This window comes from Patiria miniata, unplaced genomic scaffold (genome assembly GCF_015706575.1).
Source record: "Patiria miniata isolate m_02_andy unplaced genomic scaffold, ASM1570657v1 HiC_scaffold_12, whole genome shotgun sequence".
Classification (NCBI taxonomy): domain Eukaryota; kingdom Metazoa; phylum Echinodermata; class Asteroidea; order Valvatida; family Asterinidae; genus Patiria; species Patiria miniata.
The window spans coordinates 2,330,816-2,444,394 of record NW_024037050.1 but is presented as its reverse complement, the minus strand read 5'-3'; the positions used below and the strand labels follow the sequence as shown (position 1 = coordinate 2,444,394).

The following is a 113,579-nucleotide window of genomic DNA, read 5'->3' as shown; positions in this document are numbered from 1 at the left end:
TCAAGTTTATGTTTGCCCTTTTCTTTTCTTTTTATCAATATGGTGATTTTGGTAAGGCGGCAGAACGCTATGCCCCAATCTATAACAAATTAGCCCAAGTCGTCTACTGACACTCATTCAAATGGGCCATGTTTTGTCGACCGTAAACTGACTTGAAAAATTGACTGGCAATGGCAAACTCTTGATGGCGCACTGCATTGTAAAATCGCCCGAATTGACCGAACTTTGAAACTGAATGATAAATGACTAAATTTGAATAGAGAAGTTTTTTTTCAAGTAACCGGGAAGACCTATATACTGACACCCGAAACAAACTATTTATAGTGTTTACTTCCGCCATATCTAACGGAACCACTTATATGCCTGTCACTACGTCAAATTAACAACCTTCGTATTATTGAGGACAGACATTGCCTCCACTTTCAAGGAAATGTCCTCATTTTATGGAAAGTTTTACATTCAAAGGAATTTCTAAGGAAATGACAAAAGAAATATGGGAAATGTTGAGGAAATCCCCCAAATCTAAAGAAATTCTAAGGATATTATTTAACTCTGAGCAAATTCCACAATATTATTTGTTTTTATATTATTTGTTTTTATTGAAAATCACGTCAGATATAGGACGACTTCAAACAAGACCAGTAAAATAAATCTTGCTGCGCGTGCGCACAAATTGCTTTCTTCAAAAGGGACGGGATATTTTGAACATTGTACTGACCTCTGCTTACCCATAGCATTAAGGAACGTATAGTCTATATTTTTTCGGGGGTTTAAAAAACTAAGAAAATCGGGGGAAAAGTATAGGATATTTGGTTGTCAGGATCAGACAATTTTCATTTGTGGAAGCGCTGGGGGGGGGGGGGGGGGATGTAACGTTCAGTCTTCGCTTGTACCCCCGCCCTGCGCTGGGACACGCTGATGAGCTTCACATCATCTTGTGAAGTGGGGATGGCATTCTGGGTAATTTATCATGACCTATGTATAAAGCATCTGTCTGCAGATGTTTAAGACCGCAGTTAGCCAATGCGCGCAAATGCTATCCGAAAACTTTCTCATAGAAATGCACACATTCCACATCGGATGTGATTTGACCCTTCATGAATTCGAAACGGAGCCTGAGCAAGTGACGGGAATTGGAAATTGACAAAACAGACACGTTTTACAGATTTTCATACATAAATACGCTTTTCAAGGAGAAAAATAAACATTTATGATTGGGAATAAAAGAGTGATGACTCAATCTTAACGGGCGTTTCATAAACCTTGCAGGGTCGTGGCCGTGATGACTTGCAGGTCGTAATGTTACGCAAAATCTATCAATCAGAGCGTAAATTCATCAGCCTGTCCCAGCGTCCTGTTTGCAGGGCGGGGTGGGGGGGGGGGGGGGGGGGAGGGGTACGAGCGAACGTTCAGTCATGATCCCCGGCCATATGCGCATGCGTACTTGTAACAAGGCTTTGATAATCCCCGAGAATAACAATGTACAATGCATGTTCCTTACCAGTTTCCCCGTCACAAACTTTGGAATAATAAACAATAACTATATTACACTTGAAACCGAAAGCAAATTGTTTCTCCAACACCTCAATCAATCCTTTTATTTGTTTCGTGGGGCCAGTCGCAGCGTCATGCCGTTCTCGGGTAGGATAAGCCCGTGCTTGCCAACTTTCGGAGGAATCTAGGGGAGGGAAAAAAGAATACGAAATAAAAAATGCCGTAAATGCCAGCTCAAACTCATGAAATCTCACATAAAATATGGATATAGATTCCACACACTTGTTTTAAACGGAAGTTGCGTTGCATCCTGGGACAGTTTGCGCTGTACAGATTGGGATTTGTATGGCTATGTGAAAATCTGTCACTTTGGGGCAAGAAGTCAATTTTGAGTTATTGCAATATGAGTAAAATATACACCTTGCTTTTTACGTAAATTGGGTATTCCAAAGCGATGTTTTTCAATTTTGAAATCGGACTGTCCAAAAAGTCACGCAAATTTTGCGTTATCTCAGAACAAAATCTTGAACAAAGTGACATTTGAATGACATGCCTCTGGAGGCCTAAAGGTTTTTACAAAAATACTTTGTTGATGAAACTTCAGTTTGAAATTGGGACGCCGCGGCTCGGGCTCGTATGTACGCACAATCTCCGGTCAACGTTGAAGACTTTCATGCAAGACAGCCAGAGCTTATTGTGCAATCCCACTCGTTTAGCAAATACCGACAAAACTTTTATTTCGGGATTCTTACATCTGTCTCCTCACTCGTTTCGAAGCGATACTTCTGCAGCAGACGGACCATGACCAAGGCGATCTCGAGGTTAGCGAACCGGTAGCCGATACACTTACGGGGCCCGCCGCCGAAGGGTATCCACGCCAGAGGGTGGATCTTATCTCGATTCTCCGCTGACCACCTACATCAAATAAAACAAAAACATTGTATACTTTAACTTCATTTGTTTCTTATAGACTACGTATTTTAACAATGGACGACTAGGTATTGCATGTGAATACTAATATAAATTTGAATTTCTATTGGAAGGCTGCATAACGAACTATAATTACACGACCGGCAGACTTTATGACAATTAATGAGGTGCCAACCTTGGCGTCGCATAGAGGTCTAGGCAAAACCTCGATCGAGCAACATTTGCCGATAGACAAACTTTGGGTGCGTCCGAGTAGCACACCTGGATCGACTTGAGATTTCCGCTGTCCGGCCGCCATATTAATTTGTCCGTTTCTTGGAATGAACAACGCATGCGACAGTGTGACGTATTTCCACTCTGCTCCACGAGCAGGGTCTGTGGTGGCTGACCCGGGTGAGCCCCGAGAAGTGACGTCAGAGCTAATCCACGGCACACGGCGCTAACCCGAGTCGATCCGGGTTAGCTACTCGAACACATCCATTTAATTTCTTACCGTTGGGGATCAAACGTGTACGGATCTGGCCAGATTTCGGGATCATGATGAACAACCCAGACAGGAAATTCCATCATCGTTCCCTTCGGGATTTGGATGCCTTTGATAACGCAATCCTCCTGACAAATTCGGTCAAACCTGGATTAAAAAAAACAAAAACAAAAACCGGAGCTTGCCTCTTTCAAATAATTGAGAGTGGAGGTTAGGAACGGGGGAATCATGGGAAGGCTGGGCGAGGCCAACAAGGCCTATACATCCCGCACAACAGAGCCCAATGCAATAAGCATGACCAATTGATCAGAGGTTAGGGTAGCAATTGATTTCCAGTTATCTAATCTCGGAGACGTCTTCTTCTTCTTTTTGTTTAATCTGCTTCTTTATTCGTTTTACATGCTATTTTACAGGTTTATTATTACCTCTGTGAATTTATAACCGTCAAGAAAACGAAATGGTAATTTGGCTTGTTGTGATCTAATTTCCCTGCTATCCGGGCTCTTTAAATATTTTTTTTCTCCTGAAGAATTTTCGATTTGTATGTTTTATTTAAACAGTAAACAAGAATTTCTTATTTTTGGGACATTTTCAACCTCATTATTTTTCTGTAATTTCACTTCAATTTAAAATTCGAACCTTATAGGCCCCAAGTCCCTAACTATCATTCAGACAAACGCTGAGCTTTGCTGCTTCATGTTCTGTTTTTGAATTTGACGGTTACCTGACCTATAATCTATGAAATGTTAGAATCGTCTTGTCTAGGAACCAGACTATTTTTGTGCTTGTACGCCTGCATCACCAATAACCTCATTCCCACGGTGTCGAGCAGTAGGCTCCCACCACTACTTGCTTTTTCACCATGGTATAAGCCTTTTCGGAGTTCCAACTGCGTGCATTCGTAACCTGTGGCAATGCATATTGTTTGTCTCAAATGCCCTTTGACAGTACCCACAATGCACAAGCAGCCTTTTTGTAAAGTCAGTGGCGCGATGATGTCAAAGGCCATTTGAGACAAATAATGCGCGTTGCCACAGGTTATGAATGCGCAGTTGGAACTCCGAAAAGGCTTATTGGATCATTTTGCATGTTCAAAAATCTGGCACAAGTCGTATGCAAATTAGGAGTACATGTAGTCTCTGGCATGGCTGTGCTTTAACTCACGGTTAGTGTTTGTATGCGGTGTCTGGAGTAAAACCAAAATCATTTCCAAAACACTCGATTTTATTCAAAGTAAGAATGTAACAATCCTAACCAGTCGGGCATACAAATACGTACTCAATGGCTGGCGGGTATATCCTCATTGATTCGTGTAGGACCATGTCTAGGTATGGTAACTTAGACACGTCTCCATACGTGAGGGAAGTCCTCTCCCCGATGACGTTATCAATCTCATCGATCAGCCGTTCCTGGACCTCTGGGTTGGTCGCCAGAAGGTACGAAGTGAAGCACAAGGCGGTGGTGGTTGTCTCGTAGTTACCGAGAAAAAAAACAACGGCCTGTGTGCAAAACAATTTCGACTGTCACCTTTTTTTTATTCAAAAATATTGTAATAAGAATAATCAACAAAGAAATATGTGAGATATAAAAAGGATTTAATCCGATGCTGGCCATACGTGGTTGATTCACACTAACTGATGTGTTTCCGAGAACCTGCTCTTCACGAAATGTAAAGAACCAAAAATCCTGAAAAAAATTAAAATTGATCATTCATTGGGTTGTTTTACCATGGCAGTGACTTCATCCTCGGTGAGGGCGCGCTTGTAATCCACGTAGACCTTCTCATCCTCGGGCGTGTCCTCGTCCTGGTATTTGTGGGCGTTCATCAGAAGTTGCAAGAAGTCCACGTAGTCCTTGGATTTGTAAAAGGGTGTGGTTAATTTAAAAATAGATAAATGGGTTTAAACTTAATTCGAGTCAAGCAACTCATCAAGAAAGTCACTGTGAAGGATTAGTTTTGTTGTACAGAGGTTGGTAATGTTCGCAGAGTCAAAAGCATAAAACTGTGATTAGTAGTGGTGCCAATACATGGTTGATCTATTATATCTGGCTAACTCTAATGTCCAAGAATCTTGGGAGATTTCAGAAATGGCACGTGATAAAATCCTCACTTCTGTGCCGTAAAACGCGCCGCACTGACTTAGTTAATTGCCTGGCCAAAATGGTCGACTCACCTTTTGGTTAGGGTCCGCCCTGCGTTCGTGAATAATATCCACGACAATACTCTTGAAGAAATTTACGGATTTCATCGGATGTAAGGAGAATCCTAACCAACGAAGGACCGGCTCCATCCAGGGCATCATCACTGCAGGAAAATAAAAAAAAACCTCATAAAAACAAGATTGTCAACTACCAACCGGCTCTGTATGCATATAATATTTCTGAACTTGACATACAATTCGCGGCTGGCAGGTTACAAATTTAGATTATAAGATCAAGGAGTATACTAATCGAGATTTTAAAGAAACTAGATTTTCGACCCGAGCCCCGACAAACTATCTTCCCTGTGGCCGCCTAAACCAACAAGATGCCGTTCCAATCGTAGACAGAGTGAAGAAAGGAATTGGGGATCAATTTTTGACACTAAAACCTACGGGTGATCGCCCAGGTAGTCTGTTGCTCCTTGAATCCTTGAAAGAATAATTCGGCCATGTCAATGAAGGTGGTGTCGTCCAGATTCTGTGAGTCTATCTCTGTAGCGTATGCGCACAGGGCGCCAGACTCGATTGCAAAGCTGCCCAGCATTCTGTATTTAACACAACAAAATGATATCACAGTGTTTATCATACACATGAAACGCTCGGTGCAATTGGCCTGTATGCCTTGCTTTTCGATGCCTTGTTTTTTATGTATTCAAAAAGCTCCCGTCTGACTATTTTTGAAATAACAAGAAAACCATGAAGTAAATTTTGAAACTTTTTAATTGTGCAGATACTCCATATCCTTGGCCTAAACCCCTGTGAGTTTCATTTAATTTCCGTCACGCAATACTACTCAATTGCCAATTGATCACAGCAACATATTTTGGACACTGTTACCAAGTTCCTTGCCTTAATGAATTTCAGTGCTGTGTTATGTTAGCTGTGTAAAATCCTGCATTTTGTAAAAAAGACTGCGGTTGGGATTGGAATCATTGGCCTGGCTAACAGTCATCATGGGAAAGTTATTCCAATCCCAAATCACATCAGCCTTTTTTTCACAATATGCAGGATTTTAAACAGCTCACATAACACAACACTGAAATTGATTAAGGCAAGGAACTTGGTCACAGTGACCAAACATGATATCGAGATCAATACTTTGTGCAGTGAGGCATGAAGGAAATTAAATGAAACTAGGGGTTTAGGCCAAGGACATGTAGTATCTGCGCATTCAAACATTTTCAAAATTGACTTCATGGTTTTAAAGGCCTAGTAATTTCAAAAATAGTTTTCGGGACATACTGAAGTGTTAAAAACAGCTTCATAAACAGACCCGCACATGCATATTGGATATCACGGCAACAAAATACTCACTTGGAAATCTCGATACTCTTTCCTTCGCTACAAAGCTTGTTCACGTTCTTCATGAGCATCTCCGACCGGTTCACGATCAAACCCGCCATCTAAACGATGTAATCAAGTTAATGGTTAAAAAGATCATTCTGGTGTAAATTCTAGACTGCGATTTGGAGTATCTTCATACGCTACAGCCCATACCAAAGCCAGGCACATCCCGGCTAAAAAAAAGTTTATTCTTCACTATAATTACTGGTACGTAATAAAAGTTACAGCGTCAGTTTGGTTAAGAAATTGTATAATAAGGGAAACTGCAACAAACTCTGACATTTTGACACTGTGACTGAGTTCTTGAAATGTGTGGGCTTCAGTTGAATGCCATGTTTGTTTAATGATTTGTGGAACTGCCTGGTTTGGACCAACCTTTTGCATTTTGGTTTTACTGAAGGTCGATGCTACCATACTTCGCATAAGTTTCCAGCGCTCATTTTTTAAACTCAGAAGATCGTTTTTAAAGAGCTTCGGCCGGAGCGGATATTCCTGTCGGAAGAAAAAGATGAAAAATTGTAATATTTAGGTTTTTGAAATGTACAATGTCTATTAGTTTTCTGGCAAGCATGGGTTAAAGTGCCACCTCTACCACCACAAACTCGTCCAGTCAGCTCACCAGCTATGGTTAGTCAGCCGGTCAGACAGCCAGCCGGCGAGCCAGCCAGCCGCCTGCCAACCGGACAAAGTGCCAGCTTGCAAGCCAGCGTGCCAGCCAACCAACCAATTAGCCAGCCAGCGAGCCAATCAGCCAACTAATAAGCTAGCCAGCCGACCAGTCGACAAGATTGCAAGCCAATAATCAGCCAGCCAGCCAACCAGCCAACCAGCCAACCAACCAGCCAGCACGTCAATCAGCCAATTTAGCTAGCAAGACAGCCGGTCAACTGGCCATCAGCAAGCCAATCAGCCATGCTAATAGGGGAGCTACCCAGCCAGCAAACTAACCGACAGGCAAGTAATCCAGCCTACAGGCCAATAGCCAATAAGATAGCCAGCCAGATAAGTCATATACCGCCAAGTCGACGAGCTAGCCAGCCAACAAAATCATTATAGCTAGCTATCCAGCTAGCTCCCCCTAGACAGCCAGCCATCAGCCAGTCAGCCAACCAGACAACCAGCCAGTCAGCCAACCAGACAACCAACCAGTCAGCCAACCAACCAACCAACCCGGGGAGGCAGCCAGCCAGCCAGTCAGCCAACCAGGGGGAGCAAGCCAGATAGTCAACCGGCAAGCCGGCCAGCGAACATACAGGAAAGCTAGCTAACTAGCCAGCTTGTCAGTCAACCAGCTTCGCTTTGGTAACCAAGACACGTACACATTGGTTTTGGCTTATTTTTGTTGTTGAAAAGTGTAGGATGAACATTGTTGCCTTATATTACTAAAAAAGAAGAAGCTACAGGGTGAGTACAAAAAAGCGGAACCCAAACCCCCCAAAATATTTCATATTTAAAAAACGTATGTAGCAGTAAAGATAACAATGACTGGGAAGCCAATTTCATAAACTACTTTTAGATCAAAAAAATACTGAAATATTGCTCAATTAAATGCAATGACCCTAAAACCTGTTTCGTCCCCCCCCCAAAAGACTTTTTTGTGTATTCTGACTGTTTGGAACAACAAAGAAAATGGCACAGAATACTTGTTTCAACGACTGTAGTACACAATATCTTTATTAACAATCCTGGTTGGGCAAACAGTGTGTTTTATAAAATCCCTTTTTTTTTAAGACGGACCTTCAAAGGGACTTTGTTGAATATTTTTAACTTTTAAACTGAGATTTTATCGCTGGTGATGTTTGAAGACAATTGTGACGACGATTCTTGAAATAACATGTTTCGACGAAAGGGGTTTTAGGGTCATTGTGTTTCAATGGTTATATCCTTTGAACGGATTGAGTAATTTCAGTATTTTGTTCGTCTAAAAGTAGCTTATGAAATTGGCTTGCCAGACATTATTATTGTTGGTGCTACATATTTGTTTAAATTAATACGTTAAATTCATCAGAGCGTCACGGAGTTCCGGATGGGATTCAAGCACCGGAACGAAGTTTAATACTCTGGGCAGCGAGATGAAGGTCATTAGAAATCAAAGTGGATTCGGTCCAGATTTGTCATTTTTATAAGGGTATACCTGCAATTCCAAAACCTCGGGACAACTTTGTAGAATTGTTTTCATATGGACGCCCTTCGTTAAAAAAAAAAGATGTCGTTTTCAACTTGCACATTTTCAATGAGTGAACGTGGCCTACGTGTGCAGTTCTTTCAATATGTTGACAGAAGCCAGAGACATGATGACGTCACGCTTTATTTGTGTGCTTTCCTATGGGGGCCAGGTGGGGACGATCGTCGAAAGGTCCAATCTCCCGTACTCAAAAGCGTGCACGAATATAACTGGTTCCCGGTTCCCTCACTAGTCTTCAGGAGAATGAGCGGAAACCAGTCTAACAGTGAGATCTCTCACCTTCTCACTGGTTCCTCTACGCAATAATCACGCACTAGATCGATTGCATACCAGGCAGTGAAGTACCCGACATTGACAGAAAGTTTGCATTTTCTGTGTCCTAATGTACTTACTTGGCGATTGCAGAACTTGTTGTATTGCTTGATGAGTACCTCTTGCATGATATCCAGGTCGGATGTAATAATGGCCTTCCTAGCTCCCTCAAACACGCTGTTGAAAGGGAAAACAGAAATGAACGGTACAAATATGATCAGAGCACTGACTCTACTAATGCGCAGTTTGTGTGGTGATGATTTTCGATTTTCTCTGAATTCGAAAGTGTCCCTGGCAACTATCAATAAAGAGAGGCACTGATAAAAGTCAGTTATCCGATAGCCATGCTTTCAACTGTCATCCATGAGCGAAAATTAATGTAAACATCGTTTCAAATAAATATATATAGATATACTGCGCATGCGCAGAGGTGATCCCATCAACGGATTTACATGAAAACTAGCTACCGGTCTCCATATTATAGGAGCGGGAACCAGTCTATCCAGACCTTACGGTCGATAGAAAGGGTGGGAATGCCCCCACCTTAGTATGCCACTTGCACTGTTCTCTTGGCTCTTAAATTGTTGGTAATTGCACATGCGCCTTGGAGATACGCGTGCAGTGATCACTGTGGCAAACTTCCCACAATGCTTTCTGTTTCCTACCCATTTGTTTTGTCATGTGAAAGAGATCAGCGTAAACCGTGCGTGTAGCGCTTTTGGATACAGTGTCGGGACGAGCCATCCTCTGGTACGTTCCCATTGAAATACGTACGGCATCAGGTAGTTTGAGGGGAAAAAACGACACTAATGCCAAATATTTAGGCTACATGACGAAATATACGATATTTGGTTTCCAACAACAACAATTGTTTTCTGCATTGTTGTGCGTATTAGGCAAAAAAAAAATAGTCTGTCTCTGGTCAGACCAAAGTTCCGGAATTGATGCGGCAACGCGGTTTTTTTTTGGTCGGCTTTTTTTTTCAAGCTTGGATTGTAGGCTACAGACAAGGTGGGTACTATTTTGCTCTTGTTGTGTCCTCATATACATTGGTGTCCTCCATCATTTGCCTTGGTGCCCTACATCACTTGCCTCTGTGCAATTTCCCCATTCCTTGGTGCTTCTTGGTACAAACATTTGAGGTGGTGCGGCAATAGAGATCGCTGTTGTAGCTAAAGCGGAAAATTTAAAAAATAAATTGACGCGCATGATTAAAATCGACGCGGGCGCTGACCAGAGACCGACTATTTTTTTTTTTGGGGGGGCCTTAAGCTCTGTATTTTCATTCTATGCCATTCCATATCACGTTTAACCGCCAACACTACCGGAAATCGCAAGATGTATGCAAATACCTGGTTTGCCATAAAAAGGTGTACACTACACTAGAGTACTAAAGAATGCCGGTACATTGGTCTAGATACACAGCGTTTTGAAAGTAAGAGAGACAAATAAATCGATCATCACTGACAAGACGAATTGATATACTGTAACGTCGATAGAATCTAGGGTTCTCACACGCCAGACGAAGGAAACCACAGACACTATTCTTCAGGGTTTCGGGGCTCTCTGGCCATTTATTCTTGCCACTTTCTTTACACGAGGCTCTCTCCTTATACAACTCACAACAAAAAGAACGCTATACAAAAGTCACACTACTGAGTCGGCGCAGTCTGGCAACGGGTCTCCCTGGCCCAGCAGCAGGGGTCCCAACGCTACGGTTGCACCGTGGGTCCGTGCTGGCGCCCTCTGCCGGCAGCCCGGCACCGCCGTTACACAGCCCCCTCCGAGGACCCTTGTTCGTCCCCGAACAAGGCGGCGCCTCCGCTGGGGTATCTGCTTGGGTCTCCTGGTCTCCTCTGTGGTCTCCTCCGGGGTCACCTCTGGGGTCTCCTCTGGGTTTTCCTCTGGGTTCTCCGTTTGGATCACCTCTGGGATCACCTCTGGGTTCTCCTCTTGGCCCACCCCGGGTCTCCTCTCCATTGACCCCTGTGCAGAGAAACTCCATCGGCTCCGCTCCATTGAGTCCCGTGCAGAGCAACTGCGCCGGCTCCTCTCCATTGACTCCCGTGCGGAGCAACTCCACGGTTCCGCTCCATTAACTCCCGTGCGGAGCCACCCTGTCGGCTCAACTCCATTTACTCCCGTGCGGCGCAACTCCCTCGGCTCCGCTCCATTTACTCCCGTGCGGCGCAACTCCCTCGGCTCCGCTCCATAGACTCCCGTGCGGAGCAACCTCGCCGGCTCCGCTCCATTGAATCCCGTGCGGAGCAACTTCACCGGCTCCGCTCCATTGAATCCCGTGCGGAGCAACTTCACCGGCTCCGCTCCATTGATTCCCGTGCGGAGCAACTTCACCGGCTCCGCTCCATTGATTCCCGTGCGGAGCAACTTCGCCAGCTCCGCTCCATTGAATCCCGTGCGGAGCAACTTCGCCAGGGAACACGCATCCGGCGCTTGTACATGCGCGGAACGGGGCCGTTTCGGAGGGAAACCGTGCCCGGTGTATTGGTGTCCGTGGAACGGAGCCGTTCCGGATGAAACATATGCGTCCGTTGTATGAATGTGTGTGTTACGGGGCTGTTCCCATCGCGGGCCCTGGCACGTGTGTTGATGCGGGGCGTCTCCGGACGATCAAGCCCGGCCAGCCCCGCTTTATCAACAGGCGCAACTCGGCAGTGTTCCGAGTGGAACAGAGCGTCTGTTGCGCCGTGGTGCACAGTGCGGCGCGATTCCCCAAGGGATGCGTCCGTTGTATGAATGTGTGTGTTACGGGGCAGTTCTGGGGGGAACGTGCACCCGGTGAATTGGTGTTTGTAAAACGGAGCTGTTCCGGAGAAAAACATGCGTCCGTTGTATGGTGTGTGTGTTACGGGGCTGTTCCCATCGTGGGCCCTGGCACGTGTGTTGATGCGGGGTGTCTCCGGACGATCAAGCCCGGCCAGCCCCGCTTTATCAACAGGCACAACTCGGCAGCGTTCCGAGTGGAACGGAGCGTCTTTTGCGCCGTGGTGCACAGCGCGACGCGATTCCCCATGGGATGCATCCGTTGTATGAATGTGTGTGTTACGGGGCAGTTCCGGGGGGAACGTGCACCCGGTGAATTGGTGTTTGTGAAACGGAGCTGTTCCGGAGGAAAACATGCGTCCGTTGTATGGTGCGTGTGTTACGGGGCTGTTCCCATCGTGGGCCCTGGCACGTGTGTTGATGCGGGGTGTCTCCGGACGATCAAGCCCGGCCAGCCCCGCCTTATCAACAGGCGCAACTCGGCAGTGTTCCGAGTGGAACAGAGCGTCTGTTGCGCCGTGGTGCACAGTGCGGCGCGATTCTCCATGGGATGTAGCATGTGGGCCTAGCTGGCTCCCCGAAACACTGAAAAAGTCCAACTCCGAGTCATCTAACGTGACGAACGCTTTGCTGGCCATCTCACCAGGTTGGTTTACGCTCTGCGAGGCCCTGATCCAGCGTGCGTACCCGCCGAGTGGCGAGTCGGACGCCAGACTAACTCGACCCGGTGTATTCATGGCGAAAAACACTCCAAATTCTACCTGTTTTTCCTCCGTCAGACATGCCACCGCTGCCACCAATGTAACGTCGAACGAATCTAGGGTTCTCACACGCCAGACGAAGGAAACCACAGACACTATTCTTCAGGGTTTCGGGGCTCTCCGGCCATTTATTCTTGCCACTTTCTTTACACGAGGCTCTCTCCTTATACAACTCACAACAAAAAGAACGCTATACAAAAGTCACACTACTGAGTCGGCGCAGTCTGGCAACGGGTCTCCCTGGCCCAGCAGCAGGGGTCCCAACGCTACGGTTGCACCGTGGGTCCGTGCTGGCGCCCTCTGCCGGCGGCCCGGCACCGCCGTTACAATACGCTAGCTACAGGACACGGTGACAAAAACCTACCCGAATGTTTTCCCGTACTGCTTGGTCCATTCTTCATGTGCTACATGCATACCCTGCAGCAAAAAAAAAAAGATCATAAAGTCCAGAAATCGTTTTAGCCGCCTGGGCCTACAATGCAATGAAATTTAACGACTTGTGAACTGTTTTCAGGGCATGGATCAAATGATCAAAATGACATTTGAGGTGATGGTCAGACGAGGTTTTAAATGGGCTTTTCAGTTACGCCACTAACCCCATATGTCCCAACCCCTCCCATAAGAAACGCGCTTTGTGGGGGTGGTGGATGGTGGGGAAGGGTGGGGGAGGGTGTGGGATATCAATTGTTATATGTATTGGTATGTTATACTTTGCTTGGCACTGTGGATTTGTGGATTATATAGTTGATGTTATACAAATATTGAATGTTTGTGAGTGCAATGGTAAGAACAATTTCATGAGGTGACGAGGCGAAGCCGTGTGGAATGGAACATTCCATCTGTCACCGAATGAATTTATTTTTCCCTTGCACGAATGTGAAACGTTCATATTTTGTTCAACACAACACCTGAATATATTGTATAACATCGAATTGGCCTTATGCACGAGTTGGCCATTTTGGCGAGTTCCCTAAATGTATTTCATTCATTGTTAACTGTTGAATGGAATGGCGCCAGACTATTTATGCAGGCCTAAAATGCAGCCTTATTTTTCTGTCATTTTTTTTAATGTTTAATTACAAAGTTTTAACTATTCATTGAAGCAGACTGGGATGAATTAGTAATTAACTTCCTTTCATTTCTATTGGCAAGTTCCAAAAATTAAGAGTTTGCCTCACTTTCAATTCAATATGGCCGACTCGTGCAAAAGGCCGTTAACAGACACAGGATTGGTAAAAAAAAGCTGGTAGGTTGAAGTGTTTTGGCTGGTAGTGTTTTTTTTATGGACATTATGCGCGGCAGCCAATGTTACTGCGTGAGACAAAGTGAGACAATCGCAATACATAAGGTTGCGAGTGTAGGCCTATACAGTGATAGCTTGGATGTGTATTCAGGGTGAGACCAAAAGAAAGTTACAGAATTCGAATTTTTTTTAATATGTGGCTCGCTCCAGTTCACAACAATAAGATAGAGATAAAGTGTATGTTAGTGACTAGTAGGCTAACCTGTGAAAATTTCATGTACTTTGCATACTCTATTCCCAAGTTATATCTATTTTAATTAAAACAAAATCACAAAATTCAGCTGTCAACCATCACTGATCATTCTTTTATACCGTTCTACGAATTGATGAATGAATACCCATTAAATAGAGTGAAACATGGACGTTTTCCCACCTCTATGAATGAACGAAAACTTGCAGAGGAAAACAGACAAAAATCGCCACGAATATTTCGCAATATGTCTTAGTTTCTCATACTTGAAACACACTATTTGACAGTAAACACAATGATTCAGTCTTGACTCAAATGATTAAAAGTTAAGTTATTTGAACTTAACTTAACTCGAAAAAAATCTTTAAAAAAATTGCAAGAATAGTGTTATTCTGCCAATTGGAATACAAGTCACCAAAATCACTGTTGTCCACGTGCAAGTCTAGTGTGGTATTGTTTTTTCTTCAAATCAAGCTCCGGAGCTCAGTCAAGCGGATGGAAAAAAGCAGTTTGTGGACAAACAGGTTTGGCACATGAAATTTGTAAACTACCATATCACAGAGACAAAATATGAAATTGCAATCAGTTGTTTTCGTCACTTATGTTTAAAGATCAATGTTTTAATACCATTTAATTGAAGTTTTGAAATATGCTCGACAAGTAGGTGGAAATTGCTGTCAAAAGTGGGTTTCCTTCTTTCTGCATCACCCTGTAGATTTCTGAAAATGTTCACTGTAAAGTGATAACTTTGTTGGATGTCACCGTAATGTCTTTGCCGAGGTTTGCTTTTGTTCTGGTGATTGGAAGACAGAGATCAATTCAGCTTACCTTGCCGTACGAAAGCATATTGCCAACGATCGGTAGGGGAGGCGGGCCGGACAGCCCCAACGTCTTGAAATAGGTTCGTCTCTTGTACCAGCTCCTAAGAGAATATCATCGGAGGCAAAGAAAAAGAAATGTAGGGTTTCGTTTTCTCTTCTGCATCTTCAAGTCATGTTTAACATAAAGTGGTAGAATTTTAGTAGAACCAACCATTTAAACTACATTTTGACATCATCTCCTTGTGGACAAAATCAAACAAAAATCACCCAAGTGAAAGGTACGCAGCTCCTGTTCGGAGCATAAACGTGCACATTTTTTCTTTAAATTATACATGTATGTCCCTCAAAAAGTGTCATTTGACTATTTTTGAAATAGCTACAAAACCATGATGTCAATTTTGAAAATTTTTGATTGTGAAAAAACTGAGGTGGTTTGGGATTGGAATCATTTGCCCTTAAGCATTAAACTGATGCATTGCCATGATGACTGATAGCCAGGCAAACGATTCAAATCCCAACCGCAGCCCTTTTCACAGCATGCAGGATTTTACACAGCTTACATGACACTGCACCGAAAGTCATTAAGGCAAGGAACTTGTTGGTCACAGTGTCCAAAAATGTTGTTGTGATCAATTGACAATTGTGTAGTGATACGTGACTGAAATTAAATGAAACTCATAGGGGTTCAGGCCAAGGATAAGGAGAATCTGCACAATAAAAACATTTTGAAATTGACTTCACAGTTTTGTAGATATTTAAAAAAAAAAATAGTCAGACGGGCCCTTTTTTTGGGACACACTTTATAGATGTTGATAAAATTCCAAGCAACGTAGAACCCAAAATATTTCAAATTAAGCGAGAAAATGGTCTATGTTACTCACCATGCGAACAGCCCAACGATCAGCGCGATCAGAACAAGCGTGATGGACATGACGAGGTTTGAGCTCGTACACCTACCGGAGATACGAGCACGTTGGAGGCAGCGACTAAACTGAAGAGGTCCAGAAAAACGTGTGGTCCTTTAGTCACTGAAGCAGGCAATGAAGTTCGGTGGTTATTATTGATCTACTTTGTACCAGCATATCTTAAAGGCGGACGCGTGCAAAAAGCATACCCGCAAAAATAACCACGATGTTAGGCGAGTTGAAACCGCTCTCTGTTCTATTTTTAATGCAGGTAGGTACAGTTATAAACTTAAAGATTGAGAATTCCCAGTGTTGCGTTACGAAGGCTCCGGAAATATCAGAATCAATGAACGTTTCGGTGGCTGATTCGATTGCATGGAGTGAAGGGTCGGGAACTTACACGCAGAAATCTCTATGGAGCGCTTGAAAATGCACTTATGTTACAGTAATATGAGTTTGAGGATTCCAGTTTGAAGGTCGTATTGAAAAGAAAAACATCTCTATAATGAATATATATCCTATTTAATTCCAGAGAAAAAACCGATGAGAATCACAATTTTATCGACAAAAGGGCGCAGGTACCCCAAATCAAAGGGTGGTCGCTATCTGCTCCTTGCAGCAGGGCATCAACTTAATTATTGGAAAGAAACACACACAAAAAACGACTACAACACAACAGCAACAAAAATTGCTCAAAATCTTTAGGATGCCTACCAAACTTCAACAATCGGATAAAACAGAAAACACATTCACAATTTTGGGGTCTCGTAACTGGATTCCGCTTGCACACTTCTTAGAACCACCTTTGATTATTTTCTCTGGAGCGATACCAATTCAATTTTCGGGCAGAAATTCACTGGGTATATAGTAGTCATTTCCAGGTTCGGATTAAGTGTTTCGTATACCCTTTAGGCACCAGTGTTTCGTAGGCCCTACTCTGCCCTAAGCACCAGCACTAATTTCATGATGTACTAAACAAGACAGGCAAAACTGATAGCTCTAAAAGCACGTTGGCACACTGTGGTATTTTTCGTAGGCCCTCACATTTTTCGTAAAGGCCCCCAAATTTTTCGTAGGGCCTAGGCACAGTGCCTACTGTGCCTATTGGATGAACATGGCCTGGTCATTTCTTTACTTTTTTTCATGAACTCGGCAAAATGAATGTTCCTATGTGTTTCCCTCATGTTATTGTATATATATACTTATGGCAAAAAAACAACAACCGAAGTTGCTGGTACCATTCAATGCTCTAGAAAAAAAAACACAAGTAAAAGGTTGGCCACGACTCATTACAATCCTCTACCGGCAAGTAAACCTGTTGATCCCATCCAACACCATCTTCCGAGGGATAAAATCCATCCGCCAATGAACAGAGGAATTTCAAATTAGCATCGAATCGAGGCTCTCTGTGCTAAGCCATTGTATGAAGTGAGGACCTTTTGGGTTTTTAAAATCCTCTCAACAAAAGAGAGACCTCAGTTTCCTTACCAATTTGAGATTTGAGTACATTGTACTCGAGAATACAGCCATCATGTAGAATTTTTAGGCTCCGACAGGAGCTTCTATACATGTCACTTGGTGGTCGGTCGGTCGGTCTGTCTGACCAAAATTGACCGTCGGCGTCGCATTTTTCGGCGTCGCATTTTTAAGCTCCGGCAGGGATCATTTTGATCGATTTTATGCAAGACTTTCATGCAAGACTTCCTGTAACACGGTCAGAGCTTATTGTGCGTCACTCGCACTTGCGCTGTATAACATCTTCCTCGACCAAGATGGACGACATTTTGTGTAGTGGTTGGACGGTATCCAGAAGGAGGAAATGTTCCCCAAAGGTGGGCTTTGTTTATGCGATGTTTATGCTCTGGCCGGCAGGAGCTTCTACATGTCACTTGGTGGTCGATCGGTCGATCGGTCGGTCGGATGTTCTATCTGTCTGTCCCGAAAATTGACCATAAGTATGGTGCTCCCTATGTGCCATCGGCGTCGCATTTTTCGCCAGAGCTAATTGTGCACTCAGTCGCCCTTGTTCTTTATGGCAATTCAATAGAGCTCTTCAGCTCGCTTGCTAAAGTAAACCAACAATGATACTTTCAATTTGTATAGTACAACTCTTTTTTAAATATTTATTCACTTCAAAAGCAAATACTACCGCTAATCTTATTCATTTTGCAATCTGTCGGACTCTTAAATTTACATTGTACAAAAAACGTTTATCAATTAATGGTCTATCTGATTACAGAATACAAACATCATTGATTAGTTTGTTCAAGAGTTATAGATGAACGTAATTGGTCACTTTTTAGCTAAAATCGCTTGTAATTTGACACCCGATGACGTCACAATGACGTCAGAGTAATATGCACCACTAGGGATGAGGGTCGATATATAATGCAAGTTCATATCATAAACCGTTTAGGAGAAAACCCGCGGAAACGTGCTGTGCAGAAAAAAAAGAATGAAAGAAAGAAAGAAAGAAAGAAAGAAAGAAGAAAGAAAGAAAGAAAGAAAGAAGAAAGAAAGAAAGAAAGAAAGAAAGAAAGACAGACAGACAGACAGACAGACAGACAGACAGAAAGACTTTTTTTGACTTTTTCAAATGAAAACTTTATTTCAATTGAAAACATATCCAAAACAACTATATACAAAGCAACTAAAACAATTGCAAATAAAAGATTTGTATACTAAAGTAAATAATAAACAGTAACAAAATTATCCGAAACACAATTATTTTAAAGACGAACAATTATCTTTGTAAAGTAAACACGAAAAAGTAATTGAAAACTAAAAGAAATTATCATTATTATTATGAAGGGAACAGGCAAGAAAATCGGGAAAATCCAAGCAACCAGCGAGCAGAGCAAACAACAGGCCGAAACACAAGCCCAAGCGAAGCGCCGGCACCACGTGACGCCGCCGCGGCACACCTATTGGCTGTGTACTACTGCCAAACCGGCAAACCGCGGCGACGAAACACAAGCACCAGCACCCCGCCCGAGCCCGCACACCAACCCCGTCACTCCGCCCGCCGGCCACTCAATCTCTCCCGTCTTCTTGTAAACAAAAGCTATTAAAGACAACCAAAAAAAAAACAAAACAGAAAATTCTTTAGAAGTAATTTAGTTGGAAGATGGGATCAACAAAAACAAATTGTACAAAAAATATACGAACAATCAAAGACAGAAATTAACGCACAGAAAAAGATCATTATATCCAAAAGATCATTATATCAGATGCAAACAACAAAATGTAAACGAGAACAGAACAAGAAAATACATGATCAATAAACTGAAGTAATTTTCACCCAAAAGTAAATTATAAACGAACAAGTGCAAATAAGAATCTTGCAAAAATGACAGAACTATATAGAGGAATAAGACAATACCAATTATACAATAGAAAACAAATGAACAGAAAAAAAAGTACGCAACGAAATGCATAGAAGCATCTGTGAAACTTAAAACAGTATTCAAGGGGGAGGGTAAGGAGGGGGAGGGTAAGGAGAGGGAGAGGAAAAAGGAGTGGGGTCACCGGCATCTCTGGTGTGGGCATGTTACACGCCCACTACCGGTAAGCCCCGGGTGGGAAAAAAAGGGTCGTCGAGGTGGGCTGTGCAAAAAGCACAACGTCCCGCTTTTGGGTCGGCGGGACAACCCACGCAACGGCGATCCTGGGAAGGGGAGGGGATGAATTTACAAAGGAAGAGGAAGCAAAGAAAATAGTGATCAGATCAACCACGTTATCTTATTGTCGGCTACAGTAAAGAGAGAATCGTTAATGTACCATTTTTTGAGAAATAGATCAAGGGATGAGTTTAACCGGTGGTAGTGATATTCGATGAGGATTTTAGATTTTAGACGATGAGACCAGACGAGAAGAGGATCGGAAAAGGTAGTAGAGCGATAGGACCAGTAGATTACATTTTTTAGGCTGACGATGAGGAAATTAGCGAGTTTGACCGCGTCCCGGTCCCGACTCCTGGCGTTTGGGATCAGGATCCAGTAGAGGTCAATGTTGAGACGGAGATCCGGAAGAAGACGGGACAGCAATGCGTGTAGAAGGTTGAGGGCGGGTTGGATGGCAGAGCACAGGATGAAGAGGTGGATGACAGTTCCTTCCTCTCCACACCATCCGCAGGACGGGGAGATATCCGGGTTGAGGTGATGAAGAACAGGGAGAGAAGGCAGGAAGTTATGAAGAAGTCGAAACTGGACGTCGCCTTCTTTCTTGGAAGTGGGAAGCTTGTAGATTTGAGTCCAGGGGATGGAGAATTCAGAGTTATTGAAGAAACCGATGCGATGCCAGTGAGTGATTGTAGTGGGAGGGTGGCAGTTGACGGAAACGTTGAAGATATCGTAAAGGGTCTTGGAGGATAGCGAGAGCCCGTTAAGGTCGGGAGCGATGAAAAAGGGGATCGGATTATCCGGAAAGCAGGGGACGGTGCGGAGAGGAGTCGGAGGAGCTAGCAGACCACAGGAGCCGATGAGAGACGGAAAAGACGAGCGGAGGGCGAGACGCAGGCGGCGAAGCAATCTGTCAATGAGGCGGAGGGAGGGACGACGGAAACTGGACGGGGCGAAGGGTAGATCTTCGGCTTCCAGCCAGCGACCGGTGGAGGGATGAAGAAGATGACGGACGATCCTGATCCCGCACGAGAAGAGTCGAGAACAGGTGTTCCCATCGTCAGCCGCGTGTTCGAGGAGAGTGCTATTGATAGGGATGTTGATAACATGACTGATCTGATCCGATGGTATTTCGATTCGAGCTCCGGATGCCTTCCAAGCACGCAGAAGCTCGCCGTAGAGTGGAGGAATGCTTATATAGAATTTGGGATCGAGATCAAGTTGAAAGAGTTGGAAATCAAAGTCGAGTTTTTTGTAACGACGGAGAAAGTAGCTAACCATGGTGTAGGCAGGATGAGGACACAGACCGAGAAAGCGTTGGATAGTGGACATTCTGTAAGCGAGCGTGCGTGCTTGGAGGCATGCAAGACCGAGTCCGCCTCTGTCGGGTGTCTGATAGAGAATTTGTTTTTTGAGATAATGTCTCTTCCCGGACCAGACGAAGTCGACCAGCAGTTCCTGGAGTTCGCTCAGGACATTTTCGGGTGGGGAAAGAACGGCCAAAATATGAAAGAGTTTAGAAGCAGCGAGTTGATTGGCCACGAGAATTTTACCTTTAAAGGATAGGGTCGAAGAGAGACGTTTCCACTGAGACAGAGTTTTGTGAAGTTTTTCTTTGCAGATGGCCCAGTTTTGTTTAAGGAAATCGTGGGTGTTTCCCAAGCGAACTCCAAGAAAGGTAAGACCTTGACTGTTCCACTGAAAATTCAGGGGCCGGTCGACTCGTCCGGTCCACGAACCGACCCACAGCCCCTGGGATTTTTGAGTATTTAAACTTGCAGCAGAGGCTCTACTGAAAATAGCATAGGTTTGCTCAATTATTTTAAAACCGTTGTCGGAGGTGACAAAGAGAGATATATCATCGGCATACGCCGAGACCGAAACGTATTTATCGGTGCCGGGAAGAAGAAAACTATGTTGATTCAGATTATTACGGAGTTTGTTAAGAAAAGGCTCTATGGCAATGGAGTAGAGAAGGCCCGAGAGCGGGCACCCTTGACGGATGCCCTTGTCGAAGGTGAAGGGTGCAGTTAAAGAGCCGCACACCTTCACCAGGCTCTCGGCACCATTATACAAGAGATTAATATATGATATAAAAGCGTCTCCAAAACCCATGGCTCTCATAGTATTAAACAGATAACCGTGGTCAACGCTGTCAAAAGCTTTCTTTTGATCCAAGTTGACCACGGCCAAAGGAACATCATTGAAATTACAGAAATTTATGATATCTCTAATGAGAGAAATATTGTCATAAATTGTCCTACCAGGAGCGCAGTAACACTGGTCTTGGTGGACTACATTGCCAATAAATTGTTTTAAACGATTGGCAAGCAACTTGGCAAAGATTTTGTAGTCGGTGTTCAGGAGGGAAACCGGACGCCAATTGGCTATGTCGGAAAGATCTCCTTTTTTTGGAATGAGCGTGATGACAGCTCGACGGAAAGAATGCGGAAGAATTCCGGTGCTACAGGCGTGAGAAAAAACGGAGAATAAATCGTCTTTGAAGAGAGGCCAGAAGGCTTGAAAAAATTCAGAGGTGAGACCGTCTAGGCCGGGAGTTTTATTTTTGCCAAGTTGCTTAACCGCAGCATCGAGTTCTTCCAGACTGGGAGGAACATCAAGATCCTCCGAGTCGACTGAATCGAGTCTAGGCACATCATTTAAAATGTGCTCTAGGGCGCCCTCGTCAGTCTGAGGTCGGCTGTACAAGTTTTGATAAAAATCACGGACGTGTTTTTTAATCTGTGCAGGATCGTCCGTGAGATCGCCGGAAGCAAGGCGAATACTGGAAAAAGATTTAGACTGAGAACGAGACTTTTCAAGATTGAAGAAGTAGGACGAACATGTGTCGACCTCATTGACATGTTGAAAACGGGCCCTGACAAGGGCACCCCGAGCTTCATTGTTAAGAATTTTATTCAATTCATCTCTTTGTTCATCAAGAATGCGTTTAGTATCTTCGTTAAAGTCTGGCGCAGACAGAAGGTTTTCAATAGTTTTGTTAATCCTGAGCAGGGCGTCACGTTTTTCTTTGGCGATTTTCGACCCGTACATTTGGGTGAGGGTTTTTATTTGGATCTTGCCAAAATCCCACCACGCGCAAATGTCGGGGAATTCGTTTTGTCTCTCCCTCCAGCCAGTCCAGAAATCTGCAATCAGTTCTCTGTAGGCCTGATCGTCTAAGAGAGAGTTATTAAAATGCCAATAGGCGCTTCCTTTACAGTTAGAGGAGGGAAGCTTAATAGTGACGGTCACAGCCGAATGGTCAGACAAAGAACAGGGAAGAATTTTGCACAATGAGACGGAGGACAAAAGAGCAGTGGGGAGATAAAAGCGGTCCAGTCTGGCTTTTGAAACGCCATACTGGCTGGAGGGGTTAGCTCTGTACCAGGTGTACTTTTTTTCCTCGGGGTTCCGTCTGCGCCAGACGTCGTACAAAGAGAGTTTGTTCAGAATGTTTTTGAGAGCCACGGAAATTCTGGGACGACGCTCGGTCGGCATATTTAAACGATCCATCTCGGGATCAAAAGTACAATTAAAGTCACCTCCGACTATAATGACACCGTCACTGAGGGGGTCACTGTGCTTGTAAATGCAGTCGATGACTTTTAAGGCTTCACTATCAGATTGAGGGATAAGAATATTGTAGAGATAAAAAATGACGTCATTATGCAAGATTTTAGTATAAGTAGCATAACAATCGTAAATGGAGGAAGATTCAAGAATGGATATGTTATTTCTAACGAGGGTAGTGACCCCGGATCCGCGCGAGGGGCTGGGATTACAAAGCGGAGTATAACTAGGCCAGGAACTCCAGGAAGAAAAATGATCGTTTAAATTGCCAGTTTCCTGGAGAAAAATGATGTCCGGTTTATTACAAAGCGTATCAACATATGTGTGAAGAGAGGCGTGTTTGACCGAGGAGGAACAGCCCCTCGCGTTTAGAGTCATCAGTGACAGTGTCATTACAAAAATAAAATGAGTGAGTTGAGCAGAAACCATAGTGAAATAGAGGAAATAAATCAGACATCTAGATTTTTGATGAGTTTGTAGATCCTCTGTTGCAAGTTTCGTTTAAGCAGAGGGCTATTTTTCAGGGGTTTTAGTTGAGCAACAAGACCTGGGATGTTTGAGGTGAATTTCCGCGCGACAAGTTCAGGTTTTTTGCTGGATTTGACCGCTTTGAGAAAAGCCAGGAGTTCGTCAGGTTTGAGAGGTCCTTTGCAAGTGGGAAGACCCGCAGAGCCGAAGGGATCATCGTCGGCCTGCGAGTCCTCCCACAGCGTGGAGTCCGTGTCAGTGCCGTCAGCCGTGGAGGCGGGCGTGGAGGGGGCGGGCGTGGAGGGGGTGGGAGAAACGGCATCTAGGGCCTGGGATACAGTGGGAGACGAGACTTGCATCGGAGAGATGACTTTCCTGGCAATTTTGCGAACGGGAGAGGGGGATTTGAGGGGGACGAGGCGGGGGGTCTCGTCAACAGGATTGGAGGGGGGAGATTTTTTGCGTTTGGTTATTTCCGAGAAGAGGCGGGAAGGGGCCGGTGGTGTCCCCCAGATGTATACGGTTTTTTTCTTGGAGGCAGCTCCGGCTGAGGCACCCGACGACGACGCGCCCGAGGTCGCAGAGTCCGACCCGACGCCTCCAGCAGACGCCGGTGGCGACGGATCGGTCCCCGCAACAGACCCCGGGGCAGCCGTGCCGGACGCCCCCGCCGGAGGCCCCGCGGACGCCGCGTGCGGAGCCCCGCCGCCCGCCCCAATAGACGCCGGAGCAGAGGCAGGAGCCCCACCCGAGACACCCGCGGAGGCCACCGCCCCCGCAGACGGAGCACCAGGGCCGGCCGAGGCACTGAGGCCCGGCCGAACCGCGGAGCCCCGGTCCGCAGAAGTAGCGCCGCCCCCGACTGTTGTCAGAGAAGAGGATGTCTTGGATTTTTTGGGGGGATGTTTGGGATCTGATTTACCACGTACAAAAACTGGGGGTGGGTTGAGAGGGTTGTCCGGGTGGGTCTGAGGGTTGGAGGGTTGCTTTTTGCATGCCCGACTGATATGGCCGAACTCTCCACAGTTGAAGCACCGCACGGACTCAGTTGAAAGAAACACACGGTAATTTACTCCGTTGTGGGAGAAGTTGATGTGATCCGGGGGTGTAATATTGTCATTGATCAGAACCTGAACGTGTCGCCGGAAAGACATAATGTGACTGAGTTCTTTATTTTTGAAGCCCAGGGGAATGGGGCGGATCTGGGATACGACTTTACAGAATGACGAGAGATTATTAACCAGGATGGAATTAGGGATTTCAGGGTATACATTAGATAAAGTGATTCGGGTAGTAGGACGGATGAGGGGAGTCAGCTCAAGGAAAGAACCGTCATGGTCGAGACCACGTTGAACAGCGTCCACGACGGCCTCCCTCGAGCTGAGATAGATAGCAATACGACCATTTGAAATACGAGAAGCAGAGATGATATCTTTGGCAGGGTGGACATTAGTGAACGAATCGATGTAGGATTGTATGGATACAGTGTCTGTAGCACGGAAAGTAACACCATTGTTCCTGGTGACGTTCTTGAATGGCTCGTCACCAGGAACAATGGGCTTGCTAGGAGCGGACGCCCCTACGCTTGACTGCCCCTGAATAGCGGGCCCTGCCTGGCTAGCCATGGCGGCCAGTCAGACAGTGCATCAAGCTAAACAGGGACGAACGAAAAATGAATCTGAAAATATAATAAAATGAAGACACCCGAGAGGCTAGAAACGGTCTTGCAAGATGTATCGGCAATACAAAGCACAGTGGTAAAGAAATAATAATCAAACAAAGTCTAAAATACACAAAAACACCTACTTACTCCGGAGCTCGAACGTTGTACGTATGAAAGAAAGAAAGAAAGAAAGAAAGAAAGAAAGACAGAAAGAAAGACAGAAAGAAAGAAAGATTAATCGCAACAAATCCAAAGAGTGGTCGGGTTGTGCCCGACCACTCAATGACCAGGCCCAGTTTATCCAATAGGCACAGTTTGGGGGCCTACGAAAAATTTGAGAGCCTACGAAAACTACCACAGTGTGCCAACGTGCTTTTAGAGCTATCAGTTTTGCCTGTCTTGTTTAGTACATCATGAAATTAGTGCTGGTGCTTAGGGCAGAGTAGGGCCTACGAAACACTGGTGCCTAAAGGGTATACGAAACACTTAATCCGAACCTGGAAATGACTACTATATACCCAGTGAATTTCTGCCCGAAAATTGAATTGGTATCGCTCCAGAGAAAATAATCAAAGGTGGTTCTAAGAAGTGTGCAAGCGGAATCCAGTTACGAGACCCCAAAATTGTGAATGTGTTTTCTGTTTTATCCGATTGTTGAAGTTTGGTAGGCATCCTAAAGATTTTGAGCAATATTTGTTGCTTTTGTGTCGTAGTTGTTTTTTGTGTGTGTTTCTTTCCAATGATTAAGTCGATGCCCTGCTGCAAGGAGCAGATAGCGACCACCCTTTGATTTGGGGTACCTGCGCCCTTTTGTCGATAAAATTGTGATTCTCATCATTTTTTTTTTCTCTGGAATTTTATAGAATATTTATTCATCATAGAGGTGGTTTCCTTTCAATAGGACCTTCAAACTGGAATCCTCAAACTCATAAATTTTATCACTTTAACGTAGGTGCATTTTCAAGCGCTCCATAGAGATTTCTGCGTGTAAGTTCCTTACCCTTCACTCCATACAATCGAATCAGCCATCGAAACGTTCATTGATTCTGATATTTTCAGAGCTTTTGTAAGACAACATTGGAAATTCTCAAACTCTTTAAGTTCACAACCTGCATTATAAATAGAACAGAGAGCGGTTTCAACTCGCCTAATTATAACATCGTGGTTATTTTTGCGGGTATACTTTTTGCACACGTCCGCCTTAAAGATATGCTGGTACAATGTAGATCAATAATAACCACCGAACTTCATTGTCAGCAAGAGGCAGGGCGGTTTCGGGCCTGCTGCAGTGACTAAAGGACCACACGTTTTTCTGGACCTCTTCAGTTTAGTCGCTGCCTCCGGTCCAACGTGCTTGTATCTCCGGTAGGTGTACGAGCTCAAACCTCATCATGTCCATCACGCTTGTTCTGATCGTGCTGATCGTTGGGCTGTTCGCATGGTGAGTAACAGAGACCATTTTCTCGCTTAATTCTAAATATTTTGGGTTCTACGTTGCTTGGAATTATTCAACAACTATAAAGTATGTCCCCAAAAAAGTGCGTTATGTAAGCTGTGTAAAATCCTGCATGCTGTGAAAAGGGCGGCGGTTGAATCATTTACTTGGCTGTCAGACCTCAGTTTAATGCTCAAAGGGCAACTGATTCCAATTCCAAACCACCTCAGTTTTTTTCACAATCAAAAATTTTCAAATTTGACATCATGGTTTTGTAGCTTTTTCAAAAATAGTCAAATGACACTTTTTGAGGGACATACATGTATAATTTGAAGAAAAACTGTGCACGTTTATGCTCCGAACGGGCTTAGCTGCGTACCTTTCATCTGTGTGATTTTTGTTTGATTTTGTCCACAAGGAGATGATGTCAAAATGTAGTTTAAATGGTTGGTTCTACTAAAATAACACTACTCTTGCAATTTTTAAAAAGATTTTTTTCGAGTTAAGTTAAGTTCAAATAACTTAACTTTTAATCATTAGAGTCAAGACTGAAACATTATTTTTACTGTCAAATAGTGTGTTTTAAGTATGAAAAAGTAAGACATATTGCGAAATACTCGTAGCAATTTTTGTCTGTTTTCCTTTGCAAGTTTTCGTTCATTCATAGAGGTGGGAAAACGTCCATGTTTCACTCTATTTAATGGGTATTCATTCATCAATTCGTAGAACGGTATAAAAGAATGATCAGTGATGGTTGACAGCTGAATTTTGTGAATTTTTTTTAAAATTAAAATAGATATAACTTGGGAATAGCGTATGCAAAGTACGTGAAATTTTCACAGGTTAGCCTACTAGTCACTAACGTACACTTTATCTCTATCTTATTGTTGTGAAATGGAGCGAGCCACATATTAAAAAAAAAATCTGTAACTTTCTTTTGGTCTCACCCTGAATACACATCCAAGCTATCACTGTATTGGCCTACACTCGCAACCTTATATATTGCAATTGTCTCACATGGTATCCTTTAACAGTGAATGCAGTAACAACAATGGCTGCCGCGCATAATGTCCATAAAAAAACACTACCAGCCAAATCACTTCAACCTATCAGCTTTTTTTTTACCAATCCTGTGTCTGTTATGGGCCTTTTGCACGAGTCGGCCATATTGAATTGAAAGTGAGGCAAACTCTGAACTTTTGGAACTTGCCAGTAGAAATGAATTGAAGTTAATTACTAATTCGTCCCAGTCTGCTTCAATGAATAGTTAAAACTTTGTAATTAAACATTAAAAAAATGACAGAAAAATAAGGCTGCATTTTATGCCTGCATTAATAGTCTGGCGCCATCCCATTCAACAGTTAACAATGAATGAAATACATTTAGGGAACTCGCCAAAAATGGCCAACTCGTGCATAAGGCCAATTCGATGTTATACAATATATTCAGGTGTTGTGTTGAACAAAATATGAATGTTTCACATTCGTGCAAGGGAAAAATAAATTCATTCGGTGACAGATGGAATGTTCCATTCCACACGGCTTCGCCTCGTGCAATGGAACATTACATCTGTCACCTCATGAAATTATTCTTACCATTGCACTCACAAATATTCAATATTTGTATAACATCATCTCGCTGAAAGGAGCAAAGTCAACACACTTTATATAATCCACAGTGCCAGGCAAGGTATAACATAATACACGGAGCGGAGATGATATCCCACACCCTCCCCACCCTCCACCACCCCCCCACAAAGCGCGTTTCTTATGGGAGGGGTTGGGACATGGGGTTAGTGGCGTAACTGAAAAGCCCATCGAAAACCTCGTCTGACCATCACCTCAAAATATGATTTTTGATAATTATATCCATGCCCTGAAAACATCACGTTAAGTCGTTAAATCTCATAGCATGGTATAGGCGGCAAAAAAGATTTCCGGGCTTAACGATCTGTTTGTTTGCTGCAGGGTATGCATGTAGCACATGAAGAATGGACCAAGCAGTACGGGAAAACATTCGGGTAGGTTTTTGTCACCGTGTCCTGTAGCTAGCGTGTATCAATTCGTCTTGTCAGTGATGATCGATTTATTTGTCTCTCTTACTTTCAAAACGCTGTATATCTAGACCAATGTACCGGCATTTTTTAGTACTCTAGTGTACACCTTTTTATGGCAAACCAGGTATTTGCATGCATCTTGCGATTCCGGTAGTGTGGGCGGTTAAACGTGATATGGAATGGCATAGAGTGAAAATACAGAGCTTAAGGCCCCCCCCCCCAAAGTCGGTCTCTGGTCAGCGCGCTCGTCGATTTTAATCATGCGCGTCAATCTTTTTATTTTCTTCAAATTTTCCGCGTTAGCTACAACAGCGATCTCTATTATTGCCGCACCACCTCAAATGTTTGTACATAGGAGCACCAATGAATGGGGAAATTGCACAAATGCAAGTGATGGAGGGCACCAAGGCAAATGATGGAGGACACCAATGTATATGAGGACACAACAAAAGCAAAATAGTAGCCTACCTTGTCTGTACAATCCAAGCTTGAAAAAAAAAGACGACCAAAAAAAAAAAAACCCGCGTTGCCGCATCAATTCCGGAACTTTAGTCTGACCAGAGACCGACTATTTCTTTTGGGCCTTATACGCACAACAATGCAGAAAACAATTGTTGTTGTTGGAGACCAAATATCGTTTTTTTTCGTCATGTAGCCTAAATATTTGGCATTATTGTCGTTTTTTCCCCCTCAAACTACCTGATGCCGTACGTATTTCAATGGGAACGTACCAGAGGATGGCCCGTCCCGACGCTGTATCCAAAAGCGCTACATGCACGGTTTACGCTGATCTCTTTCACATGACAAAAAAAATGGGTAGAAAAAAGAAAGCATTGTGGGAAGTTTGTCACAGTGATCACTGCACGCGTATCTCCAAGGCGCATGTGCAATTACCAACATTTTAAGAACCCAGAGAAATTACCAGTGCACGTGGCATACTAAGGTGGGGGCATTCCCACCCCTCTCTATCCACCGTAAGGTCTGGATAGACTGGTTCCCGCTCCTATAATATGGAGACCGGTAGCTAGTTTTCATGTAAATCCGTTGATGGGATCACCTCTGCGCATGCGCAGTATATCTATATATATTTATTTGAAACGATGTTTACATTAATTTTCGCTCATGGATGACAGTTGAAAGCATGGCTATCGGATAACTGACTTTTATCAGTGCCTCTCTTTATTGATAGTTGCCAGGGACACCATCGAATTCAGAGAAAATCGAAAATCATCACCACACAAACTGCGCATTAGTAGAGTCAGTGCTCTGATCATATTTGTACCGTTCATTTCTGTTTCCCCTTCAACAGCGTTATTGAGGGAGCTAGGAAGGCCATTATTACATCCGACCTGGATATCATGCAAGAGGTACTCATCAAGCAATACAACAAGTTCTGCAATCGCCAAGTAAGTACATTAGGACACAGAAAATGCAAACTCTTGCGTAGAGGAACCAGTGAGAAGGTGAGAGATCTCACTGTTAGACTGGTTTCCGCTCATTCTCCTGAAGACTAGTGAGGGAACCGGGAACCAGTTATATTCGTGCACGCTTTTGAGTACGGGAGATTGGAACTTTCGACGATCGTCCCCACCTGGCCCCCATAGGAAAGCACACAAATAAAGCGTGACATCATCATGTCTCTGGCTTCTGTCAACATATTGAAAGAACTGCACACGTAGGCCACGTTCACTCATTGAAAATGTGCAGGTTGAAAACGACATCTTTTTTTTTTAACGAAGGGCGTCCATATGAAAACAATACTACAAAGTTGTCCCGAGGTTTTGGAATTGCAGGTATACCCTTATAAAAATGACAAATCTAGACCGAATCCACTTTGATTTCTAATGAGCTTCATCTCGCTGCCCAGAGTATTAAACTTCGTTCCGGTGCTTGAATCCCATCCGGAACTCCGTGACGCTCTGATGAATTTAACGTATTAATTTAAACAAATATGTAGCACCAACAATAATAATGTCTGGCAAGCCAATTCCATAAGCTACTTTTAGACGAACAAAATACTGAAATTGCTCTATCCTTTCAAAGGATATAACCATTGAAACACAATGACCCTAAAACCCTTTCGTCGAAACATGTTATTTCAAGAATCGTCGTCACAATTGTCTTCAAACATCACCAGCGATAAAACCTCAGTTTAAAAGTTAAAAATATTCAACAAAGTCCCTTTGAAGGTCCGTCTTAAAAAAAAGGGATTTTATAAAACACACTGTTTGCCCAACCAGGATTGTTAATAAAGATATTGTGTACTACAGTCGTTGAAACAAGTATTCTGTGCCATTTTCTTTGTTGTTCCAAACAGTCAGAATACACAAAAAAAGTCTTTTTTGGGGGGGGGGACGAAACAGGTTTTAGGGTCATTGCATTTAAATTGAGCAATATTTCAGCATTTTTTTGATCTAAAAGTAGTTTATGAAATTGGCTTCCCAGTCATTGTTATCTTTGCTGCTACATACGTTTTTTTAAATATGAATATTTTGGGGGTTTGGGTTCCGCTTTTTTTTTACTCACCCTGTAGCTTCTTCTTTTCTAGTAATATAGGGCAACAATGATCATCCTACACTTTTCAACAAAAAAATAAGCCGAAACCAATGTGTACGTGTCTTGGTTACTAAGGCGAAGCTGGTGTAAGCTGGCTAGTTAGCTAGCTAATTGGCTGGTTTTTCTGTATGTTCGCTGGCCGGCTTGCCGGTTGGCTATCTGGCTTGCTAGCTGGTTGGCTGACTGCATGCCTGGCTGGTTGTCAGATTGGCTAGCTGGCTGGCTGGATGGCTGGCTCGTCGGCTTGGCGGTATGACTTATCTGGCTGGCTATCTTATTAGCTTGCTGATTGGCCTGATGGCTAGCTTACTTGCTGGTCGGTTTGTTGACTGGCTGGCTGGCTCCCCCCCCTATTAGCTGGCTGTTTGGCTTGCTGGCTGGTTGATCGGCTGTCTGGCTAGCTAAATCGGTTGATTGGCGTGCTGGCTGGTTGGTTGGCTGGCAAGCTAGCTATCGGCCTGCAATATTCTCGGCTGGTCGGCCTGCTGGTTGGTTGGCTGGCTAGCTGGCTGATTGGCTCGCTGGCTGGCAAACTGGTTGGTTTTCTGGCTTGCTGGTTTAATGCTAGTTGGCCGTTTGTCCGGCTGGCAAGCTGGCTGACTGTCTCACTAGTTGGCTGGCTCTCTGACTCCCCCCCCCCGGCTGGCTATGGTTGGCTGACTGAGTGACCGACTGGCTTTCTTGCCGGCTGGTTTGTTAATATGATGTGAAGCTCATCAGCGTGTCCCAGCGCAGGGCGGGGGTACAAGCGAAGACTGAACGTTACACCCCCTCCCCCCCCCCCCCCCCCCCAGCGCTTCCACAAATGAAATTTTCTGATCCTGACAGCCAACTATCCTATACTTTTCCCCCGATTTTCTTAGTTTTTTAAACCGCCGAAAAAAATATAGACTATACGTTCCTTGATGCTATGGGTAAGCAGAGGTCAGTACAGTGTTAAAAAAATCCCGTCCCTATTGAAGAAAGCAATTTGTGCGCACGCGCAGCAAGATTTATTCTACTGGTGTTGTTTCCAGTCGTCCTAAATCTGACGTGATTTTCAATAAACACAAATAATATTTTAGAACATTGTAGAATCAAGCTACTTTTGGAGAATATTGTAGAATTTGCTCAGAATCAAATAATATCCTTAGAATTTCTTTAGATTTGGGTGATTTCCTCAACATTTCCCATATTTGTTTTTGTCATTTCCTTAGAAATTCCTTTGAATGTAAAACTTTCCATAAAATGAGGACATTTCCTTGAAAGTGGAGGCAATGTCTGTCCTCAATAATACGAAGGTTGTTAATTCGACGTAGTGACAGGCATATAAGTGGTTCCGTTTAGATATGGCGGAAGTAAACACTATAAATAGTTTGTTTCGGGTGTCAGTGTACAGGTCTTTCCGGTTACTTGAAAAACTTCTCTATTCAAATTTAGTCATTTATCATTCAGTTTCAAAGTTAGGTCCATTAAGCGCTTGGTCAAGAATTCGTCAACAAAGATTGTCTTCCTTGCAGCTTTCACCGAATTCCAGCATTCAGAGATCAAATGCGTCTCATATCAATCACTTAAACTAATGTCAAGTATATTAGTCTTGTAGTGCTTAAGCATTTCCCCTGTGTCCTCCAGCACAATCTTGCGCATTCGTTCGTTGGTGTTATCAAACACACTTGTATGGCAGAATATGAATTCTTAGCTCTGTCAACAGAGCTTTTATACAAGACACTTGGGTGTCTGTCGGTCGGTGTTCCCCTCCCCTCAATAAATTGACCCAAAACGAACCGAACCCCCTAACGTCAGGCAAGACTTTTCATGCAAGACTTCTTGCAAAATGGTCAGAGTATCAGAGCTTATTGTGCACTAGTCTAGCACCTGTGGTTTTTTAACTGAATTACACGGTTCGGCATATAGACGAGACGAAATCGACTACTCCTTGACGAATTATGTGCGTCAACTAAAATTGAAATTGTATGATGAAGGACGAAATTAAATATTGAAAGTGCACTAAATCGATTATGCCGGACGAATTCGAATACCAGATTCGGTGAAGTTGCATGAGAAACATTCATAAAATTACCATAGCCAGGAAAACATTACAATAAACATTGAAGTGGTAGAGCTGAGATTTTTTGAAATCGCTGTTGATAAAGAAGTAATCGTATAATGTGGTATTTGAAAATATTAACCTTGTTTCTCGTAGAATTATAGCAAGAGAAGTTATCAGAGCAGCAGAATTAAAAATAGCAGGTTGTAGCTTTTATTTGATAGTCATATGATCGCAAATGTATGATGAGTATACTCTCTAAATATATTCCAAAGAGTGAAATTAGGGACTGAACGTTTTAGAATGAAAATCACTCTCATTTTAGATTGAAAAAGTCTGAAAACAGAACCACTTCAGTCGAAGCTCGACTAAAACCAGCTCGATCGTTTCGATTGAAGGAATTTCACTCTTAAACGTCTAGTCCCTAGTTTCCGACTGTGGGAGTGAATTTTCACTCTTTGGAATTTAGAGAGTAATATACGAATGAAGTGATGGTTTTATGGACGACCCTCGTAGAAATAGTGTAGATATACACCTATTACTCTTAGTAGAATAACGTAATTTTCTTATATTTTCTAAATCAATGGATAGCTGTAGCCATGAATAAATGATGTATAATGTTAATACCAGATAAAAATAACATTAACGTTCATGGTGGGCACCAGTGTTGTAGTTGAGACCGGATAGTCCGAGACCAAGACCAAGACCGAGACCTGAAGCTGCGAGACCGAGACCGAGACCGAGACCAGCCCCTTCGAGGCGGACGGAGATCGAGACCGAAACGGTCCGAGACCGAGACCGAGACCGAGAACGCGGATAATAAATAATAATCTAAATAAACAACAAGACACTAATTACAGCTGAACAGTCTGTCCTTAATAGATGTTGATGTTCATGGGGATGTGAAGGAAGTGATTGAAAGTTAGGAATCACTTGTACCTGCTTAATTGTGTCATGCGAGTGCTCTTCGTGTTTGCTTCATGCCATAAATTACAACATGGCAACAGTATTTGTTATTGTCACAATCAATTAAAAAAATATTGTTTAACTACTATAAAGTGTAAATCTGATGAAGAGACTCTAACTGAGGAGTACGACAATTTGTACTAGTTTTTGCAAAATTTGAACATGTTGAAACTTGACAAAAGTAAAAAGTTAAAGGTGTATGTTTCATCTGTTATAGGAACTCGGACCCTAAACTCCAGAGCCAGCCCTTGGTTTCAGCAATGACCACTAACGGATATTTAAATGCAACTTTAATTTTACATTGGACCTCCTTGTAAACCTGATTCGAAAACAATTTGGAGCAAGAAAATATTGATTTATTTTTTAAAATTTCAGTCATGGAATATAGATTTGTACATGTAGACCAAAACATTGAGAGATGGTAGCCAGATATGGATAGGTCTGCCCCCCCCATCCCTCTTTGTGATTCTCCTTCCAACCCTACATGTTTGTTTCTTGTTCCTCTGTCATTTACCTCTGAAGAAGGCCTGGCTAAGGCTGAAATGTAATGCCACTTTATTTTTGTTTAATGTCAATAACGTTACATATACTATAGAAGATCGATGAACCATATTTGCCTGATCTATCTTCTGTTCATCTGCCCGCCGTCATCATCGTCATAAGCCTTTTAGAGAATATGGCCGACACAATAGAAGGGCGCTGTATAAACAAACTGAATATGGTGGGCGAGATGCACTTTTTAGGATGCATGGCTCAGTGCGCACGCCTCTGTACTTTGGCTACTTTTGCCGGGCAATTTACTTGAGTATTTTAGTGACAAGTACGACATTGCCAATATTCTAATCGCTTATTGTGATGGCCGTAAACAACATATAGCGATTAATGAAACAAAAGTCTTCTCGACTCATGCAAACGCAATTGACATTTAGGAAGGAGACGAGGCAGGCAATAAGACTCTATTTTTGTGTGACCATGGCAGTAGCTCAATTTGTGTTTATCACAGATGAAAAGATGAATACATGGCGAGTCAAAAAGAAAGTGACCGTATGATAAAAAAAAAATGGCACGCTCCATTTTGTAAAAAATATAATTGGGATAAAGAACATGTTATTGAGTAGTAACTGTGAACATTTCACGTAATTTGCCTACTATTCCCAAGTCGTGACTAGTTTAATAAAGATATCACAAAATTCAGCTGTCCACCACTAATACCAACTTAACGGTCTACGAATTGATGAATATCAATTAATAAATATAATTTAAAAAAAAACGTTTTCCCGCCTCCACGAATAAAGGAAAAATTGAAAAGGAAAATCTAAAAAATATTTCTAGGGAAAAAGAGTTGAATTGTTCCCCATATTCAAAATACAAAATCTGACGGTAAAAATAATGTTTCAGTCTTGATTCATAAGATTTAAATCTCAGTTGTATTTGGAATCAATGAGGATGGCTATAAAGTGCTTGTTTCAACATATCATCCCACAATAAAAACGAGAAATAAGAAGAGGAGCAATGGTTATTGGACTATGCCTCACTCACTAGAAAGTGAAGAGAGACATGTCCATTAGCATCTGTTATGATCCCCAAACCAAAGAGTAAACCCAACCCCGAAATGTACTCCCCAGAAACGGAACCAAAACAAAGTGGACATGAATAAAGCAAAGGCAAACCAGTTCACACCTTAATTAACAATTAATATTATTATTTCAACAGAACCAATACAAAACACTTTACACACAAATTCAATTTAAGAAAATACAATATACCATGATAGATTACCAGAGAGTGAGTGGTGGGGCGAGCAGGGGGTATAACAAAAAGTTCATAGTTCTTGTCTTGGTGGGTACTCTATGATGACTCCGGTGCCGGTGATGAGAGCAGGAAAAGGGGGAAAGGGGTTCCTCTAGCGGGTCCTTCCGTTAGGCAGCTAGTACGGTCAATACGCCGTACTCGTGAGTTCACGCACGTCGCATCAGTACCCCCGTGAAGTGACGTCAGGGTCCGGTAACTCAGACCCAAGTCTCTTGTCCGACGAAGTCGCCAAACCCAAACCAGGCAGCACCCTAGCGGGGCCAGCTCCAAACTTGCTTGAAGCTCCAATCTGCTGTCCAGTCGACGAGCGACATCCAGGGGGAGATCATCAGACAGCAGACTCCCGGTCTTGGTCTTCAGGCGTGTGCCCCGGGGAAAACTCCCCAACAGCCGGCAGTGGGCACAGTCGTGAAACTCACGGTCCTCTCCGTCCGATGGTATGGGATGAAAGGCACACCCCAAAGTTCGACGATCCATTTTATACGGGGACGAACATTCCAGGCACACCCGATGCATACCGTAAATTCTAACTTTTCACTCTCCAAATTTAACGATTGTTCATTCTAATTTGCAAATCTAAACTGCTCGCCCCTTGAATAGTTAAAATGTTTAAGACATCGTTCCAGCCACTATTTTCTTTAACAAGAAAACCGATATTATGTAATACAGTTTTACATGCCACCAAATAAATAATACACTACTACAACTCTGGAATAAATATTAAATAATACATCATCTTAACACATAACACTGCAGTCACATTTGCCCTAAACTGATTCTTTACTTAACCCTAAAAGGGCCGGGGCGGAATCCGCCCCCCCCCTCACTTTTTGGCTGGTCTCGACTCGAGACCAGCCAAAATATCGAGACCAAAGGGGACCGAGACCGAGACCGAGACCGAGACCACAGCTCCCGAGACCGAGACCGAGACCGGCAAAAAGTGGTCTCGAGACCGAGACCGGTCTCGAGACCTACAACACTGGTGCGCATGCATTATGTTTGACTATTCTTCAGGTTCACATCGGGATGAAAACCTCAGAAACAGTGTTTACAAGTCCAAGGGGGTGATGATAATTAAATGTGAATCTTCAAATTTCGAAAGAGCATTTAATTTATAAAATGTCTGAGCATAGTTGTAACATTGTTGTAGTACTCGTACTCGAATGTCAAAGTACTCGTACTGGGCATGTCGAAATTATACTCGATCATCAAAGTACTCTTACTCCAATAGAAGTACTCGAAAAAAAGAAAAGGTAAGGCTTGAACTATACCTATAGGCCTTATTTTATCGATACTTTCAGTTAGAAATAATTGGCTTGGGGGAATGCGGAGAAATCGAAAGAAAAAAAAAACCTGTCTACAATTCAGGAGGTTTTGCTGATGAACCCCCCCCCCCCAAAAAAAAGGCCTGGATCTGCCCCTATCGCGTGTTGTATTCCACGCTTTTGGCGGGACGTTTGTATTCATCATTGGAAGCTTTGCAAGGTGTCTAAATGCCACTTATAAACGGACGGTGATAGGTATAGTTCAAGCCTGATCTTTTCTTTTTTTCGAGTACTTCTATTGGAGTAAGAGTACTTTGATGATCGAGTATAATTTCGACATGTCCAGTACGAGTACTTTGACATTCGAGTACGAGTACTACAACAATGTTACAACTGTGCTCAGACATTTTATAAATTATATGTTCTTTCTATAAAATTTGAAGATCCACATTTACTTATCATTACCCCCTTTTACTTGTAAACACTGTTTCTGAGGTTTTCATCCCGATGTGAACCTGAAGAATAGTCAAACATAATGCATGCCCACCATGAACGTTAATGTTATTTTTATCTGGTATTAACATTATACATCATTTATTCATGGCTACAGCTATCCATTGATTTAGAAAATATAAGAAAATTATGTTATTCTACTAAGAGTAATAGGTGTATATCTACACTATTTCTACGAGGGTCGTCCATAAAACCATCACTTCATTCGTTTATTACTCTCTAAATTCCAAAGAGTGAAAATTCACTACCACAGTCGGAAACTAGGGACTAGACGTTTAAGAGTGAAATTCCTTCAATCGAAACGATCGAGCTGGTTTTAGTCGAGCTTCGACTGAAGTGGTTCTGTTTTCAGACTTTTTCAATCTAAAATGAGAGTGATTTTCATTCTAAAACGTTCAGTCCCTAATTTCACTCTTTGGAATATATTTAGAGAGTATACTCATCATACATTTGCGATCATATGACTATCAAATAAAAGCTACAACCTGCTATTTTTAATTCTGCTGCTCTGATAACTTCTATTTCTATAATTCTACGAGAAACGAGGTTAATATTTTCAAATACCACATTATACGATTACTTCTTTATCAACAGCGATATCAAAAAATCTCAGCTGTACCACTTCAATGTTTATTGTAATGTTTTCCTGGCTATGGTAATTTTATGAATGTTTCTCATGCAACTTCAACGAATCTGGTATTCAAATTCGTCCGGCATAATCGATTTAGTGCACTTTCAATATTTAATTTCGTCCTTCATCATACAATTTCAATTTTAGTTGACGCACATAATTCGTCAAGGAGTAGTCGATTTCGTCTCGTCTATATGCCGAACCGTGTAATTCAGTTAAAAAAACACAGGTGCGAGACTAGTGCACAATAAGCTCTGATACTCTGACCATTTTGCAAGAAGTCTTGCATGAAAAGTCTTGCCTGACGTTAGGGGGTTCGGTTCGTTTCTGGTCAATTTATTGAGGGGAGGGGAACACCGACCGACAGACACCCAAGTGTCTTGTATAAAAGCTCTGTTGCCAGAGCTAAGAATTCATATTCTGCCATACAAGTGTGTTTGATAACACCAACGAACGAATGCGCAAGATTGTGCTGGAGGACACAGTGGAAATGCTTAAGCACTACCAGACTATATACTTGACATTAGTTAAAGTGATTGATATGAGACGCATTTGATCTCTGAATGCTGGCATTCGGTGAAAGCTGCAAGGAAGGCAATCTTTGTTGACGAATTCTTGACCAAGCGCTTAATGGACCTAACTTTGAAACTGAATGATAAATGACTAAATTTGTATAGAGAAGTTTTTCAAGTAACCGTGAAGACCCGTACACTGACACCCGAAACAAACTATTTATAGTGTTTACTTCCGCCATATCTAAACGGAACCACTTATATGCCTGTCACTACGTCGAATTAACAACCTTCGTATTATTGAGGACAGACATTGCCTCCACTTTCAAGGAAATGTCCTCATTTTATGGAAAGTTTTACATTCAAAGGAATTTCTAAGGAAATGACAAAAACAAATATGGGAAATGTTGAGGAAATCACCCAAATCTAAAGAAATTCTAAGAATATTATTTGATTCTGAGCAAATTCTACAATATTCTCCAAAAGTAGCCAAGGGCGGATCCAGAACACGATTTTTTTTGGGGGGGGGCCAAAAAAAATTTTGGTCCCCCAAAAAAGTGGGTAAAAAAAATTACGGCGTGGGGTTCGGGGCCCGCTTAAGGGCCCCGACAATTTTTTGGATTCTAGATGCTCTGTGGTGCGATCTGAGGCAATTTCTGACCACTTTAACCAATGTTTTTTTGAGGAAAAGATCGTGGTGTGCTCATTGCCTGCCTTTATTGCGATGTCACATAAAAAAAAAAAAATTGGTTTCGTTTTTTTTTTTTGGGGGGGGGCCATGGCCCCCTTGGCCCCCCCGGATCCGCCCTTGAAAGTAGCTTGATTCTACAATGTTCTAAAATATTATTTGTTTTTATTGAAAATCACGTCAGATTTAGGACGACTGGAAAACAACACCAGTAGAATAAATCTTGCTGCGCGTGCGCACAAATTGCTTTCTTCAATAGGGACGGGATATTTTGAACACTGTACTGACCTCTACTTACCCATAGCATCAAGGAACGTATAGTCTATATTTTTTCGGCGGTTTAAAAAACTAAGAAAATCGGGGGAAAAGTATAGGATATTTGGCTGTCAGGATCAGAAAATTTCATTTGTGGAAGCGCGGGGGGGGGGGGGGGGGGGGGGGGGGGGGGGTGTAACGTTCAGTCTTCGCTTGTACCCCCGCCCTGCGCTGGGATACGCTGATGAGCTTCACATCATCTTGTGAAGTGGGGATGGCATTCTGGGTAATTTATCATGACCTATGTATAAAGCATCTGTCTGCAGCTGTTTAAGACCGCAGTTAGCCAATGCGCGCAAATGCTATCCGAAAACTTTCTCATAGAAACGCACACATTCCACATCGGATGTGATTTGACCCTTCATGAATTTGAAACGGAGCCTGAGCAAGTGACGGGAATTGGAAATTGACAAAACAGACAAGTTTTACGGATTTTCATACATAATTACGCTTTTCAACGAGAAAAATAAACATTTATGATTGGGAATGAAAGAGTGATGACTCAATCTTAACGGCCGTTTCAAACCTTGCAGGGTCGTGGCCGTGATGACTTGCAGGTCATATAATGTCACGCAAAATCTATCAATCAGAGCGTAAATTCATCAGCCTGTCCCAGCGTCCTGTTTGCAGGGCGGGGGTGGGGGGGGGGGAGGGGGAGGGGTACGAGCGAACGTTCAGTCATGATCCCCGGCCATTTGCGCATGCGTACTTGTAACAAGGCTTTGATAATTCCCGAGAATAACAATGTTCAATGCATGCTCCTTACCAGTTTCCCCGTCACAAACTCTGGAGTAATAAACAATAACTATATTACACTTGAAACCGAAAGCAAATTGTTTCTCCAACACCTCAGTCAATTCTTTTATTTGTTTCGTGGGGCCAGTCGCAGCGTCATGCCGTTCTCGGGTAGAATAAGCCCGTGCTTGCCAACTTTCGGAGGAATCTGGGGGAGGGAAAAAAAGAATACGAAATAAAAATGCCGTTAAATGCCAGCTCAAATTCATGAAATCTCACATAAAATATGGATATAGATGTTGTGTTTCATCCTGGGACAGTTTGCGCTGTACAGATTGGGATTTGTGGAAATCTGCCACTTTGGGGCAAGAAGTCAATTTTGACGTATTGCAATATGAGTCAAATATACACCTTGCTCTTTAAAACGTCGCTTTGTTGTTTGAAATTGGGTATTCCAAAGCGATGTTTTTCAATTTTGAAATCAGACTGTCTAAAATGTCACGCAAATTTTGCGTTTTTTCAGAACAAAATGTTGAACGAAGTGTCATTTAAAAAAAAAATGACATGCCTCTGGAGGCGTAAAGGTTTTTACAAAAATCCCACTCGTTTACCAAATACCGACAAAACTTTTATTTCGGGATTCTTACATCTGTCTCCTCGCACGTTTCGAAGCGATACTTCTGCAGCAGACGGACCATGACCAAGGCGATCTCGAGGTTAGCGAACCGGTAGCCGATACACTTACGGGGCCCGCCGCCGAAGGGTATCCACGCCAGAGGGTGGATCTTATCTCGATTCCCCGCTGACCACCTACATCAAATAAAACAAAAACATTGTATACTTTAACTTCATTTGTTTTTTTATAGACTACGTATTTTAACAATGGACGACTAGGTATTGCATGTGAATACTAATATACACTTGAATTTCTATTGGAAGGCTGCATAACGAACTATAATTACACGACCGGCAGACTTTATGACAATTAATGAGGTGCCAACCTTGGCGTAGACTTGACTTGAGTCGGAATTGCTTGAAGTCGGTATCTTAAAAAAAAAGTAGCAACTAGACATATGTTTGTGGACAAACATAGGGCTGTTTCGGTAGCTTTTTGTGACATGTGACATGTGTTCCATCAACGAAGGATGTGTAGTTCTGTTTATAATAAATGGTGGCATATAATATGTGATTCAATTCGCATAGGGCTTTGAATTATGACGTCACATGTCGCGTGATGACGTCATGATGACGTCAAATAAAGTTTCATCTATTACTATAATATTATGGTAAAGAACAACTTAGCCAGAGCAAACATCGTTGAAAGCAGCTCGCGTCTTTCACCAATTTTTAATTTACAAAGCACTTCCGGTTTCAACCAGAAGAAAGGGTCACGTGATTTATTTGCACATATTTAAAAAATGAAGACCCTCGATAATTCTATCAATTCCCGCAAAAGTCATGTTCAGGTCTCGACCACCTATTTTTTTTTACCTATAACACATCCCGGTCTAGCCACATACCAAGTTTCAACCCAATCAGACTTACAGTTCTGTAGATATAGGACTTCATAATATGCACGTAAATTTTCAAAAATCGATAAAAAAAATTAGGTGATGACGTCATCATGACGTCATAGTCTTGGCATAATTTTTGTATAAGGGTCTTCCTTGGCTGTAACATTGATGACGATTCCAGATCGCCAAGTTATAGAAATGGTGGCTTGAAAACGTGTACAAAGTCAATGGGCTAACACGTGTACAAAGTTAACGGGCTTAAAAAAATCCAACTGCAGAAAAATTGCACCTTTAAATTTGTAATTTGCCTTTGAACTGAAACAGTTTTATGAAATATTACTTGATATTCGGACCCTTAGAAATATGTTCAATCGAATGACAGCGCGAGAAAAAATACGATTTCTCTTTCCTTCTCATAGTTATTCTCGGCTGAAGTTCAGAACTACTCAGTAAGATATCAGTGTTGTATAGGAAAAGACCTGTGGAAAATCCCACTGCAGAAAAACTGCACCTTTAAATACGTAGCATAGGGCTTTTCGGCATTATGATTTTTTATTATACGTCCCTGACTATGCGCATGCATGAACATAAAACTGTCGAAGTTAGCCGAAAATCGGCTAAAACGGTCACTGTGATGTGGACAGGATTTGACCTCGGCAACACGTGCTATGCAGGCTGACTGACATACTATGTATGTGCGTAACGTACGTGTATGTACATATAGACGTTCTGTGCATGTTTTAGAGCAGAGGTATTGTCAACCTGAAGTTTTATGCGTGTGCAGGGCATGTCCGAGTTCGCTTATTGCCTCGAAGCTTTGAAATGTGTTAGACCAGGCTACCCTTAAATCGACAATTAAAGTAAAAACTAACATAAAAACTGCCATGGTTGATTTTTCAGGAATTTTCAAATGAAAAAGGGTCTTTTTATTATAACTTCCGGTCTGATGACGTCACTCGCCTAAAACTTCGCACACGTCTTTAGTGGGTCAAGGTCATCATATACACCAATATTTAGGCGATTCCGACAAAATTCGCCACAGACATCTATTCCAAATACATTTTTGCAAATTTTTAACCTGTCGCTGGATGGCGCTCAAAGATTGCATGACGTCATTGGAAGATTATTTGAAAAAAACTTTTGGCCAAGAGACTACACCGTTGAAAGCAAGTTCATATCTATTACCATTTTTAAATAATAAGCCACTTCCGGTTTTGGCCTTTTTCGACCGGAAGCAAGGGTCACGTGATTTCACGCACACTGAATGAAATAAAGACCTCGATCTACTCTACCATTAATTTGCCGGCAACAGAATGCTGCGGACGCGTACGGTTGATTTCTTATGCATTTTTAAATATTAAAAGTGTCACAATTTAATTGCCTATAAATACACACCGGATGACGTCATCATGACGTCATCATTACACAATGTTGTTTGAATTAGGGTCTTTGCTTGGACAAAGATTGGTGCAAATGAATTACTGGCAAAGGGTCAAAAATGCCTTTTGAAAATCAACAATTTTTTCTAAATGTCTGTGTACAAAGTCTATGGGAAAAATTAAATATTCAAAAATCTATAATAAATTACTTGATGACGTCACCATGACGTCACTCTTCGGGACACATCTTTGCTATAAGGACTATGCCTGTGGTAACTTTCAATGATGTATGACAAAGATTAATGTCAAAAGTGGCACTGAGAAAAAACGTGTAGAAAGTCTATGGGATTTTGGCGACATAAAGAAGAAAGAAACTAGAGATCTATGTCTGTTTGCAACAGAACATAGGGTTTTTCCGCATTATGATTTATTTTATCAATATTACGTCCCTGACTATGCATGAACATAAAATCTGTCAAAGTTAGCCGAAAATCGGCTAAAACGGTCACTGTGAACAGGATTTGACCTCAGCAACATGTGCGCCGCGGGCTGACTGACATACGAGATGTACTACGTACGTGCATGTACATGTACACATTGTGGACGTCCTGTGCATGTTTTAAAGCAGAGATATTGTCAACCTGAAGTTTTAAGCGTGCGCAGGGCATGTCCGAGTTTGCTTATTGCCTCGAAGCTTTGACATGTTTTAGACCTACCCTTAAATCGACAATTTAAGTAAAAACTAATTTAAAAACTGCCATGGTTGATTTTTCAGGAATTTTCAAAAGAAAAAGGGTCTTTTCATTATAACTTCCGGTTTGATGACGTCATCTGCCTAAAACTTCTCACACGTCTTAAAGGGGTCAAGGTCATCATATACACTAATATTTAGGCGGTTCCGACAAACTTCGCCACAGACCTCTATTCAAAATACATTTTTGAAAATTTTCAACCTGTCGCTAGAGGGCGCTCGAAGATTGCATGACGTCATCGGTAGATGATTTGAAGAATACTATCGGCCAAGAGACTAACACCGTTAAAAGCAAGTTCATATCTATTACCACTTTTAAATAATAAGCCACTTCCGGTTTTGGCCTTTTTCGACCAGAAGCAAGGGTCACGTGATTTCACGCACAAAGTTTCATGACAGTCAGACCTTTCCTTATATGTGTTTTGAAAAATAGCATTTTTATGTCGTCATGATGACGTCACACATTTTTTTCAAAATGTTGTGCGAATACCTATTACCTAACAGACCTAATACAAAAATATTTTTGAATTTTGTATGTTACGTTCGTGAAATATGGCTAAAAGGTCAAAAACTTCAAATATTCATATAAAATCTCGGGATGACGTCATCATGACGTCACCTTATTTTTTACCTATAACACATCCCAGTCTAGTCACATATTAAGTTTCAACCCAATCAGACTGACAGTTCTGTAGATTTAGGACTTCATAATATGCACGTAAATTTTTAAAAATCAATAAGAAACTAGGTGATGACGTCATCATGACGTCATAGTCTTAGCATAATTTCTGTATGAGGGTCTTCCTTGGCTGTAACTTAACATTGATGACGATTCCAGATCGCCAAGTTATAGAAATGGTGGCTTGAAAACGTGTACAAAGTCAAAACAAATCCCACTGCAGAAAAACTGCACCTTTAAATATGTGATTTGCCTCTGAACTGAAACATTTTTATAAAATATTACTTGATGTTCTGCCTCTTGGGAATATTTTGAATCAAATGACAGCGCAAAAAAAAACACACGATTTTTCTGTCCTTCTCATAGTAATTCTTGGCCGAAGTTCAGAACTACTCAGTAAGATATCAGTGTTGTATAGGAAAAGACTTGTGGAAAATCCCACTGCAGAAAAACTGCACCTTTAAATACGTAACATAGGGCTTTTCGGCATTATGATTTTTTATTATATGTCCCTGACTATGCGCATGCATCAACATAAAATCTGTCAAAGTTAGCCGAAAATCGGCTAAAACGGTCACTGTGATGTGGACAGGATTTGACCTCGGCAACACGTGCTCTGCAGGCTGACTGACATACGATGTATGTGCGTAACGTACGTGTATGTACATATAGACCAGTGTTGGAGCAAAGGCTTTGACCCTCAAGGCCAAGGCCAAGGCCAAGGCTTTGACCCTCAAGGCCAAGGCCAAGGCCAAGGCTTTGACCCTCAAGCCTCGAGGCCAAGGCCAAGGCTTAACCCTCAAGGCCAAGGCCAAGGCCAAGGCCCTGTTTTATGAAATGACCACTGATATAGAACTAATTATAGTCACATGAGTGACACATCATCATGCAAGGGCGGATCCAGAACACAATTTGGGGGGGGGGGGCAAAGAATTTTGGTCCCCCCCCAAAAAAGTGGGTCAAAAAATTACGGCTTGGGCTTCGGGGCCCGCTTAAGGGCCCCGAAAATTTTTTGGATTCGAGATGCTCTGTGGTGCGATTTGAGGCAATTTCTGACCATTTTAACTGATGTTTTTTGAGGAAAAGATGGTGGTGTACTCATTGCCTGCCTTTATTACGACGTCACATAAACAAAAATGGTTTCGTTTTTTTTTTTGGGGGGGGGGCCATGGCCCCTTTTGGCCCCCCTGGATCCGCCCTTATCATCACGAATCGCTCGTTACGAAGAACAACATTTCTTTAATTGCAATCAACATGCTCGCATAGGCCTACACCGTTTTATGACTGCACTGTATCTATTAAAGTATAAGTTCAGGTCTTCAATATGGTTTAACTAAACAAAATAATGATTTACTTCTATATTGACACGCAATTCTCCCAAGTGTAACAAAAGGGGATCCAAGAAACTGATTTGGGAAATGTTTTTTTGCTGGCCCAACATGGTCAGAAATATCAGCATTATCTAAAACAGATACATGCAAATCTATAGCACTTATCAGGGAGACATATACAACCAATCAGATCTATTCCATAGTTATATGCAATTAAAGTGATCATCTCATTAGCCCCACAAGTGTACGGAATATTGTTGCAGCAAATCTACTACAATGGTAACAACATGTGATGCTATAAAAGTGGAAGTGTGCCCAACACACAAATCTATATAGTGCTTCCCTCCTCCATTGTAATACGATTAAAATGGTAACAGCAAAATTTCGAACAGATTTATCTGGAAAATGCAAAAATCTATGGGCCTTGAAGAGCCTTGACTCAAAATTGCAAGGCCCTGAACCCTCAAGGCCAAGGCCAAGGCCAAGGCTTTTGCCCTCAAGCCTCGAGGCCAAGGCCAAGGCCCTAAAATCCAGCCTTAAGGCAGCCTTAAGGCCAAGGCCCAGCATCAAGGCACTACATCACTGATATAGACGTTCTGTGCATGTTTTAGAGCAGAGGTATTGTCAACCTGACGTTTTAAGCGTGCGCAGGGCATGTCCGAGTTCACTTATTGCCTCGAAGCTTTGAAATGTTTTAGACCTACCCTTAAATCGACAATTAAAGTAAAAACTTACATAAAAACTGCCATGGTTGATTTTTCAGGAATTTTCAAATGAAAAAGGGTCTTTTTATTATAACTTCCGGTCTGATAACGTCATTCGCCTAAAACTTCGCACGCGTCTTAAGTGGGTCAAGGTCATCATATACACTAATATTTAGGCGATTCCGACAAACTTCGCCACAGACATCTATTCAAAATACATTTAAAAAAAAATTCAACCTGTCGCTAGAGGGCGCTCGAAGATTGCATGACGTCATTGGTAGATGATTTGAAGAATACTTTTAGCCAAGAGACTAACACCGTTAAAAGCAAGTTCATATCTATTACCATTTTCAAATAATAAGCCACTTTCGGTTTTGGCCTTTTTCGACCGGAAGCAAGGGTCACGTGATTTCACGCACACTAAATGAAATAAAGACCTCAACCTACTCTACCACTTGCCAGCAACAGAATGCTGCGGACGCGTACGGTTGATTTCTTATGCATTTTTAAATATTAAAAGTGTCACAATTTAATTGCCCATAAATACACACCGGATGACGTCATCATGACGTCATCATTACACAATGTTGTTTGAATTAGGGTCTTTGCTTGGACAAAGATTGGTGTAAATGAATGACTGGCAAAGAGTCAAAAATGCCCTTTGAAAATCGACAATTTTTTTAAAATTTCTGTGTACAAAGTCTATGGGAAAAATTAAATATTCAAAAATCTATAATAAATTAGTCGATAACGTCACCATGACGTCAATCTTCGGGACACATCTTTGCTATAGGGACTATGCTTATGCTAAGTTTGAATGATGTATGGCAAAATTAATGCCAAAAGTGGCACCTAGAAAAATCGTGCACAAAGTCAATGGCATTTGAAGTGGAACAAAAAGAAGAAGAAGAAGAAGAAGAAGAAGAAGAAGAAGAAGAAGAAGAAGAAGAAGAAGAGGAAGAAGAAGAAAGAAAAAAAAAACCCAGAACAAAAACGAGGGCTTTTCCGCAACTTTGCGGAAAAGCCAAAAAAAAATGAGAACAAAAACAAAGGCTTTTTCGCGAAATTGCGAAAAAGCCAAAAATGAGAACAAAAAGAAAGTAAAAAAAAATCTTAACGAAAACAATAGCTGTTCCCAATTGAAATTGGGAACAGCTAAAAAATAAAAAAATAAAAATCTTAACGAAAACAAAGGCTGTTTCGGCAAAGTGCCGAAACAGCCAAAAATCACTTAGTTTACGTCTTTCCAGATGCCCGACAAGGTACACTTCAGCGCGCATTCCACTTCAGTGCCGTTTAACAATGCGCACACACTGTAAGTACATTGTACAACACACGTATTTCACGTACATGTGTGTGCATGTATTGCAGAGTGTGTGCATACATGTGGTGCAACAGTAAATGGGTTATGTACTGTAAGGACATAGCCTATGCGATATGCGCTGTGAGTGGATATACTATACATGTATAGGCACAGACCGAACAAATCCACGCTCGAGCAACATTTGCCGATAGACAGGAGCCATTTTGTGTCCAACTCGTGTCTGGTCAAACTTTGGGTGCGTCCGAGTAGCTCACCTGGATCGACTTGAGATTTCAGCTGTCCGGCCGCCACATTAATTTGTCCGTTTCTTGGAATGAACAACGCATGCGCCAGTGTGACGTATTTCCACACTGCTCCACGAGCAGGGTCTGTGGTGGCTGACCCGGGTGAGCCCCGAGAATGACGTCAGAGCTAATCCACGGCACACGGCGCAAACCCGAGTCGATCCGGGTTAGCTACTCGGACACATCCATTAATATTGTTTAATTTCTTACCGTTGGGGATCAAACGTGTACGGATCTGGCCAGATTTCGGGATCATGATGAACAACCCAGACAGGAAATTCCATCATCGTTCCCTTCGGGATTTGGATGCCTTTGATAACGCAATCCTCCCGACAAATTCGGTCAAACCTGGATTAAAAAAAACAAAACAAAACCGGAGCTTGCCTCTTTCAAATAATATTGAGCGTGGAGGTTAGGAACGGGGGAATCATGGGAAGGCTGAGCGAGGCCAACAAGGCCTATACATCCTGCACAACAGAGCCTAATGCAATAAGCATGACCGATTGATCAGAGGTTAGGGTAACAATTGATTTCCAGTTATCTGATCTCGGAGACGTCTTCTTCTTCTTTTTGTTTAATCTGCTTCTTTATTCGTTTTACATGCTATTTTACAGGTTTACTATTACCTCTGTGAATTTATAACCCTCAAGAAAACGAAATGGTAATTTGGCTTGTTGTGATCTAATTTCCCTGCTATCCGGGCTCTTTAAATATTTTTTTTCTCCTGAAAATTTTTCTATTTGTATGTTTTATTTAAACAGTAAACAAGAATTTCTTATTTTGGGGACATTTTCAACTTCATTATTTTTCTGTAATTTCACTAAACTTTTAACCTTATAGGCCCCAAGTCCTTAACCATCATTCAGACAAATGCTGAGCTTTGCTGCTTCATGTTCTGTTTTTGAATTTGACGGTTACCTGACTTATAATCTATGAGATGTTAGAATCGTCTTGTCTAGGAACCAGACTATTTTGTTTGCTTGTACGCCTGCATCACCAATAACCTCATTCCCACGGTGTCGAGCAGTACGCTCCCACCACTACTTGCTTTTTCACCATGGTATTGGATCATTTTGCATGTTCAAAAATCTTGCACAAGTCGTATGCAAATTAGGAGTAGTCTCTGGCATGGCTGTGCTTTAACTCACGGTTAGTGTTTGTATGCGGTGTCTGGAGTAAAACCAAAATCATTTCGAAAACACTCGATTTTATTCAAAGTAAGAATGTTACAATCCTAACCAGTCGGGCATACAAATACGTACTCAATGGCTGGCGGGTATATCCTCATTGATTCGTGTAGGACCATGTCCAGGTATGGTAACTTAGACACGTCTCCATACGTAAGGGAAGTCCTCTCCCCGATGACGTTATCAATCTCATCGATCAGCCGTTCCTGGACCTCCGGGTTGGTCGCCAGAAGGTACGAAGTGAAGCACAAGGCGGTGGTGGTTGTCTCGTAATTACCTATGAAAAAAAGAACGGCCTGTGTACAAAACAATTTCGACTGTCACCTTTTTTTTAATTCAAAAATATTGTAATAAGAATAATCAACAAAGAAATATGTGAGATATCAAAAGGATTTAATCCGATGCTGGCAATACGTGGTTGATTCACACTAACTTATGTGTTTCCGAGAACCTGCTCTTCACGAAATGTAAAAAACAAAAATCCTGAAAAAAAAAGATCATTCATTTGGTTGTTTTACCATGGCAGTGACTTCATCCTCGGTGAGGGCGCGCTTGTAATCCACGTAGACCTTCTCATCCTCGGGCGTGTCCTCGTCCTGGTATTTGTGGGCGTTCATCAGTAGTTGCAAGAAGTCCACGTAGTCCTTGGATTTGTAAAAGGGTGTGGTTAATTTAAAAAAAGATAAATGGGTTTAAACTTCATTCGAGTCAAGCAACTCAGCAAGAAAGTCACTGTGAAGGATTAGTTTTGTTGTTCAGAGGTTGGTAATGTTTGCAGAGTCAAAAAACATAAGACTGTGGTTAGTTAGTGGTACCAATACATGGTAAATCTTTATATCTGGCTAACTCTAATGTCCAAGAATCTTGGGAGATTTCAGAAATGGCACGTGATAATGTCCTCACTCGGTTCGAATCATCAGTGCCGTAAAACGCGCCGCACTGACTTAGTTAATCGCCTGGCCAAAATGGTCGACTCACCTTCTGGTTAGGGTCCGCCCTGCGTTCGTGAATAATATCCACGACAATACTCTTGAAGAAATTGACGGATTTCATCGGATGTAAGGAGAATCCTAACCAACGGAGGACTGGCTCCATCCAGGGCATCATCACTGCGGATAATCAAAAACCCATGAAAACAAGATTGTCAACTACCAACCGGCTCTGTTTGCATATAATATTTCTGAATTTGACATACAATTCGTGGCTGGCAGGTTACAAATTTAGATTATAAGATCAAGGGGTATACTAATCGAGATTTTAACCGGAAACTAGATTTTCGACCCGAGCCCCGACAAACTATCTTCCCTGTGGCTGCCTAAACCAACAAGATGCCGTTCCAATCTTTCTCAATCGTAGACAGAGTGAAGAAGGAATTGGGGATCAATTATTGGCTGTAAAACTTACGGGTGATCGCCCAAGTAGTCTGCTGCTCCTTGAATCCTTGGAAAAATAATTCGGCCATGTCAATGAAGGTGGTGTCGTCCAGATTCTGTGAGTCTATCTCTGTAGCGTATGCGCACAGGGTGCCAGACTCGATTACAAAACTGCCCAGCATTCTGTATTTAACACAACAAAATGATATCACAGTGTTTATCATACACATGAAACGCTCGGTGCAACCTATATGATTGGCCTATATGCCTTGTTTTTCGATGCCTTGTTTTTTTATGTATTCAAAAAGTGCCCGTCTGACTATTTTTGAAATAATAGGAAAACCGTGAAGTAAATTTTGAAACTTTTTAATTGTGCAGATACTCCTTATCCTTGGCCTAAACCCCTGTGAGTTTCATTTAATTTCCGTCACGCATTACTACTCAATTGCCAATTGATCACAGCAACATTTTTTGGACACTGTGACCAAGTTCCTTGCCTTATTGAATTTCAGTGCTGTGTTATGTTAGCTGTGTAAAATCCTGCATTTTGTAAAAAAGACTGCGGTTGGGTTGGAATCATTGGCCTGGCTAACAGTCATCATGGCAAGACATCAGTTGAATGCTCTTGGGAAAGTTATTCCAATCCCAAATCACATCAGCCTTTTTTTCATAACATGCAGGATTTTAAACAGCTCACATAACACAACACTGAAATTGATTAAGTCAAGGAACTTGGTCACAGTGACCAAACACGATATCGAGAACAATACTATGTGCAGTGAGGCATGAAGGAAATTAAATGAAACTAGGGGTTTAGGCCAAGGACATGTAGTATCTACGCATTCAAATATTTTCAAAATTGACTTCATGGTTTTAAAGGCCTAGTAATTTCAAAACTAGTTTTCGGGACATACTGAAGTGTTAAAACCAGCTTCATAAACAGACCCGCACATGCATATTTGATATCACGGCAACAAAATACTCACTTGGAAATCTCAATACTCTTTCCTTCGCTACAAAGCTTGTTCACGTTCTTCATGAGCATCTCCGACCGGTTCACGATCAAACCCACCATCTAAACGATGTAATAAAGTTAATGGTTAAAAAGATCATTCGGGTGTAGATTCTAGACTACGATTTGGAATATCATCATAAGCTACAGCCCATACCAAAGCCAGGCACATATCCCGGCTAAAAAAAGTTTATTCTTCACTCTAATTACTGGTACGTAATAAAAGTAACAGCGGCAGTTTGGTTAAGAAATTTTAAAATAAGGGAAACTGCAACAAACTCTGACATTTTGACACTGTGACTGAGTTCTTGAATGTGTGGGCTTCAGTTAAATGCCATGTTTGTTTAATGATTTGTGGAACTGCCTGGTTTGGACCAACCTTTTGCATTTTGGTTTTACTGAAGGTCGATGCTACCATACTTCGCATTAGTTTCCAGCGCTCATTTTTCAAACTCAGAAGATCGTTTTTAAAGAGCTTCGGCCGGAGCGGAAATTCCTGTCGGAAGAAAAAGATGACAAAATTGTAATATTTAGGTTTTTGAAATGTACAATGTCTATTAGTTTTCTGGCAAGCATGGGTTAAAGCGCCACCTCTGCCACCACAAACTCGTCCAGACAGTTCACCAGCTGATCAGCTGGCCAGTCAGATATTAACAAACCAGCCGGCGAGAAAGCCAGCCGGTCACTCAGTCAGCCAACCATAGCCAGCCGGGGGGGGGGGGGGCAGTCAGACAGCCAGCCAACTAGTGGGGGAGTCAGCCGGCTTGCCAGCCAGCCAGCTTACAAACTAGCCAACCAGCCAGCTAGCCAGCCAACCAACCGACAGGCTGACCAGCCGAGAATATTGCAGGCCGATAGCTAGCTTGCCAGCCAACCAACCAGCCAGCACGCCAATCAACCGATTTAGCTAGCCAGACAGCCGATCAACCAGCCAGCAAGCCAAACAGCCAGCTAATAGGGGAGATAGCCAGCCAGATAAGTCATACCGCCAAGCCGACGAGCCATCCATCCAGCCAGCCAGCCAGCTAGCCAACCAGCCAATCTGCCAACCAGCCAGGCATGCAGTCAGCCAACCAGCTAGCAAGCCAGATAGCCAACCGGCAAGCCGGCCAGCGAACATACAGAAAAACCAGCCAATTAGCTAGCTAACTAGCCAGCTTACCAGTCAACCAGCTTCGCTTTATTTACCAAAACACGTACACATTGGTTTTGGCTTATTTATTGTTGTTGAAAAGTGTAGGATGATCATTGTTGCCTTATATTACTAGAAAAAAAGAAGCCACAGGGTGAGTCAAAAAAGCGGAACCCAACCCCTACCCCCCAAAAAATATTTCATATTAAAAAAAAAGTATGTAGCAGCAAAGATAACAATGACTGGGAAGCCAATTTCATAAACTACTTTTAGATAAAAATACTGAAATTGCTCAATTTAAACGCAAAGAAGACTTTTTTTGTGTATTCTGACTGTTTGGAACAACAAAGAAAATGGCACAAAATACTTGCTTCAACGACTGTATTACACAATATCTTTATTAACAATCCTGGTTGGGCAAACAGTGTGTTTTATAAAATCCCTGATTTTTTAAAAGACGGACCTTCAAAGGGACTTTGTTGAATATTTTTAACTTTTAAACTGAGGTTTTATCGCTGGTGATGTGTGAAGACAATTGTGACGACGATTCTTGAAATCGCATGTTTCGACGAAAGGGGTTTTAGGGTCATTGTGTTTCAATGGTTATATCCTTTGAACGGATGGAGCAATTTCAGTATTTTATTCATCTAAAGTAGCTTATGAGATTGACTTGCCAGACACTATTATTGTTGGTGCTACATATTTGTTTAAATATGAAATATAGTTTTGGGGGTTTGGGTTCCGCTTTTTTTGACTCACCTTGTATTTTCAGCCTTCCCTCGCAAATTAATACGTTAAAAATCATCAGAGCGTCACGGAGTTCCGGATGGGTACACACCGGTAAATCGGTCCGCCAAGCTCATGAATAAAAGTTATACCCTCAAAATATTCTATATTAGAGAGTTCTGAGCGCCGTAAAATTGGGGAATTGAAGAGATATGGTAGTGAACCTCTGGCCCGGACTTGGGGCTTCCAATTCTGAGCATGTTGGATGCTATTGGGCTCGAAAGTGGCGCTATTTTGCCATGTTGTGGAGGGATCGTTTTTCAAGATGGCTACTTTTCCGCTTTGGGGAAAATAGGGGTCGTCTTCTTTGCGTGAAAATATCTCGAAAAGTCAATGGTCAACCCACCATAAATTGAAAAGAAATTGAAAGATGACACATTGATCATCATTTTTCTGTGCAGCTTGAATACCTGTGAGAGTTTTGAGTATTTTTAAAAGAATTTTGAAGTACGGGCATTTAGCACTAGTGTCTATGGGAGTTTATTTGCAGGTATGCACCCTATAAAGAATCACAAAGATGGCCGTTTCGCGCATGCGCTGTGCCGCGGCAGTGGTCTTTTCAGTGGGCGGAACCTACGGGGAGGGGGAAAAAGTGTTTTAAAGGTATTAACAAGGGTTTTTTTCCGTAACGGATGCTTCCAAATCATAAGGGAGCAGTAGGCTATCACCCGATTACAACAATTGATAGTTGAAAAGGGGGGGGGGCATTTTGAGCTTTAAAGTAGCTGGAACTCAATTTATTGTCGCTGGGGGCGCTCTACAGCTTAGCAGGGGCAAAACAATCACTATTTTCGGGGTTAATATCGACCTCGGATAATATTTTTCTTTCATTTTTTTTTTCAAAATATTGACTTTGGAGATTTTCTGCTTGTCCTGAATGTGATTTTGTGTTAAAATTTAAAAGTTGCCTGCTATTATAGGGTACACACCGGTAAATCGATCCGCCAAGCTCATGAATAAAAGTTATACCCTCAAAATATTCTATATTAGAGAGTTCTGAGCGCCGTAAAATTGGGGAATTGAAGAGATATGGTAGTGAACCTCTGGCCCGGACTTGGGGCTTCCAATTCTGAGCATTTTGGATGCAATTGGGCTCGAAAGTGGCGCTATTTTGCCATGTTGTGGAGGGATCGTTTTTCAAGATGGCTACTTTTCCGCTTTGGGGAAAATAGGGGTCGTCTTCTTTGCGTGAAAATATCTCGAAAAGTCAATGGTCAACCCACCATAAATTGAAAAGAAATTGAAAGATGACACATTGATCATCATTTTTCTGTGCAGCTTGAATACCTGTGAGAGTTTTGAGTATTTTTAAAAGAATTTTGAAGTACGGGCATTTAGCACTAGTGTCTATGGGAGTTTATTTGCAGGTATGCACCCTATAAAGAATCACAAAGATGGCCGTTTCGCGCATGCGCTGTGCCGCGGCAGTGGTCTTTTCAGTGGGCGGAACCTACGGGGAGGGGGAAAAAGTATTTTAAAGGTATTAACAAGGTTTTTTTTCCGTAACGGATGCTTCCAAATCATAAGGGAGCAGTAGGCTATCACCCGATTACAACAATTGATGGAGTGTTACACAATGGGACTCAAGCACCGGAACCATGTTTAATACTCTGGGCAGCGAGATGAAGCTAATTAGAAATCAAAGTGGATTCGGTCCAGATTTGTCATTTTTATAAGGGTATGCCTTCAATTCCAAAACCCGGGACAACTTTGTAGTATTGTTTTCATACGGACGCCCTTCGTTAAAAAAAGATGTCGTTTTCAACCCGCACATTTTCAATGAGTGAACGTGGCCTACGTGTGCAGTTCATTCAATATGTTGACAAAAGCCAGAGACAGGATGACGTCACGCTTTATTTGTGTGCTTTCCTATGGGGGCCAGGTGGGGACGATCGTTGAAAGTTCCAATCTCCCTAGTAAAGCGTACACGTATATACACAAAGCGTGACGTCATCATCACGGCTCAGGTCTATTCGCGCAGACCTACGTTGACTGGTTCCCGGTCCCCTCACTGGTCTTCAAGTAAATGGGCGGGAACCAGTCTAAAAATGAGACCTCCCTCCGTTCCACTGGTTCCTCTACGCAATAATCACGCACTAGATTGATTGCATACCAGGGAGTGAAGTACCGGACATTGACAGAGAATTTGCATTTTCTGTGTCCTAATGTACTTACTTGGCGATTGCAGAACTTGTTGTATTGCTTGATGAGTACCTCTTGCATGATATCCAGGTCGGATGTAATAATGGCCTTCCTAGCACCCTCAAACACACTGTTGAGAGGGAAAAACGGAAATGAACGGTACAAATATGATCATAGCACTGACTCTACTAATGCGCAGTTTGTGTGGTGATGATTTTCGATTTTCTCTGAATTCGAAAGTGTCCCTGGCAACTATCAATAAAGAGAGGCACTGATAAAAGTCAGTTATCCGATAGCCATGAGTTCAATTGTCATCAATGAGCGAAAATTAATGTAAACATCGTTTCAAATGAATATATATACTGCGCATGCGCAGAGGTGATCCCATCAACGGATTTACATGAAAACTAGCTACTGGTCTCCTTATTACAGGAGCGGGCCCGGAACCAGTCTATCCAGACCTTACGGTCGATAGAGAGGGGTGGGAATGCCCCCACCTTAGTATGCCACTTGCACTGGTAATTTCTCTGGGCTCTTAAAATAAAGTAATTGCACATGCGCCTTGGAGATACGCGTGCAGTGATCACTGTTCGCTCGTACCCCCCGCCCTGCAAACAGGACGCTGGGATACTCTGATGAGCTTCAGAGAATCTTGTGAAGGAAGTGGCCTATGATCTATGTATAAAGCATCTGGCTGCAGCTGTTCAAGACCGCAGTTAGACAATGTGTGCAAATACTATCCGAAAACTTCCCATAGAATTGCACACATTCCATACCGGATGTGATTTCTGTTTCATTGCGGACCATGTGGACAAAATTTTGAGCGTCGCATAATGCAATCCGACCGTTCGTGATTCGAAACGGAGCCTGAGCGAGTGACGCGAATTGTAAATTTACAACACAGATAAGTTTTACAGAATTTCCTACATTATTACGCTTTTCAACGACAAAAAAACTTCTCTTAACTGAAGTAAAAGAGTAATGAATCAGTCTTAACGGCCGTTTCAAACCTTGCAGAGTCATGACCTTGATGACGCACAGGTCACTGGTCACGCAAAATCCAACCAATCAGAGCGTGAATTCATCAGAGTATCCCAGCGTCCTGTTTGCAGGGCGGGGGGTACGAGCGAATGATCACTGTGGCAAACTTCCCACAATGCTTTTTTGTTTCCTATACCCATTTCTTTTGTCATGTGAAAGAGATCAGCGTAAACCGTGCATGTAGCGCTTTTGGATACAGCGTCGGGAGGAGCCATCCTCTGATACGTTCCCATTGAAATACGTACGGCATCAGGTAGTTTGAGGGGGAAAATGCCAATAATGCCAAATATTTAGGCTACATGACGAAATAAACGAAATTGATGCGGCAACGCGGGTTTTTTTTTTGGTCGGCTTTTTATTTCAAGCTTGGATTGTACAGACAAGGTGGGTACTATTTTGCATTTGTTGTGTCCTCATATACATTGGTGTCCTCCATCATTTGCCTTGGTGCCCTCCATCACTTGCCTTTGTGCAATTTCCCCATTCCTTGGTGCTCCTTGGTACAAACATTTGAGGTGGTGCAGCAAGATCGCTGTTTTAGCTAAAAACGCGGAAAATTTGAAGAAGAAAAAAAGATTCACGCGCATGATGAAAATCGACGCACGCGCTGACCAGAGACCGACTATTTTTTTTGCGGGGGGGGGGGGGGGGCTTAAGCTCTGTATTTGCACTCTATGCCATTCCATATCACGTTTAACCACCCACACTACCGGAAATCGCAAGATGTATGCAAATACCTGGTTTGCCATAAAAAGGTGTTGTGTACATTGGTCTAGATATACAGCGTTTTGAAAGTAAGAGAGACAAATAAATCGATCATCACTGACAAGACGAATTGATACACGCTAGCTACAGGACACGGTGACAAAAACCTACCCGAATGTTTTCCCGTACTGCTTGGTCCATTCTTCATGTGCTACATGCATACCCTGGAACAAAAAAAAAACAGATCATAAAGTCCAGAAATCGTTTTAGCCGCCTGGGCCTACAATGCAATGAGATTTAATGACTTGTGATCTGTTTTCAGGGCATGGATCAAATGATCAAAATCATATTTTGAGGTGATGGTCAGACGGGGTTTTAAATGGGCTTTTCAGTTACGCCACTAACCCCATGTCCCAACCCCTCCCATAAGAAACGCGATTTGTGGGGGTGGTGGAGGGTGTGGGATATCATTTCCAAATGGTTTTTGGAAAGTACCCGCTGAGCCATGTATGTTATACTTTGCCCGGCACTGTGGATTATATAAAGTGTGTTGACTTTGCTCCTTTCAGCGAGTTGATGTTATACAAATATTGAATGTTTGTGAGTGCAATGGTAAGAATAATTTCATGAGGTGACAGATGTAATGTTCCATTGCACGAGGCGAAGCCGTGTGGAATGTAACATTCCATCTGTCACCGAATGAATTTATTTTTCCCTTGCACGAATGTGAAACATTCATATTTTGTTCAACACAACACCTGAATATATTGTATAACATCGAATTGGCCTTATGCACGAGTTGGCCTTTTTGGCGAGTTCCCTAAATGTATTTCATTCATTGTTAACTGTTGAATGGGATGGCGCCAGACTATTAATGCAGGCATAAAATGCAGCCTTATTTTTCTATCATTTTTTTTTAATGTTTAATTACAAAGTTTTAACTATTCATTGAAGCAGACTGGGACGAATTAGTAATTAACTTCAATTCATTTCCACTGGCAAGTTCTAAAAGTTCAGAGTTTGCCTCACTTTCAATTCAATATGGCCGACTCGTGCAAAAGGCCCATAACAGACACAGGATTGGTAAAAAAAAAAGCTGATAGGTTGAAGTGTTTTGGCTGGTAGTGTTTTTTTTTATGGACATTATGCGCGGCAGCCATTGTTGTTACTGCATTCACTGTTAAAGGATACCATGTGAGAAAATCGCAATATATAAGGTTGCGAGTGTAGGCCTATACAGTGACAGCTTGGATGTGTATTCAGGGTGAGACCAAAAGAAAGTTACAGATTTTTTTTTTAATATGTGTCTCGCTCCATTTCACAACAATAAGACTAGTGACTAGTAGGCTAACCTGTGAAAATTTCACGTACTTTGTATACTCTATTCCCAAGTTATATCTATTTTAATAAAAAAAAACATTCACAAAATTCAGCTGTCAACCATCACTGATCATTCTTTTATACCGTTCTACGAATTGATGAATGAATACCCATTAAATAGAGTGAAACATGGACGTTTTCCCACCTTTATGAATGAACGAAAACTTGCAAAGGAAAACAGACAAAAATCGCCACGAATATTTCGCAATATGTCTTACTTTTTCATACTTAAAACACACTATTTGACAGTACAAATAATGTTTCAGTCTTGACTCTAATGATTAAAAGTTAAGTTATTTGAACTTAACTTAACTCGAAAAAAATCTTTTTAAAAATTGCAAGAGTAGTGTTATTCTGCCAATTTGAATACATTCACCAAAATCACTGTTGTCCACTAGTGTGGTATTTTTTTGTCTTCAAATCAAGCTCCGGAGCTCAGTCAAGCGGATGGGATAAAGCCGTCCGTGGACAAACAGGTTTGGCACGTGAACTTTGTAAACTACCTTATCTCAGAGATAAAATATTCATGTGCGAAAATGTTTTCGTCACGTATGTTTAAAGATCAGAATTTATTACCATTAAATTGAATTTTTGAAATATGCTCGACAAGTAGGTGGAAATTGCTGTCAAAAGTGGGGATCCTTCTTTTTGTACCACCACTGCAGATTTCGGAAAATGTTGACTGTAAATCAGGATAGTGGGGATTTCATTCAAGTGATAACTTTGTTGGATGTCATTGTTATGTCCTTGCCGAGGTTTGCTTTTGTTCTGGTGATTGGAAGACAGAGATCAATTCAGCTTACCTTGCCGTACGAAAGCATATTACCAACGATCGGTAGGGGAGGCGGGCCGGACAGCCCCAACGTCTTGAAATAGGTTCGTCTCTTGTACCAGCTCCTAAGAGAATATCATCGGAGGCAAAGGAAAAGAAATGTAGGGTTTCGTTTTCTCTTCTGCATCTTCAAGTCATGTTTAACATAAAGCGGTAGAATTTTAATAGAACCAACCATTTAAACTACATTTTGACATCATCTCCTTGTGGACAAAATCAAACAAAAATCACCCAAGTGAAAGGTACGCAGCTAAGCCCGTTCGGAGCATAAACGTGCACAGTTTTTCTTTAAATTATACATGTATGTCCCTTAAAAAGTGTCATTTGACTATTTTTGAAATAGCTACAAAACCATGATGTCAATTTTGAAAATTTTTGATTGTGAAAAAACTGAGGTGGTTTGGAATTGGAATCAGTTGCCCCTGAGCGTTAAACTGAGTAGGCATTGTCATGATGACTGATAGCCAGGCATATGATTCAAATCCCAACCGCAGCCCTTTTCACAGCATGCAGGATTTTACACAGCTTACATGACACTGCACTGAAAGTCATTAAGGCAAGGAACTTGTTGGTCACAGTGTCCAAAAATGTTGTTGTGATCAATTGACAATTGTGTAGTGATACATGACTGAAATTAGATGAAACTCACAGGGGTTCAGGCCAAGGATAAGGAGTATCTGCACAATAAAAAAAACATTTTAAAATTGACTTCATAGTTTTGTAGATATTTCAAAACAAATAGTCAGACGGACACTTTTTGGGGGACATACTTTATAGTTGTTGAAAACATTCCAAGCAACGTGGAACCCAAAATATTTAAAATTAAGCGAAAAAAAATGGTCTATGTTACTCACCATGCGAACAGCCCAACAATCAGCGCGATCAGAACAAGCGTGATGGACATGACGAGGTTTGAGCTCGTACACCTACCGGAGATACAAGCACGTTGGACCGGAGGCAGCGACTAAACTGAAGAGGTCCAGAGAAACGTGTGGTCCTTTAATCACTGAGGAAGGCCCAAAACCCCCCTGCCTCTTAATCACAATGAAGTTCAATATTGTTATTGATCTACTTTGTACCAGCATATCTTTAAGGCGGACATGTGCAAAAAGTATACCCGCAAAAATAACCATGATGTAAGGCGAATTGAAACCGCTCTCTGTTCTATTTATAATGCAGGTACGTACAGTTGTAAACTTAAAGAGTTTGAGAATTTCCAATGTTGTCTTACGAAAGCTCTGAAAATATCAGAATCAATGAACGTTTTAATGGCTGATTCGATTGTATGGAGTGAAGGGTAAGGAACTTACACACAGAAATCTCTATGGAGCGCTTGAAAATGCACTTACGTTACAGTGATAACATTTATGAGTTTGAGGGTTCCAGTTTGAAGGTCCTATTGAAAGGAAACCACCTCTATGATGAATAAATATTCTATTAAATTCCAGAGAAAAAAATGATGAGAATCACAATTTTATCGACAAAAGGGCGCAGGTACCCCGAATCAAAGGGTGGTCGCTATCTGCTCCTTGCAGCAGGGCATCGACTTAATCATTGGAAAGAAACACACACACAAAACAACTACAACACAAAAGCAACAAATATTGCTCAAAATCTTTAGGATGCCTACCAAACTTCAACAATCGGATAAAACAGAAACACATTCACAATTTTGGGGTCTCGTAACTGGATTCCGCTTGCACACTTCTAGAACCACGTGCAGAAATTCACTGGGTATTATAGTAGTCATTTCCAGGTTCGGATTAAGTGTTTCGTATACCCTTTAGGCACCAGTGTTTCGTAGGCCCTACTCTGCCCTAAGCACCAGCACTAATTTCATGATGTACTAAACAAGACGGGTAAAATAGCTCTAAAAGCACATTGGCACACTGTGGTATTTTTAGTAGGCCCTCAAATTTTTCGTAAAGGCCCACAAATTTTTCGTAGGGCCTAGGCACAGTGCATACTGTGCCTTTTGGATAGACTGGGCCTGGTCATTTCTTCACTTTTTTTTGTCCATGAACTCGGCAAAATGAATGTTCCTATGTGTTTCCCTCATGTAATTGTATATATATACTTATGGCAAAAAAACAACAACCGAAGTTGCCGGTACCATTCAATGCTCTAGAAAAAAACACCAGTAAATGGTTGGCCACGACTCATTACAATCCTCTACCGGCAAGTAAACCTGTTGATCCCATCCAACACCGTCTTCCGAGGGATAAAATCCATCCGCCAATGAACAGAGGAATTTCAAATTAGCATCGAAATCGAGGCTCTCTGTGCTAAGCCATTGTATGAAGTGAGGACCTTTTGGGGGTTTTAAATCCTCTCAACAAAAGAGAGCGCGGGAGACCTCAGTTTCCTTGCCAATTTGAGATTTGAGTACATTGTACTCGTAAATACAGCCATCATGTATAGTTTTTGGGCCCCGACAGGAGCTTCTATACATGTCACTTGGTGGTCGGTCGGTCTGTCTATCTGACCAAAATTGACCGTCGGCGTCGCATTTTTCGGCGTCGCATTTTTTAAGCTCCGGCAGGGATAATTTTGATCGATTTCATGCAAAACTATTAAACTTCCATGCAAGACTTCCTGTAACACGGTCAGAGCTTATTGTGCGTGCACTCGCACTTGCGCTGTATAACATCTTCCTCGAACAAGATGGACGCCATTTTGTGTAGTGGTTGGACGGTATCCAGAAGGAGGAAATGTTCCCCAAAGGTGGGCGGGTGCGATTTTTATGCTCTGGCAGGAGCTTATACATGTCACTTGGTGGTCGGTCGGTCGATCGGTCGGTCGGATGTTCTATCTGTCTGTCCTGAAATTTGACCATAAGTATGGTGCTCCCTATGTGCCATCGGCGTCGCATTTTTCGCCAGAGCTAATTGTGCACTCAGTCGCACTTGTTCTTTATGCCAATTCAATGGAGCTCTTCAGCTAGCTTGCTAAAGAAAACCAACAATGATACTTTCAATTTGTATAGTACAACTCTTTTTTATTCATTCACTTCAAAAGCAAATGCTACCGCTAATCTTATTCATTTTGCAATCTGTCGGACTCTAAAATTACATTGTACATTTTTTTTTTATATTCCATTGTGAACGACTGATGTTCAATGGAGGCATTTTATTTACTCATTTTCTGTACAAAAAAACCTTTTAAAAGACTGTTTTATACCTAGAAAAATATCCTTGAGATATTATTTGAATCCTTGAATACAAACCCTACGTAGAAGATCCCGAAACACGCAGCTTCAGATATAATTTCAGATACATTTCAGATACAGTTTACATCGGTCTGAAGGATATTGCCTATATTTACTAGAATACTTAGACATTAAAATACTTAGGCTACTGGAATTAAGACAAAATGCCAAAATTAATAAACACAGAGATCCACAAGTGATTAAAATTCATATTACAATGTATATTTGATTAGTCAAAGCGATATCGACAAGGTTATACATAAATCATATCATCTATAATATGAAGAGTATGACGGTATGCAAACTCCTTCGCAGCTAATTTGGAAATATAAACCTTAAGTTTTTCAGCATAAACGTTTGTTTAGTTAGAATTGCTAGTTTGCGGTTAAAATGTAGTATTGAGTATTTTTAATATGAACATTTAAAACGTATAATCTTGAGAAAAAGGTAATTAAAGCACATTGTTTTCTACGACGTCTGTATGGACGGAAGCAACAAATAATACCGACGCTACATGGTATAGGTGTTTCCCAACCTCGTCCCCACTGCGTTGGTGCAGTGCGCTACCGCAAACTTCTCTCTCTCGTCTGATACTGGCTTATTTGCAACCCCCCCCCCCAAAAAAAAAGAAATCATGACAACGATAATGCACAGACATGTCAGATACTGACAGATATAATGTTACGCATACTGCAAAGCAATACTTTTGGATAAGGTGTCTATAGAATACAAGACTAATGTAATTTTTGATTTCCTACGTCCAGACAATTATACGATGTTTCCAGATCTATAAAATGATCTGTTAAAGTTGCAATAATTTCGCCTACCACACCAAATCACCTCAATTTGTATACTTTTTAGGATTACAAAGAATACTGGAGAAAGATGGGAGTTATTTGTCAGAAGGATCTAAACCCGTTGAAACTTCGAACATTGAGGGAGGAATCCATTTCTTCCTTTTTATTTGAAAATCGATATCGTCAAGTTGGCCTATTATTGGAATCCGGGATGCTCTTTCTCGTGGTAGTTAAGTATGGGTCGCCAGTAACCCTCCCAGGGTCATGTTGAGCCATGTTGAGACACAAGGAAGTAAGGAACAGGTTGAGTAGAGCCTTTGCGTGTCTGTACAAACACTCACTATTGCCTTGGGACCGGGCGGAGCTGGATGCCCTCCCTTGGTGCTGTGAATATTCCTCCGTGAAGTTTCATGGGGATCTAGAAAAGATGACATCACACGGAAAACACTTCAGTTTGTGGTAGACAAGACCTAGTATTAGCCAAAAGTTCGTACATGGAAATGTCAACAACAATTAGTATATACGTGCTTTTTCAAAAATTCGATTTTCTTTTCCTAGTGAAATTTGAAGGAATATTATGTCCTGTAACAAATAAATTTGCTTGTTTGTTTTTGCAGGCCTTTATACAGTTTTTAAAATTGGTTTTAAACGGCGCGCTCAAGTTCAGAAATTGCGCACACTATTCAGAACGAATAAGCAGCGTCCCGCTCTTAATTCAAAAGTAGAAATTAATTCATTGATTAGTAGTCGTGGGCCGACAAAGCTCATAACTAGTGTAATGCTAGAAGACTACCAAGTCAATTTGAAAATCTATTTTTCAAGGTGCCACACCCAAAAAGCACGTATACACACATGAACGTATTGGAAATTCCAGGTACCGTATTATACGCGTTGGCGATGGTTCGGCTGAAAATTGACATTTTTTTTACTATTCGCACTATGCACAGCAAAAACTCCCTGGTTAAAATTGACCCAGAATCTGCGTCTATAGCTGCACAACCCTTTTCCGGGTCAAAATTGACCCTTTTCTGGCAAAATAAACTTTTTTTCCTGTTTAAAAATGACATAATTCTGGATCATTTTGGCCTAGAAAAGCATCATTTTTTTGGACCCTGAAACGGACTGTGCAGATGTAGACTCATATCGGGGTCAACTTGACCCCGGAGTGGACCCGGGACCCAATGTCGTAGTGCTCCTAGAACCTCAGTCTGACATATTCAGAAGAATGTATAGCTGAGAAGCAGACACGAGGAATATAAGTTTATAAAGCATTAACTGGTATTTAAACATGTCTTACAAGTAAGCATTTGCTGGTCTGTATGCAGCATAGCTGGTTTAGCAACTTCTTCATACTGTTCCCTGCTCGAAATGGACTATAGATAGTCAGAAGGGCATCTTGTTTGGCACTTTTAATGCAGTGTAATGACGTGGAACCTACACATTTAAGTCTCTTTTTGGTTAGGCCCAACGAATTGAGACATGATGTACGATGAGAGACCATGTATGAGTGACAACAAAATACCTGTGTTTCTGGGCCGACATCCAAACGATACTGCTGCAGAACGCGTACCAGTGCCATCTTGGCTTCCAGTAAGGCAAAGCGCATCCCAATGCAGCTTCGTGGCCCGAAACCGAACGGCAGGTAGGCCATGGGGTGGATGGTTGATTTCCTCTCCGGGCTGAATCTGTGTCGCATAGAAACAGAGATATTCACATCAGACACAATTAAGACATATAATATGCAGATTATGTCCTTGCTCTATATACAAGACAGACTGGCGGGGCACACCAGTAAATAGGCTCAAAATTGCCTATACGCCGGCCAAAGCACAATTTGTTGACTATCAATCCTTCTGAAAGTGCGAGTTGTGGCCCCTCCACATGAAGATTTGTAGACAAAACGAGTCCCATCTCTAAACCAGTATGACTGTGTAACGTTCCTGCTATTTAAACAGTCCAAATTCACTTCCATTCCCCCTGCTATACTTTTAACAAAGGCTTATAACCAGCAGTCAGATCGTATGTCGAGCAAGCACTGTGACTAGTCAAACTGGGTCAACAGACAAAGCAGGCAAGTTGTGGTCACAGCTGTTTTATCACTCAGCCGGAGTCCAAGCATACCGTATCAAGTTACTTAAACAGTCGCAGCCAGTCAATCCCGCTTTATGTAGGTTGGGAAATTCGTAACTGTTGAAAGCAATCACTTGTTTGATTTTAACTGAAAGGACTACTTGGCACAGAATGTATGTTTGCACAATAGAAGGTTTTTTTATGAGAAATTTGGGGAGAAATATCGTATCCGAATGTCACTCTATTTAATGCATTAAGAGTTAATTTAAAACTCCCTAGGCCTTTTTGCTAGGATGTAGCCTCAATCCTGCAAAATCCTCCAATTGGCTTCATGGAAAAATAGCATATAGCCTCAATCCTGCAAACTCTTCCATTATTTTTTGAATATGGTCCGTGGAGGGGTGACCACGTCTGCCTGAATCCTGTAAAATCCTGCGGCAGTGACTGTCAATATGTTGAGGCTTGGCCAGTGACATCCTGGAACAGTACGGAGGATTTCAAGCATATTGCAGGCCTATATGTATGCATGGCTGAGCAAAAACAACACAAGGTCTGGCCCAAGACCTTGATAAAGTGCATCCTACGAAATCAGTAACTCACTTATGCCATGTAACCTCAATCCTCCAAATTCCTCCACTTTTAGCAAGGAGGATTTCGAAGGATTCAGGGCTTTTAGGGATCAAAACGGCGATGGGGTTCAGGACTGCATTTTAGGCGTGATTATCTCTGGAGAGAATAATTACCCAAAAGCAATTGGTTAACCCCCTAAAGAAAATTGAACAGAAAGCGGAAGAGGGTACATCAAGCTTTACTATGACGTTTATCTTGATCATCTGTGAGAGTTGTGAGTATTTTGCCCGATTTTTTTTTTAATTGGGGATATTTACCTTTATGGCCTATGGTGGTTTATTTACCGGTCTTAATCCTTCAAAATACAGGCACGGCAAGTGTGCTTGCAGGAGAAGACTCTAAAGACTGATGGTTACATTTATGTCCTCGAGATCATCTTTAAAGCAAAGTGAATCCAAATGTAGAATCATACCAACCTCTCTGGGTCAAATTTCTCTGGATTGGGCCAGTATTTCTCGTCATGATGCATGGCATACACATGGATCAGCACACTGCGACCCTTTTCGATCGTGGTACCGTCATAGGTAAATGTCTTGTTGCAAGTTCGGAAGAATCTACAAAAAGGATATTTCGTCAATATTTCAGCAATCACCACTAGTCGATCTGAATTATAGAACCTTCCACTTCTTCTAAGGAACTTGCACATCTATTTATCGGTTATACAGGGTGAGTCAGAACGATTTGTACCCAAGTTCACTAATTTTTTTGTTGTCAAATAGAGTTTACTAATGGTTATTACCTTGTCTTCCACATGAATTTTGATTTTTTTTTCCCTCAAATTACTGGCTGTGGTGAGGAAGGGGTCTACACGATGTTTCCCAATACCTATGTTCCCCAGTACCGATGTTCCCCGAAATTCAGTGTACAAAACTAATATCACAGAAGCAAGTAACTCACCCGGCGACTGGCGGGTAGTAGCGCAGTGATTCACTGATCACCATGTCTAGGTAGTTCATCTTGCCGACAGTGTCATAGCTGACGAGCTCGCGGCTTGGGGCCACGTCTAAGATCTCCGAGTACAGTTTCTCCTGACAGTCCTGGTTCAAGGCGAGAAGGTAGGACGCGAAGCCAAGGAGAGTATTCGTAGTCTCGTAACCAGCAAGGAAGAAAGTTATCCCCTTGTGTGAAAGATGCAAAAGGGTAATTATATTAGACAATCACTGTATATTAATACACAACAGGGGAACACAAGAGAGAGAGAGAGTGTCCACCCAGAAGCAAGTCATCTTTGGTTCCAGGGACATCCATTTAGGGTGACCGTATAAAGGTCAGAGCCAAATTCTGCTAAATGCACATCAAAATTCTGTCAGATTTATCAAAAATCTGCCAAATTCCCCAGAATTACTCAAAATACACAATAAACACTCAAAATCAAATGCAGATTGGTAGTATTGCCTTAATTAAGATTCAAATTACATAATAAACAATCTAGTCAAATAAAGATGTTGTGAAATTATTGGTAAATTTCAGGAAAAACGCGGGTCCGGCCACGACGAAGTCTGTTTCCCAGTGAACCTCAGCACCTATAGACCAGCCAACCTGTCCCATTATGCAAGGGTTTGTTTGAAAGGATTGAAGCCTTTTTAAAGCTATAGTCCATCATTTGTAATTAGTGCATTTTGTTCGTTTGAAGCAACAAAAGTGTTCAAAATCTAATGAAGGATACTGAGCAACTAACCTGGTGAAGTTTCAGCTAAGCTTCAGCTGTACATTCCGAGAAAAACAGCATTCTAAGATCTCAATTTCAAATCAAAAGTTACTGAATCATGTTTTGAATTGTTTTGAATTGCAGCTATACGCGGCGTCGCGCACTGATCCGACGAATTATAACAACCGCGCGCGCGTGTGCGTCGTTCCAATACTTGTGCGCGCTGCGCTGAATAACAAAACAACTACTAATTTAAATTTTCCTACGGTGCTTCTTAAGAATCACCGTTGGAAATGCCTTCTTTCGTTGATTACTTCAAAATGACAGTTTCCCAGAAAGAATAATTTCACAGGGAGGTTAGTTCCCTTACTTTCTTTCAACCAAGTTTGTTTTTCAACAGTAATTACGCCAGTTACTTTTCGGATGGCTGCAAATGATGGACTATAGCTTTAAACAAATGTACACTTTTTTGTTCAAATTTGCTGTTTGTCTGTCAAATAACCATTTTTTGCAGAATTCTTCCAAGAATATGCCAAATAAATCCATTCTGTCAAATTTTCTGTCAAATTTTCTGTCAAACTCGTTTTTCAACAAAAATTCTATAAAAGTTAGCCGAAAATCGGCTAAACGGTCACACTGCATGATCCATTAACGCTCTTCATCACTTTATTCAATTCACCCTCTTTGGATTATACTATGCTAGAAATTAATTTTGAATAGCACCTTGCTAAAGCAATAAGATTGAATAAAATAAAATGGTTGTACAGATAATAAACCCACGTCGCTAATTATCCGTCTTGAACTACCAATTCAATGAATAATTCATGAGCCTACCTGCGCTGTGACCTCGTCTTTTGTCAGCGGTCTTTTGACAACCTTGGATGTGTTCAGTTGGGGTCCGGCCTCGTTTTCTTCGTCTTCTGCCGTTTCGTTGTGCGCGTTCAGGAGGAGCTGCAGCGTGTCAATGTTCTACAAACGCCGAGAAAGATAAAAAACAACTCGTCATTACAGGGGCGGATCTAGCTTTCAGAAGGGGGGGGGGTTGTAGGCACGCCTTGCTAGGGGTTCGGGAAATTTGGAATGAAGTTAAGAAACTTTTAACGAAAGATAAAATGTGGCAAAATATCGCGGGCACATTTCCTTCCCTCCCCGCTGGACACGCCACTGTCTGCGGCTTGCGGTGCGTGTGTCCTTCGGCAAGACACTTTTCCATGATAGGTCTTCTTCTTTCCATCCCGGAGTAAAAATGGGTACTTCTGGGGGCACACGATGGTATCGTGTTTAAAGCCGTTTGCACTGGACAAATGACATCATCTATCTGTACACTTTCCAGGGAGTAGGAATCTTTTGGGTCCCAGAGAGCACTGGACAGGGAAACAGTTTCGATCCTCATGATAATTCGCACCTTATTATGACCATTCTGGTCCGCCCCCTGGTGGCGCTCTTTATTACGGAGCCTGCGAGCTTCATCTGTAACGTGGGTGAAGAACGTTGCCACCTCAGCGGGCATGAGGGCCACGTCAAAGTACTCCAAGATCGGATTCAGAAATGGAACAAAAGCTGAAGAAGAAGCACAAATATAGTAAAATCTATCGATAACTTTTAAGTTGTTGGCTGGGTCAATTTTCACGCAGCTGCGAGGCATAACAGTTAATAATAAAAGCAAGTTTGACAATCAGTGAAAAAGAATTCTTCATACAGGAATGAAAATGAGATATTTCAAACGATATTTTGTGTTGAATTCGGCAACATCGTACACATTTTGCGATCCCGTGAGATGAAGTTCGATTATCGATCATCGATTACAGAAACTTACTGATAAAAAGCAGAAGTGCTGAACGTCTGAAGGAGAATGCCAGACGAGCGTGCTCTACGAACTCGTTGTGTTCGCTGCTCAAGGAGTCGACTTTCAAACCGAAACCGCACCACGCGATACTATCCATGGTGAAGCCGCCATACAAACTGCGAAGAAATGAGAATTGCCCGTATATTTAATCATAAGGGAATAAATGTGTGACTTTGCCGGTTTTAAACACTCTGTTTAAGACCGGTTGGAGTCTGAATGCTTTAGCTCGGGGATGGGGCGGCGGAACCGGGGGAGCGGGGGGGGGGGGGGGGGTCACTTGCCCTTCGGATTTTCCCAGCTTGTAGACTCGCGTGTGCATCTGATGTACCGCATCATCGATTTTGTTTGAAATCGGTTAAAGTTGTTTTCGACATGCCTTTATTTGAACACGAATAATTTGAAAACTCTTTTACGAATCAAACCAATAGTCTCCAGGGATAAAGTTACAATTCAAAGCTTTCAAATGGTATAAAATGGACGCGTTGCACACTGGGCATCTTCTCTCTCGATATAGAGTCCAATGCATTTACGCGGGAATGTTGTTAATAAGGTTAAGAGTTTATGGCGAAAAAGTGAATAAAACCTTACGTTTTACAGTTAACAGGTTTTCCTTCCTTTGCCATCTTTTCGAAGTTTGTCACCAGCGTGTCACAGCACTCATTGATCATTGATGACATCTAGTTTTCAAGAAAGCACAAATCCAAATGAGTTTAACCATTTTTCTAATAAGTAAATATTTTTCCCTAACATATTTTATTCACGAGTCGGCCCCATTAAATTGAAAGCGAGGTAAACTCTTCATTTTTTGGAACAGTGGAAATGCAAGCAGTGAAGTAAAAGTTTATTACAAATTTATACCAGTCTGCTCCGATGAATAATCAAAAAATTGTGATTAAACATATCACAATGATTTAAGCCACATAAAAAACAACTTGAGAGCTTGGAACGCACTCCAATCATAAGATAGTCTGGCACCACCCCAGACAACAGTTTATAATTTATACAATAGATTCAGGAAACGAGATCGAAAATGGCGTCCTCGTGATTAGGTCTACAGCATCATTGGTGTAATCACAAAATATGGAAATTTGCAGTATTAGAACATTAACATGATTTTTTTCTTCTTCTAAATTTAGGCCTACCTATACGCTAGATTTGCTTTTTAAATTTTAAGAGCATCTGGCAATGATTATGATTATTAAGAAAATATGGCAAGTTCAAAGTAGAACTTGAACGACGACTTGATCCAAGACGAGCCAATCATTGTAATCACCTGTTTCATCTTCGATGCGCTGAAGGCAGGGGTGACCACACTCCGTACCGTCTTCCAGTCATCATCCTTCAACCCCAATAAGCCCCTTTTCATAGGTTTTCGCGACAAAAGTGTCGACTTGGGGGAAAGAAGTTTCAAGAGAAAACGATTATTACTGTCAGGGTCACTTTATGCCCAATGTTGTCTGAGAGCAGTGAAAAGAAAAAATATAGTTACCAAATGGACATAAGGTTATTCGGTGATTTTTTTTAGTTGAACAAAGGAATGGGAGACTTCAGTCCTTTTCTAGGGGCGCAGGCAAGTAAATCGACTCAACGGTTGCCTACGCGGGCAAAATCACGACTTGTATGCCCTCAATTTTTTTGCCATTAGATCATTTTGTGGACCATGAACTTAGGACGCTTCATGTACTTGAAGTGCGTGTAATTATCGCTGAGGTCTATGGAGTCGATTTACTGGTCTGCACCCTGTAGACTTTCAAATGGAAGCCGCCACGCATGCCGCATCGTCAATGGATCATGATTATTCAGCTAAGTCACACCATTGCTATCACTCAGTCATGCATGTGCACTACGGCATTTAAAAAAACCCGCTTTCGTCAAGCTGCCACAGTGGCCTATAGTTGAAAGTGGAATGAACTATGGATCGCATCGCAAGATCTGTGGTTCGAACCCATGTCCATATCATCAAGAATTTGTGTTGGATGCAATAAGTTTAATAAGCCTCTGTACTGATGACGTCACACTTTGTTTACGTGTGTGCTTTCCTATGGTGCTCAGTGGACCGTAGGCCCCCCACTGGCTCCATAGGAAAGTGCAAATGTAACAAAGTGTGACGTCATCAGTACACAGGCTTATTGAATGGAAAAAACTACGTTACAAGAGCCTGAGTGTCTTCCATCCACACAGGGTGATACATTTTCATGTTAGGGTGCGTGATGTGATGGGCAGCTGCAAAAAAAATTAAGAAAATACGCATGCCGCGACAGTGGGCGGGACCTAGGGGGACACCAGCATTTCCAAGGGGTCACCAAGGGCGGATCCGCAACAAATGCTCCCAAATCTTCAGCCGACTACAGCAATTAAGATAGAAAAAATGGGGGGGGGAGCAGAAGCTTGAATCAAGCAAGTAACGCTACACTGTAAAAAATAATGGGTAAAACACTGTTGGGCAATATAATTTTACCCAACATTGGTTTGAAATTACCTCATTTGGGTAAAAATTGTCCCAACTATTGCGGGAAGAATTTGCCCAAGCTTTTAACCTGTTGATATGTTGACCAACGTTGGTCTACATATCAACCCATTTTGCCCAACATTTTCACAGTGTAGTGGGGCGCTTTCTCTTTTTTGGGGATGAAGTATGAGTTATGGGTCTTTCGTCTTGCATTAGCAGTGGTTTTGGGGGAAAATAACACAATTACGGGTAAAAGTTAATGGGAAAATATTTGTTTAAAAATTATCAGAAACACAAGTGCATTCAAAGTAAATTTTACTCTTACCCTTCGATTGACGAAGTGCGAGAAATTCTTGACCATGATTTGCTTTAAAAAGTCCACATCGGTGATACATATCATAGGGGTCCGAAAGAAATACGACCTGAAAAGCGGGGAACACAAAACGCTGATAGTACCTACAATGAGCTTACTGAGATGACAATGTGGGTTCTTCATCTTAGGTCAATACAATCACGGGTGATAGTAATGAATCGAGATATACAGGGCGAGTCAAAAAATGTCCCTTTGGATACGTTCTTGTCCCCCACAAAAACGGTAAAAGTTACCATTTTTTTTCTCTTCAGCCAACATTCGGTCTGTTGACCACAGTCAGTAAAAGTTGTACTGATATACAGCTGTGCATGAAAAGAATACAGGCCTTTCTTTGTGACTACATCAAAACGCTAACAACACAATATCCAGAATAGGCCTCAAAACAATAACAACAATTTCTTTTGGACAATGCAAGAAATAAAAGGAATATCAGAACAGGATGTCAATTAAACTTGAAACTGAATTACAGACAATGTAAATATTTTCACTGTCCCGATGCTCGACCTTCCACCTGTCTGTCATTCAGATCAATGTATACATGTAGATATGCCCGTGTCCTCATGTCTGCAATAGCTCTGCGGACCATCCGTGCTCTTCTGAGGGCTTGGATTTCAACAGTACTTCGTTTGCAAAGTTCTTAGCCATATCGTGTATTGTACACTACCTGTTTCATACAACCTTCCGTGACCATAAAGGCCCTTTGGACAGCAGTAAACTGTGGCATTGTCATGGCTACTTGGCAATGTTCTGTCTTGCAGTATGTTGGCCATTAAATAACGTTAACTATACCTTTAAAAATATTAGGAAACATTGTGTTGGTAGTGTTTTGGGGTAGTCACACAAAGAAAGGCCTTTATCCTTTCATGCATGGCTGAATATCAGTGCAACTTGTACTGACTGACCGAATGTTGGCTGAAGAAAAAAAAGTGGTAACATTTACCGTTTTGTGGGAGGCAAGGACGCATACAAAGGAAAATGCTTTTGGCCTCACCCTGTAGGTATATATATACATATATTGTAAACATTTCGTTTAACGTCTCAATCAAATAAATATTTTTGATTTTACTTTCTAATGACTGACTCACCCGAAGATTCTTCCATATTTCTTCTGGTATTCGACGAACTTGTAGCCGATGCCCTATTCAACACAAAGATACAAATAATTAAAGGAAGTATTTTCTACTCGATGCCGCTCTCAAAAATAAGAAGAGGTTAATGTAACTTCTACATGCTTTTGAGTTCATTTATCTACCTTTTTGAGAAACATAGGGCTTCCAATGATAGGGAAATAGCGATCAACTGGTATACCATGCTTCTGGAAATACTGATGACACCACCAATCATAGCTGAAAGAAAAAAAATCATCAGCACTTTCATAAAGTTGACGTACTTGTTTTTATATTTTGTTGAGACCCATTGTTTCTCATAATTTGAAATACTACGGTGTTCATTTCAAATAACACCCAAACAGTGGCGTGGGGGGGGGGGGGGCACCAAAAGACGGGCCCACAAGAACATTTCCCAAAAATTTCCAGGGCACCGACTGGCCACGCAAGTACTGCAATTTCGAAAAGCGGTAAGTGGGGGGGGGGGGGGGGGGCTTTTGGGCCTCTTTTGACGGTTTCCCGGCTATTTAAAAACATTTATTCGAATTCACCGTTTCTGATTCCAATTCGTCGATCAACACCGATTTAGCGCTCTTCCAACGTTTAATTTCGTCTTTTGTTGTACAATTTCAAATTCAGTTCAAGCAAATTCAAACAATGAGCACACGTTTTCGTCCCGGAGTATTCGATTTCGTCTCGTCTACGCCGAACCTTGTTATTCAGAAATCACATTCGTCTAATTGATTTATATAAGACGAATTCGATCTCTGAAGGCTGCCACTCGGCAACAGCTTAGACGAATTTGATCTGTAATGACACATATTCTCGACCCGCTGACTAGAGAGGGTGACCAAACTTTAAATGGTAAATGACCAAATTGGTTTTGTTAAAAGCGTTTGAAATTGTTCTCGGACGAATTTGAATGTTAGATTTGGTGCATTTAAATGAATTTTTTTAAATAGCCGAGAAAACCTTTACTAGAGGGCGATTTTTTCTTAACACTTTATTCGAATTTCATAAGCTGTAGGGTCAAGTGAATTTAGGGTGATCATAATTTAGTAAAAAATATTCCTCTACATTCATCTTCTGTTTAATTAATTAAAAAGATACTTTAAAAAGACACTTCCTTGGCAAGCGGCAAATGTCGGGTTTAACGGGTTTTTTTTTTTTGGGGGGGGGGGGAGAGGCACCTTGGGGAGCATTTTTTTTATAACCTCAGCACCGAAAACTGAACTATAGTTTCAAAATCTAATCCTTAATTTTCTAAACTCTTGTCTTTAACGTTTGATCACCACACAAAAAAAGTCGTCTTTTATCGTTTTCATCTGTTGGTGACGATCGGAGTTCTAGTAGAAAATTAAGGTTGGATTTTTAGTGTGTGTTGTGTTCAAAAGGTCAGACGGGTGTTGAGATCTATAATCAATGAACTTTCGAGCTGATTCGTATTTTTGTGTCAGCAGATCATTATAATCTCAGTGTTCGCCGAATTGAAATTTTTTTTTAGCGATGTGGACTCATCGATGTGCAGTAAAGGTCCCGAAGTAAATTGCTTGGTAACATTTTGACAAGCATGAGTGTCTTCAGGATATAACTGACGTTTTGAATATTTTGTGAATGCACATAAATTAATTGGGCCTTATATAGTTTTTTTTTGGTGTAAAAATACAGAAAAGATTGCAATTAAATTAAGAGGAAAAAGAAAAACTGAAAACAACCAAGAAAGAGATTGAAAATCGGGAAGTTCTGATTTACACATGTACTCACATTAAGAACAGCGCTGCAGTTGCGACGAGAAGTTTGACTGTGACCGGAGTCAGAGTGAAGAATTCCAGGAGACCCATTCCTAAATCTTCAGAAAATATACAAATGAAATCACAAGGTGGATGACATGTTTCACGACCGAGGAGCACAAAGAAATGATTTTGATTTTATCGAGTTTAGTTGGTCGCTTCTATTCTGTCTATTCACGGCTGAATGGACCATTATCATGTTGCGGCCCTACTCAAATCAAGGTAAGCAAAAGCGAGGCTGGAAGGAAAAATAGTCTGGTTCCTTTTTTTGCACCAAAAAAAGTTATTCGGTACTGTTTTGGATACAGGGAACATGACTGAAATGGTGGCAGCATGATAAAGGTGTATAAGCTGATAAGCTACATTCGGGCCTTTCAGACTATATACATTCTCCAGGTGGGCCAACATAGTTTGAGGATCATCCGTTAAACGGAGCCCTCTCTATAACCAACGTCTAGGAGTCTACGAATCGCTTTTTTTTTTACATTTGGACATGGTCGAGCGATGGTAGAGTCCTAGGTTCTTATAGTACATCGCGTTTACCAATATTTTTTGTACCATTTTCACTCGTACCCCCAATCAAAATCCTCAGAGTCGACTTCAGAAATTGTGACGTCGGTTCGCTCAGAAATGTGGACTAAGCCGTTAATTGATTGGTCAATTTGGCTACCATGTTTTTGTAATACAACAACGGGTTATCGAAGACCTGTAGAAGGCACCCACTGAATGGTCAGAATCTCGAGGTCAAAACGTAGTCTTGTTTTTGCATAAATGGCTTAATCGCCGAATCTGCTCGCATAATCATAGCCCCTTGCTGTGATATTCCATGGACTAGGTCCAACACGGAGATTTCGGGAATTCCTTTCACGAATCCAACACGGCTTCTACCCGGGTCGATCCGGCGCTCTATGGGTGAAACCATGGTCAGGACTAGCTGGAGTTACCCAGCCCTGAGTTTTATCATTGGGTTGTCTATTAGGGCTGGAGCGCATTTTTCTCAAAACTTGTAGTATTTGCAAAAAAAAATTGGAAAATGTTCAATTTTGTCCCCGTTACACACTAATTGCAACTGCAACTCACCCCAAACTTGCCTGGAATAACCATTACACAGGTCTTTGAAGTAAAAAACGATCCACGATGAAGATTCAGCCTACAATTGCAGTGAAAACAGGAGGAATAACCGCTAACTTGACAACCTTTCATGACTGTTTCATGCACTAGTATAAGGTTTACCACTCGCATCACAGCTTTGGTACTGGAACCGCAACCAATAGTGCATGAAACAGTCATCGGGTGTTACGCTTCCGCGTGACGTCATGCGCCAACAGCCAGCGAGCCGGCAAAAACGAGTAGTTGACAGCGATCGCTCTCTGTGCCTGTTAATCGACCGCCATTCATTGTACACAATTTTTTTGTGCACAAACCAATAGCGGTCCTGGCCAATCCAGCAAGGTTGTCAAGTTAGCGGTTATTCCTCCTGTTTTCACTGCAATTGTAGGCTGAATCTTCATCGTGGATCGTTTTTTACTTCAAGGACCTGTGTAATGGTTATTCCAGGCAAGTTTGGGGTGAGTTGCAGTTGCAATTAGTGTGTAACGGGGACAAAATTGAACATTTTCCAATTTTTTTTTGCAAATACTACAAGTTTTGAGAAAAATGCGCTCCAGCCCTAATAGACAACCCAATGATAAAACTCAGGGCTGGGTAACTCCAGCTAGGTCAGGACCAGGGTTGTAAGGCTCTACCCGGCCGGGAATTACCGGGTAGAAAATCAAAACTCTACACAGCCCGACCCTTGTACACGGCCAAGTTAAATGTGATAGCGACACCTTGCCTATATTGGATGGGACCAGGTTCCAATTGCGGTGGTCCCAATGTAGCTTTGAATATGTGGGTAGGTGATACTGTGAAAAGGTTTATGGGGGAGTAAACAAGATATGAATACACGAAAGATATCAGTCGGTTTGTGAGACAAATATCATGATTTTACGCTCTGAAGACAGAAACATCACGTTCAAAATGCACATCAGATATCCCTAGACTTACCTTATAATGATAGAAAGCAGCCTCAGCCTTGGCATTCACAAGGGGAATCGTGAAATAAACACAAACCTTGCTTTAGCCAGTAACCCACCAACGACATGGCACAACCTGTTATTACACATGGCTTTATATAGCCCTATTTCCCGGTCTGGTTGTTGACAGTGTGCACACACACACACGTTCAAGTTCAATGAGCACCACGATTGACACAATAAGGCCATATTCCTGGATGCACCCTCACCCACAATAGGCACGGCTATAAAAAGCCGTGAGGTCAGATATCAGTCAACCTCGTTCCAAAGGCCTATTTCAGCTAGTGGCAGCGTAGTGTTAAACGCCATGGGGACGAGGTTGACATCATGTGAGTGTTCAGTAAGTCAAAGGTAACTTGCACCGCATATCGGTGAAAGTCCAACTATTGAAGTTCACATTTGCCACACATAAATACTAGGAAAAGCTAGGAACTATGTATATATATATATAGGCGGGTTTGCAAGAGGCACATGATAAACTCATAATAGGGCAGGCGCAGGTTTGTGTGCAGGTGTGCACTACTACATGTATACGTGCGTCACGGTACTCTGCAGCTAGATGTCAAGGAAAAACAAAACATGTACGTCGATCCCGCTAAGTAAAATTATCATAACGTGAGACAAATTAAGCCACGACGTACCACCTATTGTCTGAGGTCAATAACCCTGCGAGTTAATGCACAGTTGTAGTATATCGGCATGGCCGGAAGTCGTTGGAAGCCCAATCGTGCCAGGTTTAAGTAACCGATTTCACATGATTTGGTTGAGAAGGGAAGCAATTCATTTTTCGTAATAAAGCAGTAGGCCTACGTAGTTTTAGCGAAATAACGCAATACACATTAATTTACCACATTGTCGTAAAAGTTGGTACCTTGATCCTGTCTTAACTAAGAGGCTTGCCGTCGATGCCTACTTATTGAGCGTGATGGGGAGTAATAATAACCGTCTGATATTTTCTACACAAACCTCCAGTGTAAGGGGTTTTATATAGACATTTTAAGATACCAGCTTTTACGACAATAATTATGTTTAAAAGTAGTGCCAGACGCATGTATATCTATTTCGGCAGTGTATTTTGGACTTTTCCAAATGGTGAATCGAAACCCCCTCCCCTTTCATTGGATCGGATGAAGAAATAAATACTATTATTTCAATACGAGGAATACACAGCATTACGGGTTTGTTTTCAATTGCTATATTAACTTTCGTTTTGCTTGTCGGCCAAGACCCAAGCCTTCGTGCAGCCATGGCATGCATCCCTTCACTTTTTCAGGCAATATATAGGACCCATATTCCAACCGTAATTTTATTAAGCCTGCCCGCTCTGATGGAAGCCCCAAAACAGGGAATTGATCCTCGACTATATTTACGCAATTCCACCGTTTGTTTAAAAGCCAAATGGTCTCCTTTTTCCAAAAAAAGTTGTGGGACACTATTCATGCCAATCATGAGCTCGCGTAGAAATTCTCACTGTGCACGATCAAAGGCGACTTAATTGCGTCCTCTGTCGTTCTAATCGCGCCGGTCGGATATCGCTGTTATAATCGCTGTTGGATAATAACGTTATCGGCACTTCTTGTGGGTCGGGCCAAACGAGTTTTATTCTTGACTATTTACACGTATACTGAGTACACCGCCCAAAAAGCTCAACAAAAGCAATACATTTGAACCCTTCTAGCTTTTCATATCAACATTTGGGCGGAATTGTTGGTTTAGGAAATGTTGAAATTCAATGGAAAATAAAATTTTCAAATGATCCACAAAGGGAAACTGATTAGGTGAATGTTTTGAAAAGCTGAAACAAAGAAATTGACTGCAGTGGAGCGGGGTTTGAACCTGCGACCTTCAGATTACCGTTCCAGTCCTCTACCATCTGAGCTATCCAGCCCGTCAAATGTAAATTTCCATAATCTATATTGTTCCAAAGGTTAGACCAGATATTCCTCCCATGTTTTCACATGGATTAGTCACGTCTAAATCTCTGACTGACACAAATCACTTTCATGATATGCACCCGTACCTGCGGAATACAGGCAGAAAAAAATTCTAAATAACGCACCGCTAAAATATCGTAGGAGTAAAGAAGTCTTTTAATCTCAATTCGCCTTCAATAGTCGAAACAGAAAACAAAATTCAACGGGTAAATTTAATAACGAACTTCTTGCATATCACATTTAAAATGCCAATTCGCCTTCAATAGTCGAAACAGAAAACAAAATTTCAACGGGTAAATTTAATAACCAACTTCTTGCATATCACATTTAAAATGCCATTTTATATTATGTCCATGAACATGTAAGCAAGGGCGGATCCAGAACACAAATTTAAGACTAAGGCCAAGGTTTAACCCTCAAGGCCATGGCCCTGTTATATAAAATGACTTCTAATATAAAACCAGCCGCATCATCACGAATCGCAGGTATCAAAAGGTCCATTCGATGAATTATAAGAAACACAATTTGTACAACTTTCTACTCCTCTTAAATTATATAAAAAAAAAATGACATCCCATTTGGGTTAATTTTATTGAAAAGTGCAAGTTTTAAAACATTTGAAAAACTTCCCATGCTTTGCGTGACAAAATAATGAGGGTGATGTTGCTGTGATGTCATTTCAGGAAGACACTGTTCATTTGGGGGTTTCTGTTCAAAGTTTCTGTTCAAATTGCATTCAAGGCACTACCTCACTGATTTATGGTATATACCACACAATTTCAGTCGAGTATCGGGTACACGGTTATCCGTCCCAACGGTACAATAGGCCTAATCAGAACAATGTTGTACTTATTATAGCAGTCTCACGACCGTGACATGGCACAAACTTGGAAGTTCACAGGTGACCAGGTGCCACCGCTGATTCCGTTGAGTGACAAGGGAGGAGCATCCTCGGGTTTCTTGAAGGTGAAGTGATGCAGGAGACGGGTGAAGAAGATGAAGAGCTCCATCCTGGCCAAGTGCTCTCCGAGACAGATGCGCCGGCCTACAAAGATGAAGTCACACAATAAATAATGACTCCAAGTATCCACACGCAGCCTTTTCATTAAAAGAGAAAAGGGTCTCAACATTCCCAATCACATGCGTCCATAATTATTGACATAATTATTTACTTCATTAAGCTAGACCGGTGTCACATGGTACATGTATTTGGACTGCTGTATATGTTGGTCTCTTCATACCACAGCAGTTTCACACGTGAGCGCCACTGGGCGCGTTCAATTAGGCACAAAAAAAGTCGGTCTCTGGTCAGCGCGCGTAGCTCCAACAGCGCCCTCTTTTGCCGCACCTCCTCAAATTTTTGTACCAAGGAGCACCAAGGAATGGAAATTGCACCAAGGCAAATGATCGAGTGCACCAAGGCAAATTATGGAAGAAACCAATGTACATGAGAACACAAGAAAAACAAAATAGTACCCCACCTTGTCTGTACAATCCAAGCTTGAAAAAAAAAATAACGCGTCGCCGCATCAATTCCGGAATTTTGGTCTGACCAGAGACCGAGTATTTTTTTTGGCCTTCGCTTCCCCGTTCTTACACGGGGTTACATGAGGCTAAACGAACTTTGGTCTGACCAGAGACCGAGTATATATTTTTGGCCTTCGCTTCCCCGTTCTTACACGGGGCTACATGAGGCTAAACGAACGCTGCGGTATGAAGCAGTATGAAGCTTTCGGGTATGAAGAAATCTTGAGCTGTACGTGGCTTTTCAATAGAAAGGCTCTGGGCACATGAAGACAAGTTCTTCGCAACAATTCAACCGCAATACATTTCTTTCTCACCTATTCCAAACGGGTTGAGCTCCTCACGACTGACTAGCTTGCCGTCTGGGTCCAGGAATCGCTCCGGTCGAAATGCCGTTGGATCTTCCCATATCGTAGGGTCGAAGTGGTCATACCACAGGTTGGAGACAAGAATGGTGCCCTTTGGTACGTCATATCTGAAACGATAATTCGTACACTCATTTGTGGTCCATCTCTTTCCAACACTATACTTGACAGGGACAGTTGGGACCAACTCATCACGAAGTGAATGAACAAAATGATTGAATGAATTATACCTACCCCAGTATCTTGGTGTCCTCACTACAAGAATGCGGGACTGCGAGGGGCGCTATGGTGGCTACCCGCTGTAGCTCGCAGATCACTGCCTCCGTGTACGGAAGCTGCGGCTTGTCGCTCACCCTCGGGAACCGATTGCGTCCGGTGACGTCATCCAGTTCTCTCTGCACCCGGGTCTGCACCTCTGGGTTTAGCATCATGTAGAGAAGCATCCAGCGGAGAGTGGTCGTCGTAGTCTCGCTCCCAGCGAAGAAAAGGTCCCCGACCACATTCATCAGATTCTCGTCAAGGAACACAGACGATGATGAGCCCTGTTGTTCCTTCAATTCAATTCAATTCAATTCAAAGGAAAGGTATTGAGCCTGGTCGTTTGACGTCAAAGTATCACGATATTCATTCGGGTTTCCCATGATCGGGAACGGGGCGGGGACGTCTCTATAGTCCGACATCCCATTGCATTGGTCCGACGTCCAATTGGTCCGACATTCCATTGGTTCGACGGGGCATTGGTCCGAAGTCCCATTGGTCCGACGGTTTATAGGGTTAGGGTCATTCAACCTGAACCAGTGGAACGTCGGACCAATGGGACGTCGGACATGGGACGTCGGACCAATGGGACGTCGAACCAATGGGACGTCGGACTATAGAAATGTAACCATCGGGCACCATGCAGTTGACAAGTATCTGGTTAGCGCCTTGTCGAGCGTTGTAAACTGTAGACTTATTTTCATGTATAAAATTGCCGTGAATTCTTTGTCATTTCATAATGGTCACTGTACCCGAGCCGTGTACGGTTCGAACCTACCCAGCACTGTGTTCGCTCCGCGCTTTTCTCACATGCAGTTTTTGCCATCCATCACATTTTTGAAGGCTTGCTTATACTGCCTATATGCTGCATGCGGTGCTATACGGTATTTGCATGCTACAATGGCAACGCTGACTTTCCAGTACCTGGACGTAGCGCGGCCGGGTCATTGTGTGTCAAGGCGAGAACCATATGAAAGGTATGTTAACAACTAAAACTATACAGATTAGCAATTAATTAGTACTTAACCCATAATGTATAACCCCCAAACGGTCCGGATGCTAATTCCTGTGCCGACCTATGCCATTTATTTTCTCCTTTACCTCTTTCTTCTTTAGGAAGGCATCGATGAAGTCTCGAAGGTCCTGAGAGTCGTAGTCTCGATTGTGCTCCCGAACCATGGAGCTGATCGTGTTGTACGACTGCCGGACAGACGCTACGTACTTGCTCACGAACGGCAGGAAGGTGAGCCGCGAGATGAACCACGAGAATTCGAGGGCGCCCCCGGTGCCGGCTCCCTCAGCGATGTCATCGTTGCATTTGAGGAGACGCCTGAAAGGTGCAGACAAGTAAATAAGATCTTACATATAGTCACCAATGGTAAATACGCCAACTTCAAAAAAGTATTGTGATTTCTCAGTAAAAAGGAAATATCCGAGTAATCGCGAGCATTTCCGAGTGTCAACAAAAACGCATTCGGAAAACTTCGATCACTTTCGGAAACAGGCAGCTGGGGTCAGGATTGTGTCCATTTTGGTCACATGGATATTATTACGTGCGCCTAGCCGAAATTGTGATAATTTTTTTGTCGGAATAGTCAGACATCTTGTTATCCGGGACCCAGACTACCTGAAGACCGCGTCGGTGTACTGGAACCGACGACCGAAGACGGCTGAGCAGATGACGTTGGACACGGCGTTGGCTATGGAGTGCCGAGGGTTGAACGCTGTTCCTTCGTGCTTCTTCCACTCCTCCATCAAGAACTCTGCCTCCGTGGCGATGTTGTCCTCGAAGATCGACTTGCCCACGCCCAGCCCCCTCAAGACGGTCAAGGCGAACCTCCGTAGCTCCGTCCAAGTGTCTCCAGATGAAGTGATCACACCTGCGAGCACGATAAAAATGCATGTGAAGTCTCCTCCACCTCCTCTTTTGTTTAGTTTTTGTTATAAAGCTAAACAAATTTCATAAGCTAATAGTTTTATTAAGATAAGAATGTTTGACTAAGCTAAGAATTTGCCATGTGAGTTAATCTATAAAGAGGTTTTTTTGGCTGTTAACTTAGAATTATGGTCACCAGATTTGTAATCAATTGTCAAACGAAGGAGGGCGCGCAGCAAACGTATGTGTCCCACAGGGGTTTACGAAAAATAGCCTGGGTCATAAACGTCACCGTGTGCCATATTACCACTCCCATCACAATGTATTAGTATATACAAATCTTGCTTAACTTTGCTTTGTTTTATTATAAATATACGATGGGAGTCCCGTACCATATTCGAATCGAGAGATTTTGAACCAGCGCGAAGCTACAATCCCGGACAAATCTCGCTGGGCCCCCAACCCCAGCCCCACTCAATGTTGTCTCTCATTGCGCGGTGTGTGCTCCATCAGCTGGAGAGAACAACATTGACCAGGGGAGCGGGGGAGTGGGTGACCGTGGCAGGCTCAGGAAGTGTCCCAACCATTTTGGCTGGGATTGTAGCTTCAAACGCATAATACAGTACACAGTGGCCAATAATGAGTTTCGTTTCCAGATTTTTAAAAATCTTACCCACACCAGGCCGAACCTTCTCGCTGGTGTACAGCCGGGGTCTGGCGCTGAGCTGCTGCTGACTGAAGGCCTCTTTTATGGTGTCGTAGCCGTGCAAGACCACCACCAAATGTCCCGCCAAATTCATGCTGATGACATTGCCGTATCTGTCAATTGACCATTATGTTGTTCATATTTAGTTATTCAAGTTTGTTTGAAGACTATCTTTCATCGCTCGCAAGGTGGGCTATTAAAGACAAGTCCTGATAGTCTGGTTCCCAGACCAAAAGATTCCGACTATTCCTGATAAATCTTAGGTCAGGTAGCCTCCGGTAATACAATGTATTACAATTTACATCACGTGACTAAAACGGGAGGAATTCCTCCTTTTTCCGAAACTGTCCGAAGTTTACCGAATTCATTTCGTCGACAATCGGATAGTGTCCGAGTATTTCCGAGTATAATATAGGTTTAATTAACTGCTAATTGCTTATTAAAAACTTTAAAAAACTAGTTGATAATTAATACCCATTGCTTTTATTTAGAAAACTTGAAATTCAACGACGATTTTGCACTCGGATCGTATGCGAGGGGCGAACTTTTTGCTGCGTCATGCACTAGTTTGAATTTGACGACCGTTACCGGCATTTTCCAAAACGCGGCGTGGTCTCAATTCGGCTCCGCCTGCTAACAGTGCTGTTTGGGTGTCCAACTTTGAAGATTCCAGGTTAAAATTAGTCAATGTTTTTTTACAGAAGTATTAAACTGTATATCATAACTGTATGATATATGAAGCAAGTGATTTATTTTTAAAAAAATTATCAGAACATTAAAAGCTTTATGTGATAAAGCGAATTCGGAAACGAAGTCGAGCTTTGAAAAAGGGCCGTCAATGTCGTCATGATTATTTTTAGCCACGGAGGCTGCCTGACCTACAATTTAGACGTGTAGACGTCGGGGGAAATTGTCAGGTCGGGGAACCAGACTAAAGTCCTGACACATGATCACTCACTCACGCGGCCCCTTTATTCAGTTGTAGAAACCTTTGTGCATGTTGTTATAATTATACCAAGCAAAATTCGGTCCCGTGTCTGAACAAGGGCAAGCACAATATGCCTTCGCCATTGAAGGGGGTCTCCGTGATAAAATTGAAAGCATGCTCGGATTGTCTATGGCCTCAGTGCACAAGTAGCCCTTCAACGGTCAGAAAAGGACAGTTGGGGAGGACCTATAGACAGGTTCCCGGTCTATCCAATGCGTATGTCAAATGATCCAAAGTTATTGGGGCGGGGATTAGTCTGGCTAACATAGATATTCATTCTTCTGATATCTATGGTGGCTATAGCCTTGGCAAATTCAGGATGTCGTGCGTACTTCGCGCGCATACCAGTATAGTATACGCATACGATGTGAGTCCCGTCCACGGCATAAACATACTTGGACTTTTTTGTACTGTGCACAAAATGTTTCGACTGGTAACTTTTATTGAGGCTGTCCGATTATTCATGTCAGTGTTAAGATCATCTACCCAGGGAGCTGTATAGCCATAAATTAATTGTTGCATAAAATTACATAACACAAAATCAAATAGGCCTATGATGGTTGTTTCAAACAAAATCCTGGTTTCAAGTGTGCTATACTATTTCGTCTTCCAATCAAGCTCAGAAAGCTGAGCTCAGTCAAGTGGATGGAATGTACATGTACCTCTGTGGACAAACAGGTTTCGTAAATTAAATATTCAAACTTCTATATTTTAGAATCAGAGATAAAATATGCAATTGCAATGATTTTCCCCGTCACTTATTATTATGGCTACTAATAAACAGTTTAAATTATCAAAATGAAGTACATTGTAAACAATTTCCCTAACCCTCGAAGGTTCATTCGGATTACGCGCAGAACCGCATGTTGACGGAGTTGTTGAACATGATTAGGGTTCATTATTAACTGGCGATAATAGTTCCATTCCAATTATACGAACGATTACATTTTCAAGCAATCATGATACTTTTTAGTTAAAAAGGCTTTTTAAAAAAATCAGTGAAACCTTTTTTAGTAAAATGTTTTTACTTAAACTAGGTCTATCGCACAAGAATGACAGAGGATAATGACGAGTCACGAGCTAGTAGTACGTACCTTGAGGCCAGCTTTGATAACGCTACATGCGGATCGTCTCCCGAAAAGGCGAGTTGAGGAAGATAGCCCAGCAACGGCCAGCCACTGGGTCCCGGGGGGAGATTCCACCGGCGCCCGCCACGCAGATACCGGAACAACAGTACAAACACGACAACTCCGAGAAGTGCTGACCGTGTGTCGAGCAGCCATCGGCCGTCCAAAAGCTCCATCATCCCCGCGACAACAGTTGACAAAAGCAGCGGGTGCTCGAGTCAATGAGGACTAACTATAGTAACTTCTTCTAAAATATGCGCATATACGGCTAGCCTTAACTCCGTCAATAGCTCACGTGAATATGGAGTGTTTTTTTTTTTAACTGATAGACCTACAATGTTTTGTAGGTCTACCGTCTATCATGGCCTACAACACCACAGTTCAGCGGCACTTTATACACTGTACGTTTCTACATCACTGTTTGGCAGAACACACAACACAAACGAGCTTTTATATTATCGATCGAAAGGCCATCGAACATCGATTGTGTAGTTAGTCTAGTCTTGATTCAAGCCTGGATTAAACTTATATTTACAAAAGGTTCCTGGAGAAATCGTTGAGTCTGAGAATCTTACAGTTCTGCATAGCATACACATTCTCTCTATATATATATACCATAGTTCGTCCATGGGTAAACTGAGCTTGGCGAAAATTTGGATACGCAATTCTGTTAAAAAATATGTGATTTCAAGAAGAAAAGGATCGGTGCGGCAATTAGAATGTAGTCCGCTGGACTTAATATTTTTTTGTGTGACTGACCTGATTCGGCCAATCTGAGATTTTCCCTACACCTGGTTAAGGGCTGAGCGATCACAACGGATTTTTTTTTCAATAAACCTTTATCATGCTGCCACCATTTCAGTCATGTTCCCTTGTATCCAATAGCAGTACCGAATGATAATGATTTTTGTGCAAAAAGGAACCAGACTATTTCTCCTTCCAGCCTCGCTTTGATTACGTTGATTTGAATGGGAAAAAAATCAAGATAGCCGCAACATGATAATGGTCTATTAGCAACATCCGTTGACAAAAAATATATGAATCGTACATGTTACCAGTACAGTGGCTGACAAATCAGTTCTTTTTGAAACTTTTGCCCAGGTCAACTGGGACTCGATCCATATCTGTCACCGGATTTAGGCATGGATCAAGTTTTTTCGAAACCTTTAAGGACTTTATGTTCGCTGCCATTGCTGATATTTAAAATTCAAGGAGGCTAATTTGCCATTTATAATATCACCGATCTAGAAGCTCACAGACGGACGCCGTCCTGGCCATTGCTCCACCTGGTTTTTCACAGCAGCATTTTATATACGGTATAAGAATTTATACATCAGTATAAGTGATCTTTGTTCAAGTGGCGCTGACATGGGAAATAGCAAACGGGGATCGCTCAAAGAGAATACGGCTTTTTATTATAATTCAATTGAGAGTAATCCTGAAAAAGGGGGTGAGCTAGGTTAGATGAAAAAAGGCTTATTATGTTGCTAGGAGGAAGTAGCTTGACTAAAGTATGGGTTTCCGCGTCCGCTCAGATGTAGGCCTAGGCTACACAAACGAGGTTTTCTAACATATTTTCCATGTAAGACATCCGATGGACTTCTTATTACCAAGAGCTTTGATATATGGCCAGTGAGCAATATGCTCTTTTGTCGTCGATCACCTTGCGAATGTATAAACCTACCATATTGATTCGTCTGAATTTTGAACAGGGCTGTGTCCATGTATAAAACCCATTTTGTTTCACGCACAAAACTATATGTAGCAACACAACTGCTCACGAACCGGGCCTAAATGTTGTTATACATGTAATTACTGTAATACTGAATGAACTCAGATATGTAGAATTACGAAAATCAACGCCTGAACAGTCGTTTCTTTGTAAATGACACAAGAATTGTGAACTTACTTTCACCTCACGTTTACCCGACTTCCTGTAGTGAGCCAGCCAGCGGAAACGAGTGGTAAAGACGTCTGTAGTTAGTCTAGGGCGGATCCTGGAGGGGGAGGTGAGAGTGAAGACGACTGTTTTAAAATTAATGCTCAAAAGCATCCCATTTCTTCTTGAAGGATTTGTGTTATAAAGAAAAATAACATGGAATAGAGAGCGCTCCTAGCGTCGAATGAGATCTAGTCTTACCCGAATGATAAGCCTGTGTTGTTTTTTATTCTCGCCAAGCCTGATGACTGCAAAATGGTATGTATGTATGCGGCCGAAGCGTATGATGTTAAGAAGAGGCGCCTTACTACTGCAGATAGAGTCTTGTCCAAGAAGATGGCCGAGCTGTCTATGTTCTAGATAAGCGGGCGCATTAAGGAACCATTCAGGGTTGAGGCCTCATGTTGATCTTTTCTGCTTTCTGAAAGGCGTAGTTTTGCTGGAATGACCTTCTGGAATGAAAGAGAATTACTGCAACAATAAGGTACAAAGAAGCTACAGCGAGGGGAGATGTGGCCGGGCTACGTGACAAAAGAATTGAATAAATAACAGTATTGATTTTTTTCTTCTAATAGGCCCCCCTAAGTCTTGATCCAGATTTTCTTTATATGCAGCCTAGTAATGCAGCGCGGTCAAGCAGCCGCGGGAGTAGAGGTCGCTGTCAACATTCATCGGATGAATTTGCTCGTCTCTGCCGCCCCTCTATCTCGAACAGGGCGATGGGGGCGAGCTAATCTGATGAATTACGTCCCTTTTATAGCGCCCTCTACCACCACAGCGGCTGTGGCCACACTTGCCGGGGACTGGCTGCACATGCACTTAGGGGAACCAGGGAGCGGGCGAACAAACTACAAAATTTCAGGTCTTGGTCCGAAACCGGGGCAAAGTACAGCCCGGTCTGCAGTTTGTGAACAAGATAGCGCCTAATCTGATAACGCCTATTGGCATACCCTCACGTAGAAGGGCAGCTGATAGTACCTGCATAAAACTTGACATTGTGGGCGAGTGTTTGGTTAGCAGGCTTACACGACAATACTCAGATAGTATTGTGTTCCTGATAATGATCATTGTGCGAAAGGATGGCTGAGATTAGAATACTAACAGGTATAAGACCAGACGCGCCCTGAAAGGCAAAAATTCTGAGTCTAGTCCGTGTGTATAGTGTTGAGTTTGTTCCTGTAACCTAAAATTGTGTACACTCTGTATTTGTTTACTGACTCGTGCGAGATACATCCTAGTCTTACATTTCTTAAGAATCGAAACGAGTAGTGTGCCAAAATAAATGACCAGGACGGGTACAACATTTCTATTTCGCATTCTCTTGACCGCATCTGCCCACAAGAAATTGCAACTCGTCTACTCATTAAAGCCAGTAGGCGTTTAGGCGTCTTTTAAAAAAGTCTGTTTGAGTCTGTTGTGTATTTGCGTATTTTTATGTCCGTATAGGACAAAACGCTTAATAGAAGTACATCTCGAGGTCTCAAAATGCCACTCTCGAGAACCCCCCCCCCAATGTTTTCAGTATTTTTGGTGGAAACAAGGTTTGTGGAAATGTGAAAAAAAATATCAAACACGATTCCATATTAATGTTTATAAGACCAGACAAACGCGCCCTGAAAAACACAAATTCGGAGTCTAGTCCGTGTGTGTGGGTTGCGTGCACAAGTACCCCTTCATCGGCCAGTAAAGGAGAGTTGGGGGAGACCTAGACTGGTTCCCGGTCCATCCACTGCGTATTTCGAACGATCCAAAGTTATCGGGGGCGGGGATTAGTCTGGGAGCTTTTGCACATTCAGGAAGTCGTGCGCACTTCGCGCTCGAACCAGTACAGTACGCACACGCTGTGTGTCCCGTCAACGGGGCTCTCAAAAGTGGTAAAAACGCGCCCTCGAAGTAGTGTTGAGTTTGCTACTCTAGTCTGCATACGATTCCATATATGTTGATAAACTATTAAAAATGATTGTCTTGCGAAGCTGTTTGTGATCTGTTTCATTACACAGGAAATGTTAATCATTAATGGTCCCTGCTGTCAAAGGTGAAATAATACAGGAATGTCTTCGTCCTATGAAAGCACCCACCATTAGCAACGCAGGGGTTTGCCTTTTGGACACATTCGATTGACACTTGTGACAGTTCTGTTTCAGGTGTTGAATGTGCCTTTGCCAGCTGTAACAGCCGGCATTCAGTTGCCCCGATACGGTGGACAAACCCCCTGTATTCACCGAAGATAAATTGCTTGTGTGTTTCAGGTCCTGGGGGTCGTGACGGGTCGGGCCTATAGGCCTACCGTCAGCAGCTCACAAAGAACTTTTCAAGTGCACCCTTTTTTTGGTATGGCTGACGGCAACAAGTCACGGAAAATGAAATAGATCCAAGCCTATCTATGTACACAACGCCTTGTTTGAATTGTTTTTGCTGTTTCAATTCCTGCCTTAAAAATCTGATCAAATACGGTATTGAAGAATCAGATATTTCCTCGGCATTTCTGATAAGCCCGCTGCATGCACGTCTTTCTTCTCAACGCTGTCCGGTGATTATTTGTCCAACCGCGGTGCACCGGGTGCCCTGACGCTACCCTCCCCAGACCAGACCAGCCGTCGCCACGTCGCACCGCACCCGTGCAACACGCTCCCTGTTTCAGACAAATAAAGGGGGACCCCCAAAATGCAACCCTAAAACATTTGCATTAACAAAAAGGGATCTGTGGATTTTTATGTTTTTTGAATCAGATTAAAGTTGAGAGCTTTTTCTTTCAAATATTGAAAAAGAAAATCATGTTTTTTTCGCACAGCCGTAACTGTCAACCAATGTATATGAAGCGACCTCGCGCGGCAGCTCGTGCCGACATGACAGAATGAACAATCTTTTGCCATGGGTTGCAGAACAGGCTTTTAGCTTCGCGGGGTTTTGAGCAGCGGTGTTTATTGGTGTCATTCTCCATTCTTTCTTCTTCCCTCTTCCTTTCCCCTTCTTTCTCCATTCTTCATTTTCTATTTTGCAGAAAGCACCACGATTTCGCCGAAAAAACTGACTTGGGAGGGGGGGGGTGGTGACACCCGTGCGAATAAGCGAAGATAATGAAATAAAAGTTAACTGATATCATATCGAAGTTGCTCCTTATTATTATTATTAGTCCAGAAATGGTACAAGAAGAGAGTATAGTCCAAACACTGATGATATTTTACGGTTTACCCTCAGAAAAGTTGCTCGAGACAATGGGACGCATTTACATCGTAGCTATATCCAATCCTGGGGTCTAAGGTTGAGACAATTTTGTGGGCAAATCTGAAGGGTTATTACCCTGAGCTAATCGCAAACGACTTTTTATACCCAATACTTAAAAGTTCAAGGTTCGTTCACATGCACGGTGGACAATGCGCTGCCATTATAAAACTGAACAGCAATGATTTAACCATAAAGGCAGCAAGAGCTGATGGCTTATAGGACTACATTCACGCCCCTTGTTTTTTTTCTGATGACGTTACTCAGATCGCCGCTTATTGGTAAAGTTGTCCTGATTTTAAATCAAACTAGGTTTTGCCCTTCAACAACGTTTAAACACTGTATACTCATTGTGTTACCTCCCGAGTGAAAGTTGGAAAAAATCACTCGGGTGGGACTCGAACCTACGACCTCCTGCTTTCTAGTGCAGACGTCTTACCACTCAACCACTGAGCTAACGGGATCGGTTGCCTGGTTCGAATCTGATGTACATAGCAGTGGGTACTGCATAAACTATTATAAGATGCATGGAAATCCATCTTATAATTGTCCTGATTTTGTTTTTACATACCAATATTTTCCTCTCCACTGCTAAGATACATTATGAATCTTATATATGTCAGCTATCAGTTTGCGGTGGCACCATCATCTTTTTAGGTTATCCTGTTGAGTTTTGAGTTTTGACTTTACCTGTTTGACAAATTGAGTCTGAAGAGATACATACCTCTCTCTTCGAACCATTTTGTAACTCACAAGAGATTTATGTTGTCACTGAAAAGTGAAAACATCAAATTATTTTCCACTGTCATTGTAAAGGGGTCCGCGCATAAGTTCGATGCACCGACGCCTCATTAATCCGACAAAATGTCATCCCCCAATCCTCATAAGTCCAACGACCATAGGTCCGACGCCCCATTGGTCCAACACCTGATAAATCCGACGCCTCATAAGTCCGATGCCTCATAAGTCAGAAACATCGTTTGTCCGTTGTCTGAATTATGAGGCGTCGGACTCATGAGGCGTCGGAGGCCGAATCCCCAAGTCCAATGCCTCATAAATCCGACGTCTCAGTTCCAAAATTTCGGACTTATGAGGCCTCGGACTTTAACGATCATACGGCCACATTGTGAAAATGAACAGAGGAAATATTTTCCATCAAGTGGATTTTTGTATTCATTGCCCCAGCTTCACATTTTAATGGTCGTTGAGCTGCGCCCGTAAACTACTACAAAAGGCCCGACATCAGGCAACTTATCTGTGATGAGACTCCGAAGGTCAAACCATTTGCCAGTAAACGGCAATAAATACCAAACACTACACCACATCAAATGTCGAAGAAAAATTATGCAGCAGCTAGAGTACATTATGACTTGCATTACTGTCCTGTCGTAGAGGAGTTATCCATTAACGATAGGCCCTATTACCTCGAATGTTTACCAGGTTAACATTGATGTTTAGCCTCTTGATTTTTGTGCTTGCCAATCATGTTAGTATACAAACCTGTAAGCATGGTTTCCTGTGAGCACAGAATCCTGTAAGCATAGAATCCTTAAAGCTGTAGTCCATCATTTGAAGCTATCCAAAAAGTAACTGACGTAATAATAATTGTTGAAAAACATACTTGGTTGAAAGATAGTAAGGGAACTAAACTCCCTGTGAAATTATTCTTTATGGCATGCTGTCATTTTGAAGAAATAAACGAAAAAAGGTTTTTCCAACGGTGCATCTTAAGACGCACCGTTGGAAATTTCTGTTAGTTGTTCGGGTTTTTTTTTATTCGGCGAAGCGCGCGCAAGCGTTGACACGACGCACACGCGCGTGCGGTTGCTATGATTCGTCGGATGAGTGCGCGACAGCTGCAATCATCGCAGCTGCAATCGGCTCAGTGAGAACGTGTCTCGGACGCTGAATTTAGGCCCAATTCAAAACATGATTCAGCAACTTTTGATTTGAAATTGAGATCCTAGAATGTTGTTTTTCTCGAAATATACAGCTGAAGCTGAGCTGAAACTTCATCAGGTTAGTTGTTCAGTACCCTTCTTTAGATTTTGAACACTTTTGTTGCTTCAAACGAACAAAATGCACAAATTACAAATGATGGACTATATCTTTAATTACGACATTTACGCTTGAGCACGAGCCAAAACCCTTGCTAAGCCGTGAATGTGCTAACCTTTAACGCGGACGTTTGTGCTCTATGCAGAAGCCATGTTTAAAGTGTGTGTTAATTCATAAACAATGATAATGGACAAGAAATCTACCCGGAAGAGGTCACCTCATATTATAGTTGCAGTGCCGAGTTGTAATGACTCGAGTCAATGACTCGACTCGAGTCACACTCGAGTCACACTTTTCTCGACTCGAATGACTCGTCGAGTCACTGCGAGTAAATGACTCAACTCGACTCGAATCCCTCATCAGAATGACTCGACTCGACTTGAAGAAGGCTAAAAAGACTTGAATCCCAAAAATAAACGCAAAACTTTGCGAAAAATATTTGCAATGACTAACGCCGGTGCCGGTTTTTGTCACGTCACGTTAGAATGTTCGCAAATCATATGTACATTTTCACAGGTGGGGTCCCCATTAGTAGAACGGCAATCAACTGGCACACCCCTTTTTATCTTTATTAAGAGTCAAATGTGGTGTCATCACATGTAATGGCCTGAATTTAAAATTGAAAAAAGCCCCCAAAAATGACTTTCTCTCTTATGTTTATTTATTGTATAGTGTTCAAATATTTTTTGACTCGAATTGACTCGAGTTTAATACTTGACGTGACTCGACTCGCCTCGACTTGACTACACACTGTAACTCGACTCGACCTTCTTTACCTAATGACTCGACTCGACACGAGTCACTTCTTTAAATTGACTCTACTCGACTCGAGTCACACATCAGTGACACAAATCAGTGACTCGTTACAACTCTGTCGCAGTGTAAACGTTCCATAGTTAGCAGTGACTCTTGACTTGCTGTATAATCAGAGAGATTGTTCCCCATCGACCTCAGTGGAAAAAACAACAACTCAACCAAAATGTCAGGTTTTATCCGATGAGCATATGAATTCCGTGCACAACGCACGTGTGTGTGCATTGTCAAAACAAACACGATCAATCACCAACTGAATACATTGTGTCAGATGATAAAGGAAATAAATTGTTTGGAATTTTGCCCGAAACATCTCTGCGAGGTACAAATATAGCCGAAGCTTCGCAACAACATCGGACATAATGGGAGCATGCACATTTTATGCGACCCCGCAAGCCAGCCACAATCCGCGGAGTCGATTTTCGAAATTGTGTGTGACGTCATTTCGAGCAGAAATTCGGCTGAGCTGTTGATTGGCCAATATTGGCTGCCATGTTTTTGTAATACATAACGGGTTATAGGTCAGAATCAGGAGGTCAAGATGCAGTACTGTTTTGCAGAATCTGCGCGTATATTAATAAATTATAGACGCTTGCTATGCAAGCGCATATTCCATAGGCTTTTATACAAATATTGAATGCTTCGAGTGGTGTAGTAAAACTAGCCTCCCGAGGTGATCCATGGACCATTCGAGGGAAAATAGAATGGTCCATGGATCACCGAAAGATAGCAAAATTAGAAAGTAACATGTGACTCGCTCTGGGCCAATCAAGACACAGAATCTGTGGGTGAGGTGTTATAAAAGCTAAAGCCAGATGCTCGCAATATTTATGTACTATAAGGCGTGGAAAAGAGATTTTCATAATAATAGAGAACTGCGCAGGTCGCAATGTTAATTTATTAGACAAGACTGAGTCAATTGTTCATAGAATATGGAAATTCGCACCGGCATAAATTGTCCTAAACCACCCTTTGGAGACCGATTATACAATGACCACAAGAGCTTATAAATAGCACAAAGGTGCACATTTTCATGAATTGCTTTTAAAAATTTTAATAGGCACTGCTCAGTTACTAATAGCAGATAATAAATATGTGACCAAAAAACTCTCAAAATCAAGATTTGCGTGTAGTCTGTATCTTATCATGTATCGTTTTGTCTGAATTTTAGACCCATTGCTAAGTTGCCTGACCCACAAACACACAAAAAAAGCAATCCAAAACTGTACGAAGTCCGCATATAAAGCAGCGCCTGCATGTGCATGGCATGATGCATTTCGAAAGCCTCTTTATCAAACCACTGGCCAACTGTGTACGGGCTTATAGTTTCACCAGCACCGTGATATCAAGATGTCATGCGCCGGAGCTGTCCTCTTTTTCCCCGGGTTACTCCTGCTCCTGCTCTCGGTGACAGGTGCAAATGCCCAGGTGGATTTCAACGGGACTTATGTACCTGTCAATATGACACAGGAGGAGAAAGATCTGTTCCTGGATGTTCACAATGAACTGCGGGCGAAAGTGGACCCGGAAGCCGCCAACATGGTGTTCATGGTAAGTTTTGGACGACACACTCTGCTTTGACTGGAAAACAAACTCGATTGCAGGACATAGCTCAGTTGGTGGAACTACACTCTAAAAACAACTAAGTCAAAACAGTGATTGTTTTTCTAGTTTTTAAAAATTGACTAGGAATTTAGTTCAACAAGTTTCATACTACTACAGTTGGATTTGATTCCACTTTTTTAAATTTCAATAACTACTTTTCCTGTAGTCAATAATACTGACTGAAAAAATGTCAGTTTGACTGATTTTCAGTTGCACCCAGATGACCCTGGAATAGCTGGACAAATTTATCTGGTTTCTAGTCAAATCTGACTAATTTTTTTTTTTTGGAGTGTAGAAGTCAGTCAATACTTCCATTGTTTTTGGTCATGATTACAGAAATACACTGAATGGAAAACTGTAAAGCTTCGTTGTGTGCTATTCGGCGTGGTGAATAGAACATTTTACAATTTTCAAAAACCCGTGAAGGCAGACAGTATTCTGAATATACTTTCAGAGATATGAAAGGGGATCTCGTTTCCCTTTTTTTTTTGGAAGGGAGAATTTCTGACAAAAACGAGGGTAATGAAAACTCAAACCTTTCTTACATAATTTTTGACAGTCACTTTTGTAGATGGAAACATTTCAAGTACCGTTCTGTGTCAACAAAACACGGTAGGGTCTCGCTCGGGTCAACATACCTCGGCTTCCCACCACTTTGTGGGTCATAACCAAAAAGTCAGTTTGATATTAACTTGGTTGTCATGGCGGGTCTCAACATGCCTTCTATGATGACTCCGTGGATGAAACATCCTTTGTGTTCAGACGAAAGAACCAACAAACTGGGCGTTACTTAAGCCATTAACATATCATTTGAACCTGTCGGCAACTACAAAATTGATGACGCACTTTGAAACAAAATAGGGAGGTTTCGCAAACGAACGGATACGCTTACACTTACGTTTAGCTATCCGTATCCGCTTTTCACTTACGTGTAGCGAGCGAGATATGCGTGTCGTCTGCACGTTTAGCGGATAGTGAGTGGCGTATGACGTCATACGTGCAGACGACACGCATATCTCGCTCGCTACACGTAAGTAAAAGACGGATACGGATAGCTAAACGTAAGTGTAAGCGTATCCGTTCGCTTGCGAAACCTCCCTAATGAAACGCAGGCGCGCACGATTGTGAAATCCTTATAATCGGAATGAAGTGCTGTCACAATGGGCATCGCCATAGCATTGTTGGGGGGGGGGGGGCAAAGCATATTTCCCCCCGAAATCCTTGTACTTTCTCTAGCATAATTCTCATTTTATCATTTTGTCGAGGGTGGGCGGGGGTACATTTGCCCACCCCACCCCATTGACACCCTGAAGACTACCATGTTGTTTGTGTATTCATTTCATAGCAAATATGACTTCACACCTCTTTATATTTTTCCTCCTTTTTTTGTTTTGTTTTGTTTTTGCTCTTCCCGGGGCCCCACCCCCATCGTAACGCCCATGGCTGTCGCAGATAAAGACACAGAAGATATGCTGTTAAGAAATACGAGAACTGGCGCCTACCGATTACCACTTACTGCAGTAAAATAGCTTGCGCGAGAACACAGGCATCCGCGGACACAGGCATGCGCGTTGAAGTTCTTAATCAAATTGTGTGTCCCTTCGCTCCCTTATCAGTAGCTGAACCAGGATGCAAAAAAAAAACTACATGTATAGGAAGTGATGATCTGTAACACAGACAACAAAACTTATTATTAGGAAATAAAACATCTATAGACATTTGCAAGTGCACAATAAGCTCTGGCCGGTGTTGCAAGAAGTCTTGCATGAAAGTTTTGCATGAAATCGATCAAAATGATCCCTGCTAGTGCTTCAAAATGCGACGCCGAAAAATGCGACACTGATGGCACATTATGGAACACCATGCGTTTGGTCAATTTTCGGGGACAGACAGACATACAGCCAGCCCGACAGACCGACAGACAGACAGACAAACCACCAAGTGATATGTATATACAAGGGGTGCATACCTATGTTCCCCTTTACTGTTCCCCAATTCCGATGTTCCCCGAAATCCTTACCCTATAACCCGGCCTAACCCTAACTCTAACCATAACCCTAATCCTAAGGATTTCGGGGAACATCGGTATTGGGGAACAAACGTCGGGTAGACCCCATATAGAAGCTCCTGTCAGAGCTTAAAAAGGGTAAATCTCGCAAGATCGAAGTGAAAATACGGCAATTATACCTACATGAACCCCCTGTAGAAAATGACACCAACATTTAAAATACATGATAACCTGTCTGTCGTACATTTTGGAACTTGACATGTCGAGAGGGCACTTCAAATACAACAGGAACTTCCTTGAACTTCCGTTTACCAGAATATGGTTTTGGTTTCGGAAGTACTGGGTCACTATGTACACATCGTCACCGTCACTACGAAGTGACCTAAACCTCCGCATAGTGGCAACTTAATGTCCTTCGATATATACAAGCGATAGGTTGACGATTCGATAACTTATAAATCCCCGTGTAATATGCCTTAAATATTGATTCTAAAATATTTTGAGAAGATAAAATCAAAAGAAATGACACATTTATGAAGAAATAAGGTGAGAACAAAGTAAACTTGCATTCTCATGCAAGGCCTATATGTGCCTTTGAAGATATTGCTATAAAGTATGACGAAATCGAACAAAAGTTGTGTTTAAATTGTGTGGCATTAGAGCAATTTTAATTTCTGAAAAACACGATTCGGCGTTTGGACGAGACAAATCGAATACTCCGGGTCGAAAACGCGTGCTCATTGTTTCAATTCGTTTTGACTAACTTTGAAATTGTCCGACATTTTAGGTTGCTGAACTTACCAAACTAGTTAGCGATATTTAAAATCAACGAGAGTGTCGTAGACGAAGTAGAGGGCAGGTTTTTTATGGGAAAGTTTGGGGTAATACCATAACGAAGACAACAAAATGTTGAACGTGAATGTGCAAACTGTAAAATGCGTAGTACACGAAAACTCGCATTTTTACCTAAATATACTGTTCAAATTAAAAAAAAAAAAAGGTCGTTAGATTTAAGAGATTTAAGTCAGCTTTGGGTAATTGAAAATGTTGATTTGGAATGATAAAAAATATCGACTCTAACTTCTTGACCAAAGCTAAAGAGGGGCCCGTATCACTATCGCCGTTTTATTTTTGGCGGTCTCTGAAGTTTATTGACCTGTAAAGCGTTGGCTGGCGCTGGTACTGGGAAGAAGAAATCTAAATGGTGGTGCTAAAGAGTATGTGTTGTACCGCTTTTAACAACTGGCCCTGATAGGTATTAAATATGAGAAAGTGCAATGATTTTATGACAATTTATTAAAAGCAAATTATCGTACCTGTAAGTCCTGTGTGCATTGGCTCGACCTTGGAGTGTTGGTCAATGGTGTCCATTGACAATGGCCCCTACTTTACAAAATACAGTCTCAAGAGTTCCATCAGTTAATCTCACAGTTCTTGGGAGTGCAGCAACCATAACTCTCTTGACTTCACCAGTCAAACGTACCCAACCCTCCCCCCCCCCCCCATGATGTGGGAAGCTTTGGGTGGATTAAAACGCCACACGATACTTTGTTTTACACCATAAGCGTCGATGATCAGCTATACAACGTCACGCTAAGACCATTCAGTAACGACTCTGTATCTAAGCACTTCTCAACGTGGATGGCTCTAGTACAAAAACATGTGAGTAAACAACCATAGCGTTTGACTTCTGATCTACCGGTCTTAACATAAAATGGTCCAAACATATCGATTCAGACGTGCGAAAATGTTGACCTGGTTTTATAGAGCTGTTGACCTGGTTTAGAATAGGGGCGCTTACATGTTTAATACACAGACCCTTATAACCTTCTTGATATTAGAGGTCTCTCCCTAGTAATCCAAAATGCTCTCCTAACCATACTCAATACCCACTCTACACCCACATGAGCAATACCATGTACGTTGTTCACATCAATTGACGTTGCAATTCTATGATTCAGGCAGGCTGAGACAATGAACGGATTCTTAACCTTATTGTGTACGTTCACCGTCCACTTATTTTCAGCAAACCCTGATCGTATAGGTACATGTATAAGGATTCAGCACTCTCATGGAAATCGAAGCCTTCACAAATTTCCCCTTCTCCAATCTTCCAATCTCAGAAGCAAATGACTGCGATTGAGCCTTGCAGACAAGAATCTCCCCTGCACGATGGATTTCTTTGACGGTTAGTTGACCTGCAGGCTTGCACGCTCTTCAGAAACTCCATGAATCTCAACCACCACGCCAAAGCTCGCTTCATCCTATGCCAAGAGGAGTGATGCATTATCTGGTCATTTTCTACAACTTGGTTTGCATGACTTACACTAACTCGAGGAGCGTCATCAAGGCGTTCAGTGGCAACGGCGTCGATAGCTGTGACTGAAAATTTACGGACCTCCGGGTCACCATCTACTAAGTCGACTGGTTTTCTCTCGCCTGCATCCCAATCCTGCCTATATTTGTGCAGAATATCTGGACCATGGAACCATTTGTCATCTGACTTCAAGCACGACTGTGGTCTCGTCACAAGATCCGCTGGATTAGACTTGCTGTCATATAATATGATGTCACTGATCCGGATATTTGAGTCAACTCTCTGAGGAGGCCAATTCCCAACAAACACATGAGATATTCTGTTGTCATTGCTGATGTATTTCAGACCAAACTGTGAATCAGTCTAATATTATGAGCTGGTGATGTCAAAATCCAACTCGCGTCTCAACAATGAATCCACCTTAAATCAGCTAGTATTTCAAGTAATCATTGCTGTACCGCAAAAACCTCAGTGCATCCCTGTCTTTGGATGGTATCTATACGGGTTGTACATAGCTTTGTTGTCTGCTTGAATCGCTGTGCTGTGCCGTCTTGATCGTAACAAAACCGGCAATAACTTGTTGACAAAATCAGGACCCTGCAGACATCGCTCGTTGAGGGACTTTCCCCTGAATTTGCATGCACAATCGTAAACAACTCTGAGCTTGTCAGGCTTCTTGTCGGTTATCACTGCATGGTGTGGAAGATACCAAATCCTCTCACCTGTCATCTCATCGGGGAACCCTTTCAGCATAACCCTTACACAGTATAGCTTGTCGACCTCTGCGTTGTTCTTGGGATATAGATCACCCTCAACCAACCGTTTGTCTAGAGAATCTAGTCTGGACTTGGTCTGCTCCGTCTCTCCAGGGCATGGGGAGCTCGTAGTGTCCATCAATCTTCCGATGTTCCTGGTCATACAGCATTATCACGAAGAGTACTCTAAGCCCTCATTTCCATTCTTCAACATCATAAAATAACAATACCACAAACGAAGAGGTTGACTACTTAACACACATGGTGATCCAGGTTTAGCATATGACATGACATTCTTGGGTGAACCTGACTTTGAACTAGACCGCGACTGAGACGAGTTGACACAGAAGAAGTGAGTGAGACACCCTGACTGGAACTCTTAACTATCAAAACGCTCGGGATGCGTGTTACCATACACAGGATCGTTCAACTCACTGGCATTCTTGTGTACGAAATATGTAGGGTCTTAGAACTCAGGGTAGCGATTGACTGGCTTTTTTAGATTTCAAGGCAGATTTCTTCCACCTAAACGGTACAGAAGTTGGCAGTCTGCTCACCACATCAGGAATGAATGACTGTGACCTAACCTCATCCAGAGTGCCTAACTGGGTAAGTGTCAGTAAGGTAGCTGTTGGATTTCCTATTGGGATCTTACTTGTTTAGCAACTTTCAGTTCCTTAATGAGTCGTTCTGTGACAAAGAGTTTATTACCAAATCGACTCTCTAAGCTTGAGCGTGCCTGAGTATAAACTTTGGACCCCCCAATTAACTGAACCCCCCTGATGGCCTCTCTGGCTGAGCCCACAGTGTACTGCATGAGTCTAGAAAGTTTCAAATCATTATCTTCACACAACTTGTCAACATTACACTTCGAGCGCCCTGAAAAAAATTGATTATCATGAAGTGGATTACCATCAAACAACTGTAACTCAACTTTAGGCAAGTTTAGTAACCCAAGGAACTGTTCACGGGAAAGGTCACCGTAAGAATTTGATTTGGGTGAACCGGAATGCTTAGGATCAGCCTCAATTTGCATAAAAGAAATACCTTGAACTGAGCCAAGAACTGATATGTCATCATCTTTTTCCTTATAGAAATAAGCATCACTGGTATCAGTATCATCTTTCTCTGTAAGCAATGTATGGTAATTGTTGTGAGCCGATGTGTATACGCTTAACAAATCTTTAAGTTTAGCAACATGATCATCAATGAGAGAGAAATTATCTTTTGCAGTACATTGTCTTACCTGATTGGCCTGTTTGGTGACCGCTCTCATGGCTGATGTCCTGGCCGTCGGTTTTCAGCTGCACTGCTGTCGCCATGTCTCGATGACCCCCTCAGCTACCGTATATGGACGACTGTACCCATGCACCAGGGCGAGGTTCACAACAAGGGCTAGCTGGTCGATAGCGGTGACTGGAGGGAGGGAGCGATGACCAAATGAAGCCCGGTTGACGGAGACTATCTTCAGGGATGAACTGAATAAGGGCTGCCGATTTTGTAACTGTCATGGGTGTACGCACACACCAAATGATGGCTCAAGTCTCCGGTGACGCTGGGATGTCTACCCCTTCAATTTAACTCAACTCTGTAAAGAGTAGGTGAAACTGAAATAAAATAAAGTTAACACGTTTACTTATAAGTTGGAAGTTATGAAATTACACCACAAAAGACACAAAATACAATTTGGATACAAGGTAACAATAACTACACGAGGCCTAATTGACAAGACTGGACATTCCAAGTATCAGCCAGGGGCGGCGGAAAGCTTTTCAAACTGGGGGCAACACCAAATAGAGGCACTTGCTCAGAAAAAAAAGGGCACCTTCCGTCAGTGTGAAAAGGGAGGGAAAGAATATGGTCCCATTTATTTCGCTACGAACCTATATGACGAAGAACAAATTATGAATACGTTGTCCATCTTGATCTTTGTGTTTCTTTACTAGTTATGTAGAGAGGGGCACTGTAGCTTTTGATGACCCGTTTAGTAACCATTTTATTCGCGTGAAGAGCACTTTTATTTTTCTAAGGTGCCAATTTTCCATCTCGAGAGGGGCACAATTTTATTTTTGCAAGAGGGGTATTTGTGCTTTCGAGGGGTAGTTTTCAATCTCGAGAAGGTGCACAATCTTGTAAATGCAAGAAGGGTACTTGTGTTTTTCAGGGGCGGTTTTGCATTACAAGAGAGGAAACAATTGCATTTGTAGCGCGATCATTATGCTTTCATACGTGTGTGTTTGATCATGGGCAGTTTGGTTTTCATCTTTAGGGGGAACATTTATAACCGTGAGAGGGACACTTTTGTTGGCCAGGGGAAATCTGGGGGGTAAGTGCCCCCTGCCCCCCGGTTCCGCCGCTCCTGGTTTCAGCAAATAATGTTAGCATGTACAACAGTGTCTTCAATAACCATGAACACATTCCAATGTCGAACTTACAAATCGTATGCAGGGTTGACGTCCCTCTAAATCCACAGAGTGAGAAGTTACAACAGGTGTACAAGAAGTTATGCAGAAGTTGCAGCAGGATTCTGGGGTTACAGCGGTGTTCTGGTGAATCTTTACATCTTTCAGCGGCGTGTGACGAAGACTGATACCGAATTAAAATTTCCCAAATTAAAGTATCAAGTGAGTTCACGTGATGACCTCATGTCGCAATGCTATTGGTTGAGCAAGACCCTAGCTATGGCCTGAAATTCTACACGAATTAGTTGATGAATAATAATATATTAACATGATAAAGAAACATGACGACATGACATTTTATGCAAATTAAACTCAGTTGAAGAAACTTATCAGCGCCGATAACAGGGTTTGTATAGTCTAAAGCGTCTGGCGTACGTTGTGACCATGCAGGCGCGGTTCTAGAGCCTAAATTTGTTGGGGGTGTTAGCAAAGGTGGATCCTGAAATTATTGCAGGGAGGCGTGCTGAAATGTAGACCGTTTTTTTTTCACCGGACATTTTGCCTCCGAAATCAATAGGTGGGGGAGGGGGAGCGCCTCGATCGTACCGTATTTTGAACGGGGAGCGCTGAAAAATCCTACAGTCAGCCGCACTATATTAAATCTACACATGCCCAATTCTCACTTATACTACAGCTACGCTTCTGAGAGACATGTACGTTATTTTCATCAATACAATTTTCAATTGTTCGATTTATCAATTAACTGTGCACGTGACAGGAAGACATGTACTCGGGGGCGAAGCGTTGAACGATTATCATAATGATTAAATGCTTTGATCGATTGATATGTCATAAACTTGTTATTGATCTGTTATTGACTTCTGAATTGTCGGTCATTGACTTAAGATTAAATTGTGATTGACTCGTGATTGATCTTTCATTGATTAGTTATGAATCTATAATTGACTTCGGATTGATCTATCATTGATTTGTGATTGATCAATCGTTGACTTGTGATTGATTTGTCATTCACTTGCGATTGATCTGTCTTTAACTTTTGATTGATCTGTCATTGAATTATAATCATCTGTTATTAACTTGTGATTGATCTGTGATTGACTTGTTATTGATCTGCCATTGTTCTGGCACTGCCTTATAATTGATCTGTCATTGAGTTTTTATTCATCTGTCATTGACTATTGATTGATCCGTCATTGCCTTATGATTGATCTGGCATTGACTTATGATTGATAGGTCATTGAGTTATTATTCATCTGTCATTGACTTGTGATTGATCTGTGATTGACTTGTTATTGATCTGTCATTGACTTATGATTGATCTGTCATTGAGTTGTTATTGATCTATCGTTGACTTGTGATTGATCTTCCATTGACTTGAGATTGATCTGTTATTGACTTTTGATTGATCTGTTATTGACGTATGGTTGATCTGTCATTGAGTTGTTATTCATCTGTCATTGACTTGTGACTGATCTGTGATTGACTTGTTATTGTTCTGTGATTGACTTTTTATTGATCTATCATTGACTTGTGATTGTTCTGTCGTTAACTTGTGACTGATCTGTGATTGACTTGTTATTGTTCTGTGTTTGACTTTTTATTGATCTATCATTGACTTGTGATTGTTCTGTCATTAACTTATGATTGATTTGGGATTGACTTGTTATTGAACTATTATTGACGTATGATTGACCTGTGATTGACTTGGGATTGATCTATCATTGATCTGTGATTGATCTATCGTTGACTTGTGATTGATGTCAGACTGTCACTGACGTGTGATTGATATGTCTTTGACTTGTGATTGATCTGTCATTGACTTGCTTACGTGATTATTTCTACATTTTTTCTCGAATCACAATTTGCCTGTGTTTTCTATTCTTCCGATTGGAAGCGAATTAATTTCAATTAAAAACACGTCACATGAAAAAGGAAAAACCATTGAGCAGAAATCAATAAAGTACAGATTAAATAAATTAACGGAGTTCGGTTCCGCTCGGTGGACCAACTTACTTCCAGTCCCAGAGCAACAACAATTAAGTTATACCGATGCATGGAGTGTTTACGTATTGGCGGTGCAGGTGCGTATTTGTGCACTTGAGGTTTGGGCACAAAACAAACGGATCACCAAGGAGACTGCTCGTGAGTAGACAATGCTGTATATATTTAGACAGCCCATGGCCTCTTCTCAAATTGTCTACAGTATGTGCATTCGGGGACCATTTGTTTTTTGCCACGCGACGGTTTCGTATTGAAATATTGTAACGATGCAAAGTTCAAGGAGATGCGAATCATGCATATGGAGAGCCGTGAATAGTTCCCACAATACGGGTAGCTTTCAGTGGGCAAGAAATGGCCACTGGTTCAAGTGCCTGCATAAAAGATATTGAAGTTTGCACGCACAAATGTACGTTATTGTCCCTCCATTTTGTGTCGGTTAAACAGTGGCGTCACCAGACTTTTCAGTCTGGGGGGGGGGGGGGGGCACAGGGGGGGGGGGCACCAGCATTTGATGGGGGGGGGGGGCACTTAGGTGGATACGGATCGCCGTCCTGGGGGAGGGGTCTTTGGAAAATTTTCGCATACGGAGGATGGGCTAGATGCAAAATGGTGCGACATTTGATGCTAAATTCGATCTGAAGATATCTCCAGAAATTGCTATTTTTGCGGTAATGATTTTAACAACGCGCAGAATTTTGCAGAGGATAGGGGGCACCAGCATTTGATGGGGGGGGGGGGGGGGGCACTCGGGGGGGGGGGCACTAGGCTTTCCAGGGGGGGGGGCACGGCCCCCCCCCCCCCCCCCTGCCCCCCCCCCCCCCCCCCCCCCCCCCCCCCTGCCCCCCCCCCTTGGCGACGCCACTGCGGTTAAAATGACAAATTGAGAAACAAAGACCCGAATGTTTTTACCCCTGTTCATTTTCAATTGACCGCTTTCGCTTCTTGCTTTAAGGCCCATTTATGCGCATGCGCACATAAAGTATCAGTTATTAGTAAAAGGTCTAATCGGTCTTGGAAACTTTGGCAGCGCATGAGCTTGAATACAACGCGCCCAGAATCTCTTGCGGTATCGATGCTGAAGTACTAGAGACTGGATTTGATTCATCTTAAAGCGATCTCTAAACTGCCGCTACGGCTATATACCTTATGCGTAACAGCTATCTTAGAGGACAGTGCACTCTAAGATGGCCGCTGCGCATAAAGCCTATACCATGCTGGCTAATATAAAACAAACAAACGTTGGTGCAAGACCATATTCTCTAACAATCTGGCTGGTAATATTTTCCATTATGTTTGCATCCTCTTTCCCCCAGTAAATTTCAATATCCAACCTTGCCCTAATCCCCTTTGCTTACTCTGCACCAATTCACCGTCTCCCCGCCTCATCCCTCCCCTGCAGAAGTGGGACGAGCCCCTAGCAGAGATGGCCCAGGCTTGGTCCGCCGAGTGCGTGTGGGGCCACGGCCAGACCGAGCCCAACATTACCCCCTTCAAACAAATCGGCCAGAACCTCTACCGCATCAGCGGCTACGGCAATCGGCCTAGCGGGCGCGCAGTAAGCCAGGCCTGGTACAACGAGATCAGCTGGTACACGCTGGAGACGAACGCCTGCCAGGAAGGCAAGGTCTGCGGCCATTACACGCAGGTTGGTATGACCTTCCAGGCCAGCTCCTCCCAGATTAGTCTCTGCAAGTAGGCGTACATAACATGCACCAAGAATATGATTGCTCCTGTTAAGTTTTCTAAAGATGTTTGACCACAGTCCGACAGAACAAAAGAAATATTAAACTCTTGAATTTTGGTGAGTAAAAAGTCTAAATAGAACCCCGGATTTGGTGGACGGTACGAAAGTGTAGCTTTGATATAACACTGAAGCTCTGATAAGAAAGTGACGGCAACTTCTACGTTAACAGAGACAACAATACATTGTACCAGGCGAAGTACCCTAGTTCGGACACAACACTTACTTGCTTCATGTGGGTGGGATTGGGAGCCTGAGTGCGAGTTGAAAGGGACGGATTTCTTTGAAGTCCACATTCCATATCTTTGACACCAACTCTTTCCAATATTTGACCTTTCTCGCAATGGGCCTTATTCACGAGTTGGCCATTTTTGTCGAGTTCCATGAATGTATTTCATTAATTGTTAACTGTTGAATGGGATGGCGCCAGACTATTTATGCAGGCACTATGCAGTCTTATTTTACTATCGTTTTTTTTATATGGCTTTAAACATTAGGGAATGTTTAATTACAAGTTTTAAATTATTCATCGAAGCAGACTGGAATTTATTATGAATTAACTTGCCTTCATTTCTCTTCGCAAGTTCTAAAACTTAACATTTTAACTTAATTTCGATTCAATATGGCCGACTCGTGAATAAGGCCCATACAGCTCCCCCGCTCCCTTGAGTCGGCCTGCGATTTGCTTACACGACGGTTGAGCTGTCGGTATCAAGCGCAAATGCATGCTCATGCCACAAAACTAGCTCCATGACAAAACTGAGAAACAAGCGGCATGTCAACACAGAATAATCACTCAGGTCGCAAAAAAATCGGCGCATTTTGATCCTGTAAAGGCTAGTCGCACGGTCGATCTGAGGGAGGATGTATCCCCGATTTTTGTTTGTCACTATCGAATTGTCTTATTTATTTCCCTGCTTCACTTGACAGCTCGCATGGGCAAACAGCCACTTTCTGGGATGCGCCATGTACTTCTGTGAGAATGCCACTGGTGACGGCCGTGTACAATACAACAACGTGTGGATCGTCACCTGTAACTACGGCCCTGCGTATGTTTCATCGACATATTTACTGCCATGGTTTTGAAACTGACCGAATTTGTTTAAAATCCCTAAAAGACGAAGACAATTAAGACAAGTGTCACCGTGGGTTGGGAAGGCGCACCGAAAGATTAGGGGAGGATCTTGGGCAAGTCTCTGGTCCACTTTTCGAAGTCGTTCGTCCATTTAAACTTGAAAACCAATGCGTATACCATATACTAGCAACACAAGGGTTTGCCAATAAACATTACCAGTAGCTCCGTGACGTCACAGCCGTAATTCTTTTTCTTCGATTCCTCCCAGATAGGATGCAAGTCCATCTCAGGTTACTTCTCTGCTAATACCTATACCCATTTATACTCCTGGGTGGAAAGAGGCAGTCGCTTGCCCAAGGACATAATATAAAGGCTAGCAGCTGGATTCGAACTCCCGACCCGCTGATCATGAATTACGATAGTACGCTTAATACTTGGCCACACTCCCAACATGGCAGCTGCTTCAAAATGTAACATTGAAAATCAAGGACACCTTTGTCTTCGTGAGCAACTCATCTTTCCACTCTGATCAATTTTTTTTTTAATCAGTCTCTCGAATAATTTATCGTATACAACACTGATATGTTTGGTTTAGCAATTTTAATGACCCGTTCTTATTATTTTAGCGGGAATGTCAGAAGTTTGAAGCCGTACAAACCAGGTCCGAATTGCACGAAATGTGACTCGGGTGTAGGAGAGTGCTACAACAGCCAATGCCGTAAGTGTTTTAGTAGTTAATTGACGACTGCACGGGAATCGACAAAACAGTACAATAGTAATACTACAGGACCACGATCACATGCATATTTTTTGCTTGCTAAAAATCTATGGCGATGTCAGTACCACGATTTTTATGCACAACTTGCCATGAACTTGAAGTAGGCATCATTGAAATAATTATTGTGGCCTAGAAATTGCCCGATGTTTGTAACACCGTGGGGTACAAGTGTAAAAGTGTCGAATTTCTTTTTTTTTCTTCAAAACAATGTTCAAATTTCTTTATTATTTTTCTCTCCCTTTAGGCCCGTGCTCCGATCACACAGAGGATTGTGGTAGGTATTCAGCCGATCGTGACACATTAATCACGTGCAACAGATTATTATCCAAATCAGACTTGTATGTTTTACACTAACTATAATATTGTAAAAGTATGCCTTGGCCTCCATCATTGGCAATGATGGTGCCCACTTAGCCCATGTATCATTCACACAAATTAAAAGAAAAAGTTGTTATATTTTTTTTCTGCCAGTATGTGCCCAGTCGTGTGAGAGCTGTGGGGTATTGAACACTACATCATGCTCCTGCGTGTGCCCAAACGGTTTTCAGGGAACTGACTGCGCTGGTATGTTGTTGTTGTTGTTGTTGTTGTTGTTGTTGTTGTTGTTGTTGTTGTTGTTGTTGTTGTTGTTGTTTGAAGCTTGGGTTGGGTTGGGTTGAGTTGTCTTGGGCTGGGCTGGGTTGGGTTGATTTGTGTTGGGCTGGGCTGGGTTGGGTTGGGTTGAGTTGGGTTGCTTGGGTTGGGTTGGGTTGTTTTGGGTTTAGGTTGGGTTGTGTTGGGCTGGGTAGGGTTGAGTTGAGTTATGTTGGGCTCGGTTGGGTTAGGTTGGGTTGAGTCGGGTTGTGTTGGGCTTTGTTGGGTCGGGATTGATTGGGCTAGGTTACATTGTTCGGTTCTGTTGAGTTTCGTTGAGAAGGGTAAGGTTGGGTTGGGTTGAAGTGGGTTGGTGTTAATTGGTTAGGATGTGCTTTGCTGAATTGGGTTGGGTTGAATTGTGCTGGGCTGGGTTTAATTGAGTTGTGTTGGGTTGGGCTGGGTGATTTGTGTTAGGCTGGGTTGGGTTGTTTGGGTTGGGATGGGTTGGGTTGGGCTCGGGTTGGCTGGGCCGGGTTGTGTGAATTGTGTTGGGGACGGCTGGGTTGGGTTGAGTTTGGTTTGGTTTGGTTGGGTTGTGATTTATTGGGCTGGGTAGGTTGGGTTGTTCGTTTATGTTGGTTAGGGTTCAGAAGGGTAGGGTTGGGTTCGGTTGAAGTGGGTTGGTGTTGATTAGTTCGGTTGGGGTAGATAACTAATTTTGGCAAACTGTTACTAAGAAAGCTCAATTCTGATAACTATTAGAAACCATTAATTTCAGTGGTTTTAAAATTGGTTTTAAGTTTTGTTTTCTTGTTGCTTTATATCAAAAGATATTTGCAGAGACTTCAGCGATAAGTGCGGAATTCTCAATGGTGGATATCCGAAACCTTGGTGCTGGGAAGATGACACCGCAGACAATCAATTTATGGAGGCCACCTGTCCGGCAACCTGTGAACTCTGCGTTGGTATGTGGCTCTTTTTTTAATTAAGAAACGGGGTTTCACTGCATATGTTTCAATTCTTTTATGATAGAATGTCGAACATAGCATCTGATTTTACAGTTATATAAAATTAAGACCTTGTGAAGTATGGTCTTCCTGCACTTAACGTGCCACTAAGTTCTCACTGTTCAATTCACTCAGACTCGAACAATGGGGTGAGTCTGATTTTCACCAAGTCCAAATTTTACACTATACCTGTATGCATTGGTAACTATAATGTTAAAGTAACATGATGACCAATAAAGCTTATGCCCATTTAAGGAAACGTTCAGTGAGACGATTCCTCTTCGTCAGCAGGCTTGTCAATTTTAATGCGAGTTATTATACTTGAACACACGATAACCAGTGTGTTTATTCTAGAGTTCTCAATCAAACTTTTTAAATGATATAATTGAGGACTTTGGGGTCTGTCATAAATTATAATATCACTGTCATAAACCTCAGGTATGACTTTTTTATCCTCTTGTACCATATTTCTTTGATCACAGTCGAGCGGGATCCCGATTTCGAGTGCGAAGGTAAGCGTTTTGCTTTTCAATTTTTTTACATCATATTATGTAGGCCCTACACTTTACTACTATAGGTTTCGGTATGTATATTATAAATTACAGGATTTCATGATGTGAAGCTGCAGCATCGCACCAGGAAGCACTTCTTAATACATGTACCGCATCACCGTACGTTATCTCAAAAGCAGGATCCAAATTTATCTCAAAATATATTACAATACAATATAGTCATGTCATTTATGTTTCGGAAAAAGGGACCTCTGAACGATGTATCATGTAGATAGTATATCTTCCTGGTTTCATCAAAACTTTAAAGCGGGTTATAGTAACAGGGAGGTTATCAGTTGGACCCCAATGCTAATTAGTACCGTGAGAAGGAAAGAAATTATCAGACTACGTGTTACTGGAAGTCGATGATTTTGTTTGCTACCATATATTATTCAGGGGTGCCAACCCTCAGGCCACCGACGACACCGGCACTGCCGCTAGTGACCACCACACAGGGACCGTCGCCCAGCGAGGACTGCGTACCGCTTGAGTGCCAAAATGACGGGGTTTTCGACGAGGAGTCCTGCCAGTGTATTTGTCCCCCTCAGTACCAGGGTGCTCTCTGCGACCGTGAGTGCTGCTGAACTCTTGAATAAAACCTGATACTTTTCTGGGTCACACTGACACTTTTGCCAAGGTTATACAATGCAGGGAAATGATATTTTGACCAGGAAAAGTTTTATTTCTACCCTGAGAAAGATCAAAGAGAGGTCCAACTTTTTTTTAATCAATTTGGTATATATAGCTACAGTTTCCGCTTTTACCGTTAATTAGGAATCTTCCTTTTAACACTTATGTTAAAATCCAAATGGTTTGACAACAGTCGTATACATTCAAAATAACGCACATGTGTGGTGAACACAAATTTTGTACCGTAAGACTCGAGTCAAAATAATGTATGTACTTTGCTCGAGTCGAGTCGAGTCTTCTGATGAGGGACTCGAGTCAAGTCATTTGCTCGCAGTGTCTCGAGTCGAGTCATTTACCCTTGGGGACTCGATTCGAGTCGAATCACCAAAAATTGTGACTCGAGTCGGACTCTGGAGGAGGACAATATTCAATGAATTTGTCCGAAAACCCCGGGGAGTATATAAGGCGGCATTTTGATTTAACCTTGATTTAACATTTTGATTTAATTTTGATTTAATGTATGTACTTTGCTCGAGTCGAGTCGAGTCTTCTGATGAGGGACTCGAGTCAAGTCATTTGCTCGCAGTGTCTCGAGTCGAGTCATTTACCCTTGGGGACTCGATTCGAGTCGAATCACCAAAAATTGTGACTCGAGTCGGACTCTGGAGGAGGACAATATTCAATGAATTTGTCCGAAAACCCGGGGAGTATATAAGGCGGCATTTTGATTTAACCTTGCTCGCGAAATTCTGTTCAGCATGAGTTCTGTTCAGCATGAACAGAAATGCACCAAGGATTCCTTGACTAAGGCCGATTGTTCGTTTCTGCCAAACAGAGGAGCCTGAGCCAACCCAATGCCCCCAGCTGGAATGTCAGAACGACGGCAGATTCGATGAAGAGGCATGCACATGCAGATGCACCGGGGGTTACCAGGGCAAATACTGCCAGCGTGAGTTGAATTGGAGACATTTTTTTCTGTTGATTTTGAAATCTCAGCGGTTTCTAGTCGTTCGATGGTCAAAGGACTCGAGAGGGCGCAGTTCACTTTCACAAGACGTCATCATACCAAATTTGAAGTGAAGTATAGTGCTGATTGTGTTGATCAGTTCATTTTTTGGGGGGGGGGGCTTTCGTCTTCCACCCATGACCACATTTTTCATTAGAAAAAGATAGGATTTTGACCGTCATCACTTCCTGTTGGGGAGG

At 42.2% G+C, this 113,579-nt stretch overlaps 5 protein-coding genes and 1 long non-coding RNA gene across 7 annotated transcripts; 2 read left to right on the top strand and 4 right to left on the bottom strand.

Annotated features, from left to right (window-relative positions):
* Positions 1-1,464: 1,464 nt before the first annotated feature.
* Positions 1,465-15,857, bottom strand: LOC119745235 (cytochrome P450 3A24-like). Its single transcript, XM_038221462.1, has 13 exons — positions 15,691-15,857; positions 14,817-14,910; positions 12,860-12,912; positions 9,031-9,127; positions 6,829-6,945; positions 6,424-6,512; positions 5,503-5,654; positions 5,083-5,213; positions 4,636-4,761; positions 4,187-4,407; positions 2,918-3,055; positions 2,247-2,409; positions 1,465-1,678 (listed from the first exon to the last, which is right to left on the bottom strand). The coding sequence occupies exons 1-13, from the start codon at positions 15,738-15,740 to the stop codon at positions 1,598-1,600; spliced, it is 1,512 nt and encodes a 503-aa protein (XP_038077390.1). The 5' UTR covers positions 15,741-15,857; the 3' UTR covers positions 1,465-1,597.
* Positions 15,858-40,449: 24,592 nt separating this feature from the next.
* On the bottom strand, positions 40,450-61,127 carry LOC119745224 (cytochrome P450 3A24-like). Its single transcript, XM_038221451.1, has 13 exons — positions 60,959-61,127; positions 60,076-60,169; positions 58,064-58,116; positions 56,180-56,276; positions 52,466-52,582; positions 52,061-52,149; positions 51,106-51,257; positions 50,680-50,810; positions 50,220-50,345; positions 49,777-49,997; positions 48,725-48,862; positions 41,196-41,358; positions 40,450-40,756 (listed from the first exon to the last, which is right to left on the bottom strand). The coding sequence occupies exons 1-13, from the start codon at positions 61,006-61,008 to the stop codon at positions 40,676-40,678; spliced, it is 1,512 nt and encodes a 503-aa protein (XP_038077379.1). The 5' UTR covers positions 61,009-61,127; the 3' UTR covers positions 40,450-40,675.
* A 2,791-nt stretch (positions 61,128-63,918) lies between these two features.
* On the bottom strand, positions 63,919-78,303 carry LOC119745195 (cytochrome P450 3A6-like). Its single transcript, XM_038221420.1, has 14 exons — positions 78,068-78,303; positions 75,996-76,080; positions 74,378-74,471; positions 74,211-74,263; positions 73,078-73,174; positions 71,577-71,693; positions 70,892-70,980; positions 70,274-70,419; positions 69,863-70,017; positions 69,292-69,426; positions 67,707-67,927; positions 67,226-67,363; positions 65,632-65,794; positions 63,919-64,527 (listed from the first exon to the last, which is right to left on the bottom strand). The coding sequence occupies exons 2-14, from the start codon at positions 76,070-76,072 to the stop codon at positions 64,450-64,452; spliced, it is 1,563 nt and encodes a 520-aa protein (XP_038077348.1). The 5' UTR covers positions 76,073-76,080; positions 78,068-78,303; the 3' UTR covers positions 63,919-64,449.
* Positions 78,304-80,158: 1,855 nt separating this feature from the next.
* LOC119745206 (cytochrome P450 2J6-like) lies at positions 80,159-89,288 on the bottom strand. Of its 2 annotated transcripts, XM_038221432.1 has the most exons (9): positions 89,015-89,288; positions 88,784-88,871; positions 86,842-87,061; positions 84,727-84,872; positions 83,805-84,057; positions 83,279-83,507; positions 82,154-82,470; positions 81,872-82,029; positions 80,159-81,075 (listed from the first exon to the last, which is right to left on the bottom strand). In XM_038221432.1, the coding sequence occupies exons 3-9, from the start codon at positions 87,051-87,053 to the stop codon at positions 80,894-80,896; spliced, it is 1,497 nt and encodes a 498-aa protein (XP_038077360.1). In that variant the 5' UTR covers positions 87,054-87,061; positions 88,784-88,871; positions 89,015-89,288; the 3' UTR covers positions 80,159-80,893. The 2 variants fall into 2 exon arrangements, with proteins under 2 accessions (XP_038077360.1, XP_038077368.1); XM_038221440.1 differs by lacking the exon at positions 86,842-87,061 and having other exon boundaries at positions 89,015-89,281.
* A 6,968-nt stretch (positions 89,289-96,256) lies between these two features.
* Positions 96,257-109,569, top strand: LOC119743685 (peptidase inhibitor 16-like). The gene is made up of 4 exons (XM_038220051.1): positions 96,257-96,457; positions 107,415-107,660; positions 108,687-108,805; positions 109,458-109,569. The coding sequence occupies exons 1-4, from the start codon at positions 96,257-96,259 to the stop codon at positions 109,567-109,569; spliced, it is 678 nt and encodes a 225-aa protein (XP_038075979.1).
* A 284-nt stretch (positions 109,570-109,853) lies between these two features.
* On the top strand, positions 109,854-111,136 carry LOC119745188. Its single transcript, XR_005273605.1, has 3 exons — positions 109,854-109,883; positions 110,081-110,173; positions 111,016-111,136. It is a non-coding gene; the product is annotated as an uncharacterized LOC119745188 (long non-coding RNA).
* Positions 111,137-113,579: the final 2,443 nt, after the last annotated feature.

Bases quoted from the DNA above. Each gene is read 5' to 3' on its own strand.
- LOC119745235 (XM_038221462.1), bottom strand. From the start codon at position 15,740: ATGTCCATCACGCTTGTTCTGATCGCGCTGATCGTTGGGCTGTTCGCA. The intron at 5,655-6,423 runs GTGAGTATTTTG...TGTTAAATACAG, and splicing joins AAGAGTATCGAGATTTCCAA to AATGCTGGGCAGCTTTGCAA. The intron at 4,762-5,082 runs GTGAGTCGACCA...TACAAATCCAAG, and splicing joins GGGCGGACCCTAACCAAAAG to GACTACGTGGACTTCTTGCA.
- LOC119745224 (XM_038221451.1), bottom strand. From the start codon at position 61,008: ATGTCCATCACGCTTGTTCTGATCGCGCTGATTGTTGGGCTGTTCGCA. The intron at 58,117-60,075 runs GTAAGCTGAATT...TTTTTGTTCCAG, and splicing joins ATATGCTTTCGTACGGCAAG to GGTATGCATGTAGCACATGA. The intron at 56,277-58,063 runs GTAGGTTTTTGT...CCCTCTCAACAG, and splicing joins CAGTACGGGAAAACATTCGG to TGTGTTTGAGGGTGCTAGGA.
- LOC119745206 (XM_038221432.1), bottom strand. From the start codon at position 87,053: ATGATGGAGCTTTTGGACGGCCGATGGCTGCTCGACACACGGTCAGCA. The intron at 83,508-83,804 runs GTAGTCTGGGTC...TGCACCTTTCAG, and splicing joins TACACCGACGCGGTCTTCAG to GCGTCTCCTCAAATGCAACG. The intron at 81,076-81,871 runs GTGAGAAAGAAA...TCATCTTTGTAG, and splicing joins GCTCAACCCGTTTGGAATAG to GCCGGCGCATCTGTCTCGGA.
- LOC119743685 (XM_038220051.1), top strand. From the start codon at position 96,257: ATGTCATGCGCCGGAGCTGTCCTCTTTTTCCCCGGGTTACTCCTGCTC. The intron at 96,458-107,414 runs GTAAGTTTTGGA...CCTCCCCTGCAG, and splicing joins CCGCCAACATGGTGTTCATG to AAGTGGGACGAGCCCCTAGC. The intron at 108,806-109,457 runs GTATGTTTCATC...TTATTATTTTAG, and splicing joins ACCTGTAACTACGGCCCTGC to CGGGAATGTCAGAAGTTTGA.
- LOC119745195 (XM_038221420.1), bottom strand. From the start codon at position 76,072: ATGGGTCTCCTGGAATTCTTCACTCTGACTCCGGTCACAGTCAAACTT. The intron at 73,175-74,210 runs GTGAGTCAGTCA...CCCGCTTTTCAG, and splicing joins AAATATGGAAGAATCTTCGG to GTCGTATTTCTTTCGGACCC. The intron at 69,427-69,862 runs GTGCGAATTATC...CGGCGTTTGTAG, and splicing joins ACCAGAATGGTCATAATAAG to AACATTGACACGCTGCAGCT.